Source organism: Mytilus galloprovincialis, chromosome 14 (genome assembly GCF_965363235.1).
Source record: "Mytilus galloprovincialis chromosome 14, xbMytGall1.hap1.1, whole genome shotgun sequence".
NCBI classification, from domain to species: Eukaryota; Metazoa; Mollusca; class Bivalvia; order Mytilida; family Mytilidae; genus Mytilus; species Mytilus galloprovincialis.
In genome coordinates, this window is record NC_134851.1 from 68,903,229 (window position 1) to 69,047,407 (window position 144,179).

Sequence of the window (144,179 nt, forward strand, 5' to 3'; positions counted from 1 at the left end):
ACATGTTAGCGGAATCCAAACTATCCCCTTAACTGGCCAGTTGGAAATAGGTTGGTCCAGTAAAATGACATATTTTGCTGTGCAAGGTTACCAGTGAAGGTGACAACGTTTATAATATCCATGAAATAAAAGACTGCTAACATACTGACAGGACCAGTTATGCTTGAAAAATTACTGGACCAAAACGCTATTGAGGACCAAAATATTTGAAGCCTCTATGATATGCAATTCATGTTTATGTCCTAGCTCCGATATTTAAATTATTTTGTTTTCAGTGACGTCTTTTTATATGTCTATTGCCTTTATAATTTATTCTCTTCATGCATTGTAATCCCTAATTGTTAATATATTTCAAGTTTTCTAGTTCTATTTTTTTTAAGATAATTATCATATACATTTACACCTTTTTACATTTCTGTATTTTGCATATAATAATCTAAAACTGAGACAGCTTGCAACAGTCAACTGCACTTCAGAAAATATCTTTAGAAGATATGTATAAAATGTTTAGTATTATACTATATTCTATGCATATTTTTTACTTGACCCATTCTTAAGCAATCCTCATTTAAAGATAAATTGATCACATGAGAATTATTTACTTGTTTAGGGAACATATTTTCCATGGCTCGTTTTCTGATGTCTTTGTCACGATTTTTAACCGTTTATATTTTCTGCTAATCTTTTTTTCTGCTGCTATTATCTTTTAAAAAGACATTATATCCTTCAATAAGACTTCTATCTCCCTGTTATCCTCATCTATTCCTGATCTAAAATATCAAAGCTATATAACAACTTCAGATATCAATCTCATTGATTCATTTGTTTTGAACTCTATAATGCTTAAGGAAAACCGTATTTTTACAACATACTTTATGAACACCTGCTTTCACCTCCTCCCAGATATGACAACCATGTAAACTTTTATTGAACTTCTTAAAAAAATGCTAAATAATTTATACAAACTCATGTGTCGTAAATAAACTGACAATTCAATGGACCTTTTGGATTATAGCTCTTCATCTTTTATATAAGCTTTGGATTTTAAATATTTTGGTCATGAGCATCACTGAAAAGACATGTATTGTCGAAATGCGCATCTAGTGCAAGAAAATTGGTACCGTTAATTTTATTACTACCACTGGGTCGATGCCTCTGCTGGTGGACTATTTGTCCCCGAGGGTATCGCCAGCCCATTAGCCAGTACTTCGGTACTGGCATGAAAATACGGATTTTTTGTGTTATTAAAACTGCTGTTACAAAATTATAGAAATTATTATAAATTAAGGAATGTATCTCCCTCATGCAAAGCTCTGATTCCTTTCACGGATTTGGCTATACTTTTTGGACCTTTTGGATTATAGCTCTTCATCTTTTATATAAGCTTTGGATTTCAAATGTTTTGGCCACGACCATCATTGAAGAGACCTGTATTGTCGAAATGCGCTTCTGGTGCAGGACAAAAGGTACCGTTAATTGTATTACTACTACTGGGTCGATGCCTCTGCTGGTGGACTTTTAGTCCCCGAGGGTATCACCAGCCCATTCGTCAGTACTTCGGTTTTGGCATGAAAATACGGATTTTTTGTGTTATTAAAATTTGCTGTTACAAAATGATAAAAATTATTATACATTAAGGAATGTATCTCCCTCATGCAAAGCTCTGATTCCTTTCACGGATTTGGCTATACTTTTTGGACCTTTTGGATTATAGCTCTTCATCTTTTATATAAGCTTTCGATTTCAAATATTTTGGCCACGAACATCATTGAAGAGACATGTATTGTCGAAATGCGCATCTGGTGCAGGAACAATGGTACCGTTAATTTTATTACTACCACTGGGTCGATGCCTTTGCTGGTGGACTTTTAGTCCCCGAGGGTATCACCAGCCCATTAGTCAATACTTCGGTCTTGGCATGAAAAAACGGATTTCTTGTGTTATTTAAATTTGCTGTTACAAAATGATAGAAATTATTATAAATTAAGGAATGTATCTCCCTCATGCAAAGCTCTGATTCCTTTCACGGATTTGGCTATACTTTTTGGACCTTTTGGATTATAGCTCTTCATATTTTATATAAGCTTTGGATTTCAAATATTTGGCCACGAACATCATTGAAGAGACATGTATTGTCGAAATGCGCATCTGGTGCAGGAACAATGGTACCGTTAATTTTATAACTACCACTGGGTCGATGCCTCTGCTGGTGGACTTTTAGTGCCCGAGGGTATCACCAGCCTAGTAGCCAGTACTTCGGTACTGGCATGAAAATACTGATTTTTTGTGTTATTAAAATTTGCTGTTACAAAATGATAGAAATTATTATAAATTAAGGAATGTATTGATCCCAATTTTCAGTTTATATATACAATTTGTACAGGTGCATGTCACAGTTTATCAACTCAATAAAGATTTTTCTATTTGAATGCAAGCAGAAGAATAATTTTTTTATATAAGCTCTAAAAAGTGTTCACATATCTATTTGGGACATTCCAGTTACGTAAGATGTAAAAAAAAAAAAAAGCACACTTGTCGTGAGGCCCTTACAAAGATAACTAATCACAAATAAAAAAAAACCATATTTTTTTATTAAAAGAAGTACAATTTAAGCAATCTTAAGCAAGGCGAACACCATTTTGATATATTTTCTCTCATAATCTTTTCATTCTATGAAAAACAACCAATCCTAAACTATAAATAGTACAATAATCCAACGGCATTCAATAATTTCAATTTAAATGAAGAGTTCATTGCATTCTTGTTCAACAAAACAAAATGTTATCCTTCAAATATTCATTTTTTATACAACACTACTTATCAAAAGTAATTTTAACGACTGATGGGATATGAGAAGAAATATTTGCATTTTAGGCAATGCGTACAGAAATTAAGTATATTTTCCCTTAAATCTTGCATATTTTATCATAAACAACCAATCGTGAAATACAAAATGTACTGAAATCCTACGGCGGTTGATAATTTGAATTCATAAAAGGCAATAACTGCATTCTTATTCCACAAAAAACAAAAGTTTAAGTATTTTAATACTGATTTTATCTAAATTCTAAAAAAAAACACACTTATCTTGAGGCCTTTAAAATAACTAATTATAAATAAAATAGCATCTTTTTTTAGCAAACGAAAAAATATTACATCAATTTCAACCAATACAAACAACTTTTTAGTAAATTTCTCTGATAATCTTTTAATTTGATAAGAAAACTACCCATTCTTAACTATAAAAAATACAAAAATCCAATGGCGGTAAATAATTTCCATTATAATGAAAAAATGGTTGCATTCTTGTTCAACAAAAACAAAAGGTGATGTATATTTATCCTTTTAAACGACTGATTGCAGTTGTTGCTGAATCATTTCAAATATGATAAGAAATATTTGCGTACAGAAATGTAGTATCTTTTCCATAAAGGTCAGCATATTTTATGAAAAACCTTATGTACAAAAATTACTGAAATCATACAGCGGTTTGTAATTTGTATTCAATTAAAGACATAACTGCATTCTTATTCCACAAAAACAAAAGTTTTTTTTTAATTCTGTATATATCTAAATTCTAGGAAAAGACTTATGTTAAGGCCTTTACAATACATAATTATCAATAAAATTGTATTACTTTTTATCAAAATAAGAAAGTAAGATAATTCAAAACAATAGTTTATCCACATAAACAGAGCCCTACTCATCTTTTTATTATTTTTATTTTTATCATCTAGTGACATGAAATTGCTAAATAGAGTTATAAATTAAATAATAACATTTCATCGCTTATAAGTGGTGCATAAACATTCTGAGCATTTCGTTATTCTGTACTTATGTGGTAATTTATTTATATAAAATAAAATAAAAAATATGAAGTAATACATATGATGTATAATAAGTAATTTATATTACTTTTTTTTTGTTATTGTAACTACGTATATTAAAATTTTACGAGTGGAGGTCCGCGTGCATCGAATGGAAACACTGTTTGGTTCAGTTTACATGAGAATTTTTAATATATACATATTCGTTTGATCCGTGCATAACATTATTGTACTGATCGATTGCTGACCGTTGTCACGGTAACTCTCACATAGCTTATTTGACTTATCTGACGGATTATATTGGTCACCAATCACCGATCAGCCATCGATTCATCAAACATCCGTCACCGATCATTGATCGATCAGTCCAATTTACGTCAAACAGTAACGCCTCAGGTTGCAATAACTGTATGAAACATATTATCCTAAAATCCGTTGTATATACACAACGGAAAGCGCCTGACCAAATGTTAAAATCAAACACATCAAACGAATGGGAAACTTCAGTCATACTCTTAACTTGGTACAGGAATGGTTTAGTGATGTTTGATGTCCTTTGTGCCGTATATATGTTAAGACATGCCAAATGTTTTCATCAGATGTAAACAAATGTATTGTCCTTATGGTAGTTTTCTATTTTTAATTAGGAAATTCATAACAGTTTCAAAAGTACCTATTTCGATTTTAAAAAAAATGATTGAATTACATCATGTGTACAATCTTTTAGGAATCAGAATCTATTTTGACCAAACTCAGCCATTTAAACAGAAATGATTTTAAAGATCTTGTAGCCCTAGGGACATTTGCTTCATATGAAAATAGGGTGTATCTTGCTGGGCAATGCAACACTGGAAAATCATCATTAGCAAGTATTCTAATTGGTGAGACAGTTCCTAAGAAGTGGATTTCAACTGATGGTTTAATTATTCATTTTGGTAGAAATGGCATCGACTTACAACGTAAAAAGATGGTTCCATTAAACAAAGGTATTTTAGATTACATGATATCGTGTACATATATTTTCTAAAAACGATAATAATATATGTTCAATATAAGAAAAGCTCTCCCTTTTGTCCTTTGACGAATGTATTTAAGTCTATTGATTACACGAATGTATATTTACCTTCTGTTTAGAAAACAAATGTATCCAACAATCGTTTGTATAAGTCACAAAATCCCATGAGCAGTAGAGATCAACTTGTATTCAGCTTGTTTTTGAGTTGGATAGTTACCATCGCAGTCCTACTATATTCATTCACCAATATGTATATGACATGTTATCCTAGAAAACGGATTTTGAAAAGTTTAAACTTTTGTAAAATAAACTACTATGGCAGATTGGTATACATATCCAGTCAAGCAAAGAAATTTATAGTTAAAACGTGATCAGTTATAATATACAATTAATATTTTGTGTAGTTGACTTTTGCCAGACGTCTTATTACTAGCACTTTCCAAACATAGAAATCTATTTCAAACATAACATCTATCTGTAGAATAACATTTTTGTTAAAGTAAAATTGTGTGATACGCCATTTGAATGATCGATATATTTAATAGTTAACAATAAATAACACTTGTCTTTTTTATTCATTTATTCAGGCAGTGGTGATATTTTAACGAAATTACTACTCGGAGATCCCGATTTACAAGATCAACAACATGAACAGTCGTTTACGGACTATTGGAACCAACTCGACAATGACAATGAAGATGGTGTTAAAGATGTGCAGCAAACGTCTATTGTCAAACAAGGCAATGAATCAATCAATTCGGTGGCAGATCAACAGATTTCTACCGCATCAAAACCTACAGAAGAAACGTCTATACCTAGACAGATTCCTAGTGTCAGTCATGCAAGAAACCCACCTGTATCTGGTTTCAAGGCTTTTTTTGGAAAACTTTTTCAGAAACGATCGTCATACACTGCCCGCTCTATTCAAGACAATCTACTGGATAAGATAAAGAAGCAATCTTTCAAGATAGATATAGCCCCATCCGATTTGGTAGATTTTGGCGGACAAAAATCGTTTGACATGACACATCAGTTATTCATTCAACACAGAGGAACATTTATTCTGATGTTCGATGGAAGAAAAGGCCTTTATACAGAATTGGAGGAATATCCACAAGGAAATATTACAGCAGCATGTAGGTTATTTCATATATAACAACACACTTGTTAGTTGGATGAATATATAAAAAGGAGCAAAACATACATAGTTCCTTCTCTAATTCTTACACGATTTATCCCTTTCCTGAAATGTTGATTATTTTTATGTAATCAACGTGTGGATAGTTTGATCTCAGTTCTTCATTCGTCAACATTCGATTATTACGTCGAATTTTTTTTTGCTATCCTCTGAATTTACTATAATGACGGCACGAAAAAAGGCGACCATGTCTGATGACGTCACATAGAAAGAACACATCTTTTTGCAGCTCATTTGAAAAAAATATTGAAATTGTCTGCATATTCTTTAAAATTAGAGAAACAGATTCAACCACCAAATCTCGTGTCATACGATACTTATCAACACTCACTCTCGGCGAGCCTCGTGTTTGAAATATGAAAATCTAAATGTTTCGAGAGGATAAATATCGTATCAAACGAGATGCAGTGGAAGAATCTATTTTTAGCCGTTTTTGTTACAACTTTCTTTAAATTTCAGATCGTAATGCTCTACAACTTTATATTTGACGAAGCTTTCCAATTCGTTTAATTCGAGTGTCACATACTTCATCATCAACTATACTTTTGTTTTCCGTGACATATTTGCAATACATTCGATAGATGTTTTCTTTACATATTGACAAACAAATAAATTTCGATTAGCACAATTGAAATATGAAACTATGGTTCTTAATTTCTGTGTCATTTAGTATCTTTATATGTGTTTGCCTGATTGTGATGTAATGATATCACACTACTAAATGACAAGATATAATATCTTCCCTCCATTTAAATGCACACAGATAAAAAAATATATAAATATGTAAATGATGTACCACCATGTTCGCGAGGTTAGTGTAATACCAACTGTGTTGACGCTCAATATCGATATATGTATGTCACATTCGTTTTAAGTACTGCAAATTACTGAATTGAAACCTCACTAACCATTGACACATTGCAATCATATAAGATATTTAATCGAATATAATTGCTGTTTACACTTTGATCTGTTTTATAAGCGTACCCCATACAATTATAACTATGAATATATACTTTTCTCACTAAAAAACAAATTGTTTAACTCATAAAGTTTGAATGCTAGTTACTAATAGTCTTATTTTGTTGATAAAACATGTACGAAATGACAGATGGGTTTTGGTTACAAGTCAAACTCTTAATGTTGTTTCGTAAATCACAACTTTGTTTTTTAACTGTTAAGGTCGATATCTTTTAGTGTTGTTTTTATCTTTCTTTTGAACAATTTTCGCTTTGTTAACACAATTTACGTCAGTGTAAAATGCCAGTTGCTCTTTTTGTTGTAGAATCAATTGTACATGCCGTAACTGCTATAAATCACAACATCAACTGATTTCTGAATTTTTAACGTATACCATATTATTTATTAACAGCCATTTTGGAACATTGGATTAATTCTGTATTGACCTACTGTTACAAAAGCGACGACAAAATGCCAAGAATTGTGTTTGCTGCCTCACATAGTGATAAGTTTCCGGAGGTGAGTCTTTGTCGGTCCAATTTTATTTGAACACATTTTCAGATAATTTGTGAATTAACCTTCAGAATCATAGATTATCTGTCTCCTCAATTTTGAAATGCATTACGTGGAATCTTATGCTTGATCTATTGCATACTATATATATACGTTTTCCTTTTTTGCAGTGATAATTTGATACAATCTTGATTATAACACTTCTAAAGACGGTCGTGAATAAACGTATTTAGACTTTTAATATTAAGCTGAATTTTGTCTCTGAATGACCTTAGATTTGCTCCAAATAGTTTTCTAACGGCAAGCTTAATTCTCTTTTTAAATCTGATGTCAGATATTTTGATAATTGATATGTCAAAGTTAATGTTAACCTGTGTGATTTCACCTAATTGCGAATACAGTAGTACACGTGTAAAAACGGGTATTGTTTGCCGATGGATTTGTCATTCTGATTGATTGTTGGACTGCATAATTACATTGAAATAGATAGATTAGCAGAGAAACAGAGTTCTGTCCTTTGTAAATATACGTTATTTTTTGAGCAGCAGAAAAAATAATTTAAATTCCTTGTTTTGGATATTGATAAGTAAGAAACAGGTAAGTAAACTTTTTTTAGGTAGAAAATCAATTAAACACGTTACCATAAAGGGACAGATATAGAAAATGGGGCATTGTATATCGCTATCTTGAAGGGTGAGTCTGTCCTTCCTCTCAGAACAAGCCTAGGTCGCTTAATTTGAAGTCCGCCTATTTGCTGACAATAACCGTACACCATGCTTTCATTGTAAGTTGCTCGGTTATTCATATCAATGTAAAGATCGTCCAAAAATTATAAATAAGCGAAGGTGCTATGACTGTGCTGCTATTGGTCATTTAGCTAATGATTACCCGAATGAACCGTATTGCTCTTACTGCAATATAAAATGGCACCCTAGAATCAAGATTCTCGTTTTTATATAGATTAGACCGTTGGTTTTCCTGTTTGAATGGTTTAACTCTTGTAATTTTGGGGCCCTTTATAGCTTGTTGTTCGTTGTGAGCCAAGGCTCCATGATGAATGCCGTACCTTGGCCTATATTGGTTTACTTTTATAAATTGTCATTTAGATGGAGAGTTGTCGCATTGGTACTCATACCACATCTTCCTAAACCTAAATAGTAAGCATGGCCCGGAAATAATTGAGGGTAGACAAAAAAACTAAGATAGGCGCACACGCATACACACATTCAGTTTGTGATAACAACAATTTTTTAATGGGGGAAAATGACTCTACTGATAAGTACTCTAAACGGCCTTATTGGCGCCTCCAATCGTACAGGACTCGGCAATATTGATGCAAAATTATAAAATGCTTCGAAATGGGGTGCAAATCTCACATTGGTCTTTATAGCATCATACCACGTAAAGGTTACAGTGTGCAAATAAACAATATATAACTGCTTTATGTTTTGTTTTCAATGAATTTTAAACAGTATTAATGGTTATCAAATGTCCATCATAGTAGTGTTATTCAAAGACATTTTTTTATAAAAAACAATTCGAGTAATTGTTTGCTGGCTGAACGAAACGCTGAATTTGATTATTGTCCGTTTAATGACATTGATAAGCAATTACAGAAGAGAGAAGATATGCAATGTACACTATCATGAATATTTAGAAAACTTTTTGTCACAAAAACAAACAGCAAAAACCTAAACATCATTAAAACACCATCGACTTAATAACGCGAAAGTATCATTAATTGGTGCATGTTTAGAGTAAAATAAACAAACTAATCGTTTCACTTGAACTTCTGAGGGGAACTTCAATTTATGTTGTTGATATGTTTTATCTTAATTCGCGAATATATCTTATATGATTTGCATATTAGGGAATACGTTAATATGATTGGTCGAGAGGACTTTCGGTATTTGATCTTGACGTTGGTTATTTTTCGATAGACGACGTTGACCGAACTTCTTTTCGTAACCAATGTAAACAAGATTGCAGCGATGATAAAACCGACGTTAACAAATTGTTTTTCACTACACGTTAATCCTTAAAGAAAATAATACACAAAGACATTTGATTGAATGGTTATAAGAGTTTTTGCAGTCTATTTTTTATCAGATACGAAATTTCATTGTGTTCATATTTTGCGTTAACCAACACATATATTCATGCACAAAGCCTATTCAATTACATTGATATACAATTTACGTGTGTAATGAGTGTAGAAAAATATATTCCCTACACATGCTACAGTCTGTATCTTTATTATGAAAGAATGATAAGGATTAAAGATGTTCGCTGCTCAGTTTAAAAATAAATAACTTTTAAAAAACTAGTATGTATTGAAGGGAATAAAATGAGGAATAAAAAAGCAAAAAGAAATATAGGGGTTCGTGTGCTTTTTTTCGAGAAATAATCCAATGGAATTTTGGCGGGAAAATGTTCTCTCTTGATTTCCATAGCTTTATCATTGACCAGTTAAAGGTCTCAAATACTATTAAAAAATAAGAAAAATTTTATAAGACTTTTACAAGTAACTTATCATTATACATGTTAAAGATTTATAAAAAGAAAAATAGGGGTTCATGGGAATTTTTTTTAAGGCATTCAAATGGATAAAACCAGAGGATTCCGAAAATCTGACTAAAATTCCAAATCATGACAAGCAGACATCCTTAAACGCCTTTGTAAAGGAATGTATTGATGCATAAACTGGATCAAGTCACTCACAAACATACCATAAAAGTCCTTCTGACTTTCATTTGTTTGCGACTGAATTGGTCGAGTTTAAAAAGGCGTTTAATCCTACAAAGTCCGTTTATGTGGCTCCTTATGAATCATGTTTCCTTTATAATTTGTTGCTGTGCTTTGGTGTATAAATGTTACACACTTACATCTTACTAATATACCCATACAAACGAGATTTGAAATTAAAAGGATGAGTCAGGTTTTACTTTATGTTTTAAGTCAAACTGGTACATATGTTTTTAAGATAAAGACATAAAAAATGCATTTTGTATCCTTTTCCCTCAATTCTGTCTATTGATTTTAATACAGTCAGAATGATTATTAGATATATATAGGTAGGTAGATACTTTCGTCTTTTAAAAACTAAATGCAAATAACAGTTAACAGAGAAACATACAATATCACCGCAAGGGCAATACAAACATATCATACTGTCACATTTCAAATCTTATTCGATAAACTGCTTCCTGGCCTAACTTGACTCTGAATTTGATTATTGTCCGTTCAATGATTTCTATAGAAGATGACAGAACAGAACGATGGAAACTACATGTACACTCAGCCCTACATTTTAATTGACAACAGCATTCAGAAAGATATGTTTATAATGAGTTGTTCCATATGCTGTTAAGCAGCAATGAATGCTGGACTAGGACATTTCCCTGCAAAGTGAAAAAATCGTCAATGACTCTTTGCGTATTTCTTAACGTTAAAAATAATAATAAGAATTAAAATAATTTCAATCGATGCGAAGTAACTTAAAAAGGAACAATCATTGTTCACTTACACTTTTTATATTATCGACAGGATGGAAAAGAGAAGCTTGCCCTACAATTCCAAAAGGAGCTGACGAAAATGTTCTCAACGCATAAATTTCAGGAACACATAAAATATGACGAAGTATTCTTTATAAATGCAACAGATGTCAACGACCTTCACATTGATCGGCTAAAGGATACATTAGTTGAAATTGCCTTCCAGCAGTCAACATGGGGACAAAGAATGCCCATTGTCTGGGTACCTCTTGATTTACAGATATCAGATATGAGAGCAGATGGAGTAAAACTGATTACGAGAGCAAGGCTTTTGGAGATGAACTATTCAAATAATGAATTTGCCCTGAGTGAGAGAAGAGTAGAAGATTTTCTACTTGTTCAACATTCAATAGGAAAGCTCTTGTTCTTTGATGAACCAGCTTTAAGAGATTTCATTGTCATTCAACCTACTGCAATGGTCAATATCCTGAGAGCCTTCATCACGGACAAAATGTTTTGGCCGAAACAAAGAACAATTCGAAATATTTTGGAGACTTTATCATCAGCTGGAGTATTGAAGAAATCAGAACTGTTTACTCTCTGGTCGCAACAAGCTTTCAAAGATATTCTGACGGATACCAGGTCAAAAGAATATATGGTACACGTGCTTCTTCATCTTGATATCCTAGTTGAACCGAAACGATACACAGGAATGGATACAAATATCGATTCATTCTTGGTACCATGCATCGTTAAAGAAAAGATACCCTCACAAATTCAGCAAAATGCAACAAGTGACAGAACAATTTGTATAGCATATCGTCTGAAGGAGACAGAGTTGCCATCTGCTTTGTCATACAAGCTGATAGGTGCTGCAATCAGCATCTGGCCTTTGAAAAGAATAGATTCACGCTACTGTCTCTTTTTTCAAGCTGCTGTTATGGATGCTGATGAAACAAACGAGCTTCACATTCTCGTCGAAGGACAAAGAATTGTTCTATATCTTGTAAATAAAGTTTCAAAGCAGCTTATATCACCAGATTTAGCAACAACTACTCAAGAGTGCCTGACTTTGGCATTAGGACGGATTATTCAATTCTACAGTCGCTGTTGTGGTAGACAAGAATACCAATCGTCTCCAGATCTGTTCGAGTTAGAGGTAGGAGAAATATGCAGAGGTGAAACGTGTTTCATACCTTTAACAGATGCACAAAGTCGAGAGCATTGGAGATGCAAGAACGGGGAAATGCATGAAACGAAATGTTCTTTGAGTTGGTTTTTTGATAAGGTTAGTGATGTTTGATGATCAAATTAGTATAGAAAGATTAAATAAAAAAGAAATCTCCTCAAAATATCGATTATCTTTCATGTTAACGTGTTCTTTTCTTATTGATATGTATATTATACATGTGATTTGAAAAGATTTTTTTTGGATGCACGACATTCGTAAATTGTTGTTTTAACTGTTACAGAACTCGGTCGATGCCTTTGTCTGTGGAATATTAGTCCCCGAGAGTATTTTTAGCCCTATAGACAGTAAAGACTTATAACCAACCTTCTTAATTCTTCCGTTGATTATAATAATAAAGAGTAATTGAAACTACCGCTGACAAAATTCACCTTGTATAGATTTGCCTTCGGGCGCATGAAATATTTTTTGTTTTTTTTATTTTCCTTCAGTCATTTTTATTGGATGTGTAAATTATTGTCTGCATAAAAAAAAATCTATTCAATTTGTATTATTTAAATGAAGACATTAACAATTAAAGAGTCTTTTTTATTTGTTATTTCATTACAAACATCAATCATTATGATATTCATTTAATGTATCTTTGTCTTTATTGAAAGCTTTAACTCGGTCGGAGAGTTATTTGTGACGTCAACTAATTCAAAAGGAAGGTTGTCACATTCAGAACTGTTAACTCTACCAAAGCACCTAAGATCACCCGCAGTATTAAGTTGGATTTGCATTCCTCAGAAATTGGTTTTCTATGTTGTATTTTGTGATCGTTGTTTATTTGTCTGTTTTTAATGTATTTTGGCGGTTTCTATCATGGTACTTTTGTGTTTCGGTTGTTCTAGTGTTTTAGTTTTATAGTTGATGTGTTTCCTCGGACTTTGTTTTGTTACCCGGATTGTAATATTGACTATTTAAAAACAGCGGTATACTGATTTCACCTTTATCTACCAATGGCGATGAGCGTTTATGTTTAATTTCGTAGTTCGAATGTAAATTTGGTATCCTTAGTCTCCCTTTCAAATAGATAAATTAAGCAGGTTGATATCTAGTTTGTGGTAAAAACATATCGTTTTCACTCCTCTGAAACTTTGGGTTAATTTTTGCCTTGTGAGTATATATAATAGACTATGAGAGTTATTTACGTAATATTTCAATATGATTTAAACTAAATCTCAAAACTATAGAATACAATGACTTTTGCATTTGTTTCATTTATGCTTTTCGTGTACATTTTCGTTGATTTCGTTTCAGAACAAAGAACAGTGCGACCAAAACTGTAAAGGTAAAATTATCGTTATATGATTATATCAATGAACAAACAAAAAATGAAACCAGTAAATAAAAATTCCAGGACAGTAATTGAAAACGACTGTACAAATGATTAAATGAATCAATTTAAACCGTTTTTTAAAATATCGAAGCGACTATATAAAAAATCAAGCATTGCAAATGCAAAATTCCATATGACACTTTACAGAAAAAAACTTCCTGAAGGTGGTAAACTGATCAAAGTTTGAAGTTGTCAATTTAACTAGTAAGATAGAACGAAATTCTGTATATATGACTGGGTTGAAGGCTCAAACTTATACTCGGAATATCATAATATGACAGTGTGCCTAAAACTCATATTTATCATGCAAGATGTTATGTCAATATACCTCTAATTAACACGAATATGCTAAATGAAAACTATTTTGATTTACCGTTTTTATACATACATTTTAGCAGAATATATCTTTAGGTATTGGTTTGAGGAAAAAAGAAAATAAAAAAGTAGTTTTCTGATTGCCACTGAGATAACTATCCACCAGAGTTGAAATGAAGTGAATTTCCTATATGTCTTTAAAGGTTCCCGACACGAACCAATTCAAATGAAAACAATAACGACCAAAGCATTAAACGAAAACTAATGACGACATACACAAATAAAGGACACTGAACAACAGGCTCCTGAAACGGGAATTTGAGCCATACACATAAATAATGTGGCATGGTTAACTTTTGTTTACGAGTCTGTGACTCTCAACCAACCCGGGTGATTATTGTAACAGTACAACATAGATAAGTGTCATAAGTAATATCAATTTGCTTAACTCAAAAGATCAATATGAGACACAAAAACAACTGATACAAAAATAAAAGACATAAAGCTTCGGCGTTAGAGTACTCGCAGTTTATAAAGCTAGTTCAAATCAATTTCAACTTAAATTTATTAAGTTTTGCCTGATTAAAATATCTATTAGCATACGTCCAATAAATGCAGTGTTCCAAACTGATTCACTGTCGAATAGACGAATACAAACACGACACTTTATCAAACCTTATACTTGAATTGTGTTAATCGAGTGATATAATTGAGGTTTTTATTATATCGCTTAACAGTATAAAATCTTTAAAAAAAACTTACATGCAATATTCGTCCATACAAATATACTTTGACGCCAAATAGTTCTTTTTCGTTTGGAATAATAGAACAACACAATTCTAATCAAAAGATTTTACATAAATCAGTCCAGATAAAGTTCTAAAATAAAAGTTGTAATAATGAAATTGTTATTTAAGGTCTTAAAACAGAAACCTTGCTCTTGAAGCCAAATGATCAGCATTTCGTACAGTTAGCCAGGAAAATTGGGATTGGAGACTTCTACAGCTTCTTTATTCAACTTGGTATGACAAAAACAGATTATGATGACTTGAATTTCCGTTATTTCTCAAATCCAATGGATTTTATGCTGATGGGACTCTTTAATTGGAGGGATACAGAAGAATGCAACCGATCGACGACAACATTTGACAAACTTCTGAAAGCACTGACAGCTATTGAGAGTGAACACTATTTGTGTCAGGTTAGATACTGGAATTAGCTTACGTTTATTTATTTTTTAATTTGTTCATACTCAAGTAAATGTATTTTTTCGATTATTATCGTAAAAAAGCTTGCGACAACTTCATTATTGTTGTGAGAACTATCATATCATGCACAAATAATGTAAGTGGTCGTTATCTTCAACTATATAATTTCTTCACATTTACTTAAAAGGGTTAATATTGGCCTTCTCGACAAAACGCATACCACATTGATTAGTTTTGTTTTATCTACATGAACACGTTACTACAAGGATTGTTAAAGTCATTGATTTTAATTTAGTTTAAACATATTTAAAACGGATTAGGAAACAAGTTATTACAACTCTCATTTATCCCATCCCGGTTGCGAGTGCTGTCTTGTAGCGGCATTTGCATGATCTTTTTCGAAATCTACAAGGGTGTCTTTTACGTGCAAGAGATATTGCATTCTCTTAACACGGTCCAGACATGTATCGTTCTCTTCCGACGGACTCTAGCTCATCTTTTATCAAGACCATACAGGCAAATGGTAACAAGGGAGAGCCGAAAATTCAGTTCCTGACATTTTCCCCGAGGAACAGGGATAGAACCAGGAACCTTTGTGTTTGTAGTCCAATGCTTTAACCACTACACCATGGCAAAATTTAATGATATTGTCGTATAAATTCATAAAATCATTAAAATTTAGATAAGAAAAATCTAAGAGGTAATAAATTGTACTCCAAATGTATATAGTTGTTTGCTTCCACCAGATGAAAGGTTCAGAATATTCATGTATCCCTCAATAGCAAAAGCAAAAAGAAATTATATCAAACTATTGAACTCCAAGGCAATTAGAACAAGAATGTGTCCATAGTACACGAATGCCCCACTCGCAATATCATTTTCTATGTTTAGTGGACCGTAAAATTGGGGTCCAAACTTTAATTTGGAATTTAAATTAGAAAGATCATATCATAGGGAACATGGGTACTAAGTTTCAAGTTGATGTAACTTTAACTTCATCAAAAACTACCTTGACCAAAAACTTTAACCTGAACTTCGCACTATCATTTTCTATGTTCAGTGGACCATGAAATTGGGGTCAAAACTATAATTTGGCATTACAATTAGAAAGATCATATCATGGGGAACAAGTGTACTAAGTTTCAAGTTGATTGAACTTCAACTTCTTCAAAAACTACCTTGACCAAAAACTTTAACATGAAGCGGACGGACGGACGGACGGACGGACGAACAGAGGCACAGACCAGAAAACATAATGCCCCTCTACTATCGTAGGTGGGGCATAAAAAGGAGGTCCATTAAAAATGGCAAAAAAACATTATTCAATCAACGGAGAAAGAGACAATCTACTGTGGAATTCCTGACTTGGCAACGACATTTATTAACGGAAATTGCTGGTTAATTATCGGTTACACTCAGTCAAAATATCCTGATCGGAAATAGCACATATAATTAAATAACAATTCTTTAAAAGACGCTTGTGAAACTTATGCGAATGCACATTTTACTTTTTCTTGTCTTGCTGACAGTTTTTAATTTCATTGGTTTTTTTTTACATGAACAGCAGTTCATGTGATAAACTCATATTAACGTTTTTATTTCATTTTTTTTTATTTAAGGTACATAGAGAGGACCATAGTTTAGTTGGTATGTTTATTTTTATCGATTAAAACATATATATTTAAAACGTAGAGTAAAGTTAATATCTAAAAGCATAGAAAAAATCATATTAATATTTTTATTTTATTTTATTGTGTGCTTTTAGAATTTATGGTGAGATAACAATTGCTTTTTAACAAAAAAACATGCATTAATTGTATTTGCTTATTTTCTTACAGACAAAGCTGAACGTCGTCTACAAGACATTCCATCAGATGTTGTTATTAATGGTTTAACAAAAGAGAATCTGATAGGTGATTGTGTTGTACACTTTGGAGTTGAATTAGGTCTAAGTATCGGCAACATAAAGGAGACAATGCACAATTTCCCAAGGAATTTGAATGGACAAATACACAATCTGCTCGTGAAATGGAAAACCCAGAAACAACATGAGAAGGTGAAACCAACAATTTACCGGCTTATGGTAGCATTGAAACGTGTGAGAGCAGCTGAAGGCTTAGCTTTTGTGAAGAAAAGTTATGGTGTTGAGTAACTTAAAGGCGTACAAAAGAGAGACAAATTATTTACCTGTCTTTCTCTTAGACATTTTAGATTACTCTTTCCGTTTTTAAAATAATTGCTGATACCATTTGTTTTTCTGTGCTTCTATGTACGTCCGAAAAACATCAAAATAAAAACAACCTTCTTTGCAAGTGCTTCTCGTAATATATTGATGTTTTTCAAAGAAATAAGATTTTAGCACTTATTTGCAAAGTATTTTATTTCTAGAACAACATGAACATCTTCAAAAGACATTCGCAGCTTGATCGAATTCGTTTGAGTGTAGGTAAATGTTGTTAGACATATTTTGTTAAACATCTTACATTTCAAATCAGTTTATAACTGGTTGTAAAGTGTTTTATTTGTAAAGTAAGATCTCTTGAACATACACTGATAACTATAAGTAATGGTGTTTTGTTTTTGTTTTACATACTTCATTGGTTTGTAAAACATCATCTATTCTGTATGTTGTACATGTTTTTACCCCCCTTACTATCATTTTTGACATCAGTATTGCTATTCTGTTCAGCACCAATACTCTCAGTTTTACTGCATCAATTTGCCTTTAACCCTTGCATTCATACTTTAGTCCATTTGTAATTATTGGGATGTGTATACTAGAATGGCATTACCTTTTGATAAATTGTCAATGTAATCCACTACAACAGCTTTTATGTTGGCGTCTTTGTCAGATTTACTAGCAACTACGTGTTTTTGTTTGTGTCCAAGTCTGGTTTATTTGTATGTTTGCTTGAATTTTATAATTGGTTGTATTGTATGTCTGTGATGCATGTTTACACACATTTATCATATTAATGAAGTCTGATAAGCAGAAAACAATTGTGTGTTTAATTTTCTACATAAGAAAATGCTTGGACAAAGTCAAAATATGACAGTTGTTGTTCATTTGTTTGATGTGTGGAGCGTTTCATTTTGCCATTTGATTAAGGACTTCCCTTTTAAGAGTTTTCCTCAGAGTTTAGTAATTTTTTTATTTTATGATTTACCTTATTGTTTATTTTGCTTGTTTTATTTGAGATTCAATGCGGGTTTCACACATTGCCGATTATTGTTCCCGTTTGAGATCAGACAGCGATACGACACGAAAAGTGAAAAAGTCGGATTACTATCCTCAATTATCTGGAATGTACTATCATTGTCTGAACTCAGTCGTATATGTTCGTAACAGATTCCTACGGGTCGGGAAGGGTCCGAATAGTTCGGCGAAGCACCCCGACAGTTAGGTGCGTCCCGTAACATTCGGAGAAACTCAGCCGATTTTGTCTGGTCGGATTACAATCGTTCATATGTCGTGACAGGTTCTGCTGTATCGGATCAAATTCCTAACAATGTTCTATGTATTCTGGACGGTGTCCTGTGGACGGGAATGAAATGGAGAAATTTTTCATTGCTGTTTTTCTGCCTATTGAGTCCAGATTCCATCCAGATCTTGTCGATTGCGAACCGTTTTTGCCGAAACTGTTCAGGAACAGTCCCGTTATTAATACGAAATTCGTCGATGATACCCACGTCACAGTCCCGACATTTACAGAAAACAATACGACTGAGACCAGACAAAGCCGTTTACAATGCGATACAGCGGACCGTGATAGGTTTACGTCCCGACAGTACCTGGTCATCCCGAGTATGCCGACAGTTTTCGAACGGATAACTTCCGTCAGCGTTGGTTCACTGTCTGGTCACTGTCTGATCTCTGTCGGATTACATTCGGTAGAAACGGGACTCAGTCGTGACAGACTCAGTCGAATTTTACCAGGCAAAAAATACAAATTAGATTAGAAGCGGATTGAGAATCGGGACAAATTAGCTTGGAAACAGTTGAATATCGACGCTTCCTGTACAATATCAGATTGTTGTCGTGATTAAATTATTTGTTTTAAAAATTTTAATTAAAGTTTGAATTTCCATCCACGATTCACAGGATCTTGATCAGACTTTTGACAAATTTTAATCGGGAATGGTCCTGTCAAGGACGGCTGTAAAAATCGTGAATGTGTGACCCCAGCTTAACATCAACTTGATTGTGTTGTATAATATTTTGCTTTGGTCTGCTGTAATAAAATTTTCAAAGACGCATATTTATTAATTCAATTGCTAGTATCTGAATTTCATAGGGTTGATATTATTTTTGGTTTATCATGATAATAATTTCAATTCGACTATTAGGAGTTATTTTTAAATAAAGGCAACAGTAGTATACCGCTGTTCAAAAATCATAAATCTATGGACAAAAAACAAAATCGGGGTAACAAACTAAAACTGAGGTAAACGCATTAAATATTAGAGGAGAACAACGACACAACATTAAAATGAAACACACACAGCAACGGACTAAGCATTAGACAAAATCCGATGAGAATAACCAATATAACATCAAAACCAAATACATGAATTTGGGATAGAAAAGTACCGTGACACGTCTTGTAGTAATGTGAATTCACACTCAAATATAGGAGAAAACAAACGACACAACAGAAACACAACGTAAAAATGTTACACACACAGAAACGAACTATGATATAACAATGGCCATTTTCATGACTTGATACAGGACATTTTTAAAGACAAAAATGGTGGGTTGAACCTGGTTTTGTGGCATGCCAAACCTCGCACTTTGATTGCATTTTTAAATATAACATAAAAATGACAACATAATAATACAGGACTACAATACAAATAAATAGGAGAATGTATTAGGTAAAGAAACACATGAATAATAGATAACAAAAGGCATCAGGTTTAAAATTCATTACGTCAAAAACGCGCCTCGTCCAAACAAGACTTACCAGTGACGCCCAGCTATAAAAGTTCGAAAGTCAAAAAAGGGTACAAAATTGTACAGCTCTGAGGATCAAAAATTTTTAATATTACCATTTGGTCAGAAGTCTGAAATATTTTTTATCAAGAAAAATAGAACAGTTTAAAATGCATATGCAATCGCCTCATAACAGCATATATGGTGCAAAGTCTATAACAAATACTTAAATATGTATTTTTGTCCATCTGATGAGTTAAGCCTTTTTCAACTGATTTTTATAGTTCGTTCTTATGATGTACTGTTTCGTTCATTTTTTTACATAGATAAGGCCGTTAGTTTTCTCGTTTGAATTGTTTTACATTGTCTTATCGGGGCCTTTTATAACTCACTATGCAGTATGGGCTTTGTTTATTGTTGAAGGCCGTACGATGACCTATAGTTGTAAATGTCCGTGTCATTTTGGTCTTTTGTGGATAGCTGTCTCAATGGCAATCATACCACATCTTCTTTTTTATATTGTTCAAATTTGGTATTACTTTGTTCTTGATTGTGACTGTTATGATTGTGTTAGAATAGTTAAACAATAAATTTATATACACAAACTTATAGTTCTAACACTTTTTTGTTTCTTATCTACGTTTAGCATTAATTAATAAATTAACAAATACTTAAATATGCATTGTTCAATTTTGATTTTCTTTTGTTCTTGATTGTGACTGGTATGATTGTGTTAGAATAGTTAAACAATAAATTTATATACACAAACATATAGTTGTTTTGTTTCTTATCTACGTTTATTATTATTTTCAAGTAACAGGATGTAAATAACGTTATTTGGTCTTAAATCAACGAATAAAACAGTGCACACAATTATCAAGACGATGACAATCTGCACAAAACATAGAACAACATAATCCAAACTCTGAAGAAACCATAATGCATTCAAGACTATTTTGTTTTTTGTTTGACGTTAACGAACCGAACAGGTTGGAGAGTTACCTCGGTTTTCAATCAAATTAACAGTTGATAAATAACCTTATATATATCATCGTTTCTATGTATCTGTGTCTCAAAAATAGGCATACATATACTTCAAAAATATCTCTTATTATTTCTTGGAGCTAACAAAACCACATGACTTGTTTTAAAAAGTCGTGTATTTTACGCAAACATGCATAGTTTATGAGATGCCAGTAGTTGATTTATTAAAATTGAGAAAGGAAATGGAGTATGTGTCAAAGCGACAACAACCCGACCATAGAACAGTCAACAGCTGAAGGCCACCAATGGGTCTTCAATGTAGCGAGAAACTCCTGCACCCGGAGGCGTCCTTCAGCTGGCCCCTAAAAATATGTATACTAGATCAGTGATAATGCACGTCTGTATTATTATGTTAATGTATAGTTTTTTGTTTGTTTGTTGTTTTGTACATTGACCAGGCTATTTGTTTTCTCATTAAATGGGTTAACATTTCGTTACATCAAGGACTTGTTATCTGATGACGTATTCCTATGGGTTTTACCATTGTTGAATAGATTACAGTGACCTATAGTTGCTAACCCCTACACCAATAATTTGTTGTTGGTGTTGTTAAATCTGTCATTTACACTTCAAAAGGGGGACGTTAAACCCGATGCCTTGTGTAAGGAGATTGCCACGCTCTTTGCACGTTAAGAACCCTTGCAACAACTCCTTGAGGGGTCCGTAGGTGGTCTGTTGTCTGGACGTTAAGCAACCAACAATCAATCAATGAATTCAGTTCCATTTTTAGCTGTTGGGTTATTGTTAATAATCGTTAATTCCGTGTTTTAGAAGTGCATGGGTTTTTAATCAATTAAACTGTTGATAAGAATCATTATATACCCTTGTTTCGTTTGTAACGAAGTCACTACCATAAGTTTTCATTGGTACACAATAGCCTTACTGAAAACTAAAACCTCAGCAACACCCAACCAACAAAAATGGGTGAACGAATGTGATCCAGAAAATTAAGCAGATCATGTATGGACACAACAACAATTGTTAAAAGTATCCAACAAATATAAATGGTAGTCCCAAATCAAAGTACACATATCGGTTTCAAGATCAATACCGTAAAATGTAATATTGCAATGTACTGTTGTCTACTTGTTCCGAAAGTCATGATACCGTTCATTCTTATTAAACAAAACAAACAATTATAATGATATGTTTTTTATCGTCAATCAGCTTATGATCAAATTGGTTAACTATATGCATGTATATGTATAACAGGTCATTCATTCTTATAGTAACACATTGAAAAGGTACAGTTTCATATAAAATATTACATCAATACATTATCGAGCAAATAATACAAAAAATATCCTCTCTGGAGCTATCTGACAGTAGAGACTATTATATACACTAGATCTGTCTTAAAGCCTACACTTTCAAAACGCTCAGCTCTCTTTAATAAAATCAGTTCGTCAACTCTAACAGTTTTTGAATGCTTATATTTAACGTGGTCACGTTGTTTTTGTTTTACTCGTGCACTGTTGGCGGTGGTATAGCAAGTAGTGATGGCCTTCGTGTTTTCCTCTTGTCGAATATTTCTTGATTTCTTATACCGTCTGTATTTTCTTGTGACAATGACCTATTTAAACAGGAAACAGATAACTGAAAATCACTATTTATAGAACGTTCACTTGACTTCCGGTAGGTTCTTTCATCGGGAAGCGCCATTAATGAAATCTTTCTTTGGCGTTTATCAAAGGCATTCAAGTTATAGGTATTCATTGCAGTTTCGTCAACACTTGGTAAATGAGGACGAAATCCCATGTTGGCTGTTGCTGGCAGAGATTTACACCTCTCTCTTCTTGCTGAAACAGACTCTCTCCTACGTGTATTGTCCTGTAAAAATAAATACTTTGTTTTATCAAATTTCCAGCAACGTACTTGTGATGAAAAATAATAAAAATGTCAATAAAATGTTGCTCATGAAATAACCCATTAGAGCAAAGCAGTAAATAAATATCGCTAAATACAGGACGTATGTTTAAGATTCACTTATATAAATTGCATTGACCTCTTTGATTTTATTTTTTTAATATCTGCCCAGCTTTTTGAGAAAAAGGAAATTGCTCCTCTATACTAAAGCTTTTTAAAGTTAGAACCAATAATAATAGACATGAGTTAAACATTGATTAAGAAATATAATAAAGAACAAGGTGGAACAGAAAACATAAGGGAGTTAACTCTTGACGTAAAAGTTTAAAAGAGGGACGAAAGATACCAAAGGGACAGTCAAACTACACAATTTAAATTACACAATATTAGTAAGGGTAGAAAGCTCCGAAATGATACAAACTTGTGTTTGTAAATTGTTTCTCATTTAAAAGAGAAAATCCACTACCCGAGTGTGGTCCCCAGCTAGCCCCTTAATATAATTGTTTAATAGTGTTAGTGAAGACTATATTAGTTACACGATCATATTGATATTCGAAGTATATGAATGACAAATAAGCAATTTCACAAGATGAGCATGTCTACAAATAATTTTTCATAACTTTATATGATATTTACAATATGTTTTTCTTTTTCAATTTCCTTCTTTTTAGGTGGAGATCCGTCTAACCATTTTAATTCATGCTCCGAGAAAAAATAATCCATTCCTTTTCTGACAAAGCATGTTGCTAGAACCTTTTAAGAAAAGAAAAGAAATTATTATCATATATCCGATGAAAATACTAATATTATAAACTATAATTGTAACGAATGTATAATACATACAGATACAGGTCGTGGTAAAATTGTTTTGAAATGAAGAGTATCGTTTATTTTATTTTTTTTATCTCATGATTTTAAGTTTTGTTTAAAATAAAATTATGTCATTAAGCTACTGTTAATTCATCCATTTAACAGACTTTGTGTTAACCAGTAGTATTACACTACGGTCTTTTGTTCTTGTATTTTTTTTATTTACAGGTTCTGTTAATACATTCATTTTCGTCGGTATCAATTTTCGTTGACTTAGAGAACATTGTATTTTCGAAGATAATTGATCTCGTGGATTTGCCTTAGTCTACAGATAAGTATTTGCATTTGAATGTATATTCATTAATCATTTAAATTTCATGTTTGACCTTTACCAAAAACATCAACGACATTGGTATCAAGCGAATTATATTGAATCCACAGTATTTCGTGTCTTTTTTTAGCTTTTCACGATAAATTGTTAAATTTAAAATCTAGGTGACCTAAGCGGTTATCAGTAAAACTTTGAACTTGATTGTTACTAGACACCAGAATAAACTTCGAAAGACTTGGCATTTTCATTGGTACATATACCGTTATCGTCTGCTTGTATATGTGGATTTATTGCGACACAGCTCGTTACTAGTCATAATAATTTAAATAAGACAACTTCATGTTCATATTTGTTCATATAATTATAAGAATAAGACAACTTCGTGTTCATATTTGTTCCTATAATTATAAGAATAAACTAATTTTGCCTTTTTTGTCTTTTTTTATATTTAAATCAATTAAGCAGTAATAAAAACATGTATATTAACATGTTATTTTGTTACATCACTGTCCCAGGTTAAGGTAGTTTTTAACCCCCTCCCGCTCTAGGCTATAGGTGCCTGAGCATGAGCATGTAATTCAGTGGTCGTCATGTGTTGCTGCATATCATGTTGTTTTTTCGTTCATTGATTTTGACATTGATAAGACTGTTAGTTTTTCTCGTTGAATTGTATTTACATTTTTGATTTCTTGGCATTTAATAGCTCACTGTGCTGTTCATTGTTGAAAGCCGTATTGTTAACTTTAGCAGTTCACTTGTATGACATTTTGTCTCTGTTGGATAGTTATCTTATTAGAAATCAAAGATGTTCGCTCCTCATTTTCTCGTCATTTTTCCAAGATATTCGAAATGCTCTGGGTTTATCTATGTAATGTCATTAAAAAGATTGCCTACTAAATCCGGCTTCTCTTTTCATAATTTGATAACATATAGTTTACTGTGGATTCATTTTTATTCGTGGTATACCAATTTTCGTGGATTTCGTGGGTAACAGCGAACCACGAATTTAAGAATTCAACGAAGAATAATCCCGAGAAATGTGTATTGAGTCAGATGTTTATTTCCGGTTATGTTATGCAGTTCTAGTATTGTGTTGACTAGCGATAAACATTGTAACATAACACGTGTTTTTTATTGAAAGAAGATACAAGTATTTTGATTAAATCTATAATAAATATATCTAATATCAGTGATAATTTACTTTTTAAAATTGATTAAAACTGTTCATGGAAAATAACTGCAAGTTGTTAATTACCGTGTCATAGTTTGGGTTACCAGTGATTAAAAATCAATAGGATTAAGTACGGGGATATTGCCCGTAGGTAATATTGTTTATGACAGGAACATTTATTTTCACACCTTATACTTATATCACTGTTTATTATATCGTGATTAGGGAAATGAGCTTTCAATCATAAAGTTTTGAATGCCTTATAGAATTCAGACAAGAATTTATAAATTGTAAAACAAACAAATAATTAGTTGTCTCTGTCCATTATTGTAATCGAAGTTATCAATGAACACTTTAACCTAGAATGACCAAGCGAGCCTTTTCAATGAATTCCTTCTTTTTTTTTTTTTTTATTATTGATCAAAACAAGGAGGTTATATGATCTCCTAAATCAAAAAGAAATCCACGAATTACGTATCTAATTTTTTGTTGTTGTAATCAGCGATCCACGAATTTACGTATACCACGAAACGTCTTTTTTTCTCTATCCACGAAAATTGATACCCACGAAAATAAATGAATCCACAGTAAAATGCCTTCTTTGAAAATCTCATAAAATCCTTGATGTTTTATATAATTTTTCAAAAAAAAAGGTACCAATGTTGAATAAAGACAAATCTAGGCAGAATCATTTCCCGCCAAATTTGCAATTTCTTTTATCTCGAAAAACCAACCAATCCCCTTAATTTGTTTCTTCTATTTTAGATCCTTTATTAATCAAATTAGAACAGTCTTTTTTAAATCTTGTTATTGTGACAGAGAGCAGTGAACATCCTAGCATAAGCAAATAAAGGCAACAGTAGTATACCGCTGTAAGAAATTGATAAATCGATTGAGAAAAAAACTAATCCAAGTTACAAACTATAACTGAGGGAAACGCATCAAATATAAGAGGAGAACTACGATTCAACAGAAAAACAACATTAAAATGTAAACATATATCGAATATATGACTACTTACCATCACAGGAAAAATTATTGATATCTCATGAATACTTTTAACAGCCCATAAAACACCCAAACAAATTATTTGAATGAATGTGAAAAGATGAACCTTCGTCAATGGAACATGTCGTAGATATTCATAATCAGGCTGGTATTTTGGCGGAATAAATACGATTTTTATTCGTTGTACTAGCTGCAAAAACACAAAACTCAATCATACTAATGGTATATCATCTTGCTGTATGTACCCCTATACATAGAGAAATCTTGACATATAAAAAAAATGTGTGGTATGATTGCAAATGAGACAACCCTCCTCAAGATATAAACATAAGCTAGGAATTATCAACTATAAGTCATCGTACGGCCTTCAACAATGAGCACAGCCCAAACCGCAAAGTAAGCTATAAAAATCTCCGTTTTCTCAAATATCGTTTTTAGATCTCAAACTGGATGTGCAAGGAAGGAATTTCCTTATAGGTAATGAAACTATAATTTGGATTCTTTTGAAGGCTATGTTATGCATTATTCAGGGACACGATAAGCAGTTCGGAACAAATATACTGAAGTAAATAAAATTACCATGGTAACAATATTCAATTGTATTCATTTGAAATAAACAAAGGCAATTGCTAGGTAGGGTACATTAATATCGTTGATTTGAATAAGCACAGTGCTACACAGTTAACAGTGAAACTAAATTTGTTGGTATCTTCCTTTAACATGAATTCAAAACGGTGTAAATTAGGCTTTAATGTATATTGATGTAAGTGTTTTATAGAAGGGGAAACCGAAATACTGACAATCCGAGTCATTCAAGATTGACGTTTCGGATTAGGACTCATCCTCAACGTAGACAGACTAGTCATATGGTAGTTTGACTAACTATACCAAATTGCTACTAAGATCCCTATATCAGAACGGTCCCTAACTACAAATGACAATACACTATTGTAATGAATTGTATTTGACCTCGTGTGTGTAGATTTGTTATAAAAATAAAAAAAAAACTCATCTAACATCTAAGGATTGAAAATTTGTACGCTAGACACACTTTTCAAAAGACTCATCATTGACGCGTTATTCAAGTGAACAAAGCCTAGTAAAGTACGAAGTTGCAGGGCATCAAGGACTCCAAATACATAAACGTTTTCCAAAAGAACATCTTGATGTTCGGCTTTGGAGTTTTTCGGATTGTTTATTTGCAATAATTTTAACAACATTATGTTTCAAAATAACTAACAAACACTGTAACATTACTGACCTGCATTCCTTTCAGTGAAGCAACACCCATGTAAAGAAACACACCATATAGAACTGGCATTGGTATAAACTATAAAAAAAAATATAGAAATTTGGATCAATATTATTCAATATTAACACATGCAAGGTGTTTGTGCAATCGACCCTAGTTGAGGGGAATATAACATTAATTTTAAAGTGTGTTTGCGGTTAAACATTAATGGATTATTTCTTGTTTTAACTTCAAACAAATTGCATGTTTAGAATTATGCCCGACTCATCATGTGTGTTCTACTATTTATAGCCCTCACTCATGTTATTGGTAAATCAAAGGATAACCTATACATAAGTTGGTTCAGATTTTGTTTTAGGAATTGCGATTCCGATTTTAGCCATGCATATCATTTAAAAGTAAAACTGTTAGTAAGCCTTTCACATGTTTAATGAAATAATGGAAAATACAAAAATATACTTACCTTGAGAACTGAAGTTATTAGAACAGCGAAACCACTCAGTATTCCAACAAGTAATGCTGTTACCCTCTGTTCCCTATAAACATGATAAATATTGGATGAACAGGAACCATGGTCATTATCAAAACGGAATACAACTCTTTGTTGGGTGAAGGAACATATTTCTGTCATGAGGTAGATTGACTTATGCATGTGTATGATATTATTAGTTACATAGATATATATGGGGTCGATACATGCCTAATATATCGTATAAGGTCACTAAAAGAATGTGTAACAAATATTTTTAACCGTCTATGTTAACATGTAACATTTCGACAAATGGCATTTTAAAGTGATCTTGTCTTCAATACTTAGAAACTACTTTCATTGGTCTATAACAAAATAAATGACAAGAACAACAACTTGTAAGCTTTTAATGTGTTTTCTATATTTATCGTAATCGTTCTTCATCAATTTCTTTGTTTAAATTTAAAGAGTTATCAAAGGTACCAGGATTATAATTTAGTACGCCAGACGCGCGTTTCGTCTAGATAAGACTCATCAGTGACGCACATATCAAAATATTTATAAAGCCAAACAAGTACAAAGTTGAAGAGCATTGAGGATCCAAAATTCCAAAAAGTTGTGCCAAATACGGCTGAGGTAATCTATGCCTGGAATAAGAAAATCCTTAGTTTTTCGAAAAATTCAAAGTTTTGTAAACAGGTAATTTATAAAAATGACCACATTATTGATATTCATGTCAACACCGAAGTGTTGACTTCTGGGCTGGTGATACCCTTGAAGACGAAACGTCCACCAGCAGTGGCATCGACCCAGTGGTTTAAATAGTTATCAATGGTACCAGGATTATAATTTTGTACGCCAGACGCGCGTTTCGTCTACATAAGACTCATCAGTGACGCTCATATGAAAATATTTATAAAGCCAAACAAGTACAAAGTTGAAGAGCATTGAGGATCCTAAATTCCAAAACCCCTAGAAATTTCCTCAACACCTTTTTGTTTTTACAAAGGATCGTAAAATAACTACTAACCCAATATAAAATATACACGTATTCACGCGGTCGCTTTTAACCAATCATATCCCTATACATGTTTAGGAGGCAAGATACGTTGACAGCCACTTCCTTATGACTTTATCATCGATTTATAAATAAAAATTCCCATTTTATATTGTTAAATATTCTCGCCATTTCTTACTTGCTTTTCATACTTTATTTATTAAATTGGAATCTATTATTTATACTTGATAATCTTCATGGGGTTATTCTTTCCTTGTCCATGATTAAGATTCTTAATTACCTTACACCCAGAAAAGTTGGTTTCTCTCCTGGAGCAGCACATTCCGATTCTCTTGTTAAACTCTTTATGTGCGCCAGCGCCGACACGGTGGCTGCAACATACCATGGTAGTCCAAATAACGAAAGCACCACTATCAATATACCAAGTATTAGCATATCTAAATGGTAGCCACCTCCTTTCTGAAATAAACACAAATGTTTGAAGGTTGGTAGCGAAATCTAGATACCAAATAAAAGATATGTTTTAATCTGATTCAAATATGACGTGTTTCTGTCGCTTTGTAAACAACCCAGTGGTATAAATAAACTAAGCGCAGACTCAGAGATGTACATGACAATGGCTGTTACAATATTCCTCACACGTAAATCCACTTAAATCGTAACCCTTGTGCATACGCTATGTTGATTCCGTTGTGTTAAAATTTTCAATTGAAAAACTTACAAGACCATTATTCTTTTTTACTTAGCCAATTATATTTTTTCTACCATTTTGTTTGCCTATTATAACTAAAAGGACGGGTAACGTTGGTTTTAATCATTTTTATAGAAAAACTCACTTAACATACACTTTGTCTACCATGTATGATTGCATGTCCAACATTTTAATCAACACTCTACAGAAACAATGTTTACAGTTTTAGTGTTTTCACAGGTTTGCGTAATGATTCTGATGCAACATCGTTTGTAACATTTATTTTGATTGCGTCACGTTTAATACTAGTTTTCATGGCATCAATTGACAATTGATGCTATTAAAACGTACGCCAATGCGAAGACGATGTATGACAGATTTTAAGTGTATCAGTTTACGTAGTTTTCTGTTAGCTTCATTAGAATGGAGATGAAACATGTTGCAAATTAGTTCCAATGGCATCAATGATCGCAAAAAACCGTCGCAAGGTAACTTTTTTTGCTACCATAAAATCACCAATTGATGCCGTCGAATCTTAACATACAACACAGTTATCTCCTAATATGATTTAAAAAATATTCGAATTGTCCATTTCCCTTCGTGTAAAGCGTTTTGATTCTCCATGTGGTTTTTGTTTAAAAGAAGTGGTGTTTCAATAATCTTAAAACGAAATGTTAAAAATCTATTTATTAAGACGTTTATTCGTAGACTTTACAATAAATACAAAACTGCTATAATTGTATTTGAAATGTGTCTTTTAAATGAAACACTTGAATTTGACCGCTTATAAATGCTAAAATTGTTAAGAAATTAAAGTTTCTATTTCCTTCAGAAGTGTTTGCCTTAGACGGACATGGCTATTCGACTGGTCAAACATATCTTCAACTGTTTCTTGGCTTTCAATATTCGGCTTTGAGTGGTCTCCATTAGAATAAAACCAGTACTGTTAAAGAAGTTTTACAATGCTTAACAATGTTACACAGTCCTACAGGTGACCATACATTTGTTTTACAATACACTATAATTGCGAATTAAATTTTTTTATTTTTTTTTAAAACAATCCCATGCGAATAACGGAAGTAGACCTAGGTAATGTAAAATAATTCTTAAAATCATCAGACCGTTTGTGTGAACCATTTTTATAAATATATTCTTTTTCAAACGTATAACTGATATAAAGAGTTATCTCCCTGATCCGAGATATAAACAAACCCTAAGTTTATGAGCTGGTCGATTAACGATAACAGCTGTTATTTGCTGATCCATGAATATCAGGATTGTTGTCAGTAGTGCTGGGATAGCTGCGACTAATATCAACCACCACGGATTTTTATCACTCCAAGGATTTATGAACCAGCCACGGGCAGCATTACTAGGCTGAAATTAAAATCTATGTTACTGCGGGTTCATTTGTTTTCGTGGGTATTGATTTTCCTGGATTGAGAAAGACATTCATTTTCGCGGATATTTGATTACGTGGTTTCACCAAACTTCGCATAGACAGCCTATCGAAATTTGTATGTTGTTGAACATTTGAATTCGTGATTCACCTATATCAACGAAACTCACGAAAATTGGTATCCAACGAAGAAAAAATTAATCTACAGTACTGTTGATTCTTTATAATTCATGGAATAACAGTTTTCGTTGATTTTAGAGGAAACAGATAAACCACGAATTCAAATTTTCAACGAGTAACATACTTTTGATAGTCTGTGTATACAGATTTTGACAAAACCACGAGTATTTAAATGTGCAGCAATCCACCAAAATTGATACCCAGGACAATAAATGAATCCACAGTATGTGTTGATGTTTTATTTCTAGCCTTTAAAATGTTAACAAGCTGTTTGTTTTATTTTCTCGCTATCATCATTTTTCATACTCTTATGGCAGATATTTTAGATATTTTATTGTGCAGGACATTGCAAGACGGCAAGAACTGGTACTTAGTACAGTGAAACATGTTTAAGCGAACCTCTTTGAGACTTAAGGTTTTGGTCGGTCTTGATCGATATTTGGTTTTATCAGGTTCACAATGCACATAATTTGATATGACGGTGCTTACGAACATGTTTGGTTTAGACAGGTTTTCGGTTTTTGCATGTTCGGTTTAGTCAGGTTACAATGTATAAGTTATGTTCCCTGTAGCGAATAATTATTTAGGGTATTTACTCAATATGTTTGTTATTGTGGCTTTAGATCAACGTTCCTTTGTGTCAATATAACGGTATTTTATGCGACTGTCATACAAGTGAAAGGTTTAGCTGCTATTAACCCGGTTTAATCCTCATTTTTCTACATACGAAACTGCCTATTCCAAGTCAGTTATCTATTCGTTTTATATGTAAGAGGTTTTGATTTTCCCATTAATGTAAGTACTTTCTGTTTAGAACTTTCCTCGGTGTTTCGTATTTTTGTTTATTCCCTTTTTGTCGAGCATTATCATTAATAGCTTTAAAGTTGTCTCTGGTTTATTTATTCTGACTGTTTAGCATTATGAAAATATTTCAAATTATCCGTGCTCTTTATCAACAAGATCTCAAAAAAGCCTCATTTTTTTAAAATAAATAGGATTGTTAGTTTTCTCGTTTGAATTGTTTAACATTGTGATTTCGGGTCCTTTTATAGCTGACTACGCGGTATGGGCTTTTCTCATTGTTGAAGGCCGTATGGTGGCCTATAGTTGTTAATTTGAGTGTCATTTTGGTCTCTTGTGGAGACTTGTCTCATTGGCAATCATACCACGTCTTCTTTTTTATTTTTATACCTTAAACTCAGCAGGAACTGATAGTTTTTGAGTTTGAACGCCAACTAATGCATCAACTACAACCATTGATATAATGGACAGTAAGACTCCAAAGTCACTGATAGTACGCCTTATCTACAATAATAAGAATTATATAATTGAGCAAAAATACAAAGCGAGACGGGAAAAGAAGATAGAAAGAACCATTTTAACACTCCAACCAAGTCATCAAACATAAAGCAATAATAATCTCAAGAAAACTGATATTTATTACATGTACATTACTAATGAAATGTACGAAATTTAAAAATTAAAAGGAATATAACTATAAGAAAACAGTAATAAAAAAGCCTCTTACACATTCCAAAGTAAAAGAGGGAAAAAGATACCAAAGGGACAGTCAAACTCGCAAATCGAAAACAAACTGACAACGCCATAGCCAAAAATGAAAAAGCCAAACAGACAAACAATAGTACACATGACACAACATAGAAAACTAAGCAATAAACAACATGAAGTTATCTCTTCCAAAGCTTCCCGAACGCCTTCATTGATTCTTAATTTTCGGGATAACTGTGGTTCATAACACGATTTTCCTTTTCCATGCACATGAATATGGATAACATTAGTAGAAGTGTATATTCGCATTGTAGATGATTAAGAGATTAATTATATTTGACATCTTTACCCTTTGTGTCTGTTTGTTTTGTTCGTGCATCATCGTGAATATAATGGAATGCGACTGGCATGACTGTCATACAAGTAATAGGTTTAGCTAGCTATCAAACCAGGTTCAATTCACCTATTTCTACATTAGAAAATGCCTGTACCAAGTCAGGAGTATGATAGTTGTTATCCTTTCGTTTTATTTGTTTCCGATTTTGATTTTGCCATTTTATTGAATTTTCCTCGGAGTTCAGTATTATTTTTATTTTACTTTTGACCCCGTCGATACATTTGGTCCCACTCCATTTGAGTTAACCTTAATTCATAATATTTGAACATTAGTAGACAACGTTTACCTTAACGTTAATGATTTGAGTAATTTTCTACTGTTGCCTTTACTGCACAAAGACTTGGTTACATTTCTGGAAAATGTTCACCTACGGTTTTGTAAATACATATTTTGAAGTTAAAGAAAGTCGAACAATAATAAAAAAAAACACAATCAAATTCTACCTGCTAAAAGACAATAGAGAAAAAATTTAAAATTGATCTACACGAGCCCCGCCAAAAATTAGGGCTCCATATTAGAGCCTAGCTAAAATGTGTTTTATGGACTATTGACTTTCATCTTGTTAATGTTGACCAATATAATGCGTATCTTTCTTCGCTGTGTTTTTTATGTGTTTCTATCTCGTGTGTCTTCCCTTCCGATTATTTTTCATAATCCCGAAAATGAGATAAAAGTTCGATGCTTATTCATAAGAGGGACGAAAGATACCAGAGGGACAGTCACACTCACAAATCGAAAATAAACTGACAAATCTTACCGTTGCAGTAGCAAACGTTCCTCCTTTGATATTCACTAAAAATATTGCAATTCCAAATGTTCCTAGGAAAAGTAAGCAGGACATAAAGAACACATTCGGCTCATACAGTTTGTCGCTACATCCACTTCCGGTAAGATAACCGCCATATTTAGAACAGTAAGCTGGAAGCACACTATTGTTTATAGTACCCGCATCATGCACTGAAATATTGAAATCCCGTTCATAGGCACTGTTGTTTGAGATGTTCGTTGTATATTCGGACACATTAAAATAAGTTGACCTATTAAACGGTATTGTAAAATTTTCGCACACGCATGAATTAGTTGGAGATGCAAGGAAGTGAATCGGAAACTTGTCTTCAATCTTAATTAAATTTTCAAATGCTTGGAAAATGAAGATCAGTGCAATTAGGCAGGCAAAACATTCTTCTGTAAACCTTGTGATGAATCGAACTAATGCACTTAAGTCTAGTGCAACGATGATGAAAATAATAAATGCTATCCATATTCCAACCCAGCATCTAAAAGGCATATAATCCCAACCTCTGTCACTGCAAAATGAATAAGTATTTTTATTTTCAAATATATTTTTATTATATTACTCTTTGTAGTTAAGAAAAGGATTTATATTTTTATTTTTAGTATTTCAACGCCACTTTTTCTTACGCTTTATGCTATTTCGTGACCGCCAGTTTTTATTGGTGGATGAATAATAGAGCCCGGGCAAACAAACAACCAACCTTTGATAAGAAAACTGACAGTTTAAGTCAATCAATACGAGCAGGATTCGATTTAATAAACTCAGTGTTAACTGGATATTGTTTACAGTAGGAATTACTCAGACCATTCAGCCACCAAGGTCCCTTAGGAAAAGTAAATACACTATAACATGCATTATTGCAACGTTATTTTATCTTTGTTTTTGTTCTATTTAGCCTTAATTGACAATTTTTTTCCGAAATTGTAAAATGCATTTTTTTACCTATTTTGTCTGTTAGTTTTTGATCACACATTGTTTAAATATAATGGAATTGTATGCTACTGAAATATGAATAAGTTGTTTACCTAGCTTTAAATCCAGGCTAAATCCACCATTTTCTACATAAGCAAAAATATTTTTCACGGAGATATCTCGCTTTTCAATGTTAATTTTCAAAACAAATTAAAAATGAAAAATTTGAGTTTTTTCCTAAAGTTTGATTTTATGGGACTCTTTAATGTGTATATTTGGGGCTTAATGCTATAGATTAGAACTAAAACATTTTCTGTTGCACTTAGTTTTAAGTTCAAACTAAGTTTGACTGGACAAATTTTTCCAATACAACATTGATTTTCTCTTGAGTGAAAGTCCCCCTACATTTTCATAAATAAATACATTCTTTAGATTTAAAAAGTGATACTATGGATTCATTCATTTTCGTGGGTACCGATGTTCGTGAATTGAGGAAAACGTACATATTCGTGAATATTTGAATTCGTGTTTTTGGCAAAGTGTGTATACTTTCTTTTACAAAATTTGGATTTCGTGGAACATTCAAATTCGTGGTTCCCCTGTTCATGCTGTTCCTACCAAATCCACGCGAAAATTGATATCCATCGAATATTAATGAATTCACAATACAAAATAAAATGAAATACTATGTACTCACACACAAAAACTATACAGTATCATCTCTAACACCAACATTGGACCTGTACTTCCTAAGATATTCATTGGCTGACCAGAAAATAAGGCAAACACCACTCCAGTAATAGCTGCGGCTAATATACACTCCATTGGTCCCTGGTGTAGAAGGATACACTACATGAATGCATGCCTTTACTTATAATTTGATAGATGCTTTTTATGCTTTTTGAAAATGTCTGTTTGTTTTGAGATTGTAACACAGTGATGACTACTGTAACCATATTTTGACTATTTTACCTAATATGTCTGTTTTGTTCACACATCGTTGTAAATATAACGGAATTTGATGCGACTGTCATTCAGGTGAGAGGTTTGGCGCTGTGAAACCAGGTTCGTCCTCTATTTTCTACGTTTAAAAATGCCTGTACCAAGTCAGGAATATGACAGTTGTTGTCCATTTGTTTGGTGTGTTTTTATCATTTGATTTTGTCGTTTGATTAGGGACTTTCCGTTTCTTCGGAGTTTGGTGCTTTGTGATTTTCCTTTACACTAAATGAAGGCGTGCAGTTACTTACATATTTTCCCCAATAAATGCAAGACTGGCATTCGGTATACATGCATCGAAAAAAAAGATATAAAACACGATGTCCAAGTATTGAGATTGAATCGTGAAGGATCTGGTATATGATCGTTGTTGATATTTAATTGAAAAAAAGACACATGCTAGGCCAATAAAAAATCTAAAATTAATGAGTTATGAAGACTAATTTCTGGAAACAATAAAACTTTTTGTCAAAATGGTTAAACGTGAAAGATCTCGTACCGCTTATTTCTTATTTAAATTATCCAACAATCCTACCACATTTTATTATTTTAATGTTTTTTCAACCTACTAAATTTGATAAAAAGAATGGTATAAAATTGCATTTATAAGTTATGTTTTGAATTTTCAAATGACAAGAAAGAACAACAGTATTATTCTATTGTTGGTTTTCAATCAATAGAAAATATGATAAATAATTCTAATCCATCTTTAAAATACCATAAAATTATCAATTTTGTCTCCAAGTAATCCACCAAACGTCACATTCGGGGCCAAGGTCGCTAGGAATAAATATATAAATGATGCAAAACACTGTATATGTAAGCCATCCGTAAAGTCACTCTTATACCACGGTAGTTTTCTCTTAACGTCTGCCACAAGACCACCAAATAACCTGAAAATCATTCCATGAGATTTGATGAGAGTATGCAACATGCAATCTTGCGAACCACTTACTTTTCACGAATGTGACCTACTGAATTAAACTATTTACCGGATTTGTAATAACAAAAGTAACAGGACGGTTGCAAGATGTGGATCAGGATCTGGTTATCCTTCCGGAGCACCTGCGATTCCCCCAAAATGTTGTTGGGTTCGTGTTGCTAAGTCTTTAGTTTTCTATGTTGTGTCGTCTGAACTATTATTTGTGTGTTTGTCTTTTCATTTTTAGCCATGGCGTTGTCAGATTATTTTCAATCTGGAGAGTTGTTTCTTTTGTAATCGTGCCACGTCTTCTTTTTCTATTTGACATGGTTAAAATATATATCTACATGTATCAGTCCAATGCAGTGTGTGATATGACTTTGTCGGATAGTTATAGTGTGTTACAAGTCAATTGAAAAATATATTTAGCTGTCAGACTTATGAAGTGTATATTAACCATCCAAACCTGTGGAGTTTCTTTTTACTTTTATGACCAATATTTCGAAATTTATAATATTTACACTCCAGTCCATTGTAGAGTGTATTCAATTAGTTGTCAATGTTTGAATTGTTTATGTTTAGAATCAAGACAATTGCCGTGTCTTTTATCGGTTAGCCATATGAAGATATATTATCAGACTATCATATGACACGGGTTATGTTCTTCTCATATATGTTATGATGGTATGATACTAAACCCCTAACGGGAAGGATTGTGCCTGATGTTCATATGATGAAATCATAATTTTTCAGTCAGTTTAATTGAAGTCTGGAGCTGGCATGTCAGTTAACTGCTAGTAGTCTGTTGTTATTTATGTATTATTGTCATTTTGTTTATTTTTTTGGTTACAGTAAGTAAGTAAGTAAGTAATTAGTTTATTACAGTGTCACAATCTAACATTATACATAATATATTATACATCAGATAAAAACAGCATAAAAATATATTAGATTCCTGCCTTAAAAGACATATGAGACACTTTTACCTCATGTACATTAAATGCATACACAATTTAATACATTTTTCAAAAGTAAAATTTAAAAATACGAAACAATTACTTCGTAGATCAACAATTTTAAACTTAAAAAAACAAAAAGGGTAGAATTGATGTTAAAATCTTTTAAAAATAATATGCTAATAAATAATAATTAAAAATTTTAGTTCTTTAAAAGTTATAAATTTATCTTTCTCCTCTTAAACATCAAATGCAATGTTTTAGCTAACAAAAATTGAATTTCATCACAGCTCATAATATAATTAAATTTCTCTCCTACACTCAAGATAATAAAAACATAGTTTGATAAAAAAGGTGAATTTAAAAGTTCCTCTCTCAAGTCCGAATAAAAATTACAGTTCATTAAAAAATGTTGTTCAGTTTCAATCGTATTTCCATCACAAAACTGACAAATTCTTTCATTTAAAGGTGTAACTGGCTTGGTGTAACGTCCTGTTTCAATGGCGAGTGGTAAGGAGCCACAACGAAAGTTGGATAAAGTTCGACGGTAGTCTCTAAACTTGACGGATTTCACATAACTGCTTGCCTGAAGATAACTTTTAAACTGTCTGAACGTCCTAAGTTTATTTCCATTTTCACAGTTTCGATCGTTATGCACATCGCGTAGCCAATTTTCAGCATCCATAGTGTTTAACTTGTCCTTTGCAATATTAACTTTTTGTCGGATTGTCATATTTTGAGCGTTTATCAAAGAACTTAATTCAATTTGTTCAATAAATTTCAGTACACGGGAATTCCACGAGCGCTGTTTTGATTTACTCGATTCATGTATCTTTTTAACGAGCCTATTTCCATCTAAGTTTGTAACTTTAAAATACAGTCTCAAAACTTCGATATTTTGTTTAGTTTTTACCGTAGACCATCCCATGTCTCCACGTATAGCTAGGTTTGAAGAGTTCTTAAAAGCACCTAGGTAGTATCGGCATGCTTTGTTTTGAACAGTTTCTAATTGTTTGTGTTCTGATATGCCCCAAATACTCGCTCCATATAATAAAACAGGCTGTACAAGGCTTTCATATAGTTTTGTAAATATGTCATAGTCCATTCCGCCACACGAAATGAACTTTGTATAAAGTGCGGAGAGAGCTCTACTTGCCGACTTTCTTATTTCCCTCACTGTAAATTTCCAATTTAGATGTTCATCAAGCCACAATCCTAAATATCGATATTTACTGCAATACTCAATAGTTGTGTCTCCAAAAAGAAAGTTAAAGTTCGATCGAGGGGATGCGGGACAACGAAAATGTATTATTTTTGTCTTTTCAAAATTTAAACTTAATCTCCACTTTGAACACCAGTTGCTGACTACATTTAACATCATTTGAAGGGATTCTTCATCTGGTGCTAGTAAAACAATGTCGTCAGCGTATAACAGGATAGACAAAATGCACGACTCATTGATCGGGATACCAAGATTCAGATTGTTTATTTCATAGACTAGATCGTTTACATACACAGAGAATAATGATGGTGATATTTTGCAGCCTTGTTTTACGCCCATATTAACGCCAAACATATCGGTCATATGGCCGTTTACTTTAACAGCATAGCGAACATCTACATATAACGACTGTAGTCCTTTTAGAAACTTTCCATTTATGCCTATTGACATCAGTTTAAACCACATCATCTCCCTATTTACAGAATCAAAGGCTTTTTTGGCATCGATGAAACAAGCAAACGTTGATAGTCTTTCGATTTTTCTATTAGTTATAATACTTGTTAGAGAGTATAAATGTTCAATGCAACCACGATCTTTTCTAAAGCCGTTTTGTTCATCGGCTAAGATGTTATTTTCTTCTAACCAGGATGATAAACGTGTGTTAAGAATATCTGCATATATCTTACAGGGAATTGACATCAGAGCTATCCCTCGATAGCCTAAAGGATCACGATAATCTTTGTCTGGTTTTAATATTGGATTTATGAGTATGTTGTTCCATGTCGCAGGCACAACTCCATTGTCAAATGCAAACTTTATGATCTTGAATAGAATATTCACACACGAGTTGTTACGAAGAAATTCGGCACATATTTGGTCAAGCCCGCCGGCTTTATTAAGTTTTGCTCGATAAACAGCCTTCTCAACGTCATCATACGAAATATCATTATTTAAGATTTCTGAATCCTTTCCTGAAAGATTTATTATTTCATTTTCTAGTTGATGTTGAACAGTACATATAAAGTCTTCGTCGTACTTACTATCAGTTACATTGAATAAATGTTCATACTTGCATTTCCATGTGGCATATACTGTTTTAATATCTTTACACACATTACCTTCTGATGTTAATACTTCCATTGGTATTGAAGAACGCCTGTCATTCGCTATTCCTAATTTACCAATTTTCTTCCAAAAGTCTCTTGTGTTGTTCTCTGTCGAAAGATTCAGTAACTCTTGCTGTTGTCGCATTTGATAACTTCGTTTTTCCTTTCTCAAAAGTTTATCGAACGCATTTCTCGATGTAAGAAATTGTTCTCGCACACGTTTCTTTTTGGTACCACACCCTTTCCATTTCAGCCATACTTTTTCGTGTTCGCAGGTTTTATCCCACAGTAATTTGAGATTATCGTTCCAGTATGGTTTGTATCGTGATTTTCCTTTTGACTTCCTGTATTGGTTATCTCCTTCTGATTTTTCACCTATCTTGGATTTCACTTCATCAGAAATAAGTTCAACAAAACAACCGTAGGCAGCATCGACGTCTTGTTTCACAGTTAAATTATTTTCAATGTTTTGAATGACTTGTTCTATTTTTACTCTTACCGTATCGTCATTTAAAAATTCGTTTGGTATGGTCCGAGATCTCGGTTTACTAGGAAGTTTTTGAATATCGGAGTAAGACGCTAGTGGTGTTTCATTTTGTTGATTAGCCGATTCTCTCTTGATAGAAACTGTAAGTACCGAGTGGTCAGGCATTTGGTTCATGTCTTGTAATCCTAATTCGTTGGTAATATCAGACATGATTTTAACATCTTCTGACATCAGACTCGGACTTCTCTTGAACTGAATTTTAATGTGCGTATTGTTATGCGTTTACTTTTCTACATTGGCTAGAGGTATAGGGGGAGGGTTGAGATCTCACAAACATGTTTAACCCCGCCGCATTTTTGCGCCTGTCCCAAGTCAGGAGCCTCTGGTCTTTGTTAGTCTTGTACTATTTTAATTTTAGTTTCTTGTGTACAATTTGGAAATTAGTATGGCCTTCATTATCACTGAACTAGTATATATTTGTTTAGGGGCCAGTTGAAGGACGCCTCCGGGTGCGGGAATTTCTCGCTACATTGAAGACCTGTTGGTGACCTTCTGCTGTTGTTTTTTTCTATGGTCGGGTTGTTGTCTCTTTGGCACATTCCCCATTTCCATTCTCAATTTTATCATATATATAATAATTACCTGCCAGTTCTTTGCAAGGTGGCATCTATATGAGTTTGGGGTTCTTTCTTCTTAAAGGATTGACCTGCTTTTCGAGTCTCCTGCAAATTTAAATATTCAAATTTAAGCAAATATTAATGATAACTACTGAAAGAAAATTCAATGTGGAAAATCAAATGGAAAATGCTACAGTGTTTATGACAGTTGCATATAGTTCCGTTAGCGTTATATAGACAAAACCCAATAGACATAATTAGTAAACAATATAAAAAAAGATGTGGTATTGCCAATGAGACAACCGTCCACAAAAGACCAAAATGACACAAAAATTACCAACTATAGTTCACCGTACGGCATTCAACAAAGATAACGCCCATACCGCATAGTCAGCTATAAAGGCCCCAAACTGACAATGTAAAACAATTCAAACAAGAAAACTACCGGACTTATTTACATTAAAAAAATGAACGAAAAAAAACCTGTAACACATAAACAAACGACAACCACTGAATTACGACCTCCTGACTTGGGACAGCAACATATATACATAACGTGGCGGGGTTAAATATGATAGTGGGATCCCTAACTTGGGACAGTGGTATAACAGTACAACATAAGAACGAACTATAAAAATCAGTTGAAAAAGGATTAACTCATCCGATGGACAAAAATACAAGTGGACGTGACCGGGTACTTGTACATCCCGACAACAAAAAACACTACGAACAGATCCGAGAGTACTTGCAATTAGTTCAAAGCCACTAACAACTAATAAAAAATATCATGCATCTAAGACTAAATTATCAATCCGTACACATCCAACATCCAATGGATTTAGGGTAAAGACGTCATCAACAGTCAGAGAAAAACAGGAACTTGTTCAATGCCAAGTTACAGGTATCGACAGATTGTAGATCCATGAACGTGTATATGTATATAACACACTAGAAATATTTAGTTTGCTTTTAATTTACTGCTAACAAAATCAATATTTATAGCAATAAAAACAATATTCAATGATCTTATTACAGTGTTAAATTTGTAATCTTTTAGAATAAGTTTATTTAAAGGAACGATAAGTTTACAAGGATCATTTCTAAATTTCCGGGCACGGTTAACAACATTTCTGTAAAAATGAGGATGTGCTTTACCGTTTGAAATAAGTTTTCTACAGTTACAACCAAACATCAAAACCAAATCTTTTATCTATGGAAAAATTTAGTAGAGGTTTTAAGTAATTTAAGGTAAAGATACCCCTGGTCACATTCTTGCATATTGATTCGCCGCATGTTTTGTTCAATTTTGAACGTGGGAGGATTAAACTATAATTGAAGTATTTTCAAATATAATAGTATCCGCTTATTCGAACCTTTGTAGGTAAAGTATCCGGAGGCTCTATTCTTGTAGATGGATTCCAACATCCAGGTGGCAGCACTGTTGTTTGACTGGTGAATTCCTGAATTCCGGTTAATAAATCTATCTCCGATTCAGCCTTGTATGCTACTTCCCTAAAAATCTAAAGCAAAGGGTTTCATTCAGAATAACTTTTTCATTTTTCTATTTCCTATTGCATTCGTATTATTCGATCTGTTTAGTGTTTCAAGGTCTGTTGCTCATGCATGATTTTTGACATTTTCTTGTTTCACTTTTCAACCATGTTGTTATCTGTCCTTCTTCATCTTTCGATATTAATGTAAACCTTGATTTTTGTTTACCTTTCACATAAACTATGGTTAGCTTAGCTGTGTTTGGCAAAACTTTTAGGAATTTTGGTTCTCAATGATCTTCAACTTCGTTCTTTATTTGGCCTTTTTAACTTTTGTGGATTCGAGCGTCACTGATGAGTCTTTTGAAGACGAAACGCGCGTCTGGCGTATATACAAAATGTAGTCCTGGTATCTATGATGAGTTCATATAGAACAATAGAACAATATAATTTCTTTTTAATATTTTATATCTAAAATAAGTAGCATTGATGATCATGAATCGTTTAATAAGTTATCTACAGTGATTGTGCTGTACAACAAGCCTGTCAACACTGAGGTTGTGAGTTCGAATCGCACACAGGGCAGGTGCTCTCGACTCTTATCTTAATTGACAATGATTGCCAGTTTTCCTATCAAAGATCGGTGGTTCTCTCAGGGCACTCCGGTTCCCTCTACTAATAAAAGCTGTCTGTCTCGATATTATGCCGATTACAAAAATGTAGAAAATAGAGTCCCACACACAAAGAAACATAATCAATCTTTAAACTTAAAATGTTGTTATCGTTCGTTTCGATTTATTTTTATTTGTATACCCTAAAATTTTTATTATGAGATTTGAAAAACAATGCAGGTTGAATTTGGAAACTTAAAGTAAACAAACTTAAGGATCTTTTGATTGGCCTTATAATCAGGATTATTCTATCTAAAGTTGATTCAAAAGATAATTTACTTGAAATTAATTTAATTTTTTGAAAAGGGTTGAAATTTAACAAAGAGGACATTTAAAATAGTATTGAAATTCAAAAGTAAATAGTTGAATAAATGCAAGGAAACATGCACAAAAATTTGAAAGAGAACATACGAAAATCCCAATATAGAAATGAAACACACATCAAATTACCCAACTAATTACGTTTTCAACTTTCTTATCTAATAAAAATTCATTTTTTCTTAATATTCATTTAAGCGTACTGATGACTCTTTTGTACACGTTTCTGGCGGAAATACACTATTTCAATCCTGGTATCTATGATGAGTTCATTTGTAAGGCGTACCTCTGTTCCTAGTACATGTAGTATCAAATAAAATTAATAGAAAATAAGTAATTATTTTTCGCCTTGCGCGACACGATCAATTTAGTTAAACCTTCCCTTACTTCGACATATGATTCTCGTCCCTGCTCTTATCCACTTAATTACTTACATCGTCTGTGATCAGTGTTCCCATACATCGAGCAGCTTCCTCTGCTGGTTCCAAATTCCCTTTTGGAACCAGTAAAATAAACAGGAAACGAGTTGGTAGATCAACTTCCGTTATCATTCCAATATCACTAGCAGTTTGAAGTCGTACAAAAGCACACAGATTTCCCATCAAACCTTCGACTTCACCTACCATGATATTCATTACTTCGGAACCTGGTGGTATCTTCTTCTTAAACTTCGAATTCCTCTGATAACAAAAAAAATATTTCAAATTTATAACCAGGGGTAAAAGTAAAACTGTGAGGAAAATTCAAAACTGAAAGTCCCTTATGAAATGGAAAATCAAAGGCTCAAACACAGCAATCATTGATAATAACTGTCATTTTCCAGACTTAGTATATGCATTTTCCTATGTAGAAATTTTGGATACTTTCGTTGTCAATATAATGGAATTTAATGTGACTGTCGTACAAGTGAGAGGTTTAGCTAGCTATCAAACAAGGTTTAACCCACCTTTTTCTAAGTGAGAAAATGACCAAATTCAGGAATACTAGTATGACAGTTGTTATCAATTTGTGTGATGTGTTTGAGATTTTGATTTAGCCTTTTGATAACGGACTTTTCAGATTGAGTTCGGTATTTTTATTATTTAACTTGTTAAATACCTTATGTACCAAAACATAAAAAACCCATGAAAACAATACTTATAAATTCCAAGCTTTCGAAGCGCTTTCTTTCATTTAGCTTGATCATGAACGCGCAAAGACGAATATTTAAAAGCCTAGACTGTAAAGGATCTGTAACAGTTGATGTTTTTAAAGGACCAAAATTTATCTTAGATTCACTTACCTAAAGGAGTCAAAACCTGGGTTCGAATACTGAGCTGATATTAGCCTCGGAATACCCACAGAAGTTAAGATTGTTGATCAATAAAAATCTACATAAGACAATGCTTGTACCAAGTCAGAAATATGACATTTGTTGTCCTTTCGTTTGATATGTTTGAGCCTATTGATTTTGTATCATTTGATTATTGACTTTTCGTTTAGAATTTTCCTCGGAGCTCAGTATTTGTGTCATTTTACTTTTTAATTGATAGGCCCATTGAATATCACGGCCGACACTCGGCTAACCGAGAGATTGGTCGGTTAATCTATATTGAGTATGCGGCTATATCGGCGGTTGGTCTGTTAATCGGGTTGGCTAAAGTCTGTTAATCAGGTGTTATCGAGGAAATCATTGAAAGTTCAGCATGTTTCATTGTATAACTTTCTAAATATATTTTCATCATAAAAAGTATCCATGTCTAACAAAACAATTCAATGTACTGAATTCAGTGGTGTAATTATTATTTTTCTAGCTTCGATGTACGATCTATAAAATGAAAAGGCGGGTTACTCATCAATACATTTATACACATTTTACACACATAAAATGTACACAAAATGACACATTGGTTAAATTTACTTGCATTCAATACTTTGAACATCGAAAAAAGAAAGGCATTATGTTTGTTAACCGTATTGATATCCTTGTGTGAAAAATCTACACGAAAATCTGTATTTTGGTGACATAAATCAATTTTTATTCAAAACCTAGTCTGTTAATGGGTCGGATGTATAAAACCCGGTCTGTTAATTGGTCTGTTAAGAGTTATGAATGGCAATAAAAGTATAATTGTATTGCTATTTTGGGTGTTATCGGATCAAATGAGTAGGCTCAAGACGAAAGGCTAAAATATACGAAAATAACACATGAGCAATGAAACATAACATATACGGAAACAACACATGAAATTGAAAATTGATAAACTGGTTTCAAAAAGTGTAATATTAAAGTAATATTAATTTCATCCAAGAATGATCGCATATATCATGTTGATTCTGTTAAATTGTCATGAATGACACAAATCTGTCATCTACGTTGGTAACCAGTATATAAATCAGAGATAAACGTCGTAATGTAACTAAACATCAGTAAGTAAAATATATTGGGATGACAAAATATGAAAAAAAAAAAAAAAATAAAGAGTAAGATAAATAAAATGTAGAAAAAAATGACATAACAATTTAAAGAATACAGAAATAAAACAATACCCCCAATCCGGACCATCATGGTATACACGAGAATCTGGATGGAAACGCAGAATATAGAATAATATATAAGGACAGTAGAGAGTGATACATTGCTAAAAAAGGGGAGAAAAATAATACTTGTTTAAGAATACACACATGAAACACCGATGGCTGTTGAAACAGTAACGGATTGCGATGTACTTATATTGGTGACAAATTCTAGAAGTTTACATGCGGACAACTATGGTGGCAGGTTAATGCCATTTTGCGTTTTAGCGCTTTAGCGTTTTCGCCTTACATATTCTATATGGCGAAAACGCGAAATTGCGAAATTGCGAAGTCGAAAACGCGAAAACGCTAAACCGATTTCTCGTTTTCGACTTCGCGTTTTTGCGTTTTCGCCTTTTCGCGATTTCGCGTTTTCGCCCTATAGAATATGAAAGGCGAAATCGCGAAAACGCGAAATGGACTTCACCGGTCACCATAGACAACCAATTGGATGATGCTGACGAATTTGGGTTTAACGTCCAGTGACAAATATCATGTTCATATGTGAACGAGAACACGTTATATGTACCCTGTGTTGTATTAGAAAGACACTTTCAGTCGAAATTGAGAACGTGCTACTTCAAACAGACACAAAAATTAAGGCTGATGGAAAACGTCAATAACAAATTCATGCATATTCCAGGGGCCAATCCATATCACGCTATATTGAAGTGACACACCCTTCAATAAAATGCAAAGAAAGTCAAACTAAAAATGCTCTTTCTAGGATACTGTGGCACCGTATTGTCATTTTTGTTTACTCAGGAACATCTCATTCTTAAATTTTTCAAGGGGAAAATATAATGGTAACAAAATTATTGTCGTGACTAAATAACTCTTAACTGACACAATTTCAATTGTCCAACCCATTAACAGACTTTATTCCCATAATTTTCACTAAAACGTGGTATTATTCACGTTATTTTACAATTATGAAATATTTACTATTGTCAATTTATTATTTAGAACCACAGTACTATTTTTTGTCCTTTAAATGATATCTAAATTTGTTTGTTTCGCCTTTTATTAAAAAAAATGCTATGCATATAAGCATAGATACTACATACTTGCGCGACGCCTTTTAGTTTTACTGAAAACTGCGCAGACTAAGAAATGTTTTAACAAGTGCAAAATGTTCTATGATATATATCATTTTGTCAGACACTTTTCTTTTTTTGATTTGGTTCTTATAACATGCCAAAAATCTGTATATTTGATAGAGTTTAACATTAAATTAAGTGTTTTACTCTTAACAGACGTATAACCAACCCGATTAACAGACCAATCGCCCATATAGCCGCATACTCAATATAGATTAACCGACCAATCTCTCGGTTAGCCGAGTGTCGGCCGTGAATATATATAAAGACGAATATTTTTCTTGTATAATTGATTAAGAGAAATCTCCATATCATCTAGATGAAAATTCTAGGATTAAAACTTCTTCATTATCATATATGTGTATTTTTATCTATTTATAAAAATATAACATATCTGTAGTTTCTTATTCATGATTTTTTATTACTAATGGTATTTGCTTTTATCAAGCTTTCAGTAACTGCGAGTAATCTCAAATCATACTTTTGTGTTAGTTTTACAAAATTTGTGATACAATTTGTTAATCATCGTTTACTTTTATTGTGTTATATCTCGTTTCATTATTTTCAATGTGTACCACCTTCGATGTACATGTATTTAGTATGACGATAAATTTTCAAATTTGTTCTCATATGATGTGGTTCATAAGTGTTTATCATTTTTTATAAAGATTATACAGTTAGTTTTTCCTGTTTGAAATTTTACACCAGTCATCTTGGGTCCTTTCTACTTACTGTTCGGTAAATTGAAATGCATTGATTGATATGTAAATGTCGCGTCTGCTTTGATCAACCTGAAAATGATACAAAAACGTTTACCTCTCCATCCGAAAGTGCAACTTCGTTTTTATGATCGGATGTTCCGTTCTCAGTACTGTCCAATGTTTCAGTAGACTCCGAACTATGGTTATATGCCTCTAAAACAGAGAAAAATGGTTTTCTGACATTTCTTACCTAAGTCTTTAATCCTCCGAGCCTCGTGATACTACTAGGGGTCTAGATGGATTTGTAGAATAGTAAATATTTGGTACCAAAAAAAATAGTATAAAGAAAATAAAATAAAATATTAAAGAATCGAATAATGATGATTCTGTATGAATGAATATAGAACATGGACTGAAAAAAAATAAATAAGGAAAAACGGATTAATGAATATAGATAATGCACTGAAAAATAAAGAATAAGGAAAAACGGATAAATGAATATAGATAATGGACTGAAAAATAAAGAATAAGGAAAAACGGATTAATGAATATAGATAATGGACTGAAAAATAAAGAATAAGGAAAAACGGAATAATGAATATAGATAATGGACTGAAAAATAAAGAATAAGGAAAAACGGATTAATGAATATAGATAATGGACTGAACAATAAAGAATAAGGAAAAACGGATTAATAAATATAGATAATGGACTGAAAAAAAATGAATAAGGAAAAACGGATTAATGAATAAAGATAATGGACTGAAAAAAATGAATAAGGAAAAACGGATTAATAAATATAGATAATGGACTGAAAAAAAATGAATAAGGAAAAACGGATTAATGAATAAAGATAATGGACTGAAAATAAAGAATAAGGAAAAACGGATTAATGAATATAGATAATGGACTGAAAAAAAAAGAATAAGGAAAAACGGATTAATGAATATAGATAATGGACTGGAAAAAATGAATAAGGAAAAACGGATTAATGAATATAGATAATGGACTGAAAAATAAAGAATAAAGAAAAACGGATTAATGAATATAGATAATGGACTGAAAAATAAAGAATAAGGAAAAACGGATTAAAATAAGTACAAAGTAAGACGTCCCTATCGAGACAACATAGCAAACTAAAGAATAAACAATACGAACCCCACCAAAAAACTAGGGTGATCTCAGGTGCTCCGGAAGGGTAAGCAGATCCTGCTCCACATGCAGCTGTTTATTACATGTAAACCGTTGTATTAGTGTTTTAATGAAATCAAAATGACTTAAACACTAGGAGCTATTTTACCGGCTCCGGCAAAATAGCGATTCATATAGAGCTTTGCTATTATGCCGGTCTTAATTAAGATTAAAATAGGAGTATATTCAGAATAGAAAAAAAAATATAGAAATACATACGTCAATAAGATATCGGTATACAAATATTTTATCTTAATAAACATATTTACAAAACGTGAATATTAAAATTGATATTATATTCTGTAATTCTCTAAAAATCTGCCCCTTTTAAAATATTTAAAAAAAAAAAGCATAAATATTAAAATTGATACCAGTACTTTTTTCTTTAATAGAAAGTCTATAAAAAAAAAACATTTCTATCTAAAAAATATAATACAGAATAGCAAAGCATACTAACCCATTTAAAAATCAACATTCTGATTAAAACTTTTAATAAAAATATCCTATAAGATTTGAAACAAAGCGTAACACCCAACAACCTCAAACTGCTTTACGAGCGATACAAAATATGTGTGTCTTGCTCTTTGGTGAATTTCTTTTAAGTCTGGCACCGAAAAGGTGATGCCACTGCAGTCTTCAACGGAAATGCATACACTTGTTTCTTTTTGCATGTTTGGGTCTGCATCACTTTTGAATAGAATGAATGCTGTCAATAGCTTGATTTCTATGCATCGTGAGTACAACAATTTTTTTTATTAATCTTACAATATTTTATTGCACCATAAACAATAGATTATTAAAGTTTTGTCTGGTATTCATGAATTTCATAGTCCTCGTGTCACGATTTCACAGTCACACGTAGTTGTCGTTTTCAAAATGCTCCAAACCCTGCTGTAGCTCTTGATATCAGTCGTTTGATGGAAGAAAGATAACCGCCTACTTAAAATTATACTTACGATTTGTATGACTCTTTGACTCATTCGGGGTATCTCGGTCTTCGTCTTCACTCTGACTATGATTTTCGGATAATTGTATCCCCGACTTAATCTTTGGCAGACTTTTTGGCAGAATGTTATGAAGATGTTTATGAAGCGTCTTGTGTTTGTGTTTCTTCAAGAGAACAGTTCTGACATGGTTCAATAATAAGGGCTGTAAAGTTCCATCACTGGACCAATGTTCAAGCAACAAATCTGGAATCAAGAAAGGTGATAAAAAAATTTTAAATTAAGCAACAGATGATAAAATTCAGAAATCGAGCAATAGATGACTGAATCAAGCAACAGATGATAAAATTCTGAAATGATAAAATTCTGGAATCAAGCAATAGATTATAAAATTCTGGAAACAAGCAACTGATGATCAAGCAAAAGATGATAAAATTCTGGAATCAAGCAATAGATTATAAAATTCTTGAATTAAGCAACAGATGATGAAATTCTGGAATTAAGCAACAGGTGATAAAATTCTGGAATCAAGCAACAGATGATAAAATTCTGGAATAAGGCAACAGATAAAAAACTCTGGCATCAAGCAACAGATGATAAAATTCTGGAATTAATGACGCACTTACGTGTAGGTGATTATGTTATTATACAGTTATATTGGCGAACATTTGTGATTGTGTGATTGCTTAGACACCCTGGGGGGTGTCTTTAATTCCTTCTTACCTACTATTTCGTGCATAGATGTCGCTTCTAGGTCAAGCAGCACAGGATTGGCTGTTACAATCAGATGTAACTCTGTTAGATACTGCATACTCAATGATGACACGTGAGGCTTGGACCATCGTTTACCATCCTCCTCGAGTTCCTCCTCAAACTTCACCCAACTGTGTAAAAAAAGAGAAAATATGAGACACTTTATCAATATATTTAAAATCTTAATAATAAAAATACCGAACTCCGACGACAATTCAAAACGGAAAGTCGGTAATCAAATTACACCATCTCAAGGTCTCAAATGCACCAAACAAATGGATAACAACAGTTAATGATTACTCCTTATTTGGTACAGCCATTATCTTTTATAGTAATTGGTCGATTAAACCAGATTGTTATGCTAGCTAAACCTCTGACATTGACAAAAAGATGCATGTATATTTTTTTGGGGGGGCAAACCACCATTATATCTTTAAATGTCCTGTACCAAGTCAGGAATACGGCAGTTGTTATCGATAAGTCCGTTTCTATGCATGCTTGTGTTTGTTTTTGTTGCAGTTCAGTGTTTCTGTTGTTCCGTTGTTTTTCTCTTATAGTTGGTTAATGTGCTTCCATCTGCTTTGGTTTGTTACCCTGATTTGTTTTCGCTCAGTGGATTTATGGTAATTGAACAGCGGTATACTACTAAGCCATGAAAAAGAATAGGTTTGTTTGCCCAAACCCTACCTACCCAGAAAAAAGCTGCCTACTCAAATTCTTTTATTGTCCTGATTTGAAGAAGTTTTTTTTTAATCAGATAGGCATGAAGACTAATAAAAATCCGATACTTCAATTTCTTTAAAAAAAAAAAAAAGAAAAAAAAGAAAATGCCTACCTACATTTTGTACCTACCCACGGTCTCAACCTTGGGTAGGGTTTGGGCAAACCAAAATATTTTTAATTGTGGTCCTGTTTCCTTTATTTGCTACAACAGAAAATGCATTTTCTCTCATACTCCTTGTGTTTGGATAAACAAATGCAACTTATGACTATCTTAAGGTGGTACCTAACACTACAGGGAGATAACTCTGTAAAATCAGCTTGACGTTTTAATTACGTTGAGTTGTTAAGGGAATGACAAGCTTCTCAATGATCAAAATAATTGTCAAACTGCTATATAACCAGTGTATTTTTTCTGATAAAACGGTTGGTTCAAATTTTTTTGAAATTATTATATTTTTGTAAAAGGGTCAAAGAAAATACTTTGTCCAAATTTTAAGAAAATTAAACGAGTCAAATTAATTTTAGGTAAAGTGTTGGGTACCACCTTAATTATATTCCAACACTCCCCAGACATGTCAGCAATTATACATAAACGTATAAAAGTGTGCAAATGCTCGCTAATGAAAAATTAACAGATAAAGCGTCATTAAAACCGCTGTATGATGCCAATGAGAGAAATATCCACCAGTGATCAAATGAAGTTTTTAGCTTAAGTACAATTAAGAAATGTTTCTTAAGGTGGTACCCGAAACCTTGACTAAAATCAATTTGTCTCGTTTAATTTTTATAAATATCTTACAAAATATTTACTTTGATCTTTTCACGAAAAAATAAATTTTAGAAAAAAAAATGAACCAACGATTTCACCAGAAAATTTCATTGGTTATACAGTTTGACAACTAGTTTTGATCGTTGGGAAGCTTAATATTTCTTTAAAAATACAACAAGATTAAAACGTTTATCTGATTTTCCCAAGCTATCTCCCTGTAGTGTTAGGAACCACCTTATTACCTACCGCCTGACTTCCTTCCAAACAGATTCGTCATGGAATGGCCTCAAAGCATCCATTTGACAAAACACAAAATGGCAAATCTCGCTTTCATCTTTGTCAATAACAATATCTGGAATCCCATTGGTCTTTGGATTTCCTTCCACAGACATTTCTTCAAAGAAAACCAATATATAAGTATTCGACTGTCAATTATGTAAATCAGAGTATTATAATAGTATATATATATTGTAGTTATGATACTAGTATTACACAATAAAAAATAATTACTATTTCATGATACTGTTATCATATTGTTCTCAAGGCTTGCGGTTATGAAACTTTCGAGTACATTTGTCCTACTCAGACTAAGAAATCAACCAATCAAATTATCTGTTTTGGTGTTTCAAGTACAAATTGTGTACTATGAGTACCGTATAAGTTTTCTGGCCAAAGGTTCAGATCATTAAAGATGGTATATTTTGGTATTAATGTTGATTCACTCAGGTCTTTTTATCGTTTCTTGGCATGTTCCTTTGATATATTTTATGATGGCATGATACTAAACCCATAACAGGATGGAATGTGCTTGATTTGCATATCATTAAAACATAATTTTTCAATCAGTCTTATTGAGGTCTTGGGCTGGGATATCAGTATAAAATTATAACTGCTAGTACTGTCCCTTGATTGGTCACCGTATGGCCTTCAACAATTAGTTTAATTTATACCTTATATAATTATTTTTAATTAATGTGTACTGAGATTCATCCCGTTAATTAAATATAAAACGCAGTTACTGTTGAAAAGTGAAATTTAACGTGTACAAATCATATTTTACATATACATGTAAGACACATGATTTATGTGCATTTCTATGATAATCTATCTTGTTACTACGTTATTATATATTTATACAATTGTGAGACAACAACAATTTTTTTTTATAGGTCATGACGCGAATATTTAAATAAACTATGAAATATGAAATAGTAAGAAATAGTTACCTGCAATGCAGAACTACTACATGTACATGTATAAGAGTGAAGATGTACAATGTACAAATATAAATGACTTATTTTTCCGGGAATTTGCGTTACTCTTCGGGTCAAATCCGAAAGTAGACGAAACTTACTGAACTTCGAAGAGAAAAGATTCTTGATGTTGAGATTTTTGCAATATTTTTTTTAACATTACATCTAAAAATTGTTTTTAAATCATTTAGTATATTGCTTTTCAACTATACTTCCGGATGAACTGAGCTCACTCAAAATTATGGGTGTGTTCTTGTTTCTCAGCCTTTAGTCTTTGAAAATCTTTATTACAAAATAAGGATATGGGGTATGATTGCAAATCAGATAACTATCCACAAAGTTCAGATGAAGTTGAGGCAATCATAGGCAACCATACGGCCTTCAACGACGAGCAACATCCATACTGTATAGTCGGTAATAAAAGGCCTTGACATGAACAATACGCCACCATTCAATTGAGAAAACTAATGGTCTGACTCATAACAAAATAATTTATTAAAATATATGACAGATATGAACCAACTACAACCACTGAACTACAGAATCCGGACTTTGGACAGGCACATACAGAATGTGGCAACATGTTAATGAGCGCTCAACCAGGATTAAGAGAAACGAGGGTTATATGTAAATGTAATGATCGTCAACCCTCTCCTCCCCCCCCCAACAACAAAAAAAAACCCACACCCTCTCCCCTATGGATCCGTCACTTACTTTAAATTTACAAATAAAATTTTATATATCATGTGAAACATATTCTGAGAGTTAATTCATATGTGATTTTTATATCCAAAGATTTGTCTTTTGTTTCTGAAACCATTTAATTCTTATACCAGAACAGTGCACATGTACATATATTATAACCTCGTGATGTTTAATGAAAATCCGACGTTTGATTAATTAAAGTCGTTAAGAATTATTTTTTTTTACATTTACCTGACACAAAACAAGGATTACATAATTATTTAATTATGGTAAAGTTTTTAGACAAGTAAACATAAAAAAATCCGAAAATACGTCTGTGTACATGTATGCACTGCTTAAGGAGGTAGACCTAGGTAAAGGGAAATAACTCTTAAAATCATCAGTACGTTTGTATCAACCATTTTTAAAAATATATTCTAAGCTTCTAGGTTACATAGATTATTTTCAATCTGTTTCAGGTAAATGCTTAAGATACATTGATGAACTTGACTTTTACAAACCCTTAACTGATTTAAAGAGTTATCTCCCTGAACCAAGGTCTACCCCCTTAAATAAGAGGAGATGTTGGATTTACGAAAATCAGAGAGAAAACATACGACACAAACAAGCCAAGGACATCTAGTCTAAGAGTCACCATACAATCTGCAGCACAAGACACGCGTCTGGTGCGTGGAAAGTGAAATATACTTTCTGTCAAGCTTATAATCGGTTCAAGGCTATAATATTATGATTAAATTAAATAGAAAACTATCATATATCTTCATGTACAACCAACACTATATCATGAAAAAGGTCTGGCATATATATATATATAAATATATCTATCGAAAGTTCAACAAAATAAAATTAAATATGTAACCCTTTTATCTGATTATAACTTCTTTTCCCTGAGCGAAATTTTAACATTTCAGTTAAGAAAAAAAGTAGAAAAAAGAGAATTTTTGACTGATGATTGGTTAATATAAATTTTAAATATGACTTTGAAAAAAAGACCAGTAATACTGATAGAATCGATTCTGGTCTGTCATGTACAAGTTAGTGTCGAGAATGTGTTTATCATTTGTAACAGCACAAAAAAATACACTACAATAAAAATGCATCATACGTTGATATCTTCTATTTACCCTTTTTATGTTTCTTTCTCCCTTTTTTTAGGAGTGGGGGGTGGGGGTTGGGGGTAATCCAAAAATGATAAACGAAAGAAGGAACCTGGTTTAAATGAAATAGATAACCCTTCACAAAATATTACACAGAAAACTAAAAAGCAAGCAAAATTTAACCTAGTAAATGCAGAAATGACCCTGTATGTGCTCTAAAAGATCCAGTCTGTAAACCTGCATAAAATAAGGAGAAGTGGTGTGGTTTTTAATGAGACAAACATTCACCCGAGACAATTTAAACTTATATAAGGTCGCTGTGCGGCCTTCAACACTGACAAGGTCCTCTACATGACACATTGTAAAACAAATTATTTCAAACAAGAAAAACAACGGTCTGATGTATGTCAAAACTCATAAAAGAAAACAGATATGATAGACATAGACAAATGGACAACAACCACTGAGTTTTACAGACTTCTGTCTAGGGTCAGGCGCACGCAGTGGTTAGCCATTGTCTGGCATTGCACGGGAATATCTGCGTGCATTTTTGTAAAATAGTCTGGTTGCAGAAAAATTTGCCGAATTAAGGATACTTGTCAAATATTCGGAATTCTTTGGTTTTATCCATGAAATACAATATAAAATTTGCCTTTAAGGTTCCTTTGTTTGTAGATTACCAATCTATATCAGACTTCGTTTTATTTTTGAAAGAATGTCGAAAACATTCTTAAGAAGGTTAATTTTAATTTGAAGGATATGGCGACAAATTTGTTCTGCTTTTATAGTTCCTTTGTTTGTAGACATCCAAACTTCGTTTTATTTTGAAACAATGTCGAAAACATCCTTAAGAATATAAAAAAGAAGATGTGGTATGATTGCCAAAGAATCAACTGTTCACAAGAGACCAAAATGACACAGACTTAACAGTTATAGGTCACCGCACGGCCTTCAACAATGAGCAAAGCCCATATCGCATAGTCAGCTATAAAAGACCCCGATAGCACAATGTAAAATCATGCAAACGAGAAAACTAACGGCCTTATTTATGAAAAAAAAAAATAACGAAAAACAAATATTTAACACACAAAACAAACGACAACCACTGAATTACAGGCTCCTGACTTGGGACAGGCACATACATAAATATTGTGGCGGGGTTAAACATGTTAGCGTGATCCCAACCCTCCCCTAACCTGGGACAGTGGTATAACAGTACAACATAAGAACGAACTATAAAAATAAAGCTAATTTTAATTTTAAGGATATGGCGACAAATTAGTTTTGCTTTTATAGTTCCTTTGTTTGTAGACTATAAATCTATAACAGACTTCGTTTTATTTTGAAACATGTCGAAAACATCCTTAAGAAGGTTAATTTTAATTCTAAGGAAGTGGCGACAAATTTGGTTTGCTTTTATGGTTCCTTTGTTTGTAGACTATCAATCTATAACAGATTTTGTTTTATTTTGAAAGAATGTCGAAAACATCCTTAAGAAGGTTATTTCTTTTTTATTCTAAGGAAATGGCGACAAGATCATGAATGAGACAAACGATAACAGCATTGATTAATTGAGAATTATGATAATTGGTTAAAGTTTTACATTTTCAGTGCTGAGAAGTTGCACTAATTTGAACGACGATGGACGTCTATTATAATAAGGTAGAACTTTTAAAAATGTATATAATAGACTGACAGACGTTAAGGTGTGAGTAAAATATAATAGATGAATAACGAACATAAGAAACACAATGACAAAATAATGCTTTTTTTTTTTTTAATCCGATCGTTGATAAGCGTATCATTCTTGTAATTTGCAGTTTTCTCTAATTGTTTTTGTGTAAACGTTTATAAAACCTTTAGGTACATGTATGTTGTTTATCTATTTAATGAATTTTAAAGTGTTCTACATTTGTACATTCGTTCAATCATGCCATACATGTTCTCTGCATGTACGACCTTTCAGTGCAATACACATAAATAGATATAGGAAGATGTGGTGTGAGCGCCAATGAGAATAGTCTCCATCCATCTCCATAAAACACGTTTAAAAATATCATTTAACATTGAATTTCATATTCTGCATGGTTATCATCACAACGATGGAAAAGAAAAAAAACTTCTTGTCTCTATAAGTAGAAAATCGATATAGAATTATGGATTTGTGTATTTTTGAGAATACTTATTTTTGTTGAGTAAGGAAAAGTAGTATTTTCGAAGATATTTGATTTCAGGTTGTGTCAAAGTTTGCTATCAAAAATTAAAAAACCTTGTATTTGCTTAATATTCAAACCCACAAAATTCTTAACAATGTTATATGTCGATCTTCTTAAGGTTATTAATTTTAATGTAATATTTAAATGCAGATTGATAGGAGAACAAACTGCTTCCTACAGATACTCAAAGCCTGTTTGAATAGATATAGGAAGATGTGGTATGAGTATCAATGAGACAAGTCTCTATCCAAGTCAAAAAAAATTTATAAAAGTAAACGATTATAGGTCAATGTACAGTCTTCAACGCGGAGACTTGGCTCACACCGAACAGCAAGCTGTAAAGGACTAAAAAAACTACTAGCATAAAACCATTCAAACGGTATAACCAACGGTATAATCTATATAAAAAAAAAAGAGAAACGAGAAACATTTATATTTTTAAGAACCACATCAACAAACGACAACTACTTCAAACATCAGATTCCTGACTCAGTACAGGGGCACACAATTGCAGCGGGTTTAAACGTTTTAAAGGTACCGAACCTTCACCTTATCTGAAACAATCATGTAACATCACAACAAAGGAAGATATACGATAAAATATCAATAGGAATGGCTTAACTCAATCAAAAAACGTAGTAACATAAATGAACATACGCTGAACGAATGAAGCATACTTTATGGGATCTGCTCATTGTTGAAGACCGTACGTTGATTTAACATAAATAGTTTCTGTATTATTTGGTATCTTGCATCATTGGAAACTATGCCACATCTTAATTTTTTTAATATTCAAGAATAAAACTACCATTAATACAGTTTTACCCCATTGAGGTCGTGATAAACAGTGAATGAAACATAATAAAAATATATTCAGATTTTAAAGATTACTAAATAGTTCATATTAAAAATCTTACCTTAATTGTCTAAGTTGAAATGTAAAAAAATACCGTAAAATATACGCTACGCAATGTTGAACAATGCTTCCAATTGATTGAAATGCGAAACTAACAATGCTGCTGCTGTGATCACGTGACAAACAAGCCAGGGACCTGCGAAAAATTCCAAGAACGCCCCTCTAATTACATTGTTATGGTGTTGTACAAGTGAATTGATGAGGATTGTCGGTAAATAACATTAATACTTGTAATCTAAAGTGTTAATTTGCGTGTAGTAAATTTGCTTTTTGACAACAGTTTGACCTTTTAGGTCACACTACCTCAGGGAAAGCCCTTCAAATTTAAATCTTTAAAAAAAAACATGCATTTCATTTTTTTCAAGGCTGGTATAAGTACATAATGTAAGTTAACGACAGGTGAAAGTTTTATTTATCTTTAATCACTGAAATTAACATGCATGCTCCGGGAAGGTAAAGTTCAGTGGTGTTATAATTGCCGCTTCGTCCCCTGAATAAGGCAATAGTTTTATCATTTTTACAGCAAAAAAGTGCATATTATTGAAATAAATATGTAGCTCTCTCTCTCTTTTCTCTTTTGGTGGCTGGTATGTTTCGTCAAGAGTTATGTAATTGAGATCTAAAAACTAGATTTAATGTTCTGCATATGGTCATGCGCCCGTGCAATTTTCAATATATATCCGTACCATTCCGATTGTTTCCTTTCTACTGGCTTCAGCTACTTGTCGGTATGTAACTTTATATTCGTTTCCGTTCTACTGGCTTCAGCTACTTGTCGGTATGTAACTTTATATTCGTTTCCGTTCTACTGGCTTCAGCTACTTGTCGGTATGTAACTTTATATTCGTTTCCGTTCTACTGGCTTCAGCTACTTGTCGGTATGTAACTTTATATTCGTTTCCGTTCTACTAGCTTCAGCTACATGTCGGTATGTAACTTTATATTCGTTTCCGTTCTACTGGCTTCAGCTACATGTCGGTATGTAACTTTATATTCGTTTCCGTTCTACTGGCTTCAGCTACATGTCGGTATGTAACTTTATATTCGTTTCCGTTCTACTGGCTTCAGCTACTTGTCGGTATGTAACTTTATATACGACCTAGAGCAAAAACTTAAATACTGTGCATTTCCGGCTGATTCCGTGTATTTCCGGCTGTATACGTGTGATTCCAATTATAGTAATATTTTTTTTTCAAATGCACCCATATGTGTCAAGTAAACTCAAATACAAACATATGTAATGCAACATTTGATAACTAAAATATAAACATAAAAACACAAAGTTATAAAAGGTAATATAACCTTTGATTGACATGGAACTCATTTTCGCAAATCTAAAGATTGCGTTATAAAGTCACCAACTTTTGAAAGCTCAGATTCAGGATATAAAGTTGTTTTAGCTTTAAAAGTTTATGATAAGTTTTATAATCAGGGTAAATATTATTAATCTTTAAAAATAAGCAATCTCTTAAATTTGAGTTCAGTTTGTAATATAATAGAAAAAAATGGTATTCATCATCAAGTTTATTACAAAGTTTACATTTATAACCTTTGATATCTTGGTACATTTTTATATCTTCCCGTTTTAACTTCTATAGGCTATGGTCATATAATCTTCACATTTAACGTACTGGTCATAACGATATCTAATGAGTGTTCTACTTTTGACATTCGTAATATATAATATATGACAATTAATAATGACCAGTTCAGCTAATGTGACACAGGGTGATGAAGAAATAAATCTAGCAAACAAAACTCTTCATCATCTTTTATCGGACTTTTGTTTTCTAGCAAAATACATATGGAATGTTAAAAAATAAGTAAAGCTAGCTGTTATCTAAAAGTTAGCACACTTCTTCGTTTTTTATCGGACTTTCATTTTCTAGCAAAATGCATATGAATGACTGTTACAAAAATAAGTAAAGCTAGCTGTTATCTAAAAGTTTAGCATACCTTTTTTTACTCTTCATAATCTTTTATTCGGACTTTTATTTTTCTCGCAAAATACATATTGATGTCACAGAAATAAGTAAAGCTAGCTGTTTTCTAAAAGTTTAGCATACTTTTTTACACTCCATAATCTTTAATCGGACTTTTATTTTCAGCCAAAATACATATGAATGTTACAAAAGTAAGTGAAACTAGCTATTATCTAAAAGTAAGCATACTTTTTTTACGATGTGAAATTAAATCATGTGACATAAGGTGATTTATATATTACGCCATTTTATTGCTTTTTTATGACCCTAATTTGTGTATTGTCATTTTTCCTACTTAAACTGACTAACGGGTGTTCTCACAAAAACTGACAGACATCTGATAAATGTACACAAGATATTAATAGGATGACTTCACTGTATAGAAAAAAAAGAGATGTTATGTTTGCAAATGAGACAACTAAATCCGCCAAAGTTCAAACGGAGTGGATGTAAGCAACTGTAGACATACCGTATTATTATCATTCGGCTATTGAAGGCCCCTACATAAAGAATATGATTCAAAACAATTCAAATAAAAACGCAACGTAACATAACTAAGATAATATGACAGATAGGAACGAACAACAACCACTATAAACTACAGGCCCCTGACTTAGGACAGGCAAATAAAGAATGTGGCGGAGTAAGATATGTTTGTGAAAAGTAAGATCACAAAAATACTGAACTTAGAGGAAAATCAATTCGGAAAGTCCATAATCACATGGCAAAATCAAATAACAAAACGCATCAAAAACGAATGGACAAGAACTGTCATATTCCTGACTTGGTACAGGCATTTTCAAATGTAGAAAATGGTGGATTAAACCTGGTTTTAAAGCGCTAACCCTCTCACTTTGATGACTGTGAGCGCTTAACCTGAGACCGTATGTAACAGTACAACATATTAAGAACAAACTATAAAAATCAGTTCAAAAAAATCTTAATTTATCAATAAACACATGGACAAACTTATAAGATTTGCCCTAGTTAAGTAATTATAAAAAAGAAGATGTGGTATGAATGTCAATGAGACTACTCTCCACAAGAGACCAAAATGACACAGAAATAAGTAGTGACTGTTTTATACACGAGAAAATATTTTTAACATGTTCCATAATTGAAGGGTTTAAGCAAGTGGCACTTTCTTTTACCTTTTGTTCTTGGATACCTACAAGAATATGATACGATTAAACAATTTACAATTATATTACCCCTTTGTTTTTTCATTTTTTTATTTAAGGAGGACGTGTTTTTCATTCTCTAACACGTGACACAGTTTACAAACGAATCTATCCTTTCTTTGGGGTTCATAATAGCGACGCTCTTCATCTTATACACTATAAAATAAGGAGATGTTGTGTGAGTGCCAATGAAACAAGTCTCCCTCAGAATGGTAAAGAAATAATAAAAGCATATGTATAATGTCATCACACCGCTTCTACAACGAGCGTTATTCTTTGCTGTATGGTCAGCTTTAAAAGTCCCCGACATAACAGAATTATTTAACTTTGGATGCATGTTTTCTTATTGGATAAGGGCTTTTCGTCTATCAGCTTATAGACATATTTTTTTTCATTTGACCTGCCTTGAAACAGGAACATGAAAACATAATGTTTGTGAACATGTTTGTGATCGTTCCATTCTCCCTTTGACGTTGACAATAGTGTAACACCACAACATTAAAACAAACTAGAACACATACATCATGTAGGCAAACTATTAAGGTATCAATTAGTACACATTCAACGAATTAAGCCAAACTTCAAAACAAATAGTTTGTAATGGGGAATGTTTGTCATCTTCGCTAGGTATCGATTACGAACCAGTCCCCTCCCCTCCGATTGCACTGTATCGATATATTTAGCTAACAAAGACTAATGTACATTGTATACATGTATGAAAGCAGACTCTTTTGCTAGACCACCGATTGAACTTTCGAACTCTTATCTGCCTGAAAGGTTTTTTGTAAACTGTGGGTTATGATCTCAGGACTGACATATTCATTAAACATTACTTGATATACTAGATTTATTTAAAAGGACTGATGTTTAAACTCATTGATCACGTGATGTGATGGGGTGCTTCAGGGTGTTCTACTACTGTTGCCATGTATCATTTTCACTTGTAATTAATTATAACGTGTACAATTGTACAAGGTTTAATCAGGACATGCAACTTTTACATGTTATAACAAAGTGTGTTGTCAATTAAAGTTACATGTTCACATGTCGTATTAAAAAAGAAAGGTGTGATAAAAAATTGCAGGTAACCGGTGGTACAACGTATGATATTATCTAAACTCCCAAATATATTTTTAAAAATGTAAAATTTGCATTGTAACAGCTTTAGACATTGTTAAAAAAACATTTTTATTAGATGAATACGTAAAATTGCTCAAAATAATTATGACAACATTATAATAGAAAAATAGTAGGTTTAAACAACTTCTAAAATTTTGGACCATGTACCACATAAAATGTAACCCTCTTAATGTGCCTTTTTTATTCTATAAAAGAGGCAGTGGTCGTGGTGCAGCTCATCCTAGGCGTATTGTGTTTCAACAGATATAAGAAGATGCGGTATGAGCGCCAATGAGACAACTGCCCATTATTATGTTTCAAGTTTATTTTCAAAAAAAGAGAATAAAGTAAAACAGTTTACGAATATTGGCCTACAAAATTCAAGAACACATAAAAGAAGGAATCCCACTTCAAATCTAGACTCTCATAAATGAAGTTCTTTATAATTTTATTATATTTAACGTTGATTTTGATTAGATACGCCATACATATTTTATTTGATGGTCGCTAATATCCGCTAAACGCATCGGTACTAAACTAGGTCTGCGACAATCAAAGCGCAAATTGATGCCCGCAAATCTTCAAATGTAATATACTGTTATAGCCTACATATAAGTATGATAGTTCAAGTGTTATGAGTATAATCGTTTTAAGACTTTGTGCATCGATGCTCAAATTGTAACATCATTAATACAACAATTTCCAAGTGCAAACAAATCATCAAAAATACATATTCCCCCCGGGAAATTTCCATAATTCTCTAAATTCTGCTATTTTTTTTTACATGTAATAATGCTTACATGCTTACTTGTTTTTCTTAATCTTACTCCACTGTGTCTAAACTACACCGGCAAAAAATGTTTGGACTCGATGGTAACTAATTTCCGGCCAAATCTGTGACAGTGACATAGCCCATTTATCATTCATTGACCTTGAAGTTTTCTCCTGTTTCTTCATCTCTTTCAATATCTTCATTTTTCACTTACCACGGGCATTTCATTTTAAATATAAAATCTATGAAATCTGTAACAAAATGAAAGGTTTCTTTTAAATCATTATACGCTTGATTTAAGATAAAGCTGAACGTTTAAGGTTATTTGTCGGTACCTTTTACATGTTTTAGTGAGATAGCTTTGTCTGTCATATTAGATACCATCGAGTCCAAACATGTTTTGCCGGTGTAGTTTAGACACAGTGTACTCGATTGTGTAGAATTGGTTACGTTTTAAATCTTAATAGTTGAACTTAATCAATATACATATATAAATTCAATAAACCTTTTTCGTTATTGTTAATATTTTTATAATATCTAAATATTCATGGCAAAGTTTTTGATCTAATGAAGCCAAATTAAAACGTACTTACTAAGACTATATGAATGCAACACTTTTTAGATATGATGCTTCCGAATTGTGTGTGTGTTTGGGTTTTCAATGTCTTCTTTCTAGAATTAACTTTAACCTTATGAAGGACGCATATTTCAAATCCCAGGTTGCACAGTTTAACTACTTGAAAACGTTAAGAGCTAATAACCTGAAGGGACCTTAAACTTTTAACTTTAAATTGAAAGTTTTTTCTACCTTACTGAACTTATACAAATACGTAATCAAAAATGTACTAGAACAAACCCGCAAAATCGTGGACATTTAGAGCTTAGTTAAAAGTATGTAAACTGTTGTAGGATCAATTTTTGTAAAAGATTTTAGTTCTGGAGAAAATATAAGTTCAGAAAAGGTATCAAAAGTCACAGGTACTTGGAAACAGGACATTTTTTTCTAAGCCCTCTCCCTTTTTTCCAAAGTTCGTTTTGTTTGTTTTTCAGTTGAATACCATTATTTTCGCGTTTTTGTATACTATGAACATACGTATATTAAACATAATATAGTATGCATAACCTCTCCACGTAATGTAGTATTAAATAAACGCAAATAAACGCGAAAATAATTGTCCTATTCCCGAGTACTTATTATGTGCATAAAACAGGATGTTTTTTCTATTACTTAAAAGTCGGTCTGATGACGAAAACAATATCCAAACGCCTTCAATTTCGTTTTTCTCCAAAAATAACCCAAACTGAATAATCATAAGAATTGATGACAAAGACGTCTTTGCATGGTACCTTTAAGGACACAGAGGCATGATGATTAATTTATTGTGGAAGGAAGAGAAGCGACACATACAATGAGATCTTCTAGTATAGATACTACCATAAAATATTTGATAGAACAAAAGACAACACGTCCTTGAAATCCAATTAGATGCCAATATTTTTTTGAATCCAAATAGATGCCTAGCTTCTATTTTAAATGTCATCATCATATTGTTTTTAGGTATTATATGTAATTGTCATGCCGTTGACCCTCTTATGGTTGTAATTTGTGCTTAAAAAAAGAATTAAAAACCTTCCACTGCCTATACATGTAGCATTATTATTTAAGAAAATTGGGGTTTTCGCAAAAAACTTGTGTTCAAAATTATACTAATATTATACCCACACGCAATAAGAGGAGCCTATATTGCATTCACCTTGTACGAAAGAAAAAAAATATGTAACACATAAACAATTAAACGACAACCACTGAATTACAGGCTACTGACTTGGAACGGCACAAACAGTCTGACTTCATCTTTGTTAAGCAGCTTAACATTGATGTTAAATGCCTATCGGTAATCTATTATCGATGTTACTTTTTCTGTCATTTTGTGGAGAATTGTCTCATATGCAATCATACAAAATCTCCTTATATTTATAAGAGTTGTAATGTGTGAAAATTTCGGATTTGACAGATACAATGTATCAACTACATGTAACTTCATATTTCATGAACAACTTGATAGGGATTTGTAACGCGTGCACTTCCGGTTCCACCAAACAACCATTTTGATTTAGGCTTAGGGTATGCTTAGTACGAAATTGCTAACATGTGGTCCGAGACCACAATTATTTCGTAATGCATATCTATTAGACAATAAATGAAAATCCCACCTGCACTTTCTCAATAAGATTTATATGTGTGTTGTACTACTTTTTGGACAAACTATATCAAATATATAGAAAACTTCATCGGCTCTAACTCAAAATATTGACAATTCTATGTTAAGGGGTCTTTTTTTATGAAAACTTTTGACAGCTTCCGAAGTGCTAATTTTTAACCTTTTTCAACTGGACCAAATCACTACTTTACTTTAAAATTCATGACCCAAATTTTTTGACAGTGTCATTTAATCCCCCGACTTGCTATCTGAGGCATAAAACATGGAGAAATATATTGTCAATGGTTATAAAAAAAGGCAAGTAACACACTGTCCACACTATACAACGAAAATCAAATGTACATGATGTTTATCATGTCGGTAAATTGTTAGTTCATAAACATAATATAAATGTTGTAAAACTATGGCAGCAATTCCCTTCGGCAAATTTGACCGCAGACGTTTTGGAATGTTTTGTTTGAAAGGGTTTGGAGATCTGTGAAGTTTTAGATATATATTTGAATTATTAAGATCATCTGTGAACACGCTCACAAACCCCGTGTCCCCACATTGTTATTTGGCACACAAAGTCAGATTCGTATAGTCAAACTTAGACTCATTTCTCTTACAAGCATCAGCTGGAAATGATATTACATTTGTTTGTCCTAATTATCTACAAAGTTTCATGAAATTCTGTTGTGTTGATTCAAAGAAATTACGACGACAAACTTGCAATCGTGTATTTAGGCAAACATTATAGCTTACATGGCATCATAATTTCCTGTCGATATGCACATCTAAACCTACATGTATATATATAGTATGACTTTTGTCCTTATTTTACACAAAGTTTCATGAAAATCGTGACATCAACCGTTCATTGTTCATATCAAACTTTAGAATCAGATACTATTTAGGTAATTTCAGAGAGTTCATTGTTGACAATATGTTGGAATTCTATGCTACTGTTGTTTTATAAAGTACTTTCCGTTTTGAAATTCTCTTGAAGTTCGTTATTTCTATTATTTAACTTTTTTCAAAGATAAAAGTTCACAGCAGTTCTATTTTCAAATACAACTAGAACACACACGCGAAATCTCGGGCATATGCAGCTTGTGAACTGTTGTAGGATGATTTTTTGTAAAAGATATAATGTATGGAAAATTTCATAAAAGGTATCAAAAGCCCCCTCCCTTTTTCCAAAGTCCGATATTTGTTTTCTCTCTGTTAAATTCAATTATTTTCGTGTTTCTGGCCTCAGACCACAACTCTTTTTCTCCTTTGCTACAATGCATTTTTAGGTAAAAGTCAAATTAAATTAAAAATTTGCACCGCTTCAAACATGAAATAAATGTAACTGCTTATATATAGACACTTATTAGTCTAATAAAATACGCTTCTATGACAATCCATCAGTGCTTTTTCTTTTGAGGGCCTTATAAACATGCCAATGGTAGGATATGAATCTTGTATAAATGACTAAGACCGACTAAGGCTAATTTGAGAGGTAGTCGGAGGGGTCCTGATCCCGAAATTAAAACCATGAAGTCCCGAGATGCAGAATTTAAAGAAATTTATATCCCGAAATCCCGAAATCGAAAAATATATTCCCCGATTCAGTAAGGATCAATCCCCAAATCCCGAGCTTAAAAACGCCCGATCCCGACGTCCCGAAAAAGGTCATGACTCCCTCTAATCTCTACCCTATTTTCATTTTTGCCAAATCACTACTTTCACTTTCAACAATAAATATTTATGCCCCACTTATGGGCATTATGTTTTCTAGTCTGTGCATCCGTGCGTCTGTTCGTTTGTCTGTCCGTCTTTTCGTCTGTCCCGATTAAGGCTAAAGTTTTGGTCGAGATAGTTTTTGATGAAGTTGAAGTCCAATCAACTCGAAACTTAGTAAATATAGTGCCGATGTGGCATCCGTGTACTATGGACACATTCTTGTTTCAACATGTTTTACTTATTTTGATATATATGCAACTGGTATGACCCTTAAAATAGTAAAAAATTCAAAGAAAACAGTAGACAGAATACATAGAGTCTCTATATATTAAAGTAGTATAATCGTAGTTTACATGTAGATAAACGCGAATAATAATTGTCCTCTCTAAAGAGGTATGATAGTTGTGGTTCTTGCGATCTAAACACCAGTTTATGGAGAACGCTCTGATTGGCTTATCTATTTTTCATTTTTGTTATCTATTATACGATTGGTTGTACTTGTGATGTTTCAAACCGGAAGTCTTATCTATGACTAAACGTCAGTCTGATGACGGAATCATTATCCGGACTCCTTTTTTGTTGTTTTTCTCCAAAATAACTCCATCTGAATTATCATAAGAATGGATGACAAATGCGACTGTGCATGTTAACCACAGAGGCATGACGATTAATTTATCGTGGAAGGAAGCGAAGCGACACACAAAATGAGGTCTTCTCGTTTAATAGTATAGATGTACGAATGGCTTCCCCTGATTCACATATATAAAATGTTTAAAGTAAAAAAACGAATAAAGTATTCCTGGTAATAGAATTGCTTGTGGTATGGTTGGAAAAGAGAGGCGAAAGATAATGAATTATAAAAAGACCGAAAGGCAAACAACAGTATACATTTTGTAGATATCACAACATTGTAAAGTAAAGACTAATCAACACGATCCCCATCAAAACCGAGTGATCTGAGGTTCTTCGGAAGATTTAGTAGATGTGACCCTCGTCAAGAAGGTTAGTTATATACATTGTACATGTCAAAACAAACGTTTTATCCTTGAAATAGAGCTTTGTAATTTAAGATTAGTATGACGTCCATTATCACTGAACTAGTAAATATTTTTTGTTTAGGGACCAGCTTAAACACACCTCCGGTGTGGGGTTTCTCGATGTATCGAAGAACCATTTGTGGCCTTCGACTGTTGTTTGCTCATTGGTCGGTTTGTTGTCTCTTTGACACATTCCCCATTTCCATTCTCAGTTTAACATTTATTCTAACACTAGTTGATTGAATGCTACAGCATCTCAGATTTATAATGTTATGATACTTAACCCCTAACAGGAGGATTTGTGTTTGGTTTTCATATGATGAAGACATAATCTTGCAATCAGTTTAATATAAGATCTGGAGCAGGCATGTCGGCGACTGTAGTAGTGTGTATATATGTACATATGTTCTGTATCTTCCACCTTTAGTAGGAGCACCAGCATGGGTTATGGTGTAAAAAAGGAACACGCATTTAACACACTGTATCGTTACAGATTTAATGTGAGCATTTGCCTTTCCAGCTTCCCATCTTGGTCGTGACGGGTCCGTTGTTAATTTATGTATCATTGTTGTTGTCATTTTGCTAGTTTTACTTGTCACCTCTTCTGACATCAGATTCTGACTTTTTTTAACTGAGTTTTACTGTACGTATTGCTTGGTGTTTTTTTCTACATTGGCTATATTAAGTACTATGTTTAGAGTGGGTTGAGATCTCAAAAACATGTTTAACCCCACCGCAGTTTTGCGCCTGTCCCAAGTCAGGAGCCTCTGGCCTTTATTAGTCCTGTAGGATTTTTAATTTTGTTCATATATTTATATGTTTTAGAGCTTAGAATGACCTCTGAACTAGTATATTTTTGTTTAGGGGCCAGCTGAAGGCCGGGTCCTGGCGCGGGATTTTCTGTCTGTGTCTGAAAACCTATTGGTGGCTTTCGGTTGTTTATTGCTCTATGGTCGGTTTTTGTCTCGTTGATACGTTTCCAATTTCTATTCTCAATTGTACAACCACACGTCTGGTGTTCCATTACCCCCACTTTGTAAACGTGCCGCAACAATATAAAACAAAACTTTAGATTTCTTATAAAAGCAGTAAATAGTTATCAAAGGTAACAGGCTTATAATTTAATATGCCAGACGCGCGTTTCGTCTACATAAGACTCACAATTGACGCTCAGATCAAAATAGTTATGAAGCCAAAGAGGTACAAAGTTGAAGAGCAATTGTATGAGTACCTCAAAATCAAAAAAGTTATGCCAAATACGGCTAATAAAGGTTATCTATGCCTGGGATAAGAAAATACTACAGTGAAACCTGACTAAGCCGAATACTGTATAAACCGAAAACCTATATAAACCAAACATGTTCTTAAGCACCGTCATATCAAATTATGTGCGTTGCAATAGTTATCAAAAGTACCAGGATTATAATTTAGTATGCCAGACGCGCGTTTCGTCTACACAAGTCTCATCAGTGACGCTCATATCAAAATATTTATAAAGCCAAACAAGTACAAAGTTGAAGAGCATTGAGGATCCCAAATTCCAAAAAGTTGTGCCATATACGACTAAGGTAATCTATGCCTGGGATAAGAAAATACTTACATGTAGTTTTCGAAAAATTCGAAGTTTTATAAGGAGGAAATTTACAAAAAATGACCACATTATTGATATTCATGTCATTACAACACCGAAATATTGACTACTGGGCTGGTGATACCCTCGCAACCTGATAAAACCTAACATCGGCCAAAACCTAACAAAATCATAAGTCCCGAAGAGGTTCGGTTTAGACAGGTTTCACTGTAATGAGTTTACTTGTATGAACACAATTAAAATAAAAAAAAAAAACATATTCAGCACTTATTCTTTTATAAATAAATGAAATTGCACAATTCCATATTAATTTACATATTTACAAATACGAGATTCTGATTGGACGATAAAATCAAAGTCAAGACAAATCCGTAAGTTCCGGGTATATTTCGCGTTACCTTGCACAACTATAACAATTCAAGCTTTTAAAAATGCATTACAAGAAAAACTACATGTTTCTAACAATAAATAATGTCTAGGGAATGTTAAACGCGTTACAGGTCTTAATCAACAAAACCTTGAATTGCATTTGATCACAATACCCACAGTACGTAAGTATCACTTGGTATGAACACCAACATACTCGAATTCCGTTTATGCCAACATCACACAAAACTTTGAACTATTCTTATTGGGAGATATTTACATTAGTTTAGTTACGTTGTTCAAAACAGCCGTTGCAACACTTTTGAATACACAACTCTCGTATATTCTCACTTGTATATATTTATAGAACGAGAAGATCCCTTTCTATTGGCATTTAGATCGTGACCAGTCTTTTCGAGTTCTTCTAAATAATTGAAGTTTGTTGGTAACGATAGCAACGACAATTTCCGGGTTGCTCTTTTTTCAAATATGTCCTGGTTCCTCGCTGAGTGTACTGATTCCTGGGATATTGTTCTTTGGAGATATGGTATTGGTGGCGGGAAACTGGTTTCCATTATAACTGGTTGCTGTGAGGTATAAATTGGCATCGACTTTGATCGACTTGTCTTTTTCTTTATATATTTGGAAGGTTTTCGTAATTTCTGTAACGTGGAAAGAAATTGAAAGTTAATTTAAAGAACAATCATGATTTGAATTTGAATTAATAAAAACTAAAAAAAAAAAATCAACCATACATTTTATTTATAATTGTTATGTATGCAGACGGAGCAGTGTTTTCTCTTTTTTTCTCTATAATCATACACCATTGTTCGCTCGTCTATCATATCTTCAAATTTAGATGGTTTCATTATCTTTTTATTTTTTGCTTGCTTAAACATGTGTGATAGTACTCGTAATAACATAATCAAAAACAAACGAGGAGGCTTATCAATGATCATTTTCGTTTTTTTTTTCTCCTGTCGAATGTGCGCAACGGATTATCAACTATCACTACGTCGGTAGATACAATAAAATCTGTATTTTCTAACGACCATTAACACAAAAAGTTTTTTAACGTACTATATAGCAGATGTTTGTTTGTGTTTCGATTGCTTTTGCTTTAAATGGATTTTGCAATTTGGAATGGCCGAGTTTGATCTGCTTTTCATCTTACCGATTTTTTATTCCGGTTTATATTATTTTTCGACAGGTTACCTACGACATCCTGGTACTCGGTCAATTTAGAGCAACGTAAAGAAGTAAACATCAAACATTTATTCGGTACAACTCTTGGGGAAAATATACTGCTTCATATTTTATTTACTCGTCGGAAAATTGTAAAATATTCCCTCAAATCACACCCATTATATGTTTGATGTTATTTCTTTACGTCGCTCTTTATTGACCGAGTGCCAAGATGTCGTAGGAAACCTGTCGAAAAATAATATAAACCGGAGTCAAAAGTCGGTAATATGAAAATAGTCTATTGGATCTACTGTACCGATAGTCCGTTATAATTCATCTTGTTAGTTACATAAACCATTTTCAAATTAGACGTTAAACTTTACACATAATTAAAGTCTTGTATATTTTTTATGAACCAATCTGATACCCATTGTTAGTTTTTGACAATTATCGTCAAAAAGATTGAACAGTTTATAAACGTATGAACCAAATAATTTGAAAAGTCATGTACTGTTCATGTTAAAAATATAAACACATGTATGCACGCATGAACTTAAAAAAAAAGTTTTCTGAATTTGTCTTAATACCAAATCAAACTGAATTCATTCTGTTTCTACACTTATCACACGTTTCGGTCACTCTTGATGCAATAATAGACTTCACAAATAATTATACATTGTAGGCAGTAATGTTACATGTATTTCATGCAGGCATGGTTCTGGAAAACGAGTTAGGGTTACATACAGGACATAAGAATATTCAACAATGGTTAAAGCAAATATCATAATGCTTGTAGAGCAAGACTTTGGTTAGCTTGCTTTGTATAAACGTTTGCTCCAGCGTTGTAATTAAGATTGGCATCCGTAAACAATATATTATTATTATAATTTATTTGCAAAACACACCCATATGGGTCAAGCAAACACAAATACAAACATATATAATAAAGAAAGTGAAGTACTTATAGTTGTTATGTAACCTTTGATGGACATGGACCTCGTTTTTGCAATTCCAAAGATTGCTGATATGCACTTTGATTTGATTGCATGTCATCCCAAATTTAATATACGAACAAAGCTAGCAAGCTAACCAAAGTTTTTCGTTACAAGCATTACAGAATTAGCTATAAAAAACTCATAAGTTATGTTTTAGTGAAGTCTTGCTTTAGTCAAGGAATATGAAAAAATACATCTATCAAAAGGCTTATTAAATGGATTGGGTAATATGTATACACTTCATGCAATAGATATTGTTTATATACATGTAGATTGGATTGTTGCAGGGTTATACTTTTGGTATTATAGATAGGGTTAGATATGACACAATTTAAGTTTGAGTTATTTCCCTTTACGTGTGTAAATGTTTGATTTTCTTATTCAAATACTTCATTTAAATGCGGTTTGATTGAGTCGTTGAAATGAATTAACCAAGATAAAAAAAAAATGTTCAGAAAACTATTTTTCCTGTAGATTAGCTAATAACGACTGAATCTTGAAGCTTTTTTTAAGAAACTTGAGCACGTAGACCACCTACACATGGCCACTAAAGGGAAGTAACTCTTGCTTAAATAGCGTTAATCGATATTGATTTATCCAGTACATGCAAGAGATGTTGTTTACCGGTACGAAACATTGTATCCTTCTCCAGCAGTTTTCAAGCTGAAAGGTACAATGTGATATCAAAGTAATAGATGCCGGAGAATTCATTCATTAGGTTAAATGGTGGTACCGTGACGAACGTCATATTTATTTTTCGTATGTGAACCAATCATGTCATGCGTCACAACAAGGCCGATTCCGTACCTCATCTAAGGAGAGTGGCGGAGTCACCCGAGGATTGCCGATTGCCAATCATGTGTCAATTTGTCCCTTTTCCAATGTTAGTCCATGTAAGCCAATCATATGTCAATTCCACTGGAGGTCATGATTTTTTTCAATTGGTAGTGGAAGATGATAGGTACCGGTTCTGAAAACTTTAACTTGTTTTAATGTAACAACATACAGTGAAACCTGTTTAAACCGAACCTCTTCGAGACTGAAGATTTTGTTCGGTTTTGGCCAATGTTCGGTTTTAACAGGTTCACAACGCATACAATTTGATATGACGGTTATTAAGAACATGATTGGTTTATACAGGTTTTCGGTTTCTGAAGGATTCGGTTCAGCCAGGTTTCACTGTATTGCGTTGGTTTTTCACGTTTTCATTGTATTTAAACACGTACATGTATGATGTCATTTGTACAGATCATGTCACGTTTTGGTGTTCTCATTTTCATAAATTCAAGATTTATTACTGTGAAAATTATTTTTCTCGCATCGACATCTGTTTGCGATTCTTTTTGGGGGGCTTGGTTATCTTCAATTGATGAACGAATGATAATACGGAGCTCTAACGAACAAACAAGTGATTTGTTGTTCATATTGTTACGTTTGAACGTTTGTCATACTCTGCATCCGAGGATTGATTTGTTTTGTAGACGCGCTGACATTTTTAAAAATCAGTATTTACGAACTGGAAGTTAATTGTCGAGTAGCGCAATGCAATTTCAGAGAGCAAAAAAAAATTGATTGCATTGCAAAATAAGCTTAGGAATCAGACAAAACAATACAAGCTTATATAAAGTTAAACAAAAGCTGAATGCAAAATACAAAACTCATCGATACCAATTCAATATTCCATTTTCAGATGGTCAAAAAGACTAGATTCCTCTGCCATACAAAGTAAAACACAATGATATTTGTATTTGAATTTGAAATATTAAAATTCATAATTCAATTCTAAAATACCGTTTAAGTTTCTGTTCATATTGATTCAAGCACCATTGATTGATCTTTTTCATTTATGTTGACGGATTTATGTGTGTGAGGGTAATATTTTTGTAAAAGTTTATTTCATCAGTATGTCAAATGTATGTGTCACTTATAAGCAACACGACGGGTGTCACATGTGGAGCAGGATCTGCTTACCCTTCCGGAGCACCTGAGATCACCCCTAGTTTGTGGTGGGGTTTGTGTTGTTCATTCTTTAGTTTTCTATTTTGTGTCATGTGTACTATTGTTTATCTGTTTGTCCTTTTAATTTTTAGCCATGGCGTTGTCAGTTTATTTTCGATTTATGAGTTTGACTGTCCCTCTGGTATCTTTCGTCCCTCTTTTATTTATTTTTAATTTTTACTCAGGCTTTTCAACCTCAGAAAAAGAAAATATTAGCTGTATTTGGCAAAACTATTAGGAATATTGGTCTTCAATGCTCTTTAATTTCGTACTTTATTTGGCCTTTTTTAACATTTTTTTTAATCAAGCATCACTGATGAGCCTTTTGAAGACGAAAAGCTCGCCTGGATCAAATATAAAATTTCAATCCTGGTATCTATATATGATGAGTTTATCTACAAGCTTATAATATAATTCTTAGGATCGAGAGTGAATATATATATAACAAAAAAGAGATTATGTAGAGTTATGGTCCCTATCATAGGTCAACATTCTGACTTCATTGACAGCTTTTGTTTAACGCTTTGCAAGGGCAGTACATCAATATGAAGCTACATTTACAACATTTCAAAACAACAATCATACTTGACAGTGATATGAAAATGCAATCAGCCATTTTGAAGCAGATATCAAAAGGGTATCATATTTACCGCAAGAATTTATCTGAAAGCGAATAAAATTCCAAGCTCTGTATATACAACTTTCGATTTGACAATTGGATGAAGAATTGAGTTCTCAACTATTAGCCTACATTGGCAATATATATGTTTATATGAATGTCCTACATACATGTATGTTATAAACTTTAGCCTTTTCCCGTAATTTTTAGATGTTGTTTTGATTAAAGATCTTCGGTATTTTCTCCTAATTGATTCAAAAATGTTAGAATTTTAGTCGATTAAGTGGGAGCTTGACTTTTTTTTTTTTTACAAATATGTGACTATTGTTGAAGACAGACAGTGGTATGTATCTTTTGGTTATTTGTGTGGCCGGGTTGAGGACTCTAATGGGTACTAATATCTTCTTGTACGAATTCGGTATGGCAAAGTTGAGGAAAAGAGTACAAAGTTTTAGCTACGACCTTTTGTTTTGTTCCTTCATGTTTTCAGTTTTAACATCTTTATTGTTAAAAAAAATGTTGATTTTTTTTCCGTTGGTATATGTCGGAGTTTAGTGTTGCGTACATTCGCTGAACTAGTATACATGTACATTAGTTTTAGGGGTTCTACTGAAACCCGGCTATGGCTATCTCCGTTGCGTTGAAGACCTATAAATGGCGTTTAGCTGTTTTCTGCTCTTCGATCGAATTATTGTTTCTTTGACATATCCCCTTTTTCCATTCTCTATTCTAATGTTTCATTGACACATTACCCTTTTCCATTCTCTATTCTAATAAGCAAGTAAACAAAAATATATGCAATGCCATTATAATATGTTACCTTTTCACTGTGTTTTCGGAATAATTGTTTACCAGGCAGCAAATCGTCTAGCCACTTCAAATCATGATCAGTAAAAATCAGCTCCAAACCTTTCCGAATAAAACATGTTCCAAGTACCTTTAGAGTGAAAAAGAAAACATTTTAATTAATCTTACAGTGTTTTTGAGATATAATAATATCTTCACAGAGAACAAATAGTATGTTTTGAAAATTTTCCAAATCTATGACAGAACTACACGTACTACAAGTAAAATATGCCATTTTGTATTTATTGTGACTGATGTGTCATTTAAGAACGGGCCTGGCGATCATTAAAATTTTGAGCACGATTATCGAACTAAGACTCAGAAATTAATCAATTAAAGCACACTATTTGGAGTCTGAAGCATTTTATGTGCTCCGAGTTTGGAGTTTTATGAAACGAGAATCCAAGTATTGCAGTCAAAATATTCTAAGCAGTTCTTTAATTGACTACCAATATGTGCTTGTTTATGTGTTACATATTTGTTTTTCGTTCATTTTTTTTACATAAATAAGGCTGTTAGTTTTCTCGTTTGAATTGTTTTACATTGTCTTATCGGGGCCTTTTATAGCTCACTATGCGGTATGGGCTTTGCTCATTGTTGAAGGCCGTACAGTGACCTATAGTTGTTAATGTCTGTGTCATTTTGGTCTTTTGTGGATAGTTGTCTCATTGGCAATCATACCACATCTTCTTTTTTACTCAAATTCTATAATTTGATTGGATGGTTTAAGTGATAGTACGATAATCGTACTCAAAACTCTTGCTTTTATATGTTTAATTTTGTGCACCTATGACTTGATATGTATGTTTTGTTTTACTTGTTGTTATGTCGGTTCTAAAAGCTCTTTAGAGCTTATGTTTGTAATTGCAATGCTTATGACTGTAAGGAATGAATTATCTATGTTTTTTTTACTTTTGTTACCTGTAAAACGAGTGCGGGAAAATGAATAACAAGCTGTGCACAAACGTAAAAGAAATCCCCATATGGGCGCCAATGAACAATGTAATGCACCAACAGATGAAGGCCTCACTTGCAGTTTGCGCTTGCATGGAGGTGATTTGTATATAACGTTGTTCATTATACTTACTACCCATTCAAAATAACCACCCTGATGTAAATACCTGGCTGAGTATTTATTGATTTCACTAATGAAAAGTACATGTATGTAATAAGTCGTAACCTTGATCGATTTTATTCATAAATAGTATAATAATTAGCCATGACCTTTAACAGTTAATTCCATAGATCACCGGCACAGATTAGTTAAGTTACAATTGTTTGGATTTAAATGACGTTCGGTTATTTACAATTAATATTTGTAAATACGTGTTGTGTTCTCGTAGCTTTATATAGATTGGGTTTGAACGTCTAATAAAGTAAGTCAGTAAAATGTAGATATATTTTCTTGCTTATTTACCATTCTGATATGTAGTTGTATAAAAAGATGCATGATTGTTATTGACATTTGTTTACACAAATCAGAATCAATGTTTATTTTGTATTTGCATAGTCATTTGTTTACTAGAATATGGGTTAATTATCTTAATACAGACAATATCTCGACTTCGAACAGATTAGCGTAATTTTGATAGATGTATATTTAAGGTCTCGGCCAGCGACAAAATATATATTTAGGACGAGAACATTTTTATGACATATGCATATTAACCCTTTAAGTCTGTAATAGTTATCCCATGAGGACGCGGTGTGTCATTGTAAGATCATCCTAAAGGCCGGAGGTCAGAGGGTGATCTTAAACTGTTACGTACATGTACACCATTTAGTCCGAATGGAATAACTAGTTTACATCCCAGCGGTTCTAGATTAGTATAATAAACATTTACGATTCATAAATCTAGTTATGAACGCCACACAATCCTTATGATATACTTTATTAGCTTGACTTTAAATATGCTAGTTCACACTCGGTGACCAATACACAAGGGGTCTAAGTAGTTCTACTACTGTTATCACTAGCTAGTCAACACTCATGTTATGAGTTCGAACTCCGCTTGAGCGAGTGCACTCGACTCCAATCTTAATTGACTAGGATTGTAAGTTCCTATCAAAGGTCGGTGGTTTTCCCCAGGCAGTCCGACTTCCTCCACCAAAAAAAAAATTACCGCCACGAAATAGCATCAAAGTGGCACTTGAAACGGTGGCGTTAAAACATAATAAAAAATCAATCACAAGACAAAAGTCCACTGGAAGACATGTCACCCGACCCATAAATTAGGACTTATCCCCTTGTGTGTATTTAAATTTATTCTTTTTCCTGAACATAGATATAAGAAGATGTGGTATGGTGCCAATGAGACAACTTTCCATCCAAGTCGCAATTTGTAAAAGTAAATCATTATAGGTTCTTCGACACAGAGCATTGGCTCACACCGAACAGCAAGCTAGAAAGGGAAAAAAACAATTACTAGCGTAAAACCATATGCATTAAAACGGGAAAATCAACGGTGTAATCTGTATATAAAACGAGAAACAAGATACATTCATGAACTACATCAACAAACGACAACCCTTGAACACCAGGTTCCTGACTTAGGACTAGCGCAAACAAATGCAGCGCGGATTTAAACGTTTAAATGTATGAAATATTTGCCACTTGGCTAAAAACAAACATCAATCAATCAATCATTAAATCAATCAATCAATTTTTACTTTTTAAATTTTCAGGTAACAAAAATGTTGTTATACAGACTCCTACGCGGTGGTGAGAACGTATCTGGGGGAATAGTCGCCAGGAATCCACAGTCTACAGTTTCAATAATCGATCATATAGCCTCTAAACAGGGTAACAGCTGGTGGGCAGGAACGAGGTATATCTCTACATGTCATAGTTTAGAGGCCGTGATGTCGTTTGCTATAAACAATCGGACAAACGAATCGTCTGCTGTGAACGTACAGATAGCAGAAATCGATACGAGTACTTTACCTTCAGAAGTCGAAGTTATTGATTTATCGTCAAGGGAAAAGAGACGCGCATATTTGCAAAAAGAAGGCATAAAAAATACGGAAAATACAAAATTCCGAAGATTTGAGGATATCGCTGAAACGTCAAAAGAAGTCACAATAGCCAGCTTTATACCACCACAGTGTATTAAACTGATAAGTAAAACAATCACATCTCATTTACTGTTTAGACTGTTAAGAGACGAAGAAGTCGGTCTCATTCAAAACGGAGATTCGATAACAGCTAAATCGCTTCTATCAGAAACATCTGTTGTTGATCACGTGACCAGCGGCCTCCAATCGAATCCTTCAAAGTACATATCTACGTGTACGACAGTCGATATTGTAAAAGAATTTGCTGCAAATCTTGTGAAATCAAACAAAACAAAGACACCAAAAACATTTCACATAGCTAAGATTAATGTCAACAAACTGATTCCAACACAGTTTGAAATCATTGACTTGTCTTCAGATGAAACCAGGCGAAAACAAATAAAGAAAGAACACGATGAATTGAAGATTGTCAATTTTCACAAAGTCTGTGAGAAATATAAAGTGGTATTATTAGTGGGTCATGTGCCTAGTCGTTGTATTGACATTTTGAAATTGACTTATAATCCTGCGAAAGACGATTGGTCTGAATAGAACACACCATCAAAACATTTCATTAGTCACAACTAGACCGATTCCGTAATTTCGAATTCATAGAAGGAGAGTAGCGTGGAAAGCCGTACGTCCTCGAACTCTGTGGTGTTGTATACATGGTGAAAATGCGTATCACATGATTGTTAAAAAATTGCACACTGTTGAAGCCGATACATTTGATTTATTTCTGATATTCAAACAAGGTGGTTCGCTCTTTTCCTATCACATATTTTGTTATTTCATTCGTTGAGGAGAAAGATGTATGAGGACTCCTTGAGAATGCACCTGACGTAATCATGTATCATATTAATAAACTAGAGGCTCTAAAGAGCCTGTGTCGCTCACCTTGGTCTATGTGAATATTAAACAATGGACACAGATGGATTCATGACATAATTGTGTTTTGGTGATGGTGATGTGTTTGTAGATCTTACTTTACTAAACATTCTTACTGCTTACAATTATCTCTATCTATAACAGTACTTTCTGTGGAAAATCTTATTGAAAATCTTCAAATTTTAAGAAAATTGTTAAAAATTGACTATGAAGGGCAATAACTCCTTACGGGGGTCAATTGACTATTTTGGTCATACTGACTTATTTTTAGTTCTTACTTTGCTGAACATTATTGCTGTTTACAGTTTATCTCTATCTACAATAATATTCAAGATAATAACAGCAAAATTTCCTCAAAATTACCAATTCAGGGGCAGCAACCTAACAACTGATTATCCGATTCATCTGAAAATTCCAGGGCAGATAGATCGTGACCTGATCAACAATTTTACTACCTGTCAGATTTGCTCTTAATGCTTTAGTTTTTGAGTTATAAGCCAAAAACTGCATTTTACCCCCATGTTCTATTTTTAGCCATGGCGGCCATCTTGGTTTGTTGGCCAAGTTACCGGACACATTTTTTTAACTAGATATCCCAATGATGATTATGGCTAAGTTTGGTTAAATTTGGCCCAGTAGTTTCAGAGGAGAAGATTTTTCTAAAAGATTACTAAGATTTACGAAAAATGGTTAAAAATTGACTATAAAGGGCAATAACTCCTAAAGTGGTCAACTGACCATTTTGGTCATTTGACTTATTTGTAGATCTTTCTTTGCTGAACATTATTGCTGTTTACAGCTTATCTCTATCTACAATAATATTAAAGATAATAACCAAAAACAGCAAAATTTCCTTAAAATTACCATTTCAGGGGCAGCAACCCAACAACGGAATGTCCGATTCATCTGAAAATTTCAGGGCAGATAGATCTTGACCTGATGAACAATTTTACCCCGTCAGATTTGCTCTAAATGCTTTGGTTTTTGAGTTATAAGCAAAAAACTGCATTTTACCCTTATGTTTTATTTTTAGCCATGGCGGCCATCTTGGTTGGTTGGGCGGGGCATCGGACACATTCTTTAAACTTAATACCCCAATGATGTTTATGGCCAAGTTTGGTTAAATTTGGCGCAGTAGTTTCAGAGGAGAAGATTTTTCTAAAAGATTACTAAGATTTACGAAAAATGGTTAAAAATTGACTATAAAGAGCAATAACTCCTCAAGTGGTCAACTGACCATTTTGGTCATGTTGACTTATTTGTAGATCTTACTTTGCTGAACATTATTGCTGTTTACAGTTTATCTCTATCTATAATAATATTCAAGAAAATAATCAAAAACAGTAAAATTTCCTTAAAATTACCATTTCAGGGGCAGCAACCCAACAACGAAATGTCCAATTCATCTGAAAATTTCAGGGCAGATAGATCTTGACCTGATGAACAATAACATACTGTCAGATTTGCTCTAAATGCTTTGGTTTTTGAGTTATAAGCCAAAAACTGCATTTTACCCCTATGTTCTATTTTTAGCCATGGCGGCCATCTTGGTTGGTTGGGCGGGGCATCAGACACAGTTTTTAAATTATATACCCCAATGATGATTATGGCTAAGTTTGGTTAAATTTGGCCCAGTAGTTTCAGAGGAGAAGATTTTTCTAAAAGATTACTAAGATTTACGAAAAATGATTAAAAATTGACTATAAAGGGCAATAACTCCTAAAGTGGACAACTGACCATTTTGGTTATGTTGACTTATTTGTAGATCTTACTTTGCTGAACATTATTGCTGTTTACAGTTTATCTCTATCTATAATACTATTCAAGAAAATAACCAAAAACAGCAAAATTTCCTTAAAATTACCATTTCAGGGGCAGCAACCCAACAACGGAATGTTCGATTCATCTGAAAATTTTAGGGCAGATAGATTTTGACCTGATGAACAATAACACACCGTCAGATTTGCTCTAAATGCTTTGGTTTTTGAGTTATAAGCAAAAAACTGCATTTTACCCTTATGTTTTATTTTTAGCCATGGCGGCCATCTTGGTTGGTTGGGCGGGGCATCGGACACATTCTTTAAACTTAATACCCCAATGATGTTTATGGCCAAGTTTGGTTAAATTTGGCGCAGTAGTTTCAGAGGAGAAGATTTTTCTAAAAGATTACTAAGATTTACGAAAAATGGTTAAAAATTGACTATAAAGAGCAATAACTCCTCAAGTGGTCAACTGACCATTTTGGTCATGTTGACTTATTTGTAGATCTTACTTTGCTGAACATTATTGCTGTTTACAGTTTATCTCTATCTATAATAATATTCAAGAAAATAATCAAAAACAGTAAAATTTCCTTAAAATTACCATTTCAGGGGCAGCAACCCAACAACGAAATGTCCAATTCATCTGAAAATTTCAGGGCAGATAGATCTTGACCTGATGAACAATAACATACTGTCAGATTTGCTCTAAATGCTTTGGTTTTTGAGTTATAAGCCAAAAACTGCATTTTACCCCTATGTTCTATTTTTAGCCATGGCGGCCATCTTGGTTGGTTGGGCGGGGCATCAGACACAGTTTTTAAATTATATACCCCAATAATGATTATGGCTAAGTTTGGTTAAATTTGGCCCAGTAGTTTCAGAGGAGAAGATTTTTCTAAAAGATTACTAAGATTTACGAAAAATGATTAAAAATTGACTATAAAGGGCAATAACTCCTAAAGTGGACAACTGACCATTTTGGTCATGTTGACTTATTTGTAGATCTTACTTTGCTGAACATTATTGCTGTTTACAGTTTATCTCTATCTATAATACTATTCAAGAAAATAACCAAAAACAGCAAAATTTCCTTAAAATTACCATTTCAGGGGCAGCAACCCAACAACGGAATGTTCGATTCATCTGAAAATTTCAGGGCAGATAGATTTTGACCTAATGAACAATAACACACCGTCAGATTTGCTCTAAATGCTTTGGTTTTTGAGTTATAAGCCAAAAACTGCATTTTACCCTTATGTTCTATTTTTAGCCATGGCGGCCATCTTGGTTGGTTGGGCGGGGCATCGGACACATTTTTTAAACTAAATACCCCAATGATGATTATGGCCAGGTTTGGTTAAATTTGGCCCAGTAGTTTCAGAGGAGAAGATTTTTCTAAAAGATTACTAAGATTTACGAAAAATGGTTAAAAATTGACTATAAAGAGCAATAACTCCTAAAGTGGTCAACTGACCATTTTGGTCATGTTGACTTATTTGTAGATCTTACTTTGCTGAACATTATTGCTGTTTACAGTTTATCTCTATCTATAATAATATTCAAGAAAATAACCAAAAACAGTAAAATTTCCTTAAAATTACCATTTCAGGGGCAGCAACCCGACAACGAAATGTCCAATTCATCTGAAAATTTCAGGGCAGATAGATCTTGACCTGATGAACAATAACACACCTGTCAGATTTGCTCTAAATGCTTTGGTTTTTGAGTTATAAGCCAAAAACTGCATTTTCCCCTATGTTCTATTTTTAGCCATGGCGGCCATCTTGGTTGATTGGGCGGGGCATCAGACACAGTTTTTAAACTAGATACCCCAATGATGATTATGGCCAAGTTTGGTTAAATTTGGCCCAGTAGTTTCAGAGGAGAAGATTTTTCTAAAAGATTACTAAGATTTACGAAAAATGGTTAAACATTGACTATAAAGGGCAATAACTCCTAAAGTGGTCAACTGACCATTTTGGTCATGTTTGACTTATTTGTAGATCTTACTTTGGTGAACATTATTGCTGTTTACAGTTTATCTCTATCTATAATACTATTCAAGATAATAACAAAAAACAGCAAAATTTCTTCAAAATTACCAATTCAGGGGCAGCAACCTAACAACTGATTATCCGATTCATCTGAAAATTCCAGGGCAGATAGATCGTGACCTGATCAACAATTTTACTACCTGTCAGATTTGCTCTTAATGCTTTAGTTTTTGAGTTATAAGCCAAAAACTGCATTTTACCCCCATGTTCTATTTTTAGCCATGGCGGCCATCTTGGTTTGTTGGCCAAGTTACCGGACACATTTTTTTAACTAAATATCCCAATGATGATTATGGCTAAGTTTGGTTAAATTTGGCCCAGTAGTTTCAGAGGAGAAGATTTTTCTAAAAGATTACTAAGATTTACGAAAAATGGTTAAAAATTGACTATAAAGGGCAATAACTCCTAAAGTGGTCAACTGACCATTTTGGTCATGTTGACTTATTTGTAGATCTTTCTTTGCTGAACATTATTGCTGTTTACAGCTTATCTCTATCTACAATAATATTCAAGATAATAACCAAAAACAGCAAAATTTCCTTAAAATTACCATTTCAGGGGCAGCAACCCAACAACGGAATGTCTGATTCATCTGAAAATTTCAGGGCAGATAGATCTTGACCTGATGAACAATTTTACCCCGTCAGATTTGCTCTAAATGCTTTGGTTTTTGAGTTATAAGCAAAAAACTGCATTTTACCCTTATGTTTTATTTTTAGCCATGGCGGCCATCTTGGTTGGTTGGGCGGGGCATCGGACACATTCTTTAAACTAAATACCCCAATGATGTTTATGGCCAAGTTTGGTTAAATTTGGCGCAGTAGTTTCAGAGGAGAAGATTTTTCTAAAAGATTACTAAGATTTACGAAAAATGGTTAAAAATTGACTATAAAGAGCAATAACTCCTCAAGTGGTCAACTGACCATTTTGGGCATGTTGACTTATTTGTAGATCTTACTTTGCTGAACATTATTGCTGTTTGCAGTTTATCTCTATCTATAATAATATTCAAGAAAATAATCAAAAACAGTAAAATTTCCTTAAAATTACCATTTCAGGGGCAGCAACCCAACAACGAAATGTCCAATTCATCTGAAAATTTCAGGGCAGATAGATCTTGACCTGATGAACAATAACATACTGTCAGATTTGCTCTAAATGCTTTGGTTTTTGAGTTATAAGCCAAAAACTGCATTTTACCCCTATGTTCTATTTTTAGCCATGGCGGCCATCTTGGTTGGTTGGCCGGGTCACCGGACACATTTTTTAAACTAGATACCCCAATGATGATTGTGGCCATGTTTGGTTAAATTTGGCCCAGTAGTTTCAGAGGAGAAGATTTTTGTAAAAGTTAACACAGGACGACGACGGACGACGACGGACGCCGGACGACAAGTGATGAGCTTAAAAAATAAATGAAAAAGTCATGATATGCAAATTTTCTAATATTTGGAAAAGGAGATATGCCCGTTTTGTCGACGCATCTAGTTTTAATTTGTGCTGTAATTGGTACGGTTCAGAGTGCGCTCGGTTTGCGAGTTCCAGACGATCAGAAATGCACGGAATCAACCGGAGGCTCAATAAGAGATAACCGGCTGTGTTTTGAACACGTTCCAAATGTGCCGAAAAATATTAGGTGCAGACAGAATTCAAAATGTCGGAGAAAGGAATTGAAAGGTAAATTAAGATACATGATCTTTCGCTTTCGTTGAAAGAATAAAAAATTCAATTCATCGTTTAAATGTATTATAACATATTTGCTCGTAAAAGCCAGATTTTAAGGAAGATATGTAATAAAAGTGTATTTTTCTGTTTTTTTTCATATAATGATAACAACTTTGAAGCCAATTATTTTATTTGGACACTAGCAATAATATCATGTTTTGTTTGTAAAAATGCAGCCTACCGAAAAAATACCGCCGTGCAAGACCGGCCTTGTGGGTAGTCAGGGTCGATTAAAAACACTCTTTGACAGAAAAGTGAAGCCATGCTTCTCAAAAATTTGAATTCACCATTTCAGAAATTAATGCATCCTTGATAATATTTTCAAAAGAGTACACCAAAATGTCGTGACTGTTTAAAAATGTCATAAACAATAACAACTCAACCAATGACGTGAGGTTATTTTCATTTTTGGGTACGGACAATGAAATTACCCATGATTCTTTAGATTCTAAAAATACGAATTAGATTTTGATCACCTCGTTAATTAGTATTTTTATGTAAAATAAAATAAGATAAATGATCAAACAATACAGTCAATTCACTGGCCGAGCTGGTACGGTAATACGAGTTTGTCATGGTGCGAGTTTGTTACAGGCCCGACTTGTTTTAGTCCGAATTCACTAACAGTGAGATTATCCGGTTCCCATTCATTCGACTGACGTCTAGAATCTAGACTGATGGGATCTGATCAGAACACTTCAACCGATCTCACCCACAGACTCTCATGCTTGTTCAAAAATAGTCAACTGGCTGAATCTAAAGGACGATGGGGGAACTCATTTTGCGTACACCAAAATGAAAATAACGTTACGTCATTGGATGGATGTCCATTGTTTAGAACATTTTAAACCAATCACAACGTTTTGGTGTACGCTTTTCAAAATATTACCCCGAATGCATCAGATTCTGAAACGGCGAACTACCTTTAACTTAGAACCTGAAGTAATAGTCGATACTTACCATTATGGGAAATCCTATTGATATGACATTGACACTTTTAACAATCCAGAGAATAGCTAAACATCCAATCTGTATACCGGTAAATATATGAACTTTCTGGAGTGGAACATGACGAAGATATTTATAGTCCGGTTGATATTTCTGTGGCGTTATCAACAGAAAAAATCTATCTTTTAGCTACAAAAAACAATACACATACTTGAGTTAAGCCTTCCAATTGATATTTTATCGTGTGTTTTTCTATGTTGTGATGTTATACTATTGTTTCAGAAAAAGCGAGAAGGTTTGGTACCATTAAAACGTTCAATCCCGCTGCAAATGTTTGCACCTGTCCTAAGTCAGGAATCTGATGTACAGTAGTTGTCGTTTGTTGATCCTCAATGATCTTCAACTTCGTACTTTATTTGGCCTTTATATTTTTTTTGGATTCGAGCGTCACTGGTGAGTCTTTTGTAGACGAAACGCGCGTCTGGCGTATATACAAAATTTAGTCCTGGTATCTATGATGAGTTTATTTATATAGATAAGACCGTTGGTTTTCCCGTTTGAATGGTTTAACACTAGTAATTTTGGGACCCTTTATAACTTATTGTTCGGTATGAGCCAAGGCTCTGTGTTGAAGGCCGTATATTGACCTATAATGGTTAACTTTTATAAATTGTTATTTGGATGGAAAGTGGTCTCATTGGCACTCACACCACATCTTCCTATGTCTATCAAAAAGAAAACCAAATTTTTAATGACAAAAACACCTTAGTAACCATTGATCTCAAATGAGTTTTGTCTAACAAAAAATTAAATGCTATTCGTACTTTTCTTCGACTTTTCAATTTTTTTATTCGAGCGTCAGTGATGAATCTTTTGTTGGCTAAACGCGCGTCGGCGTACACATATTTCTATCCTGGTGTCTGTGTCGAGTGTATTTACAAGATTAGTTCAATTTAAAAAAGAATGTGTCCATAGTACACGGATACCCCACTCGCACTTTCATTTTTTATGTTGAGTGAACCGTGAAATTGGGATCAAAACTGTTATTTGGCATTGAAATTACAAAGATCAGACATATCATAGGGAACAAGTTTCAAGTTGATTAGATTTTAATTTCTTCAAAAACTACCTTGACCAAAAACTATAACCTGAAGCAGGAAAAAAGGACAAACGTACAAATGGACCCCACAGACCAGAAAACATAATGACTCTCTACTATATATCGTATGTGGGGCATAAAAATGGATTTAACAATAAAGGTAAACTAGAGGGTCCAAGGACCCTGTGTCGCTCACCTGATATTTTTATTTACAATTGATGCATGATAAATGCAACTGTTGAACTGTCGTTTAGTTTCAGAGATATAATACTAAAAAGTGTGTTTGAAACCTATGTTTTATTTCAGCCATGTGGGCAGGCAGAGTCATCATACACAGTGGTCCCTGGATATCCTAGTGGTGATTTAAACCAAGTTTGTTTAAATTTGACAGATGTTTCAGGGGAGAATTTTTGTAAAATTTATCTAACGAGAAATGCAAAGTAATGAGAAAGTTGTGAAGTTGTTTTGTTATCGCGCAACCCCACCCCCCCCTTTTGCCAAAAAAACCAAAAAGGTAATAAAAAATTATCATATAAGGGCAATCTATCCTATTAATGATTTCTGCAAAATTCAGTTGATTGTGCAAGGCTTGTATAGCCAGCTGAGGTCGTTAAAAACTCTCTTTTGTTGTTGCAGATAGATCTTGACCTGATAAACAATTTTACCACATGTCAGATTTGCTCTAAATGCTTTGGTTTTTGAGTGATAAGCCAAAAACTGAATTTTACCCCTATGTTCTATTTTTAGCCATGGCGGCCATCTTGGTTGGCCGGGTCACCAGACACAATTTTTAAACTAGATACCCGAATGATGATTGTGGCCAAGTTTGGTTTAATTTGGTCCAATAGTTTCAGAGGAGAAGATTTTTGTAAAAGATAACTAAGATTTACGAAAAATGGTTAAAAAATTGACTATAAAGGGCAATAACTCCTAAAGGGGTCAACAGACCATTTTGGTCATGTTGACTTATTTGTAGATCTTACTTTGCTGAACATTTTTGCTGTTTACAGTTTATCTCTATCTATAATAATATTCAAGATAATAACCAAAAACAGAAAAATTTCCTTAAAATTACCAATTCAGGGGCAGCAACCTATCAACGGGTTGTCCGATTCATCTCAAAATTTCAGGGCAGATAGATCTTACCCTGATAAACAATTTTACCACTGTCAGATTTGCTCTAAATGCTTTGGTTTTTGAGTGATAAGCCAAAAACTGCATTTTACCCCTATGTTCTATTTTTAGCCATGGCGGCCATCTTGATTGGTTGGCAGGGTCACCGGGCACAATTTTTAAACAAGATACCCGAATGATGATTGTGGCCAAGTTTGATTTAATTTGGTCAAGTAGTTTCAGAGGAGAAGATTTTTGTAAAAGATAACTAAGATTTACGAAAAATGGTTAAAAATTGACTATAAAGGGCAATAACTCCTAAAGGGGTCAACAGACCATTTTGGTTATGTTGACTTATTTGTAGATCTTACTTTGCTGAACATTTTCGCTGTTTACAGTTTATCTCTATCTATAATAATATTCAAGATAATAACCAAAAACAGCAAAATTTCCTTAAAATTACCAATTCAGGGGCAGCAACCTATCAACATGTTGTCCGATTCATCTCAAAATTTCAGGGCAGATAGATCTTACCCTGATAAACATTTTTACCACTGTCAGATTTGCTCTAAATGCTTTGGTTTTTGAGTGATAAGCCAAAAACTGCATTTTACCCCTATGTTCTATTTTTAGCCATGGCGGCCATCTTAATTGGTTGGCAGGGTCACCGGGCACAATTTTTAAACTAGATACCCGAATGATGATTGTGGCCAAGTTTGATTTAATTTGGTCCAGTAGTTTCAGAGTAGAAGATTTTTGTAAAAGATAACTAAGATTTACGAACTAGAGGCTCTAAAGAGCCTGTGTCGCTCACCTTGGTCTATGTGAATATTAAACAAAGGAAGCAGATTGAAAATTGACTACAAAGGTCAATAACTCCTACAGGGGTCAATTGACCATATCGTTCATGTTGACTTATTTGTAGATCTTACTTTGCTGAACATTATTGCTGTTTACAGTTTACCTATATCTATAATAATATTCAATATAATAACCAAAAACAGCAAAATTTCCTTAAAATTACCAATTCAGGGGCCGCAACCCAAAAACAGGTTGTCCAATTCATCTGAAAATTTCAGGGCAGATAGATCTTGACCTGATTAACAATTTTACTTCATGTCAGATTTTCTCTAAATTATTTGGTTTTTGAGTTATAAGCCAAAAACTGCATTTTACCCCTATGTTCTATTTTTAGCCGTGGCGGCCATCTTGGTTTGATGGCCAGGTCACCGGACACATTTTTTAAACAAAAAACCCCAAAGATGATTGTGGCCAAGTTTGGATCAATTTGGCACAGCAGTTTCAGAGAAGAAGATTTTAGTAAAAGATATATAAAATTTACGAAAAATGGTTAAAAATTGACTTTAAAGGGCAATAACTCCTAAAGAGGTCAACTCACCATTTTGGTCATGTTGACTTATTTGTAAATCTGACCTTGCTGAACATTATTGCTGTTTACAGTTTACCTATATCTATAATAATATTCAATATAATAACCAAAAACAGCAAAATTTCCTTAAAATTACCAATTCAGGGGCCGCAACCCAAAAACAGGTTGTCCAATTCATCTGAACATTTCAGGGCAGATAGATCTTCACCTGATTAACAATTTTACCCAATGTCAGATTTGCTCTAAATGCTTTGGTTTTTGAGTTATAAGCCAAAAACTGCATTTTACCCCTATCTTCTATTTATAGCCATGGCGGTCATCTTGGTTAGTTGGCGGGGTCACCGGACACAATTTTTAAACTAGATACCCCAAAGATGATTGTGGCCAAGTTTGGATCAATTTGGCACAGCAGTTTCAGAGAAGAAGATTTTAGTAAAAGATATATAAAATTTACGAAAAATGGTTAAAAATTGACTTTAAAGGGCAATAACTCCTAAAGAGGTCAACTCACCATTTTGGTCATGTTGACTTATTTGTAAATCTGACCTTGCTGAACATTATTGCTGTTTACAGTTTACCTATATCTATAATAATATTCAATATAATAACCAAAAACAGCAAAATTTCCTTAAAATTACCAATTCAGGGGCCGCAACCCAAAAACAGGTTGTCCAATTCATCTGAACATTTCAGGGCAGATAGATCTTCACCTGATTAACAATTTTACCCAATGTCAGATTTGCTCTAAATGCTTTGGTTTTTGAGTTATAAGCCAAAAACTGCATTTTACCCCTATGTTCTATTTATAGCCATGGTGGTCATCTTGGTTAGTTGGCGGGGTCACCGGACACAATTTTTAAACTAGATACCCCAAAGATGATTGTGGCCAAGTTTGGATCAATTTGGCACAGCAGTTTCAGAGAAGAAGATTTTAGTAAAAGATATATAAAATTTACGAAAAATGGTTAAAAATTGACTTTAAAGGGCAATAACTCCTAAAGAGGTCAACTCACCATTTTGGTCATGTTGACTTATTTGTAAATCTGACCTTGCTGAACATTATTGCTGTTTACAGTTTACCTATATCTATAATAATATTCAATATAATAACCAAAAACAGCAAAATTTCCTTAAAATTACCAATTCAGGGGCCGCAACCCAAAAACAGGTTGTCCAATTCATCTGAACATTTCAGGGCAGATAGATCTTCACCTGATTAACAATTTTACCCAATGTCAGATTTGCTCTAAATGCTTTGGTTTTTGAGTTATAAGCCAAAAACTGCATTTTACCCCTATCTTCTATTTATAGCCATGGCGGTCATCTTGGTTAGTTGGCGGGGTCACCGGACACAATTTTTAAACTAGATACCCCAATGATGATTGTGGCCAAGTTTCAAATAATTTGGCCCCGCAGTTTCAGAGGAGAAGATTTTTCTAAAAGATTACCAAGATTTACGAAAAATGGTTAAAAATTGACTATACAGGGCAATAACTCCTAAAGGGGTCAACTGATCATTTTGGTCATGTTGACTTATTTGTAGATCTTACTTTGCTGAACATTATTGCTTTTTACAGTTTATCTCTATCTAAAATAAAATTCAAGATAATAACCAAAAACAACAAAATTTCCTTAAAATTACCAATTCAGGGGCAGCAACCTAACAACGGAATGTCAGATTCATCTGAAAATTTCAGGGCAGATAGATCTTAACCTGATTAACAATATTACCCCATGTCAGATTTGCCCTAAATGCTTTGGTTTTTGAGTTATAAGCCAAAAACTGCATTTTACCCCTATGTTCTATTTATAGCCATGGCGGCCATCTTGGTTAGTTGGCGGGGTCACCGGACACAATTTTTAAACTAGATACCCCAATGATGATTGTGGCCAAGTTTGGTTAAATTTGGCCTAGTAGTTTCAGAGGAGAAGATTTTTGTAAAAGTTAACGCCGGACGCAGGACGACGACGACGGACGACGACGACGACGGACGCCGGACGCCAAGTGATGAGAAAAGCTCACTTGGCCCTTTGGGCCAGGTGAGCTAAAAATGGTTAAAAATTGACTATAAAGGGCAATAACTCCTAAAGGGGTCAACAGACCATTTTGGACATGTTGACTTATTTGTAGATCTTACTTTGCTGAACATTTTCGCTGTTTACAGTTTATCTCTATCTATAATAATATTCAAGATAATAACCAAAAATAGCAAAATTTCCTTAAAATTACCAATTCAGGGGCAGCAACCTATCAACGGGTTGTCCGATTCATCTCAAAATTTCAGGGCAGATAGATCTTGACCTAATTAACAATTTTACCACATGTCAGATTTGCTCCAAATGCTCTGGTTTTTGAGTTATAAGCCAAAAACTGTATTTCACCCCTATGTTCTATTTTTAGCCATGGCGGCCATCTTGGTTGGTTGGCCGGGTCACCGGACACAATTTTTAAACTAGATACCCTAATAATGATTGTGGCCAAGTTTGGTAAAAATTGGCCCAATAGTTTCAGAGGAGAAGATTTTTGTAAAAGCTAACGACGGACGACGACGACGACGACGACGACGGACGACGGACGACGGACGACGGATGCCGACGCCAAGTGATGAGAAAAGCTCACTTGGCCCTTTGGGCCAGGTGAGCTAAAAATAGAACACTATAACACAAAATTCAGCTATAAACAACATTAGTACTTAGATCCTATACTGCATTACCATCATGTATTATTTTAAACAAATATTAATCAACAAGCTCAATAGATTATTATTGCAAATTACCTGCCTTCCTTTATTCATTTGAGTAAAGCCACTCCCATGTACAAAAATACGATTATTATTGCAAATAACCTGCATTCCTGTGAGTGAAGCCACTCCCTTGTACAAAAATACGCCTTCCTCCATTCTTGTGAGTGAAACCACTCCCATGTACAAAAATACGCAAATTTTTCAAATTACCTGCATTCCTGTGAGTGAAGCCACTCCCATGTACACAAATACGCCTATTATTGCAAATTACCTGCATTCCTTTATTCCTTTGAGTAAAGCCACTCCCATGTACAAAAATACGCCTATTAATGCAAATAACCTGCATTCCTGTGAGTGAAGCCTCCCATGTACAAAAATACTCCTTCCTCCATTCTTGTGAGTGAAACCACTCCCATATACAAAAATACGCAAATTTTTCAAATTACCTGCATTCCTGTGAGTGAAGCCACTCCCATGTACAAAAATACGCCTATTATTGCAAATTACCTGCATTCCTGTGAGTGAAGCCACTCCCATGTACAAAAATACGCCTTCCTGAATTCCTGTGAGTGAAACCACTCCCATGTACATAAATACGCCTATCATTGCAAATTAACTGCATTTTGCCAATTACCTGCATACCTGTGAGTGAAGCCACTCTCATGTACTAAAATACGCCTATTATTGCAAATTACCTGCATTCCTGTGGGTGAAGCCACTCCCATATACAAAAATACGCCTATTATTGCAAATTACCGGCATTCCTATGAGTGAAGCCACTCCCATGTACAAAAATACGCCTAATAATGCAAATTACCTACATTCCTGTGAGTGGAGCCACTCCCATGTACAAAAATACGCCTATTATTGCAAATTACCTGCATTCCTTTGAGTGAAGCCACTCCCATGTACAAAAATACGCCGTAGAGGACTGGCATCGGAATAACCTGAAAGGGTATTATTTGAATGATTATTAAAGAATAATCAAAATACTGTAGTACTGAACACCGCATGACCGCTAGTTCTTGTGGATGGTCAAAAGCACTTGTCACTAAAAACATCTCAATACCTGAAACTGAGGTTAATATACATATGTTTATTTTTTTCTGAGACAAGTTCGTGCATCTATAACGAATAAACTACAGAAAATTCAACCGCACCATAATAATTATTATATTTTAAACAAAGTGCAATATACACTGTTTTGTTGTTATATATTATACTTTTTTTCTCCATATTTTTATATTGTAATATAACAGTTACATGTATATATATAATTTTCATCCATTTGTTTAACATTCTATTCTACTATTCTAAAAATAGTGCAGTACAAGTGCATGGTTGACACTCTTCTGTTAAAATTCGATTTTTCTAATAGATTGGATATGAGTAGGCATTCATATTTTCCACAAAAACAATTACAGAGTTATCGGTCCTTTTCGGGATTGTCGCAAAACATTCTAGGGATATTCTTCCTCAAGCTTTAACACAATTTTCCGATACGTGTCACGGTGTGCATAGATATTATCAATGATTTTTTTATTTTTATATATATATCTAACGACAAAACATTTTCATATATTAATTTATGTTCTAAACAAAAATATTTTTATCAGTATCCATTGAAGAGATGTATTTATAACAAACTATAAGGAATGTTATTTGTACTAGTTAATATCCGCGTATTTATCATGTTTATTGATCGTTTACTAACCCAAAACGAAAGTTACGTGTGCAAATCTAGGCGATTGCAATACTTCGGAATGCCCTCACGGTCATCTCGATGTAATAATAAGAAATCATAACCTCAACGTTACTCAGTTAATATTTTCGAATGTTACCTTTAATATTGATGTTATCAACACTGCAAATCCACTAAACACACCAACTAGAAGGGCTGTTACCCGCTGCTCTCTACAAAACATTTTGAAAATAGTGCTAATGAAAACAAGAGGCTCTCAAGAGCCTGAATCGCTCACCTTAATTCTTTTGGTTAAATCTCTCATCAATGATTATTTTGGCTTTTCATTTTATTTAAATGTTTTTTGGATCGTCCTATTTTCTTCAAAAGCCAAAAAAAATAATCATTTTCTCCTATGTTCTATTTTAGCCATAGGAGCTATGTTTCTTGACATACAAGGAAATAAAATATAAAATTTATACTAGATACTCTGAAACTCATTTAGCCTAAGTTTGGCTGAAATTTATACAGCAGTTTCAAAGGAGAAGATTTTTTAAAGTAAGTCAACATGATGAACAAATTGTGAAAAAAGTCTTTAAAGGGCAATAACTCCTTAAGGGGTCAATTGACAATTTTGGTCAAATTGACTTAATTGAAGATCTTACTTTGCTGAACATTATTGCTGTTTACAGTTTATTTCTATCTATAATTATATTCAAGATAATAAACAAAAGCAGCAAAATTTCCTTAAAATTATCAATTCAGGGGCAGCAACCCAACAACAGGTTGTCTGATTCATCTGAAAATTTCAGGGCAGATAGATCTTGACCTGATAAACAATATTATCCACGTCAGATTTGCTCTAAATGCTTTGGTTTTTGAGTTATAAGCCAAAAACTGCATTTGACCCCTATGTTCTATTTTTAGCAATAGCGACCATGTTTGTTGATAGATCATAACTTCGGATACAATTTACAAACTAGATACCCTAAGGAACATTCAGTTAAAGTTTGGAAGTATTTGGCCCAGTAGTTTCAGAGGAGAAGATTTTTGTAAAAGATTACTAAGATTTACGAAAAATGGTTAAAAATTGACTATAAAGGGCAATAACTCCTAAAGGGGTCAACTGACCATTTCCGTCATGTTGACTTATTTGTAAATCTTACTTTGTTGAACATTATTGCTGTTTACAGTTTATCTCTGTCTATAATAATATTCAAGATAATAACCAAAAACAGCAAAATTTCTTTAAAATTACCAATTCAGGGGCAGTAACCCAACAACAGGTTGTCTGATTCATCTGAAAATTTCAGGGCAGATAGATCTTGACCTGATAAACAATATTACCCCATGTCAGATTTGCTCTAAATGCTTTAGTTTTTGAGTTATAAGCCAAAAACTGCATTTGACCCCTATGTTCTATTTTTAGCAATGGCGACCATGTTTGTTGATAGATCACAACTTCGGATACAATTTACAAACTAGATACCCTAAGAAACATTCAGTTAAAGTTTGGAAGTATTTGGCCCAGTAGTTTCAGAGGAGAAGATTTTTGTAAAAGATTACTAAGATTTACGAAAAATGGTTAAAAATTGACTATAAAGGTCAATAACTCCTAAAGGGGTCAACTGACCATTTCCGTCATGTTGACTTATTTGTAAATCTTACTTTGCTGAACATTATTCCTGTTTACAGTTTATCTCTATCTATAATAATATTCAAGATAATAACCAAAATCAGCAAAATTTCCTTAAAATTACCAATTCAGGGGCAGCAACCCAACAACAGGTTGTCTGATTCATCTGAAAATTTCAGGGCAGATAGATCTTGACCTGATAAACAATATTACTCCGTTAGATTTGCTCTAAATGCTTTGGTTTTTGAGTTATAAGCCAAAAACTGCATTTGACCCCTATGTTCTATTTTTAGCAATGGCGACCATGTTTGTTGATAGATCATAACTTCGGATACAATTTACAAACTAGATACCATAAGGAACATTCAATTAAAGTTTGGAAGTATTTGGCCCAGTAGTTTCAGAGGAGAAGATTTTTGTAAAAGATTACTAAGATTTACGAAAAATGGTTAAAAATTGACTATAAAGGGCAATAACTCCTAAAGGGGTCAACTGACCATTTCCGTCATGTTGACTTATTTGTAAATCTTACTTTGCTGAACATTATTCCTGTTTACAGTTTATCTCTATCTATAATAATATTCAAGATAATAACCAAAACCAGCAAAATTTCCTTAAAATTACCAATTCAGGGGCAGCAACCCAACAACGGGTTGTCTGATTCATCTGAAAATTTCAGGGCAGATAGATCTTGACCTGATAAACAATATTACCTCTGTCAGATTTGCTCTAAATGCTTTGGTTTTTGAGTTATAAGCCAAAAACTGCATTTGACCCCTATGTTCTATTTTTAGCAATGGCGACCATGTTTGTTGATAGATCAAAACTTCGGATACAATTTATAAATTAGATACCCTAAGGAACATTCAGTTAAAGTTTGAAAGTATTTGGCCCAGTAGTTTCAGAGGAGAAGATTCTTGAAATAGTTTACGACGACAGACGACGACAGACGACAGACGACGACAGACGACAGACGACAGACGACGGACGACGACGGACGCCAAGTGATGGCATAAGCTCACTTGTCCCTTCGGGACAGGTGAGCTAAAAATATTTGTCGAATTCGCATTTGCTTTTCAGTTGTGTCTCTTTGATCAAATGACATATATTTACGTTATAGTTGTATAGTGTCTCATGAGATTCGACTCAATAAGTTTAAACAGGAAAACACAATAGTTGTCGTGAGCGGAGCGAAAACGATATTTCGTTTAAACATATTTGGCCGTTTCAGAATGTAAAGAATCATGAGTAATTTCATTGTTTGTACCCCAAAATGATAATAACCTCACGTCATTGGTTAAACGTCTATTGTTTAATACTATTTTTAACCAATCAGGACGTTTTGGTGTACACTTTTGAAAATATAACCCAGGATGCATTAAATTCTGAAATGGCGAATTGGGAAACAAGTTATTACAACTTATATTAATCCGTTTCCACTTTGCGGGTGCGATATTTACTTATTTATTTTCTGTGAATAGGCGAATCACGAATTTAATTTTTCAACTTAGTATAAACTATCTAAAAGCTTGTGTGCAGACCTTCGTAAAACCATGAAACCACATATAAACGTAACCGTTTTTTTCTTCAATTAACAAAACTTGGTACCAACTAAAAGGGATTAATCCCCAGCAACTTAATACAAGGTGGTACATAACAATGTAGGAAGATAACTCTACAAAAATCGGTTGAACGTTTAAAATGTCATTCTATTGTCAAGACAATTTAAGCCTCTCTATAATCAAAATTAGTGTTGACAAACTGCTACATTTGTATATATATCCGATTATTTTTTTTAGATAAAATGTGTTGTTCAAATTTTTAATTTATATATTTTTGTCAAAGGATCAAAGTAAATATTTTGTCAAAATTTCATGAAAATAAAAGAGCCAAATTAATTTTAATCAATTAATTTTAATCAATAATTTTAATCAAGTTATTTGATACCACCTTGAAAGGTTTTTACACAATTAAACTGCACTTTCCAGCCACGTTGGTTTTACGTTGTCAGGGTCCGTATGCATGAAGCTGCTTAAGTTAAGATTCGTTCCGAACGGACAGATTTTTCCACATGTGCAACGCTAAATAAGTACTACGATCGAATTTCTTAACTTCAGAGGTTTTATGCATACGGGCCCAGATCATTAGAGGGGTACATTTTATGCTAATTTCAAATTAAGTTCTCTCTAGATTTTACCTGACTCCTAGGAAGGTTGGTTTTTCCCCAGGGGCTGTGCATTCGGACTCCTTCCTTAAACTCATCACGTGGGCCATTGCCGAGACGGTTGCTGCTACGTACCATGGTAACCCAAGAAATGATAACATTACAATAAGTACTGCTACTACAAGCATGTCCAAATGGTATCCACCGCCTTTCTGTAAGATTTTATATACATAATGTATATGCAATATCTATTTTTGTTGAATAGTAAGTCTTAGTTGGGAAAACAAATGAAATTCAAAACAGTGTGGCTGTGGCCATTGATTGACACATTAAATTCATCCATTGACTGGAACAATTTAGGTGAACGTTTGTATGTAACGACCACTGCTCACTATGTACTTTTTAAAGACACTTAAACTATGGGGTCACCAAAGGTTCTCAACACCTTAATAAAGTAATTCGAAAAATTAATCAGAAATAACACGATGTTTTGATTTATATCAATTATTAAATCAAAATGTAAAGGTTATTCCTGATTAATTTTTCGAATTATTTATAATTAAAGGCGTTAAGAAACCTTTGGTGACCCCACAGTTCAAATGTCTATCGTAGGTACGTCGTGAATAGTGGTTGTTACAGACAAACGTTCACGTAAATTGTCTCAGTCAATGGATGAATTTAATGTGTCAATCAATGGCCACAGCCACACTGTTTTGAATTTCATTCTAGATCTACGATAGGTGAGGGAGAAACGGAAATAAACTAATTTTACGATTTTATTTGATACTTGGAAAAATACATGTATTGTACAGATCATGAATAGTAAAACTCAATTTTTGTGTGATAAAAATAAAACTACACATTAGAATTTTAGGATAGAATATGAGAAAATAGCTGTAATAGTATACTTAAACATAAGAAAAGAAAAAAAAACATAATCATCGAAATTGTTTTAATTGCTTCATAACAAAAGCGGTAAATTAGTCTGAGTTATCTCCCCTTATCTGGCAAAGTTTGAAAAAATGACTCTTACAAAAATATTTTGCATTTTGTAAAAGTCAGCCTTAAAATATGACAAAACACACAAAGTTCTATATTAAAATGAAAATTCGAACTGGTGAATTACGCGAAACCTCACAATTTGAAAATTTCGTGATAGATTAAGACCGATTGTTATCTACTATACAAAATCTAAGCTGGTGGAACACACCAAATGTTAGGGGGCTGTTAAGCCAGTCAAGGTCGTTCCCTGCCAAGGTTGTTAAAAACTCTCAACATCAGCTTACTCATCGATTGTATGTGCATTCCGAGTTAAAGATCAAGTTATGTTTGACTCTTTACAATGTATTAATATTACCTTGAGCTTATTTTCTTTTCTATTGACAATGACAGATGTAATCTGTTGATCCATAAAGATCAGGATTGTTGTCAGAAGGGCGGGAACTACTGCTACTAAGATCAACCACCAAGGGTTCTTATCACTGATAGGGTTGATCAACCATCCTCTTCCGGGCTTTGTAGGCTGAAAATGTATAATACACGTTATTTGATTGGACGACTATATAATCAGATTCTACAATAGATTGGATCTCACCGGCTGTCTATAAACAAAGTGTAGTAGTCAGCCGAAAACCAGCTTACAAATGATAAAAGACACACAATTTCTGTATTATTTATTTCTTTATGTCAAATCCTAACAATCGTTAAAGACATTTTAATGGTTTGTCTCATTTGAAGTGAACCGTGTTGACATGAATATCAATAATGTGGTCATTTTTATAAATTTCCTGTTTACAAAACTTTGAATTTTTCTAAAAACTAAGGATTTTCTTATCCCAGACATAGATTACCTTAGCCGTATTTGGCACAACTTTTTTGAATTTTGTATCCTCAATGCTCTTCAACTTCGTACTTGTTTGGCTTTATAAATATTTTGATATGATCGTCACTGATGAGTCTTATGTAGACGAAACGCGCGTCTGGCGTACTAAATTATAATCCTGGTACCTTTGATAACTGTTTACACCAAAAAATAATAATTCAGAATAATTTCAGAAATTCGAGATATTCTCTTTTTGACCACAAAAATACTTATAATCAACCTTAATTACTTTTTTATAAGTGTTCTTTATGAGTCAAGTCCTATTATTCAATGTTATGTCCATTTTTTGTTTTGTTTGAGACGCGGCTATTTCTAACCCTTCGTGAACCTTGTCCTTGACTAAACCCTACGAATCCATAGTAACCACGTGACGGTAGTATAACCAATCACAACGCCATTATTTACCCGCGAAATGTGAAAATGTTCTAAAATTTCGTTCGTATTAAAACCGCTGTCATTATGATTGTTTGTAATTTCAATGATTTCTTGCTGATATAATCCTCATCTATTACTCAAGTGATTTCACTTGACTGGGCGGAGTCTAGCCGGTTCGCTCATAATAAACCAGTCCATCTTAGCATAGGTGTTTTAGGATAAACTCATCGATAAACTGTGCAATCATTGTTTTGTAAATTCATTTGATGACACTAATAGGTAATTAGAAATCAGTAATAATTATAACGGAAATCATCCTTATCACAAACATCTTCAAATAGACTGTCCTTATGCAAATTAAAACATAAACCCCGCCCGATCAGTTGAAATAATATTGGTAATACATATATAATAACTGATGTTCTTAAAGTACGATGACTGCCATTGACAATTGCCAAATAAATTGATCACTAGGTGTACGGAATCGGCCGAGTTGAGACGAATGTTAGATGAGGGTACGGAATTGGTCGAGTTGAGACGAATGAGTATAGTTATGTCATACAAGTGAGCACTCACCTTGAATACTGATGGGACATTCAATTTAGGTGTTGCTACACCAAACCATGCGTCAAATCCCACCATCACTACTATGGCAATCAGAACACTAAAGTCACTCACTATTTGTCGTATCTAAACAAATGAATATTCATATCATATATATATTGACCAAAAATGACAATAATAATAGTTCATTGACGGGGAGTGTACTTTTTTTGGATAAATGGGATATAGGGGTTCAGAAATTGGAGGTTTTTGCTATAAGATTTTAAAAGATGGGACAGAAGAAAGAGAAAGAGGTTTTCATGAAAGTGTGAAAAAATAACAAAACAAAAAGGCAATAATCATCGGATTCTTTCCGGAAACGTTTTTTATTTTCTTTTTATTACAAGAATGGTCTGACGTCAGACAGCCTTTTTGGGATTTGTGCTTAATATTTCCTTACTTACTACATTTATAAAGTATAAGGCTATAGTTTGATGCGTTTTTTGTCATGTTTTGGGATTTTTGTCACATTTTTGGAATCCTCTGGTTTTATCCATTTTAATGTCTCAGAAAAGTTTCCCCCCCCCACCTTTTTTTTAAATAAATCTTTTTAACATGTATAAGGAAAAGTCATCTGTAAATGTAGATTTTTAGAACTTAAACTTGTAAATAATAAAGCTATGAAAAGTCAAAAGAGAATATTTTCCCGCCAAATTTCAATGGCTAATATCTCGAAAACAAGCACATTGACCTATATTTTTGTTTGGCTCTTTTGATACCTTTCTTAATCCCGTGTCAATATAAAATATTCTTTTGAAAAGTTAATTATTTTGAAACTGAGAAGGAACTCTATTAAGATCATTTTCATCCACTTTATTTGAACTTTGGTAAATATGGTATCTCATGGCTATCGTACCATATTTCCTTATTTTTATGATATTTCTTATTATACATACCATTGTAGAAAAATAACGTGTTTTTTTGAAAGACACCAATAGCCTTGCAATTATAAATGTTCCAAAGAACAATACAATGGACATAAACAATACATCCGGGGACTGAGAACTATCACATCCGGTTCCGGTTAAAATTCCGCCATAAAGTGTACAATTTGAAGGTGCAATAAACTGATGTAAAGCCATATCGTTATTTGGTGAGCGAGTTACTATATCTTCATTTGATGAAAGACTGAGAGAGGCTGATCTAACATGACGAACCAATAAACCTTCTTCTGGTTTTGGCGGAATGGTAAAATTGTTAATGATACAAAAACATCCACTGTCAGTTGTCCATCGTTGAACTGGATATTTTATTCCGATTTTATATAATTGTTTAAAGGCTTGGTATATAAATATGAGTGCAATGAGACAAGCAAAACATTCTTCGGTAAATCTTGTTATGTATCGAACCAACGAGCTTAGATCAAACGCAACAATGATAAGGATTAAAAGTGCAGTCCACAAGCCTACCCATACACGTATGGGCATAAAATCCCAATCTTGATCTCTGAAAAAAATAAAAATAATAAAAAAAAGATTAATATATGTAATGGACTTAGAATGCATGATTTGATTGATTGATTGATTGATTGATTGGTTGGTTGGTTGGTTGGTGTTTAACGCCACTTTCAACACTATTGTGCTATTTCAGTCAGTTTTTCATGGGTGGCAAAATCCAGAGTTCCCGAAGAGAACTTCCGACCTTCGGTAGGAAAATTGATAGTCCTAGTCAATTGAGATTGAAGTCGAGTGCACCAGCCTCGTGCAGAATTCGAACTCACTACCTCCTTGTTGACTGGTTAGTTATACAGTTGTTCGACTTCTTATACCACTCGGACACTGAGGCTCCGGCATGTTTGAGATAACCAAAAAAAATCGAATGCATTGACCTTTAATAGAAGTGTTCATTATCTTCGACCGCCTGTACTTGCTGATAGCAATACTGAAATAAAATACTGACCGTCTAAGGTCCTCAGGTAACCTCTTTCCCGAAGTAGTTTATTTTGGCTTTTTCTCGAGGAATGAAAATATGAGGAATGTATGAAATAGATTTATCTACAACATGCAATGTCTGAAAACTTTCCAAGATGCACAGGTTTGTCTGATATCTTTGATCTTTAAACCGTTACTTGACGACTTAAGACGACCAGTCTTTTATTTCAGTATTGCTATCGGCAAGTACAGGTTTGTCGGTATTCAGAATAAATTTGTAGGTGAAAATGCAGCCACTTTAGCTAAAGGGTCCACATCAACCTTAAGGACGTTTGCTCCTTCCCTTCAAACAACAAGCTTTCTTAAACGATTGTTATAAATTGAGAGATTTTAAAAAGAGTAAATTAAATTAAAAGAAAGACCTGTTCTTCAGTGACAATCAATTGAAAATTTGATCGGAAATAGTTCTCTCTGAATTTTTCAAATATTTAATATTGTCACCTAATATCTTTCAAAACCTTACAAAAAAAACCCAAGTATTTGATAAGAATTTAAAGATAGACTTTTAAACTTTATGTAACGAAAATATGATGCAAAAAACCTTGGGCAACTTTTCTATTGGCACTAAATAGATAAAACCCGTGGATTCCGAATATCTGACTAAAAAAAGCAAACATTCTTAAGGCTTACAGCGGAAAATTATTCCATTTTGGAAATTTTTGTCTACGACGATACCATTTCTGTTTGAAGATTAGGCGCTATATGACAAAAGTAATTTTTCGATAGTTTTGGAAATTTTGTTTGGCGTATTTTTGTCTTTACCTTATATTTTTTACTGTCAATCTTTAAAAGTATTTGGACCCGAATCGCTCATACAATATACACATTAACGGCAAGTAATTCTTAACTGTAAAGTCAGAAATTATTGCGATGTTTTTTTATTATTGCGATAAATGAGACCGTGTTATAATCGCAATAATTTAAACTCCCATTTGAAATTTTTCACAAAATCGCAAAAATGAAAATCGCATTTTAGTCCAAAATGACAAAGTTGCAATAATAAATGCACGCAATACTGTATTTATTTTCCCGAGGGTATCACCAACCCAGTATTCGGCACTTCTGTGTTGACTTGAGAGTTATCATTGATATGTTCATATTAATATATTAACTGTTAACAAAACTTTGATTTTTTTAAATTTTAAGGCTTTCTACCTCAGGAATAGATAACCTTAACTGTATTAGGCAAAACTTTTAGGAATTTTTAGTCCTCAATGCTCTTCAACTTCGTAATTTATTTGGCCTTTTTAACATTTTTGTATTCGAGCGTCACTTGTGAGTCTTTTGTAGACGAAACGCGCGTCTGGCGAAGTGAAAAAATTTAGTCCTGGTATCTATCATGAGTTTTTTTTTCTGAATTTACAACAAAGTATTATAATGAAATTATCTTACTTGCAAAATTTAAACAGTATCATCTCCAATACAAGCATGGGCCCCGTGCTACCTAGAATATTTAATGGTTGTCCAGCAAATAGTGCGAATATAACTCCTGTTATAGATGCTGCCAGAATACACTCAATTGTTCCCTGTAAAAAAAAACGTTAAGTAGATTAAGTATTCCTGCTAAAAATAGAAAGCTGCCAGAATACATTCAATTGTTCCCTGTAAAAAAGCGGTAAGAAAATTAACTATTCCTGCTAAAAAAGGGAAAGCTTACAGAATACATTCAATTGTTCCCTGCTAAAAAAAAACTTCAAGGAGATTAAGAATTTCCGCTGAAAATGGGAAAGCTGCCGGAATACATTCAATTTTTCCCTGTAAAAAACGTTAAGAAGATTAAGTATTCACGCTGAAAGGGGAAAGCTGCCAGATTACATTCAATTGTTCCCTGTAAAAAACGTTAAGAAGATTAAGTATTCCTGCTGAAAAAGGGGAAAGCTGCCAGAATACATTCAATTGTTCCCTGTAGAAAAACGGTAAGAAGATTAAGTATTCCTGCTGAAAAGGGGGAAGCTGCCAGAATACATTCAATTGTTCCCTGTAAAAAACGTCAAGAAGATTAAGTATTCCTGCTAAAAAGGGGAAAGCTGCCAAAATACATTCAATTGGTCCCTGTAAAAATATAGAAAGGTTTCAAAGTTTCAAATTTTCACCTAACGCGGATACATTGTTCTGATTCCGACTCGACCAGTCTTTGCTCTAACTCCTTAATGCAGAATGCTTGGCGGAGATGCAACACATACCAATTTCGAAGTCTTTGGATGACCCGACCGGGTTCGAAGGTCAACAGCCTTCCGAACACGAGGCCTACTTAAGGTAAACGCTCTATCACGAAACCTTCGAGCCGGTTAAATTTTTAAAGAAAAGACACTTACCATGTATCCCTCTGTTGCAGTTGACAGCAATCCACCAAAGGTCACATTAGGGGTTAATGTGGCTAAGAAGAGATAAATGAATGATGCCACACATTGTATATGCAATGAGTCAGTAAAATCACTTTTGTAATGCGGAAGTTTTCGTTTAACGTCAGCAATAAGGCCACCAAATACTCTGAAAAATTACAAAAAGTTCACATTCATAATGTTTAGAGGTTACGCGCGATGTTCGTGTATATAAGCGTAACAGACGTTTACGCTAAAATTGAACGTTTTCATGGTTTACACGCTACAAAAATATTTCTAGAATAAGTAAAGTTAATGTACCTGTCTGGTCAGGGGAGGGTTGGGATCCCGCTAACATGTTAAACCCCGTTTATGTGTTACATATTTGTTTTTCGTTCATTTTAAAATAAATACGGCTCTTAGTTTTCCCGTTTGAATTGTTTTACATTGTCATTGCGGGACCTTTAATAGCTGACTTTGCGGTATGGGCTTTACTCATTGTTGAAGGCCGTACGGTGACCTGTAGTTGTTAATTTTTGTGGTTTATGGTCTCATTGGCAATCATACCACATCTTCTTAGCTGTCGATAAGGTAACCTTATACTTCAAATGGAATTATTAATTCAGTCTTTGTAAGTGCCAACCAAATAGTTTTCATCAGAATAACATGACAGGTACCTAACTGTCAAATTAGCATCGTCCAAAGAAGAAAAAAGGTTAATAGAGACTTTTAATATTAGGAACGATTTAAAAGATATTTTGACACGATCTATAATCTCGACATATCTAAATATTCGGTGCTTACAATACAGTAACTTAGTGTCGTTTAAACGTTTCCCGCATATTTAAAAAAAAAGGCTACATGTATATGACCAAAAGGGACCTAAGAAAAAGCTGGAGTCATCTTTGCCTATTCTTGACATATTTGTCAATTCGCCTTTTCAAAATCTAAAGGATCATGGGTAATTTCATTGTTCGTACCCCAAAATGAAAATAACGTCACGTCATTTGTTGAATTTCCATTGTTGATGACATTTCTAACCAATCACGAAGTTTTGGTAAACACTTTTGAAAATATTACCCAGGATGCATTAGATTCTGAAACGGGGAATTCTGATATATAAATACAAACCTGCCTGTTCTTTCTAAGGTCGGGTCATCATGACTGTCATCTTCTTTAACAACAATAGTGGTGTACACTGGAGGTTTTCTCGATTCCTACAATCCAATATACAAATGAAGTAAAGATTAATGATATATGCGTTGATTTGTCTCATGATTTATGCTTTGATTTGTCTCATGATATATGTGTTGATTTGTCTCATGATTTATGCGATGATTTGTCTCGTGATTTATGCGTTGATTTGTCTCATGATTTATGCGTTGATTTGTCTCATGATTTATTCCTTGATTTGTCTCATGATGTATGCGTTGATTTGTCTCATGATAAATGCGTTGATTTGTCTCATGATTTTTATTTGTCTCATCATGCATTGGTCTTTCTCATGATGTATGCGTTGATTTGTCTCCTCATGCGTTGATCTGTCTCATATTATATGCGTTGATTTGTCTCATGATTTTATGCGTTGATTTGTCTGATGATTTATGCCTTGATTTGTCTCATGATATATGCGTTGATTTGTCTCATGATTTATGCGTTGATTTGTCTCATGATATAGTATGCGTTGAATTGTCTCATAATATATGCGTTAAATTATCATTCTCCAAAGAAGTGTATTTTCATACTATAGTATTGAAATTTAATGGCAATACAATTATACATTGTATTAGAAATATCATTAACAAGTATTAGTATCAGCTTAAAGGTAGGTTTATAGATTGCTGTTAACTATACGTCCAGTGGCAGATATTTGAAGCATATTAATGTTCCAAATAAAACAATTTAACAATCAACCCAACATGAAGCTTCTTTAAAGTTGTTAAAGAAGCCACCTATGTACCACTAAAAGTCACCTACGTTACACTTAAAAAGTAAGATACTGACTTGAATAGCATTTTCATACGTTGATGAGTTAACTTAAGTATTACTTTCTTGGTTTAGCTGAATGAATTGAGCCCTATTTTAGTTGCATTTTGCCTGGAGGAATTTGATCTGACTAGGAAGAATAAAAAGTGAAATAACAAAAATTATCGAATTCCAAGGAAAATTTAAAACAGAAAGTCCTTTATCAAATAGCAAAATCAAAAGTTCAAACACACGAAATGAATAGAAAACAACGGTCATATTCATGACTTGGTACACGCATTTCTTTATTTAGAAAATGATGGATTAAGTTTGGTTGCTCTCAGTTGTATGACAGTTGCATAAAATTCCAATATATTGACAACAGTGTTCGAGCAAACAAACATACATACTAAGTAACATTGTCAAAAATTGGGGTACAGCAGTCAGCATTTGGTTATCATTGAATTTTACTCTAAATTAATAAAATTATTTTCGTGAGTTTTCATACCTTTGTGGGAATTTCGGCTGGTGGTTCTATTCTAATGCTAGGGTCCCATGATCCAGGGGGCAGCACAATCGTTTGACTGATGAACTCCTGCAATCCTGAGAGAATATCAGTTTTATCCTCAGCAATGTAGGCAATCTCCCGGAAAATCTAATTGAACATAAATTATAATTTGGAATGATTTACATACGAATACATTAATGTGGTTGGTTCTTTTGAATTTCTTACATAGATTTACCCTGTTGTCATGACTCTTGACCCTATACCTTTACTCAGTACTAGAAGCAGCACACACATGTGTATTTCTATTGGTTAATTTCTGATTCTGGGTCCATTAATCGTGTTTTTATGTTTGAATAGTTTTACACTAGTCATTGTAAGTCCATTTATCTACAGTAGCTTACTACTTTTTGTGATTCCTATTATCATTTTAATGTATTTTCAAAAACTCTAGTACTGTAGAATCAAAAATGAAAATCAATAACTTACAGACAATTTATGACTGTTTTGAAGGACTTTCTACGCTTTTATTCTATATAATAAACTTGTTTTCTCGTAAGCTATAACTATCAAAAAATTACATTTATTTTTTATTTCATCTTTTTTAATGTTTTCATGTCCATTGAAATACTGTATTGTCTTGTTAACTAGATTTGTTGACACATAATAGTTAAGAAATGATTGATATATCAATAAATTACAATTTACTACTATTAAAAAGTACGATATAAATAAATATACAAACAAACATAAAACAATAAAATATGACAAAGTTTGTCATTTACATGACGATGTCAGTGTAACTAATCACACGATTAACTGTTTGACTGTCTAGACCTAACGATAGAGGGTCAGCGAGGGGGGAGGGGGTAGGCTTTTTAATCAAATATTTAGACCATTTTTTCTATTGTTTATACTTTTTTTAAGTTTAAGTTAAATGCATACTATTCATTTTTCTGCATTAGTCGATATACGCATGTGCAAACAAATTTTGTTGGATTTCGAGCATGGGTTTGTATACAAAACTGAAGAAGCAGGTCATATTAGAATCATCTTTTAACTATTAAGCAAATCTCCGCTTATGCATGCATCAACTGCCGTATAAATTCACACTGTGCTAAAATGTAATGTTAATTAGAAGTTGTGATCACATTTTCTTAAATGAATACCATAATACATAAGGTACTTGTGCATTTATCATGTTTGTTTACCTCGTCTGTCATAAGTGCTCCCATACATCGACCAGCTTCTATTGCTGGTTCTAAATGAGCTTTAGGAACCAGTAGTATAAACAGGAAACGAGTTGGCAAGTCGACTTCCGTTATTTTTCCTAGGTCCTTTGCTTCGCGCAAACGCACAAAAGCACACAGATTGTCGGTGAGTTCTTCTACCTCTCCTACCATTACATTCATAACCTCAGCTCCATCTGGAATCTTCCTTTTGAACTTTCTATTTGTCTGGATTACAAAAAGCAACATGAATTACAGAAATCGATATTTTAATTTCAAGTTTAAATTATGCCTTGAAAGTTCCAGGAAAAAGTTTGGCACTGTAAAACAGACAAAAGTTTTGAAATCATATGTTCTAGTATTATTTTCGAATTCGTTCTCATTTTTTCCTTATGTAACTCTGATTCCTACGCCACCCCACTTTGTCATTCATATAGGAGTGTATGTGTATTCATTGTTTTATATTTTGATTAAAATGTATACATATATTTGTTAGATAACTGTGTTTAAGATGCAAAGAGACTGAGTGCTCTTTTAGTCTCCCTTCTTTTTGAGCGAACAGGAGCGTGAAGAATAAGTTATTCTGTAAATTACGGGTTTTAACTATTTTTCACAAGTATTATGTAAAAATCATGCGATAACAAACCTCTCCACCGAATGACAGTAAATTAGGATTGCTTGCTTTGACATCACCATTTTCCATTCCGTTGACCATCTCAGATAGGCTTTGTGTGCTGGGCTGGTATCCTCCTTAAATTGAATAAGTACATATTAAGTGGTAACATAAAGGGGAAAGGGGGGGGGTGCATAAGCAAAACTGTTTCTTCTTTGCGTCATTTCGTGACTGCAACCATTCGTACTAGATCTGAACCATACGTTGTTCATTTGTTGTATTCCTCGCATGAGTCAGATGTTAGTAGTTCATAGAAAATGAACGTCAGTAGCTATTTGTCACCGTATGGCCTTCAACAATGAACTTGGCATAACCCATACATGTACCATATCTTCAGATATAAAAGGCCCCTACATATCAGTTTTCAACCACTGTGAAAGTACTTTAATTCGTGGGTATCAATTTTCGTGGTTTGAGCAATATTGTCATGTTCGTTGGTTTTTAAATTCGTGGATTTTAGTTTTCTAAAAAAAATAATGAAAAATTAAAGCCTTTAGAAACGAAGGTTACAAATAGTCTGGATTGAAAGAAATTGCAAAATAAACATTGAAGTGACAACACTAATTAACCCATGATAAAGTGATCAACAGATTAAAGACCATCAAAGGTGTTAATGAGGCCATACACATATCACCTAAAGAAAACAGTAACATAAACAAATGCTATAAACGTATCTTGAATTGTCAAATAATTCTTATCAAAATCAAGCCCAGCATGAAATTATTATTTCCCATTTGTCCGAGAACTATGAGTAAATAAATGAACACTTTATCATACTAGCATATCAATACCGGAAATCTGACTTTCATCGATCAGAAATATTTTGTTATGAGCATTAAAAAATCAAAAGTTGTAGAGTTAAGGTTATTAAAGATTAAATGGGTAAAATTCTGCATGCGGTTGAAGTTCTGTGACTGCTATAAAGTATTCTCAGACTTGTAACTCAGATTTGGCGTTATTCAATATATTCTCTAGATCATATCAGTAGTCAAACTTACCGATTGGGATCGTTCCATGTTTTGATTTGGACCATGGTTGTTTTATTTCGTTGGACACTTAAATTCGTAGATAAAGTCATCCACGAAAACCACGAAAATTGGTACCCCACGAATAAAAGTACTTTCACAGCTTTCAAGGAAACCAACAGCTTTAATAACAATAAAACTGTTAACGAAAAACAAATATGACAATCAGCAACCAACAAATCCTTTGAAATGCAGGTGTTTGACTTAGGAAAGGCACATAACACATTCGAGGGGGCTTAACATGTTAGTGAGGACTCAACACTAAGCCTAACATGGAACACTTGTGTAATAGGTGTACTAGTAAAACATAAGAACAATGCGTACTAGGTGTAATAGTACAACATAAGAACAATGCGTACTAGGTGTACTAGTAAAACATAAGAACAATACGTATTAGATGTAATAGTACAACATAAGAACAATGTGTACTAGGTGTACTAGTAAAACAAAAGAACAATGCGTACTAGGTGTAATAGTACAACATAAGAACAATGTGTATTAGGTGTAATAGTACAGCATAAGAACAATGTGTATTAGGTGTAATAGTACAGCATAAGAACAATGTGTATTAGGTGAAATAGTACAGCATAAGAACAATGTGTATTAAGTGTAATAGTACAACATAAGAACAACGTGTATTAGGTGTAATAGTACAGCATAAGAACAATGTGTATTAGGTGTAATAGTACAACATAAGAACAACGTGTACTAAGTGTAATAGTACAACATAAGAACAATGTGTATTTGGTGTAATAGTACAACATAAGAACAATGTGTATTAGGTGTAATAGTACAACATAAGAACAATGTGTATTAAGTGTAATAGTACAACATAAGAACAATGTGTATTTGGTGTAATAGTACAACATAAGAACAATGTGTATTAGGTGTAATAGTACAACATAAGAACAATGTGTATTAAGTGTAATAGTACAACATAAGAACAATGTGTATTTGGTGTAATAGTACAACATAAGAACAATGTGTATTAGGTGTAATAGTACAACATAAGAACAATGTGTACTAGGTGTAATAGTACAACATAAGAACAATGTGTAATAGGTGTAATAGTACAACATAAGAACAACGTGTACTAAGTGTAATAGTACAACATAAGAACAATGTGTATTTGGTGTAATAGTACAACATAAGAACAATGTGTATTAGGTGTAATAGTACAACATAAGAACAACGTGTATTAGGTGTAATAGTACAACATAAGAACAATGTGTACTAAGTGTAATAGTACAACATAAGAACAATGTGTATTTGGTGTAATAGTACAACATAAGAACAATGTGAAAAACAGTTAGGCACGTCTTTAATCATTATTCTTATATTTCACCTTTTTTACATTCCAGTTTTAAGATTGATCTTAGCGGAATGTTCTGAGCTGTTTTTACCTGCATTAAACGTGGATTTTTTGTACACACCAAAGAAATACATATGGTTTCCTGTTTCCCCTGATGGTACGACATTTTACATTATAGTACTTTGTCTTTGAACTTTCTATGACAAATTAGACGATAATTAGTCTAAATTAAAATATATTGCACTTTTGTTACCTCTAAAACCACTTATAAACAAGGATATGTCTTGATACAACTTAGATGGTTATGCTTGCACTTTAGTAACACGTGCTTGAGTGTCGATTACACGACCGGTGGAGACCAATCAAATACTTTCAAATTTGAAAGCCGCTATATAGCTATTGGGGTGTTTGCATTAGTAAGGGAATAACTGTTCAGTTGGAAGTCAGAAACATGTGGGACAACGAGTCTAGCATTAAAAACGGGCTTGTCTTCGTTGGTGGAACATATCTGTACAGGACAGAACAGGTGGTTCAAATCACGTAGCCATCTCATATAATCATAACCTTTTCCTAAATATGATTTACAATATTTTCCATTGGACTTTCAATAGCAATTCATCTATTGAAAATTACAAAAAGGGAGGGTTATAGTTATTTACGCCCATCCGTCACATAAATCAATTTAATTTCCACATTAACTACTATACAATACAAACCATTCATTCTACTCCTGGTTTCCGGTGATGACGGTACATCCTCTTCATCACTGAGAAACGCCCCTTGAAACAGATTACTGGCTCTGCTTTGGTGGCGCTTTATCTGTCGTCTGCCGACATGCTGATGTTTGTGTCTTTTAAGTAGAACAGCTTTAACATGATTCCATAACAGACTATTTAAGGTTCCATTTAACTGCCATTGTTCCAATAATATATCTGAAAAAAAAATAATAACATGATAATCCATCCAAATATGCGATATTTGATTTTGTCTGACTATTATTAATGTATTGTATTCCTTGTTTAAGATATACACACATATACATGGTATTAGTAGAGCGTTGTTAATAAAGGCAATAGTAGTATACCGCTGTTCGAAAGTAAATAAGCTGACATTCCAATTTAACATTCGTGTATGTTGTGGATTATTCTGTACGTGTCTAAAGAATTTTAAATCTCTTTGTTGTATTAGAATTCTAATCGTACTTTTTACTGTTTTATATCTTTGTTTGAACATGTTCACTTTTATTGTCAAGATGCTCACGTAATCAATAATAGTAAATCTGCTTTGCAACCTTGCTCTTCAATGAATTCAGCGACCTATAAATAATTCTTAAAAAAATCAACTGTACTATTAGAGTCAAAAAACCGTTTTCGGATATTTCCGAAATGAGTTTTTAAAAAGACGTTAAAAACTTCTGAAATTTGACAGAATTAACAACAAAAGGGAAAATATAATCATACAATGGAACCTGACTAAACCGATTCATGTATAAACCATGCATGCTCGTAAGCAACGTCAAATCAAATTATGTGCGTTGTGCACCTAATAAAACCGACCATCGGCCAAAACCTAACAAAATCTTAAGTCCCGACGAGGTTCAGTTTAAACAGGTTATACTGTAACACTGTAATAGAAAATATTAGCCGGTCAGAAAGCGACACCTACCGACTATATCGAACATGGATGTAGCCTCTAGATCTAGTAAACACGGATTAGATACCACAATCTGATGTAGCTCTGTTAGATACTGCATACAGATCGATGACACGTGGGGTTTTGACCATCTTTTTCCTTTCTCTTCTATTTCTTCTTCAAATTTCACCCATCTAAAATTAAAAGTGATGTTATTGTCAATTTTCACCGATTTGAATTTTCACAAGTACAGAAAATGATATTTGCAATTACTTACAATGTATGAAAGGCAAAAATAAGGTTATGTTATTAAGATTTCAAATGAATAGTGTGAGGTCATCTATCCACACTTGATTAAAATGTATACATTTACAAATATAATCAAAGGCAACAGTAGTACACTACTGTTAAATGGTCATAAATCGATTAAGGGAAATCAAATCTGGGTCATACACCCAATCCGATTGAAACACATCAATTATAATGGAAATTGATGCGACTGTTGTACAAGTGAATGGTTTGGCGCTATTAAACCAGGTTCAATTCAACATTTTCTATATTTGAGAATGCCTGTACGAAGTCAGGATTATAACATTTGTTGTCCATTCGTTTGATGTGTTTTATCATTTGATTTTGCCATTTGATTAGGGACTTTCCGTTTTGAATTTTCCTCCGAGTTCAGTTTACTTGTTATTTTACTTTTTATAAGAGAAATACAACGGACCAAGAGAAACACTGAACACATATTCAGATATCTCCAAACCTGTCAATGTATTTATACATCCAATGCGTTCAACTGTTTTGGTTCAAGTGGTTCTGAAGTTCCGGACGCACGAAATGTATATTTTTTTTTTAAATTATTTTTTTTTTATCAAGATTGTTAATAATGATTCATTCATGAAAATAAGATGTGGTATGATTGCCAATGAGAAAACCCTCCACAAGATAACATATGAAATAGAAGTTAACAACTATATGTCACCATAAGGCTTTCAACAATACCGCATAGTCAACTATAAAAGTTCTCGAAATATATGTATGTATAAATGATAAATATGACAATGGCAACCTGAAAAGTAACTAAGGCAAAACAAATAATAACCTTTCAATCAGACATTGATTAAGTTCAGGTATTCAGATTTCAAATAACCGGCTTCGTATCACTTTTTAGATTTTTAGCCAAGGGATACAACTCGAAGAAGGACGGATGTATTATCTGTCGATGTGGATGGATTAGATTAAAAATAGAGCATAATTTGATCTAAGTGAACTATTTATTTCACACTCACGGGGGTACCCAACACTGTGACGAAATTGATTTGGCTCTTTTAATTTTCATAAAGATTTTACAAAATAATTATTTTGACCTGTTTACAAAATATGAAAATTTCTAGAAATTTGATCCACAAAATTTACAGGAATAATTTGGTTGGATATGTAGCAGTTTGAAAAACACTAATATCGATCGTTGAAAAGTTTGATTTCTCTTTAGTAATAGTTAAAGTATGTGATTAAATCACTCAGCTGATTTTAAAGAGTTGACTCCCTTAGCTGTTTTGTTCCCCTTTAAACAGGTGACGCTTAACCTCGCGCTACTATTCTAACTACTTTGCAAGTCCCTGTACATCAATTGAATTGTATATCTTATTGAATTTTTGAGAGTTTTGACATCGATACACTGATCATTTTAAGAAACATATTTTATACACTTCGGAAGTCAAATTACTATCAGTTTCGACACAGAAGTAGTACTACATTCCTACTGCTGTACGGACAACAGTAAATATTTCTTTCTTACCTACTAAAAAGTAGGATTCTTTTGTCAAACATTGTAATTTGATAGTGGAGCAATGAGAGGAAAAGGGGCGTTACTCACCTTCGTACTTCCTTCCAGACGAAGTCGTCGTTGTAATGACGCAAAGCGTCCATCTGACAGAATAAATCACGTGGTTCAAGCTTCTCCGATACATCGTCGATAGTTATTTCGAACTTTGGTACCTGTATCTTTACACTGTTACACAGTGCAGGATCCAATCGCGTTGGTGTAATTGTTGCTATTTGTGATGACATTTCTATAAGAAAAAAATCAGTAAAATTACCGAAAACAGATTGTGTATGAACAAATTTATTCAGAGGCAAAACATTTTGATAGCAAACAATCATCACTTAATACATGTAACAATTATCTAACTATTCGACAGGACTACAATCGAAAAAGAAAGAGAGACGAAAGATACCAGAGGAACAGTCAAACTCGTAAATTGAAAATAAACTGACAACGCCATGGCTAAAAATAAAAAAGACAAAGAGACAAATAATAGTACACAATACACAACATAGAAATCTAAAGAATAAGCAACACGAACCCCACTAAAAACTACGGGTGATCGCAGGTGCTCCGAAAAGGTAAGCACAACACATAATTAATTATGTCTGCTGCAAAATATTACAATGAAACATTTTCATGATATTGAGTGACATTAAAAAATTAAACATAGGTGCAATGCTATTTTAATAAAGATACAAGTATTATTAATATTTTTAGTAAAACTGTATTTCTGGGTTGTCTCATTGAAATTTTTGACGCTTCAATTTATTCAAACTAAATGTTGAATCATCTTATTCGGGTTATAATAATATTATTGAGAACTATAAAGAGAAACACCATTTCGTGTTAATAAAGGACAGATAACTCTACGGGACAAATACAAAACATAAAACTAAACAGGGAAATTAAGATTGAATATGCCGAACTCAACTAAACAAGAAGAAAAGATGAATGGAGAAAATTTACATGTTTAACTATGACAATTCTTATTTCTTAGTATTTATTGCTAATATATTCCTTTTCTCAAACATGCCAATATGCATCGAAGTCGTTTTAATAATCATTATGTTTTACATTGTATTCATACACCGGTCTTTGTCAATACCATAATCAAATTCAAGCTAAAATTATTGGACAAAATATAACATAAAATGTCAACACTCGACCAAACAAACTTTTGTGGAAGTTTTTGTTGGTACTATTTGTGTAAACAATTTCAAGAGTGTGAAAAGTCATTATATTGACCATTTACGGATCATGTTTATCCTTTTGAATAAAGCAATATGTTAATGAAATGTATTTGTTCTATACAGTATATAAAAGGTGATAGCATGTAAACAAATTTTGTAATCATATGAAAGAGGGACGAAAGATACAACAGGGTCAGTCAAACTCATAAATCTAAAACAAACTGACCATCGCCATGGCTAAAAATGAAAAAGACAAACAAACAACAGCACACACGACACAACATAGAAAACTAAAGAATAAACAACACACAACCCCAAAAAAAAGATATAGAACCACACAACATGTATGAACTTGTGAATGAGGTTGTGGATGGGGATCTATAAAATAGAGAATGATAATAAACTATAAAAAATAAAGAACAAAAGACCAAGAAAATTAACAAAAGAAAACAAGAGGTGCTAAAATATAAAGATTAGAGAAATAATGGGCCAAAACATGCCTAGTAAAGACAACAGTAGAATACCACTGTTCGAAATTCATAAATCGATTAAGAAAAAACCAAATCCGGGTTATAAACTAAAACTGAGGGAAACGAAATCAAATGTAGGAGGAAAACTACGACACAACAGAAACACAACATTAAAATGTAACACACACAGAAACGAACTTTAATGTACCTAAACAATTCAAGAATATGGAAATGAAGGACCCCCTTCCAGGCCCTTGTAAATGACATAGTGATAAATACATAAAATATTAATATTATAGTTGACAGCGGATAGCCTTGGTGAATACCTTGACAAATTATTCTTCACACATTAATCATGCAATAACGATGTAACAAATTATTGCTGTGTACTTTTTATTTATTATGGTAAAAGTCTTAGGTGTCATTTAGTTCAACAAGATCAGAAATCATTTATTTTCTTCTTTTTCCTATAAGACTTTGTACTACAATGTTAAGATGAAGTAAACCAGAAAGAATACCTTAAATTTTATATTCCCCATATGAAGAAAAAATGATTATCAAAACCCACCGGTCGAATAAAACAAACGTGTTTTGTCAAAGTACAAAAACATTGAAAAAAACAATCAGAAGTCTACAAGACACTACAATGAAAAAAAAAGAGTGATCTAACGGAAACAAACGAATACCGTTAATCTAACGGAAACAAACGAATACTGTTAATCTAACGGAAACAACCGAATACTGTTAATCTAACGGAAACAAAAGAATAAAGTAAACCCACTAAAATCGAAATAATATCAGGTGCTTCCAATTTTTCTTTAAAAATTGCAGATAATTATGTTTAATAGTACTGTCATCTTCTCTTTTGACAAAATCTTATAGTAAAATTTCCGATGGCTGATGACAAGCCAGACTTGATTTAAATATAAATTAAAGTTTAAAATATTTTTACTGAACGACTTACAAAATATCTTTTTTTTTATCATTAAACAAAACTGAAATTATACTGTGTTTTTCTTTGATAAACGGTATTCGTTTATTTCCGTTAGATTTACTTTATTCTTTTGTTTCCGTTAGATTAACAGTATTCGGTTGTTTCCGTTAGATTAAGAGTATTCGTTTGTTTCCGTTAAATTAACAGTATTCGTTTGTTTCCGTTAGATTAACAGTATTCGTTTGTTTCCGTTAGATTTACCTTATTCGTTTGTTCCGTTATGTTAACAGTATTCGGTTGTTTTCGTTAGATTTACAGTATTCGTTTGTTTCCGTTAGATTTACTTTATTCGTTTCTTCCGTTAGATTAACAGTATTCGTTTGTTTCCGTTAGATTATCAGTATTCGTTTGTTTCCGTTAGATTAGCGGTAGGCCACTTATGTTTAAATGATTTCAAAACACATCAAAATGCATTACTTAATAGGTTCTTAAAGGAAAATTTTGAATTTGAGAATTATTTCATCATCATAAATGACCGAGATATATATACACTTTGTAAATTCCGAACATCGAATCATTCACTGCCAATAGAAAAGGGGAGATGGCATAACATTGACAGAAGTGATAGAAAATGTTCAATATGTACGAAAAGAGATATCGGAGATGAATACCACTATATTTTTGTTTGCCCGGTTTTACAAGATGAAAGAAGAAGATTTATTCCAAATGAACTAATACCAAGACATACCATTATTACATTCAACAAACTGTTTCATTAAAAAAAAAACCAAAGACACTCAATTTTATAAGATGTATTAATAGTAAGCTCACTCCTTCTTAACAACCATAATTTATTTACCATATTTATACTTATAGAAAGTATTTCTTTATACAATTTTAACTTAACTTTACATTTGACTATATAAGTCTATATATACATTCTTTTATATGCTATCTCATCCGAAATTTTGAATTGTATGCATTTTGAATGCATTTTTTATTTTTATGTATATTATTTTTTAACTTCTCTATAACCTTTGTACTTGCATGGTTTTATGAGAATAAACTATCTATCTACAATTGTAAATCACTGTTCCCATATAAAAGTCATTTGCATTTCCATTTAAAACACTCAAAAAAATATAGTTTGTTTACCTTAACCATGGAAGTAATATTTAAATATTGATATGAATGAATATGATTTTACAAATGAAAGTGATGTTTGTCCTTAGAAAAATTAGTATAATTGGTAAAAAGAAGTTAATTGTTATCAAAGGTACCATGATTATAATTTAATACGCCAAACACGCGTTTCGTCTACATAAGACTCATCAGTGACGCTCAGATCAAATAGGTATTAAGCAAAACAAGTACAAGGTTGAAGAGCATTAAGAACCCAAAATTCCAAAAAGTTGTGCCAAATACGGCTAAAGGTAATCTATGCCTGAAAAAAGAAAAGCCCTAGTTTTTCGAAAAATTAAAAGTTTTGTAGCAGGAAATTTATAAAAATGACCATATAATTGATATTCATGTCAACACCAAAATGCTGACTACTGGGCTAAGTTTGTCCTTAGAAACAGGCAGGAATGCATAGTATACGATTGGTTGTATAACTAAATAATAAAAATCAGATTATAGTGGACAACCTTGACACATACCAGGACATGTAATATTACCTTGACCTTGACCTTAAATCATATCTATGATGCCCTGTAGTAGAGCGATAATATATTAGACATATGAGAGTTAATGAGAATTATATAAATTAAGGTGACACTATTTTTCTATGAACAAACTAGTACATAGAGGTTAATAAAAAGAGGTTTATTTCAAAGGTGACAGAAAAATCTAGTTTGAATTATTATCTTTGACAGTGGGATGCCTTAACGGTCGGTTTCTTAGAAAACATGACATCTTCAAAAGATTTAAGTAATAAGAATAACGGAATCAAATAATGTAAACCAACTTTTATTCACGACTTTTGCGAATAGAAAAATATTGCAAATTTAAACGACGTATAAAATTTTCTTATTAAACTTTAATCGCGAAATTAAATCGCATCGAAGTTGGTTAAAAAAGGATAATTGCGAAAAAAGTATAAGCGGGAATAAGTTTGTTTTCAATACACAATTCTTGAACTAAAGGATGTCTGCTTGTCATGTTTTGGAATTTTTGTCAGATTTTCGGTATCCTCTGGTTTTATCCATTAGAATGCCTTAAAAAAATCCCAATGAACCCCCATTTTTCTTTTTATAAATCTTTTATCTGTATAATTATAAGTCATTTGTAAAAGTCTTATAAAATTTTATTTATTTTTTTTAATAGTATTTGATAACTTTAACTGGTCAATGATAAAGCTATGAAAAATCAAGAGAGAACATTTTCCCGCCGAAATTCAAATGGCTAATATCTCGGAAACAATCACATTGACCCCATTATTTTTTTTGCTTTTTTGATTCCTCAATTTATTCCCTATCAATACATACTAGTTGATGAAAAGTTATTTATTTTGAAACTGAGCAGCGAACATCCTTAACATATAATATTGTCATATATAAATGCATTTATTAAATTTAAAAAAAATCATCTCTATTTATTATCTTAATGACTGAAAGTAAAATACGTACAATATTTGTAACTATTCCTATATCAAAAACAACTGTTGAATAAAGAACCGAGGCTACCGTGTTTTGTATTTTGAAATATTTATAAGTGATAAGAAAGACTTTCTTGTACATGTTGTATTTATATCAATATTTTAGTAGTAAAAAAAACTGAGTGAGGAAAATGTGTACTAGACCACAAACATAAACATATCATGTAAACAGTAGTTACAATTCCTGGTAACACGTTACCCGGTAAACACGATTAACCAATAATACATGACCTTGATCAAATCTCGCTCACGATTTGTTGACTTCTAACGAGATTTATTCCGTTTGATGTTTACTTATAAACATATGTATATCATTATCCACAGAATTTCCGTCAATTGTGAAAAAAAATTAATGTACATACAACTTCCGATCTATTAAACCTAATATACTTCAACATGAAAAATTCTTTGTTATATAGCATTTTAGTTTTAAACTGTTACACGTGTCACGGTACTTTTCTTTCCCAAATTCATGTATTTAGTTTTGATGTTATATTTGTTATTCTCATCGGATTTTGTCTAATACTTAGTTCGTTTCTGTGTGTTACATTTTAATGTTTTGTCGTTGTTCTCCTCTTATATTAAATGCGTTTCCCTCAGTTTTATTTTGAAATCCATTTTTTTCTATCGATTTATGAGTTTCGAAATGCGGTATACTACTGTTGCCTTTATTTACATGCATGACTTTTATCGACATTAATCTATCTATTAAAATTCATAGGGGCAGGTTCAATGTTAACACATTGTCGATGACTTTAATTATTTCTCTGTTATATTATACTCTCTCCTTCTCTGTTTTTCTGTCTATAGATTTTTCAAAACAATAACCTAACAAATATATATTGTTAAATGGAAGGAAAATTTTATTTGTATCTTTCTAACCTAATCAAGTGTCACAATACAGTTTCTTTTCTTGTCGTGGGGGTAAAAACAAGATTCTCAAAGGAAATGCAGTTATTGTACATTAACATTTTATGTTACAAAAAATTACAATGTTGGATATTTTGTATATTTTTAAATGCTTTTGTCAAAATAACTTGTTTGTGTTTTAAAAGGTGTTAAAACAACACGTTTTACATGTTTTTAATCAAGTTTTGTACTATAAATGAATGGTATTATTTGAAGGAATTTACATTTATAACATATCTAAACAATTCCTACATCAATGCAACGTGATCTAACAGAATACATGCATGGCGCAGAACATGTCACCTGTAGGCGGGAATGTCATGAAATGTTACCTTTAATTGCAAAAAAAGAAGCTTTCGGTCATTCAAACTCAAAGTCTACCAACAAAACTGATAAAGTCATGGATATACATAAAGACAAACAGGCAAACAAGTTCACGTTTTAAATCAAGGATTGTGCTTTAAATGAATGGTATTATTAAAGGAATTTAGATTTCTAACATATCTAAACAATCCCTCCATCTATACGACGTGATATAACAGAATGCATGCATAGGGCAGAACATGTAACCTGTAGGCAGGGATGTCATAAAATTCTCCATTCAATTGCAAAAAAAAGCTTTCGGTCAATCAAACTCAAAAAGTCGAAAAGAACTGACAACGTTATGGATACAGAAAAACAAACATACATACAACAGTACATAAAATACATAATTGAAAGCTTAAAACTGAGCAACTCGAGTCCCAACAAAAACTGGTGGTGATCTGAAAGAGTAGGCAAATCCGGCAAAGTAAAAGGCAAAGTAAAAGTCTGATGTTTGTTATTGTTCTAAATAATTCAATGAAATGGTCTCAAGTCGTTGGTATGAATTTTCATAATATTGTCTTTTGTCACGTTTTTTATAATTTTTTAGTTAATTTTTATTGACAGAATTGGATGAAAGGCTTAAGCTGTCCTTGTTCCGCCAGATTTCCTTTTATTCACGCGTGTTTTATTATTTTTTTATTGACGGGTTTTTGCATTTTTTTATAGCTATCAAAAAATGCAAAAACCCGTCAATAAAAAAATAATAAAACACGCGTGATTATAAAAATGTTTCATTCTTTTTTATTGGACCAGCCTTGGTACTATTATTTCTAACCTTTAATCTGTATATTTATTTTTTTTACTTTATACCAGAACATTAACATTGGTCCCGTCATGATAACATAAATCTGACATAAAATCCCTAAACAACAAAGGTAAACTACTTATTTATTTACCAACATGTACCAGAAGAATTTTAAAACGACAGTAATATCTTTACATAGTAAAGACACCTTCAAAGGAAATGTATGTGATAACCAATGTTAATGGAGCGAAAATGTTAAATTTAATTGCAAGTTTTTGGATATTGTCATTGATCAAGAAAAGTTGTAGGTTTTGTGTAATAAAAGCACATTCATGACATGATTTAATGACAAAGTATTCTTCTTCACAAGTTTAAATGTCCTTAATTGGTTTGACAGATATTCTGTCTACATGTAACTTAATTTTTACGTAAAACACCTGTTAATCCATTATGGACAAAAGTTGTCCAAAAGAGGGGTTATAGATACCAAAGGGACAGTTAAACTTATAGATCGAAAATAAACTGACAACGCATTGGCTAAAAAAGTAAAAAGACAAAGTATTGTGTGCATAGCAAATTTCAAAACTTCAAAAAGGACTTCTCGATTTTTAATTATAGATCACCTGCGTTTAATCTAGATGTTATCCATAATCAGGTTGGCATTTACGAGTTCACTAAATACATGAAATATAAAGAGGGACAAAAGATACTAGAGTGACATTCAAATTCGTAGATGAAAATAAACTGACTACGCCATTGTCTTTAACTTAACGGTTGCTTAAATGGTGTGTGTATATTTTTTTCCTCGTCTTTAACTTTATTGATTAATATAGCAATGCGTCATATATAACATGTAAAAGTTATTATAATGCTAACATGACAAAAGTTTTCATAACGAGGACATTTATTTTGCCCTTGATATAATTATGTTCATATCTAAACCTACTTATCCATTTTAATATGTATATTTTAATATGTGGTTAAATTTATTTTTTTTTTTTATTTTTTTTATTTTTTTTCTTTTTGCTTTTTGACTACGAAATACTGTTAAATGTCTTAAAATGTTGATATATGGTTTTATGTTTCAAATACGAACTTGTGGTTTAACTATTGCCAATTTCCACGATTTACTATTTGAGCATAAAAAACAAGGACAAACATTTTTAAATCTTATTGTCAGGTTCGATTTCTTGTATGTTATTTCCTTTAACAAGTTTTATTTCCCTGTTCAGATTGCATATAATATTACGATTGAATAGATCTTTGTCTAGATAAGACAGATTCGAAAAAATTGATATTAAACAATATACACAAAAGAGTGTGGCGCTTTAAGACCAACTAAAATCTGTTTATTTCAAATTTTTATATCTACCCTATATTTTGATAAATAGCCTACCTTAAATTTTGTTTTTTTTATAATTTTTCAATAAGTACTGTTAAAGTCTAAATTTCTCATGTCAAAAAAAGTTGTAAAATAAAAACAATTCCCTACCTACCTACCCTATATTTTTCACATGAAAACATACATATTATTAAATTTGGCCTAACGTCTCTGTTCTGAGTGATCATTGCTGGATTTTCATATATCTGTACAACTCAGTCAGGAGCCTCTGGCCTTTGTTAGTGTTGTAAGATTTTTACATTTGGTTTCTTGTGTATAATTCGGAGTTGAATATGACGTCCATTATCACTAAATTTGTATACATATTTGTTTAGAGGCCAGCTGATGGACGCCTTCGGTTGCGGGAGTTTCTAGTTACATCGAAGACCTCTTGGTTGACTTCGGCTGTTGTCTGCTCTATGGTCGGGTTGTTGTCGCTTTGACACATTCCCAATTTCCATTTGCAATTTTATTAAATTTTATAAATTGACTGTTTACAAAATTTTGAATTTTTGAAATGCTAGGGCTTTTTTTTATCTCAGGCATAGATTGCCTTGGCTGGATTTGGCAAAACTTTTGGGAATTTTGGTCCTCAATGCTCTTCAACTGCGTATTTTATATGGCCTTTTTAGCTTTTTTGGATTTGAGCGTCACTGATGAGTCTTTTGTAGATGAAACGCGCGTCTGGCGTATATACAAACTTTAGTCCTGATATCTATGATGAGTTTATTTGATAAAATAGAGAATTGCAATTGTGAAGGTGTCAAAGAGACAACAACTTTACCAAAGAATAAAACGATTCTATAAATAACGCATGTTATCGCCGGATGAAAAAAAACTAAAGGTAGCCAATATATCTATACTCCAATCAATGCTTTTGATGATTTAAGGGTGTCTGCTTGTCATGTTTTGGAATTTTTGTCAGTTTTACGGAATCCTCTGGTTTAATCCATTTCAATGGCTTTAAAACATTTCCCCATGAACCCCAATTTTTCTTTTTATAATTCTTTTACAAGTATAATTATAAGCAATTTGTAAAAGTCTTATAAAATTTTATTTATTTTTTAATAGTATTTGAGAACTTTAACTGGTTAATGGTAAAGCTATGAAAAATCAAGAGAGATCATTTTCCAGCCAAAATTACAATGGCTAATTTCTCGAAAACAAGCACATTGACCCCTATATTTTTTTTGCTTTTTTGATTCCTTAATTTATTCCCTATCAATGCATACTAGTTTTATAAAAAGTTATTTATTTTGAAACTGAGTAGCGAACATCCTTAATTTTGAATGTATGACTACTTATAGTTTGATCACTAGCAGTTTAAACCTTGGGTTAATCAAAAATGATTGATCACTGAGAATTATGTAATTGTGTTCTATATATGAATTAATCATTATCATAGTACAATTCATTGCAAAAATCTTCATGATGTTCAGATTGATATTAAACACACGTAGAGTGCACAAAAAAGACAAATGCACAGGCGTCAGATTTAGCAGAATGCTTTATCTGGGTTATAATTAGGAATTGAATGCTTCTTTTCATAGTTTCGTAAGAATATTAAACCGTTGACACGCAACATATTTCATATACCTTTGTATTCATTACGGAAAAGCTTCGTATTATAAATGGGCGTACAGTCAACGCTTTTACAACCAAATAAAACTATAAAAAGAAGAATTCAATTCTTATAATTAGATTTTTATACTACAAACATGAAATTTCAATTTATGTTATTAAGAATTGACTTTGTGTGTCAATGCTTTATTCCAACATTACCAGCGATATCACATCCAGTCAAATATCTTTTATTTTATACGGAAAAAAGTAATGAGTTCTGAGATCCTTCCGAGTAGTGCCAGCCAATCAAAATAAAGGATAACAATGAAACATATATACATGTAATGTAATTATAATGAATTGTAATTAAGATGAAAATTAGCAAAGGTACAAAGGTATGATACACCAGACGCTCGTTTCGTCTTCATGAGACTCATCAGTAACGCTCAGATCAAAAATAGTTTTAAGTCTTTTATTTTTGATGGCATGTTTTTTTTTTAAGTTAAAACATTTTATGTTGATTGTCCGCTGATCAAGTTTCTTTTTGAATATATGTCGGTCTTTTGATAGGTCTTCATAGTATTACGAGTATAAACCATGTAGACGAAACGAGCGTCTGGCGTACTAAATCATAATCCTGGTACCTTTTATAACTATTTACACCACTGGATCGATGCCACTGCTGGTGGACGTTTCGTCCCCGAGGGTATCACCAGCTCAGTAGTCAACACTTCGGTGTTAACATGAATATCAATAATGTGGTCATTTTTTATAAATTTCCTGTTTACAAAAATTTTAATTTTTCAAAAAAAATTAAGGATTTTCTTATCCCAGGCATAGATAACCTTAGCCGTATTTGGCACAACTTTTTGGAATTTTGGATCCTCAATGCTCTTCAACTTTTTACTTGTTTGGCTTTATAATATTTTGATATGAGCATCATTGATGAGTCTTATGTAGACGAAACGCGCGTTTGGCGTACTTTATTATCATCCTTGCATCTTTGATAACTATTAATACTTCCAAAACGCATTATCCGTGCAAAATGAAGACCATACATTTATTATTGAGTGAGAGACCTGTTATATTTGGGGATGAAATCATATATCAATTTGAAAAATGCTTAATTAATAGTTACTCCAATTACCTTCGAACATGCATTGAAAATTCCCCACTTTAACTACTAGTATGTTGACAATACAACAACAACAAAAAAAAAGAATGGGAACAAAGCCGTCCAATTCCAACGTAGAAGCTTACATTATAGTAAAGTTATGTGTTACATGATGCGCTTAATAAGCACATTAAAGCTACAAGAATTAAGATTGTGTACGCCAGACACGCGTTTGGTTTTAAAAAAACTCATATGAGACGCTCGAGTAAAACAAAATTAAATGTCAATAAAGGTACGAAGTTGATGAACATCGAGGACCCTTATACCATGGTTCACTAATGCAATCGACATCAAAACGGTGTGTATTTCGTTTTTTTTTACCCAGGGCTTTTAGGACTGAACCCTTTCAACGGACAACTTAGTAACACTGATCTGACAATAATGAATATATGTTGTCCACACATCTGGTCTCAGCTCCCTGTTTCAGCTCGGTGTACAGATCTAAGATAGCTTATCATGATTTTGTTTTACACATCGGTCTTCTACTTAACGAATATAACAAATACATAGACAGTGTTTCTTTTTTGAGCATATGCAATATATTCACACACACACACACATGTATTTTGTTGATAGAAGATAATTCGTAGCATTCCAAAGGGAACACATTTCAAAAATATTATCCCATATTTTCTCAACATAAACATTGTGCTACAAGATAGATAAGAACCATATAATCACAATGCATAAAAGAACAGCAGAGACAAACTTTCATCATAACCTGATACAGTAGTATAACATTACAACATAAAAAGACATACTATAAAAACAATGAAATTGATCAACTCGATCACAACGATATTCATCAAAAACAAGTATAAAAACTCTAATGAAAAAAAAAACCACTGAACAATAGACTTACTACATAGAAATACACGTTATATAATTTCAATTTAATGTCTTTACTCTATATAGCTATCAAAGAGACATTACACATAATACAAGTAAACATCACCTATAGAACAATTTTAATCTACATGATTATGTAGTACATGATAAAAAAAAACGTGTCACTTTATTTTCAGCTTATACAATATATTTGCACACACAGAGTTACTTTGGGGATATGAAATAATTCGCCTTTTCAGAATCTAAAGGTAATCTCATTGTTCGTACACCAAAATGAAAATAACGTTACACCTTTGGATGAATTTCCATTGTTCAGAACATTCTAATCCAATCACAACATTTTGGTGTACGCTTTTAAAAATATTACCCAGAATGTATTAGATTCTGAAACGACGAATTCTTAGCATTCCAAAAGAAACCCAATCGCATGTTGGTGTGTTACGAATATGTACGCTTTGATCTAGACCAATACATGACACTGTGTAAGATACGTTAGCATGCATGTTAAATAAATCCACGTCCGCAGTAGGACATGTTACATACTCCGATATGATATCATGATTCAAATATAAAAAAGAAGATGTGGTATGATTGCCAATGAGACAATTCTCCCCCAAGAGACCACATGACACAGAAATGAACAACTATTGGTCACCATACGGCCTTAAACAATGATCAAAGCCGATCTGTCTTTTAGTTTTTTCAAAAAAAAAGTATTTTGTGGTCACAAATTTAAATGTTCATCGATTGCTTTGGCCCAGCATCTGGAGTTTAGAAAAAATGAACTGAAATACCAAATCCAGGGTAAATTCAAAAAAGTGAAGTTCACAAAAATGATTAAAATCAAACGTTAGACTGTATCGTTTAACGGTAGGAATAAAATGCTTCGATCAACCTATTTTTATAGCTTGCGGGACCCAACAACCACTAAACATCATGTTCCTGACTCAGGACAGGTGCAAACAATTGCAGCGGGTTTTAACGTTTTAATAGGTACCAACCTTCACCCTTTAACCTCACTACATTATGTTAAATGAATCGTCAATTGGGGTACTCAGTCGTAATTATAACATTTGTCCCTTACGTGAACTTGCGGTTAAGAGGTGTTTCTAATGCATCATACTGTAAAATTTAACACAGATTTAGTATGAATATGTGAGTTAATATCTGGTAAATTAAAAAGAAGAAAATTTTCAAAATCTGACAAAATTAACTATCAATTGTACGAAGAAAAAAAGGTGCTCTTATAGCTTCCTAAACCTCCCAGAACCTGTAACATTCAACACGAGATGGAATCCAACGGACGGTTTCTCGTACGAGGATAAGCACATTATGTTGTAAATGTATCGTCAATTGGGGAAACTCAGTCGGTATTATAACATTTGTCCCTTACGTGAACTTGTGGTTACCCACTGAACATCAGGTCCCTGACTCAAGATAAGTGCAAACAAATGCAAAATTTCAATAGGTACCAACCTTCACCCAATGTTAAATAAATCGTCAATTGGGGGAACTATAACATTTGTCCCTTACGTGAACTTGCGGTTAAGAGGTGATTCTCATGCATCAAACTGTAAAATTTAACAAAGATTAAGTATGAATATGTGACTTAATATATGGCCCCTGGTAAATAAGATACGGATGTTAATGAATGTTTTAATGTAATTTATAGTGCATCAGTTAAGTTTAAATACATAAAGATATAATTTAAGAGAAGTATGTGATACATCGAAAACATATTTTATCTGTATCAAAAAGTTAACTTTTGTGCCAAGGAAAATAAGACAAATCTTCTTTGTAAACATTTTATTATTAGTAGCATGTTCAGCATAAAAAGTGAAAAAATAAATACTGAACACTGAATAAAATTTAAAATGGAATGTCCGTAATCAAATGGTAAAATCAAAAGCTCAAACACATCAAACGAATAGAAAATAAATATAAAAAATGGCGGATAAAACCTGGTTGTATAGCTAGCTAAACCTCTCACTGGCATGACAGTAGTTTATAATTCCTTTATCTTGGCAACGATGTTTGAAAAAACAAACAGACATAATTGGTACAAATGTCACAAATAGGAGTGCAAAAGAGGGATGAAAGATACCAGAGAGACAGTCAAACTCATAGATCCAAAATAAACTGACAATGCCATGGCTAAAAATAAAAAGACAAACAGACAAATAATAGTACAGAATACACAACATGGACTAAAGACTAAGCAACACTAACACCCCAAAAATCTGATCATAGGTGCTCCGGAAGGGTAAGCTCCACATGTGGCACCCGTCGTGTTTCTTACGTTATTATAAATCTGGTAAATAGTCTAATTCGGTAGGTCACATTCATGAAAAGGGATTTTATCATATTATAATCTTAATTACTATAAAAAAATAATAACAAAGTGTCAATAAAGAAAAAAAAATCAGTTTTCTCTTGAATTATCATTGGATATTCTTGACAAATGAACTTTCAAATTCTGGCAAATTAATGTTAATTTTCTGAATATTTTATTCATCAGAGATGACGCAAAATGTCAATATTGATTAATCTGCATGCTTCGATTTGTTTAAAGAATAAGAAGTGCATTACAAACATAAAAAATCTTTTGAATACAAATTGGTTTATTTTATTTCCTGATTGCTGTCTAAATAGATATATTTCTAGTTATTTTGTGTTTCTGTAGAACATAGACTCCTTACTATTGACAAGTAAATCATAGACATGCCAAAAATAGATTTGTGAGAGAATGAAAAATCAAAACGAATGATCGATTTTTCATTGATATTTTCCAAGACAATACCTAATTCTTTCTCTATAAAAAGCAGTAAATCGACATGTTACAAAAAGTTAAATCACAAAAAAAATACAGAACTCCGCGGAAATTAAAAAAGGAAAGTTTCTAATCAAACGCCAAAATCAAAAGCTCAAACACACCAAACGAAAGGATAACAACTGTCTTATTACTGACTTGGTACACGCATTTTCTTATGTACAAAATGGTTGATTTTCTCACTTGTATGACAATAATTTATAGTTCCTTTATATTTGCAACAATTCAGATATTTAAACAATTCATAATTGTAAACGTCTAACTGTGTATCAGAGGGCAAAAGGATACTAGGTTGACTATGAAAATTTAAAATACTTATGTTTCATACAGTAGGAGATTTAGCCAGCTAAAAAAATCAGGTTTAGTCCACAATTTTCTACATAAAAAAATACATAAAACAAGTCAGGAGTATGAAAATTGTTTTAAATAAATTTGATGTGTTTGACATTTTGCTTTTGTCATTTGACTTTTCGACTAGAATTTTTCTTATAATTTGGTAGATTTGATATTTTATTTTGTCATAGATTCGTGTGTGTAGCTTTATCAATAAAAAAGACTAAGGATATACAGATGACCTTCTAGTTTCTTATTATTAAGTTTACCAGAATATATAAGATGCAATTACTCACTTACATGTGTGTTACTGAGTGACAGAATATCATCTGTAATTGAAATTGGTAATTTTGCAAAATGTTTTTTTTTTCTTTTAATAAAATTGAGAATGGAAAATGTGTCAAGGCGACAACAACTCGACCATAGAGCAGACAACAGCCGAAGGCCACCCAGGGGTCTTCAATGTAGCGAGGCGTCCTTCAGGTGGCCCCTAAACAAATATACTAGTTCAGTGAAAATGGACGTCATACTAAACTCTGAATAATACACAAAAAACTAAAATTAAAATTCATACAAGACTAACAAAGGCCAGAGACTCCTGACTTAAGACAGGCGCAAAATTGCGGCGGGGTTAAACATGTTTTTTGATATCTCAACCCTCCCCCATTACCTCTAGCCAATGTAGAAAAAAAATACACAACAATACTTTTAGAAGATTCCCAGTAACACGTGTGTTATTGATTGACAAGGTATCATTTAAAATTGAAATTAAAATTTTCAAAAATAAGAGTTTTGCCTTTAAAAGATGCTTAAAATTAAATTTTAAATTTTGCCACAATATAAAAACAAATATGTATACAAAGGGGTCAATAGCAAATTACACTATCTTAATATTTTTTTTTAATAAACAATAGGACAAGAAACTCAATATATAGAGATCTCTGAGTACTGGCATTATTTGAGTTATCACTCCGCTTATGATCTATTTTGGAAGTAAACCAACAGACTGTGGTATGATTTATAAAAGGAGTTATATATAAAACATAGTTATTCGTTCTCCAACGCTTGTCGGTTTATGTGTGAACGCATTTTTGTTTTGAAACTAACATCATATTGAGTAGGATATATTAACATGTGGAGCAGGATCTGCTTACCCTTCCGGAGCACCTGAGATCACTCCTAGTTTTTGGTGGGGTTCGTGTTGTTTTTTTCTTTAGTTTTCTATGTTGTGTCGTGTGTACTATTGTTTTTCTGTTTGTCATTTTCATTTTTAGCCATGGCGTTGTCAGTTTGTTTTAGATTTATGAGTTTGACTGTCCCTTTGGTATCTTTCGTCCCTCTTTTAGCAGCAATACATCTACACCAAAAAGAAACTAAAATCAGAATTCAGTGAAGAATAGTATAAGGAATAAAACAAGGTGGCTACAAAGATTTTAGGTTTATTATATTGTACGCCAAACGCTTATTCCGTCTACACCAATCTAAACATTGGCACATAAGTCAAATAGTTTGAAGGCAAATAAAAAACTAATGTGAAGAACATTCATTATCTCGAATTCCAAAAAGTTGAAATAAATACTAGAAGGCTATCCATGCTCTGGTTGAAAAAAAAATCTAGTGTTTTCAATATTTCATATTGTATCAATAGTAAAATCAAATGAAACAGAAACTGTACATCATGGTTATTAATTATAACACACTGTGATGACTAATGGGTTAGTTCTAAGTCTATACTAGGGTATGAAACGTCAAAAAGCAGAGGCATTTCAGCAAAGCAGAATTAAATAACTTGACTTTCAAAGATTGTGGTACACTAATTGGTCTATTTAACGGCCTCCTAACAGGAAGCTTAAGTTCACGAAAACAATGCGGAACTGTCATAATTCATAATTGATTATGTACATCACGAGCGACTTCATTGTTTACATACATTTGTTTACGTACAAGGTGGTAAATATTTTTTCTTTACAAGGTGTTTAACTAATTGTAATTTGTTTTGACGATTTTTTATCTTTCTACCGGAGTAGCTAGTTCGTTCGTATTAATCTTTAATGTTTTGTAATTTTTATACGAAACATATGCATCATTTTGTTAATATTACACAATTATTGTCCTTGATACGCAATTGCATCGGTACCAGAAGGTTCATTTAGTTAAGTGAGGTTTATGAAGCATAATTGATCGTGCGTTCCATTATAGAATAGAATGAATCTAATGTCAATATTGTTTACTTGTCAATGCAATATATGCGTTTATCCTAAATGATATCTGTAAATTAGTCACTTTATGTTTTTTAATCATTAAATGAAATTAAGAGTTGCAATTTATCATATTTGATAAACAACAAACAAATTATCATATTGAAGATGGATATGTTGCATTAATATGCAAAGGAGTATTGCAACGATTTTAAAATCAAGGACCAACAAATCTTTCACGAGTTGGTTGACCGTTATTGAATATCTGATTAAGATATGACGACGTATATGTTGAACTTTAATGGGTAGTTGTCTTATTGACTATCATTCCACAATGCCATATTTTGTAAATAAATAATGTTTTACAGTCTTTGCATCTGTACTGAAATTCGCGGTCCCGTTCCTGCCTATATTGGTATTTTACCTTTTAATTTGTATATTAGTATTGTATAAATGAAATAAAAGAGAAGTAGTAAGCACCAAAACAAAACAAAACAAACAAACAAAGACAAATGGAAAGAATGGTTCCTCTCGGGTCCAAATAAACGTTGATGTTAGTTTGTCCTTTAAGAGAATGTGTTTTTGATGGCTGATTCTTGAAAGTATAGGTTTGAGTTTTTGCTTTACTTTCCGAGACTTGAGGCTACTACTAGTGTGACGTATTTCGATACTTATCTAGACTCGAGGCTATTAAGAGTTTGACGTATAGACATTGTCCGCTCCTCTGTATCAAAATAATGGACTGTAATAAATTGATAGAATGTAAATAAAGAAATTTAATAAGGATGATCAAGACAATACTTTTTTAAAACTTTTCTAAATTGCTAGTTCATGAATAGAGGGACTAAAAAAGCATAGAAAACTTAAGGGTCCGTGTGCATGTTTTCGAGATATTAGCCACTGATATTTGGCGGGAAATCAAGCTCCTTTAATGTTCATAAATTTAAAATTGGCTCTCTTTTTTTAGTATGATCTATGCAAAAATAAGAAGGATTTTATAGCATTTTCAAACTTTTAAACTTCGTGTAAAATCATTATGAAAAGAATAGTAGGGGTTAGCGGGGAAAATTTTCTATTGGCCCTTCACTTATTCAAATAAAACCAGAAAAATTCCTAATATCTAAAAAAAATCAAAAAAATAAGGAGCAAAAGCAGAAAAAAACTGATAAGTCTGTGTCCTTGTTTTTAATGTATAATAATTTAAAAATTTGGTGGGAAATAATTTACCCGTATTTTCATACATTTAACATCAGCTTTTTTCTTTTTTCAAAACTACGAAAAAATAACAGGGATCGTATTATATTTCTAAAAAATGCATTTTACGCTATAAGCTTTAAAATTATGACAAGGAGCGTAGAGGTAGCGGGAAAAATTTTCTTTTCACTACATGGATAAAACCAGAGAATTCCGAATATTTGACAAAAAGTCAAAAAGACAAATAGCTAACACCCTACTAGTGCATTGATAAAACATTATATAGAACTCTAGATGTCTTTTGATTTTGTTAGTATGCTTTGTTATAAACTATAGTCACCATATTCGTTAATTTATAATTTGAAATTGAAATTATGCCAAAATTAATATGTTTCAAGCATGTTGTTAGTAATATCTAATTGTTTGACCGCGGAAGTAGAACATGAATATCTACATCAAAGAAGCAATTAATTATGACACTCATTATCAGATGGTTAGTTGTATTTAGCACAGAAATTAATTTTTATAGGTAATACCGCGACATAAATCTCTTACACTCCCACCAATTTTATAAAAAAAAACAACACATTAATACATATTTAAAAAAGTAAGGGAGAAATATATGCAACAAAAGTTGACAAATGATCGAGAAAGAAATCATTTATGTTATCGAAATCTGTGTGCACAGTAAAAATTACATATTTGGCAAGTGTCATTAGGTCCGAGTACACAGTTATTTTAGTAGTGCATTTCTTTAAGACAATAAATGTAAATAAAATATCCCACCTTGGTTTTCTCAATAATATTTTTACAGTGTGTTGTACTACTTTTGGGACAAAGTATATTAAAATTGTAGAAATCTTCATCGACTCTTACTCAAAATATGGACAATTTTATGTTAAGGGGGTCTTTTGACACCTTCGGAAGTCCTACTTTTTAACCTTTTTCTGCTGGACAAAATCACTTTTTTACTTCAAAATTCATGACCCAAATTTTGTTACACTGCAATTTCATCCCCAAACTTGCTATTTGCATTAAACATCAAGAAATACATTCAGCAGGGGTATAAACAAGTATCAATCTGTCCACACTAGAGACTTCTTACAGCAGAAACATATTTTGCATATTTTGAGCAAAACTTACATCTAATTCGTTCAATATTCATGTATGATGTAATTCAAATTTTCATTTTAAAGGAAGTTAAATAAAAAGGATGTCCAACATAAATCAAAAGTAAAGGTACACATAAGAATCATTGTCACATGCTTTTGAGAATTGTAATTACCTACAAACTAATTATCTATTGATATGTGGTATTTCGTAGGACATTATCTCACACCATGTTTTAAATTCTAGTATCAGCACTTTTCTGATGACATAATTATCAATAATATTGTCATATTTATAGATTAGCTGCTACATAACTTGTAATGTTCAAAATACTGAGAATTTTCTACCCTTGCAATGGACCACCTTGGCTTTAATTTTTTGCAATATATTTTAAATTTGTTAACCCTAACTTCTTTTCAGATTCGTACTTTATGCAAATTTATCAACGAAACTGTTTAAGGTGGTACCTAACACTACAGGGACATAACTATGTAAAGTCAGCTAAACGTTTTAATTACTTTGTGTTGTAAAAGGAATATCAAGCTTCTCAATGATCAAAATTGGTGGTTGTCAAATTGCTATATAACCAGTGTAATTTTTCTGACAAAACGGTTGGTTCAATATTTTTGAATTTTTATTATTTTTTGTTAAAGTGTCAAAGTAAATACATTGACAAAATTTTATGAAAATCAAACGAGCCAAATTAGTTTTAGTGAAAGTGTTTGGTACCACCTTAATACTTAAATTCTGCTTTATTTAATTATCTCTTCGATGTCCCGATTATTTAGCATTGCTCGTTTTTCCTGTTCTGGATTCGTACCTTTATGATCGTTTTGCTAATCTACCGATTAGAAGGTCTATATCACACAAAAATAACATAATTCTGCATCAGGTGCATACGGTTGACACATAGCAAACGTCATATCTTAATGTTTTTCATTACTTGAAAAAAGATGTTCGAAGGGATTTTGTTAACCATTGGCAAATCAGTTGTTAACTCGGTTCGATTTAGTGATTGGTGTTCTGACTGGACACCATACTGTCTACTGTTAAAACTGTGTTTTACCTTCTAGATCTCCTTTGGGTATGTGTATTGTTGGATGTTGTCTTATTGACCATTACCTTATGTTACATGTTTTATTCAATTATCAATATTAACAATAAAAGATCAATTATTGCAACTGTTAATCTTTAAACAAAACATTGAAACTAAAGACTGAGCAACTCATTCTCTAGATGCTCTAGATGGGTAAGCTTATTAAATGTTTAAAGGATTGATTGTCGGTGTTTGAACGCCACTTTTTACTGCTACTTTTTTGCTATTTTGTGGAGGTCAGTTTTTAAGGGTGGAGAAAGCCGGAGTTCCCGGTGAAAACCACCGTCCGTTGATAAAGATTAAAGTCGAATGCACCTGACCAAGAGGTATTTGAACTCATAACATCAGTTTTTACTAGATTGTTATTAAAGTAGTAGAACTACTAAGACATAATGTCTAAAGGATGAATAATTTGAGTATAGTATAAAATTGAGAATTGAAATTGGGAATGTGTCAAAGAGACAACAACCCGACCATAGAACAGACACCAGCAGAAGGCCATCAATAGGTCTTGAATGCAGCGAGACACTCCCGCACCCGGGGGCGTCCTTCAGCTGGCCCTAAACAAATATCTATACTAGTTCAGTGATAATGGACGTCATACCAAACTCCGAATTATACACAAATAACTTATATTAAAAATAAACAAGACTAACAAAGGCCAGAGGCTCCTGGCTTGGGACAGTATGTATGAAAACAACCCATCTTTTTAAAAACAAACCTAAATTACAGAATTAAAAGCTCAGCTTAAATAATAAGTCATCCTCATTTTACTCAACAATTTCGTGTACTTAATGTTATCAGTTATGTTTTAAAACCAAAAGTCATGAATCACTTTCAAAAAAGCCATTAACATTATGTAGATTGTTGATATGAAACAAAGATAGAGATACCGTATAGGGGGTTATTATCATTGAATAAGTTGTACGAAATATTTTGGCGGTTATTTTTTTGGCGGATTTAAAACTTTTATCAATACATTTGCATGTGCCGTGTTAAATTGGCGAAATTTATTCTATCCACGATAATAAGCAAACCTTTCCACCCGCGAAAATAACCCGCTATACGGTATATAAAACAAATTATTATCTTAAGATTTACATGTTTGATAATTATTGGCATTTGATAAAATTTCATGAGCTATCTCCTTAATAATTAAAATTTTTATTACAAACATTTTAGTTGTATCACAACTATTTGATATCACTTGGATTTTTATTGTATTCATTTCACTAGACAATTTTGGTTGAAGTTTTATTTTGAAAGTTTTAATTTATGATTCAAACGGTTATTTGCTTGTATCATAAGTTTTATTTTGAATTGTCATGAATAAAACTATGGCAATTGTATTTATTCGATAAAAAGCAACACTATCAACAAGAAAATGTGATTGTTTCAAATTACATAGATCAATAGGTAAAATTGATAAATTACTTAAGAAACAATTATACAGATCATAACATGTACTGTTATCAATTACATCTTACAAAAAGGATCGGTACATCACGACTATATGTTACTCAATTTGTTATAAATTGTTTTTTCTTGATCTTCCTTAAGCACTAGTTGATCATCTCTCAATGATGATTACATTCGGGTTTTATAATCTTTTTAAAAAAAGGAGAGAAAGATACCGGATGGAAATTCAAACTCATAAATTTAAAAAACTGACAACATAGAAAAATAAACACTATGCAACACCAACCCCACCAAAATCTTTCAAACTTACGATCTACCTGTTGCAAGTGAAGTTTAAACACACAAATTGTAACATCTAAAATTACAATGTCTATCTTTATTGAAATTTTTGCTTTTCATTACGGTGCGGAGATATAAGTTTCGGTCGACATACACGCCATCTTGCTTTATGATGCGGCAGCGATATAGCATCAGCTATTTGCTTAAATGAGATAAAGAATTACAGAATTTTCTCGTCTCAGGATAACACCTCAAATGCCGGACATTTAACTTAATGTATTTCAGTTCTGATCAACTGTCATTAATTCATGTCTGTTTTATTATGCATATATTGCCAATTAAAATTCAATATTGAAATATCAATTACTAATACGTGTTTACTTTCGTTATTACTCTGCAATATCCAGTACTTGTTTTGCTAAACAATATTCCTATACAATGATTACAAAAATGCATTTTCTGTATTTTATAACTCCCTCAAATCTAGGCACACATTCAATTTCCAATACTAAATCAACAACTTCATGCACACGCATTGCTTTAAATGATGATTGAGCGAAGCAGTCCATAGCTTTTTAGAAAGCTCAAACTAGTTACTATTGTTGTCATTTCTGTTGTCATTACTTTCTATTATTTTGACAAGTATCGTTATTATTTTGACAAAGTATCATTATCATTTTGACCATTAATATTAGTAATTTGACCAGTAATAATACTATTTTGTTGACAAATAATATTATCAATTTGACAAGTATTATTAGTATTTTGACAAGTATTGTTATTATTTTGACCAGTAATATTATTATTTTGACCAGCTATATTCCTATTTTGACAAGTATTATTAGTATTTTGACAAGTATTGTTATTATTTTGACCAGTAATATTATTATTTTGACCAGTTATATTCCTATTTTAACAAGTGTTGTTTTGACCAGTATCGTTATTAATTAACAAGCAATGTTATCATTTTTTATCAGTGTTACTACTATTTTAACAAGTAATATTAATATTTTGACCAGAGAAATTTCTTTTTGACTAGAATTATTATTATTTTGACAAGTATTCGTATTAACACACATATGACTACTGTGGATTCATTAATATTGGTAGGCTACCAATTTTCGTGGATTTCGTGGGTTCAGGGGTACCACGAATTTAAATGTTCAAAGAAATACAAATTTTCAAAAGGAATGTATGCAGACCACGAGTTTATTTATCCACAAATATACACATTTCCCTCAATCAACAAAAATTGGTACCCACGAAAATAAATGAATCCACGTGACAGTTTAACGGCATACAATGTCTTCGTGAAATGTCTAGTAATAGGTAAATGAACGAACCTCATTGGCTAGGAGTTGACACGTGTTTGGAAGTAGTAACCCAATGATATCTGTCCTCTGTTATTTACTGATGAAGTCCAGATTTGTTATTGAGAATTGGAAATGACTTTTGTTACCAAGTCAGGAATATGACAGTTGTTGTCCATTCGTTTGATGTGTTTGATCATTTGATTTTGCCGTTTGATAAGGAACTTTCCGTCTTGAATTTTCCTCGGAGTTTATTTTTTTTTGCGATTTTACTTTTTAAATGTGATTCAACACCCGTTGCTTTGAATACTTGTTTGTTTAAATAGTGATTAAGATTACAACACAATGTTTACTGCTGTATCCTTATTCGTTTACATGTTTACCTATTGTGTCTGTTTGTTTTGTTTACATATCGTCGTCGATATAATGTATCTGTTATACAAATAAGAGGTTTAGCTAGCATTTAAACCAGGCTTTATTCACAATTTTCTACAGACAAAAAAATCCTGTACCAAGTAAAGAATGTGACAGTTTTATCCATTCGTTTATTCTTTTACAGGCATGAAAAACAAAAATATAGAAAAGGAAAACAACGATTTATTAATTGTATATGCGACCGAAGAGCTTGTCTGTATTGAAAAAGAGTAAATAAACGAAAATAACTATATTTGAGAAACATTTAAAACGGAAAGTCCATAAATAAATAGCAAAATCAAAAGATCATACATCAAACGATAGGGAACTGTCATATCCTTGACTTAGTAGAGGATTTTTCTTATGTAAAAATGGGGGTGGATTAAATCTGGTTTTATAGCTAGAAAATATCCCACTTATATGACACTCACATACAATTCCATTATATTGACAACACTGTGTGCTCAAACAAACAGAAATGATAAGTTAGCATCACCAGGAAGGCTTAAATCCTTACATGTCAGCTACATGTGTCTATTTTGCGTTTTTGAGTTTTATCATTTCACAGAAGACAAGAAAAAATCTGATTTCAAATCAAAAAGGACCATTTTATATAACAAACAACTAATTAACATATATTTGTTGGCTATTAATCACTATCAACTCTTGAAATGTCACATTCATTCAGTCTGCGCAATCTGTATTTCATTTGTAATTTATATCAAAATAAAACTCAATACTGTAACATTTAACATTTTTCAACAATATTGTTTATCCGTGACCATGGAAACAGTGGATATTTCAGTAACTTCAGTAATATGTACATAACCATATATCAAAACATTAAAAGAATATTTTTGTTCACTTTCATAATTTGTCATAATAAGGACAATATTTTATAGTTTTTTACTGACACTGCCTCCGAAGTACTTAGATATATGAAGAGCTATACCACCTACAATGACATAGAAATAAAAGCCAAATCCATTCAAGGTTACTAGTTAATAGTTATTTTCTATTTTCAAGAACTGGGCAGCCAAAGATACTAGTGCATAATAATCCACCAGGAGATATCATAAGCTCTGTAATTGAGATTACGTAAATAATGAATGTATATTTAACATTATTTTCTAAATTATCCGTTAATTAATTTGAAACTATCAAGAACCTAAGGTTCCAAATCACATGGGCGAATGTGACATTAGACGCATTTACTTATGCTTTGTTGGGGCATTCTAGCCATATACAGTGAAACCTGTATAAACCAAACCTCATCGGGACTTAATATTTTGTCCGGTTTTGGCTGAAGTTCGCTTTTATCAGGTTCACAACGCATACAATTTGATTCGATGGTGCTTAAAAGCATGTTTGGTTTATACAGGTTTTCGGTTTATACAGGATTCGGTTTAGCCAGGTTTCACTGTATAGGTCTGCGTGATTTTTGGAAAATATTCATCCTTTCCTTGCAATTTATTGTTTTGAGTGTTTGGCGATAGCAAATCCAGAACAAAATTGGTCCTACCAAATTCAAAAGTAAAATAATCCTCAATTCCAACAGAGGAAAATGCCTGTACTAAATCAGGAATATTACTGTTGTTATTCATAAATTTACTGTGTTTGACCTTCTGATTTTGCCGTTTGATTAGGGACTTTTCGTTTTGAATTTTACTCTGAGTTCAGTTGTTTTCATTTTTTTTTACTTTTGGCATCTTTAAAGAACAATAAAATATGTAATACTAGGCAATAAACTATAAAAACATCTAAAAATACAGGACAAACATGTAAGCGTAGAATGTTTGATCGAGACGTATAATTTAACCACAAATATATCCAATGCATTAACATCATCACTTTAATTGTTCAAGTAAGAACAAAGACAACACGGTTTATTTTTATCAATAATACGAAAATTGTATTATTAGTGATCATTAGACTTGAAGTGTGTTCCTTGTATTTCCAAACTCGCTCTCCGTGACATTTCGCTGGGTGAATTGCTGACAAAATCGATCACATAAAACATTTGCTGTCTTTATTTTTGACATTGATAATGGCATGTTTTGATATGAGTTTAATTGGAAGAGGAATATAACTTGATCCTTTTAAGGGTCTGTACCGTGCCATGTGAATGGTAAGATCTACCACTTCATCCACCGTCCAATTGTCACCCAAGAACGTTTACAATGTAGATAATCTAAACGATGCATTTTTAAATGTCAGTCTTTTTTCTGAATCATTACTTTTTTCATGTGTTTTCATATTTATTTTTAAGTCAAAACTTCATTGATTCAATCCTTTCTATCAAAATATTCATGATATTGATAACAAAAAAATAACATTTAATGATGGACTAAAACACATTTTTGTAAAAGATCTATATCTTTAATCTTAGATTTGTTGGTGTTAAACTATCGAACAAATATATTATTGAACAGCTTTCTCTGTAGTATCTAAATTAAATACATATGTTTAATACTATTTTATCTTAATTTTGTTGGTGTTAAACCATCGAACAAATATATTATCGAAAAGCTTTCTCTGTAGTATCTAAATTAAATACATATATTTAATACTCTTTTATCTTAATTTTATTGGTGTTAAACCATCGAACAAATATATTATCGAAAAGCTTTCTTTGCGCTACCTAAATTAAATACTATATGTTCTACTAGTCCAAGGATAGTTCTAACATAGAAAAGTAAACTTACTATATAATGTCAGAAATTGGTCCTTTAATCTTAAATTACTTTCAATACACCATGTAACATTATTTGAAAGAAGATTTTATTACTTTTCATTTCTTTTTATACGCATTTGAACAACATCGTTCTAACAAAATCACGTGATATGTTCAATACACTGTTATCGTTTGTGACGTCAAAAAAGACAGTAAATGATGGCTGATGATTGTTATGAACTGACCTCTGCACATCATTACAAAATACAGTGCAGTGTATTTTGAAGGTGTCATTTTATTCGCTAAGGATAAGATAACACAATACTGATATTTCCGTTTTCATTTTCGCACGTGTTGACTTTCACATTTAAGTACTCTTCATCATTCATCTAAAAAGAAATTTATTTAAAAATATCTAATACTCCTAAAGCTTAGCTATTAGCTAACCAACATCGTGCACACACGTTGTGTATCTCTCACGTTGATAGACCTGTACTTGGGTCTTGATGGATATGATCTGCCTAAGGCTTTTGTCACTCGTTGTAAAACATGCAATCTCTTTTAACGAAGTGTTTTGGGGTTAAGTTCTGATTTGTAAATCAACTTGAAAAGTTTAACATTTATCTAAAACTTCATACATTTTTTAAAATAGTATGATTTTATTTTTACTTTGTAATTGTTCGTGAAAATATAAATATACTTTCTATCGGATGTGTGATACCTATTAGTTAGATGTAATTGTTTATACATTTTGTTAGAATAACACAGACTTTAAAAAGGGGAGGAGAATAAAATGGGGATTCAAAAATCATAAAGACATAGAACATAAAAACTATACGCTACAAATTTTATGCGTCCGAATAAAGGTAACAGTATTATACTGCTGTTCCGGGTTACAGACTAAAATTGAGGGAGACGCATCAAATATAAGATGAAGCGCTTTTCTGAATTTTCCCTCATCGGTAACGCTCAAAACCGAATATTTAAAAGCCAAAGGATATATAAGAACCGAATGCGGACAAAAACATGTCTAAATATAATAAGGAAGAAAGGACAAACAACCATTACAAGCAATACATAGGCAACCAATGACTGAGCCACACGAACCCCATGAAAAATCGAGAGTAAAGAAAGAAAAGGATTCGACAATATGCATTAAAAAGACAGACAATACAAGGGCAGAAAATTTACTAATGCACGGAAAAACCAAAGTTGCAAGCGATTCATAGAAAACCCACTTAAAACCCCGACATTGATTTTGTTTTTATGTATATTATTGTTTAAACTTCTCTGTAACCTTTGTACTATCATGCTTTTATGA

The 144,179-nt window shown here is 32.7% G+C and overlaps 5 protein-coding genes across 5 annotated transcripts; 3 read left to right on the top strand and 2 right to left on the bottom strand.

The window, feature by feature from the left end:
- Window positions 1–5,721: 5,721 nt before the first annotated feature.
- Window positions 5,722–12,310, top strand: LOC143058164 (uncharacterized). The gene is made up of 3 exons (XM_076231628.1): window positions 5,722–5,978; window positions 7,413–7,519; window positions 11,060–12,310. Exons 1-3 carry the CDS (start codon window positions 5,864–5,866, stop codon window positions 12,308–12,310), a joined length of 1,473 nt encoding a protein of 490 aa, XP_076087743.1. The 5' UTR covers window positions 5,722–5,863.
- Window positions 12,311–14,812: 2,502 nt separating this feature from the next.
- On the top strand, window positions 14,813–17,325 carry LOC143059544 (uncharacterized). The gene is made up of 3 exons (XM_076233062.1): window positions 14,813–15,093; window positions 16,720–16,747; window positions 16,939–17,325. Exons 1-3 carry the CDS (start codon window positions 14,917–14,919, stop codon window positions 17,250–17,252), a joined length of 519 nt encoding a protein of 172 aa, XP_076089177.1. The 5' UTR covers window positions 14,813–14,916; the 3' UTR covers window positions 17,253–17,325.
- A 4,991-nt stretch (window positions 17,326–22,316) lies between these two features.
- On the bottom strand, window positions 22,317–58,737 carry LOC143059754 (electrogenic sodium bicarbonate cotransporter 1-like). Its single transcript, XM_076233305.1, has 19 exons — window positions 58,603–58,737; window positions 52,661–52,808; window positions 50,893–51,053; window positions 50,182–50,415; window positions 48,150–48,247; window positions 44,112–44,357; window positions 42,572–42,718; window positions 41,224–41,303; window positions 36,607–36,781; window positions 35,587–35,720; window positions 33,939–34,488; window positions 32,467–32,580; window positions 30,909–31,073; window positions 29,286–29,464; window positions 27,982–28,054; window positions 27,528–27,596; window positions 26,280–26,456; window positions 23,583–23,699; window positions 22,317–22,910 (listed from the first exon to the last, which is right to left on the bottom strand). Exons 2-19 carry the CDS (start codon window positions 52,804–52,806, stop codon window positions 22,542–22,544), a joined length of 3,234 nt encoding a protein of 1,077 aa, XP_076089420.1. The 5' UTR covers window positions 52,807–52,808; window positions 58,603–58,737; the 3' UTR covers window positions 22,317–22,541.
- An 11,737-nt stretch (window positions 58,738–70,474) lies between these two features.
- Window positions 70,475–116,006, bottom strand: LOC143058165 (electrogenic sodium bicarbonate cotransporter 1-like). Its single transcript, XM_076231629.1, has 19 exons — window positions 115,813–116,006; window positions 113,970–114,130; window positions 113,021–113,236; window positions 109,941–110,044; window positions 109,277–109,522; window positions 108,069–108,215; window positions 106,727–106,812; window positions 105,590–105,764; window positions 104,667–104,800; window positions 102,240–102,789; window positions 101,317–101,430; window positions 99,841–100,005; window positions 98,517–98,695; window positions 94,844–94,916; window positions 93,881–93,949; window positions 86,669–86,845; window positions 76,199–76,315; window positions 73,386–73,424; window positions 70,475–71,243 (listed from the first exon to the last, which is right to left on the bottom strand). Exons 1-19 carry the CDS (start codon window positions 116,004–116,006, stop codon window positions 70,929–70,931), a joined length of 3,261 nt encoding a protein of 1,086 aa, XP_076087744.1. The 3' UTR covers window positions 70,475–70,928.
- Window positions 77,492–80,144, top strand: LOC143058920 (uncharacterized). Its single transcript, XM_076232396.1, has 2 exons — window positions 77,492–77,600; window positions 78,910–80,144. Exon 2 carries the CDS (start codon window positions 78,919–78,921, stop codon window positions 79,828–79,830), a length of 912 nt encoding a protein of 303 aa, XP_076088511.1. The 5' UTR covers window positions 77,492–77,600; window positions 78,910–78,918; the 3' UTR covers window positions 79,831–80,144.
- Window positions 116,007–144,179: the final 28,173 nt, after the last annotated feature.

Coding starts and splice junctions, on each gene's coding strand:
- LOC143058164 (XM_076231628.1), top strand. CDS start 5,864: ATGACACATCAGTTATTCATTCAACACAGAGGAACATTTATTCTGATG. Junction 5,979..7,412: donor AGGAAATATTACAGCAGCAT/GTAGGTTATTTC, acceptor ATTTATTAACAG/CCATTTTGGAACATTGGATT. Junction 7,520..11,059: donor ATAGTGATAAGTTTCCGGAG/GTGAGTCTTTGT, acceptor TATTATCGACAG/GATGGAAAAGAGAAGCTTGC.
- LOC143059544 (XM_076233062.1), top strand. CDS start 14,917: ATGACAAAAACAGATTATGATGACTTGAATTTCCGTTATTTCTCAAAT. Junction 15,094..16,719: donor GTGAACACTATTTGTGTCAG/GTTAGATACTGG, acceptor TTTTTATTTAAG/GTACATAGAGAGGACCATAG. Junction 16,748..16,938: donor AGAGGACCATAGTTTAGTTG/GTATGTTTATTT, acceptor ATTTTCTTACAG/ACAAAGCTGAACGTCGTCTA.
- LOC143059754 (XM_076233305.1), bottom strand. CDS start 52,806: ATGTCTGTGGAAGGAAATCCAAAGACCAATGGGATTCCAGATATTGTT. Junction 51,054..52,660: donor GTTTGGAAGGAAGTCAGGCG/GTAGGTAATAAG, acceptor TTTTTTACACAG/TTGGGTGAAGTTTGAGGAGG. Junction 36,782..41,223: donor ACCTTGCAAAGAACTGGCAG/GTAATTATTATA, acceptor AATGATTTTCAG/GTTATTTGGTGGTCTTGTGG.
- LOC143058920 (XM_076232396.1), top strand. CDS start 78,919: ATGTTGTTATACAGACTCCTACGCGGTGGTGAGAACGTATCTGGGGGA.
- LOC143058165 (XM_076231629.1), bottom strand. CDS start 116,006: ATGTCATCACAAATAGCAACAATTACACCAACGCGATTGGATCCTGCA. Junction 94,917..98,516: donor CCAACCTTCCTAGGAGTCAG/GTAAAATCTAGA, acceptor AATGTTTTGTAG/AGAGCAGCGGGTAACAGCCC. Junction 76,316..86,668: donor CAATAGGATTTCCCATAATG/GTAAGTATCGAC, acceptor TTCACTCTAAAG/GTACTTGGAACATGTTTTAT.